This window comes from Melospiza georgiana, chromosome 1, assembly GCF_028018845.1.
Source record: "Melospiza georgiana isolate bMelGeo1 chromosome 1, bMelGeo1.pri, whole genome shotgun sequence".
NCBI lineage: Eukaryota > Metazoa > Chordata > Aves > Passeriformes > Passerellidae > Melospiza > Melospiza georgiana.
In genome coordinates, this window is record NC_080430.1 from 49,925,565 (window position 1) to 50,038,782 (window position 113,218).

General features: G+C 39.2%; 2 protein-coding genes across 6 annotated transcripts; one reads left to right on the forward strand and one right to left on the reverse strand.

Moving 5' to 3' along the window:
- Positions 1-339: 339 nt before the first annotated feature.
- UBP1 (upstream binding protein 1) lies at positions 340-35,203 on the forward strand. 4 transcript variants are annotated; one of them, XM_058019024.1, is made up of 16 exons: positions 340-511; positions 9,545-9,696; positions 14,830-14,906; positions 17,052-17,157; positions 17,757-17,863; positions 18,940-19,092; positions 19,250-19,360; positions 19,911-20,018; positions 26,468-26,571; positions 27,246-27,300; positions 27,475-27,568; positions 28,863-28,953; positions 29,999-30,093; positions 31,819-31,961; positions 32,521-32,572; positions 33,318-35,203. In XM_058019024.1, exons 1-16 carry the CDS (start codon positions 399-401, stop codon positions 33,353-33,355), a joined length of 1,599 nt encoding a protein of 532 aa, XP_057875007.1. In that variant the 5' UTR covers positions 340-398; the 3' UTR covers positions 33,356-35,203. The 4 variants fall into 4 exon arrangements, with proteins under 4 accessions (XP_057875007.1, XP_057874998.1, XP_057874990.1 ...); XM_058019015.1 differs by having other exon boundaries at positions 27,478-27,568; positions 29,999-30,105; XM_058019007.1 differs by having other exon boundaries at positions 341-511; positions 29,999-30,105.
- A 228-nt stretch (positions 35,204-35,431) lies between these two features.
- On the reverse strand, positions 35,432-86,756 carry FBXL2 (F-box and leucine rich repeat protein 2). Of its 2 annotated transcripts, XM_058019043.1 has the most exons (15): positions 86,660-86,756; positions 72,860-72,921; positions 59,011-59,065; positions 57,509-57,583; positions 54,487-54,581; positions 52,249-52,317; positions 52,067-52,162; positions 51,634-51,760; positions 51,365-51,439; positions 48,078-48,208; positions 44,077-44,137; positions 42,604-42,648; positions 42,256-42,312; positions 38,360-38,572; positions 35,432-37,396 (listed from the first exon to the last, which is right to left on the reverse strand). In XM_058019043.1, the coding sequence occupies exons 1-15, from the start codon at positions 86,660-86,662 to the stop codon at positions 37,289-37,291; spliced, it is 1,272 nt and encodes a 423-aa protein (XP_057875026.1). In that variant the 5' UTR covers positions 86,663-86,756; the 3' UTR covers positions 35,432-37,288. The 2 variants fall into 2 exon arrangements, with proteins under 2 accessions (XP_057875026.1, XP_057875036.1); XM_058019053.1 differs by lacking the exons at positions 57,509-57,583; positions 59,011-59,065; positions 72,860-72,921; positions 86,660-86,756 and having other exon boundaries at positions 52,067-52,181; positions 54,487-54,574.
- Positions 86,757-113,218: the final 26,462 nt, after the last annotated feature.

Below are 113,218 nucleotides of genomic sequence, written 5' to 3' on the forward strand. Positions count from 1 at the left end.
TGCCGCCGCAGCCTCCCCCCTGCGAATGATGCGGCGGGAGGCGCCGCTGGGCTGGGTCGGAGCTCGGGCGGCGGCAGAAGCGGCGGCGCTGGGCAGTGTCCGGTCGGAGGAGGAGGAGGCGGCGGCCGCCCGGTCCCCAGCGCCCCGCGGCGGCCGGGCGGGCGCAGGATGCTGAGAGCGACCCCGCGCCCTGGTCGCGCTGCGAGGAAAGGGCCCCCCCGGGGCTGAGCGCGGAGCCGCCCCCGTCCCCCCGCCCCGCACGTGCTTTTTCCCCGCTCTCCCCCCGTCTCCTCCAGCCCCCTCGCCCGCCCGGCACCGCCTCCCCGGCGGCCCCGGTGCGAGCGGCTCCGCCCCGTCCGGCTCCTCCCGCGGCGGGAGCGCGGCGGGGCCGGCGGAACATGGCGTGGGTGCTGAAGATGGATGAAGTGATCGAGTCCGGGCTGGTGCACGACTTCGACGCCAGCCTCTCGGGCATCGGGCAGGAGCTGGGAGCCGGTGCCTACAGCATGAGGTAACTCGGCCCGCAGCGCATCCCATCCCATCCCATCCCCGCCGCCGGGCGCCGCGTCCCCGCCGGCCTCCTCGGGCCGCGCTGCCCTGCCCGTGCCGTGGGCAGGCTGAGGCTGCGCGGGAAGGAGCCGGAGTTTCTCCTTTCCCCCCACCTTTTTTCTTTCTTTTTAATTTTTTTTTTACCTCCTTATGCTTTTCCCGAGGCGCGGGCCCGTGCCGGAGCGGCTCCCGCCCTGCCCTGCCGTACTGGCAGGTGGCCGCTCGGGAAGGGCGGGCAGCCGCCTGCGCCGGGGTGCTGCTGCCTTTATATGCCAGATCCTGCCCTAAAACTGATATTTCGCCGTCTCTTCGGTGTGTAACCGGACCCTGCCTTCCAAACTATGGTCGTCTTACACTCGGCAAATGTAGTTCTGTCGTGATAAACAATAGGTGTTTCCTGCCAGATTTAAAAATGTTATTTCTCGAGCAGGTAAACGTTGTCGTTAATAGAGTGGTTGTACTTTATTCAATACTTACTCTGTATTTCTGTGTAGTGATGGGGTTTTTTCTATGTAGTGTGTCTTTAATGATGGGGTTTTTTTCCTTGCCGTGTAGGTCTCTGTTCGTAGTCAACTCGGCGGTTTCCTTACCTTTTGATTGTTTTCCAGGTTTTACGGAGTTAGTGTTTAAGTAGCGTTTGGGTGTACCTTCTCGAAACTAAGTTAAAACTGTACTTGTTTGAGTAAATTTTAGCTTGCTCATGGGCAGAATGTGTAGATTCCTGAGTGACGACTTAGTGTGAAAAAGAGAAACTGTTTTGGAGGCAACGACAGACATTTTAAGTCCAAGGTTTTCGACAGGGTTTGTCGGTGTTAAAGGATTTTGTCTGGAGAAGTAAAACACTTGCATTTGATAGTTTTGATGGCCTAGCCTGTATAAAAGGCACGTTCTCTCTCAGGGGAAACTGGAGCTTGCAGGTGACCACAAGCTTCATCTATTATGTATGCTTTAAGGCACGACTTCCCAGGTAAAATGTTTGGAAGTGCAGTGTCTTTGCTGGAAGTTACAGAAAAGGGCTTCTGCTGGAGAGAAATGAGGACACTTTGATAGTGTTTGGTATTGTGAGTTCGGTGGATTTATGGTGGGACATGTATTTGATGGGGGTTTTGTTCTGTGTGGGGTTTGGATTGTGTGTTGGTTCGTTGGTTTGTTTTTTGTTGTTTTGTTTCGGGGTTTTTTTAAATTAAAAATAACGTTGAGAACTTGCCAGTTCAGAGAACGAAGTGATTCATTTCTCTTGATGAGAATATTCGTGATTTTATATTCAGCTTGTCTGGCTTTTATCCCACTTCTGTCCTGTTTCTGTCTTTGCCTTCAGTCATTCATCCCATGAAGTGGTGTGCCAGTTTTTTTGGGCAGCTGTGTGGTTGTTGCCTGGGTGGGTTCTAAGTGCAGACATGCATGGGAAATGAGTGTGCTCATGTTCAAGAGCTGCTCTTCTCTATCTTGATCCAGTTCTTTCTAGGATCTCTTATGATTAAAAGTTCTGCATTTTGACTGTTAGGAATACACAGGAAAATATAGAAAAACCTAACTTCATTTCTCATCCCAGTAATGCACCTACTTCAGTTTCTAGGAATTGTAAGAATTATCTTATTGTTGTGGGATAGATTTTTTTTTTCTGGTCATATCATCCTGTTATGGTGGCTGGCTTTTTGTTACATATACCTGCCTATTAGGACGTTTTGAGTTACCACAGAAAGAGTTGTAACCAGTAAAAACAGCACTTAAAAAGTAATATTTTATAAGCTAAGCTCTATATTAGTCTTGAATCTTGTACAGCACTTCCTCTGCAGAGTATTTTTGGAAAACATACAGAGTAGTAGTAGTGTTTGTAGCTACAGTCACAGACCCTGTAGTTCAAGAGGTCACCTAATTGCCATCAGTGTTTGTTGGATTCAGATTCTCAGCCCAATGTAAGTTATTCTATGTATTGGTTAGATTTCTACTTCAGAGAAATTATGGCCTGTCAAGTGATGTGAGAGGGGAAAACCAAAAGAAGTGGCAAAGCATGAACAGGAAGGACACTGCTCTGTCACTGTTCATTGTGCCACTGGAAGTTAATTACTTGTCACTTTCTAACAAAGCAGAAGAAGAAAATGAAATATTGCCTAGAGGAGAGTTCTCAGTGAACTCCCCAAGGTATATGCCCCCTTGATTTTCTTAGATCTGCATGTAATCTCTTTAACTGTTGGGGTTGTATATAAAGGAGTTGATACTTCCTGGAGTTGATGGTAAGTCAGAGCCCTTAGATAGAATTTATGGCATTACTCCTGTGTTTATTCTTCCTGGAAAAGTTGCATATGTTCATTGATCATCAGTCCATTATAGGACTTTTGTTAGAAGGCAGCTAAGTGCCTCCTGAATTTCCCTTCAGATTCACAGTTTTAGTTTTAGATACTTTCTGAAATTTCTTTATCAAGTCTCAATACCCGTTTTTTTTTTCTGGTAGCACCTTCTCATGCAAAAAGAAACTACCTATAATCACAAAATTAAATTAAATTTATTGTAACAGTTTGTCAGATGTGTCAACACCTGCACCAAAACCCATATAAAAACATTGTACCCTTCAGTGATACTGAGTTTTGAGTTAATTTAAGGAAGTTAATGTTTGTTTCTGTTGGTAATGGCACCTATCATGTTTTCTTTTGAATCCCTCATAATATCCATTGTAACACAGAAGCAGTTGTGTATGTTTGAGGATCACTCATGGTTGCTATGAACTATAAAAAAAATGGAGGCTGTTTAAAGTTAAGTTTCAAAGAACTGCATGTCATCTTCCTACCAGAATTCCATTTTTTATCAGTGAATTATTTGATTATTCAATCCCTATACATTGGGTTAATTGAGCATTAATAGACAGAAAAATACCTTAATGACTAAATTTTTATGTGTAATTTGAAAGCTTAGTATATGGATTTATTTAAATGATTGCAATTCCAATGGTGTTTGTAGTGGTACAATTCAACCCTCTCATGGGGAACTTGAAAATTATTTCAAGAGTAGCTGTTTTGGTAGAAAAGACTGTATGAAAATACATGCAGGCAATCCTCCATTTTTGGAGAATCAAGTCAGTTTGCCTGTGCTGCATCTCCCAAACACTTCATTGTCTTTGGAGAATGCAGCTGTGTGCTGCCTTGGTTGAGGAGAGGGAAAGCCTGATGCAGTGTTCACTCTTGTCTCCTCGCTGTGCTGTGGAGAGCCTTGGCTGGTGAGGGCACTTTGTGTACCAAGCTCTCCAGCACAGTTCAGGCTGAAGGAACTCTGAGATGGTCCGTCAGGAAATGCTGTCTGACAAATTGAAGCTCTCTTTTCAGGAGGAGAAAGGGAAGGTGTTCTCTTCTAACAGCTTTTGGGTCCCTGGCAGCCTTTTTGGCTTCTGATAAACATGATTGGGTTGTGACAGTTACTGCCTTAACTAAATAATTGCTGGGCAAAACCAAAAAAGAGTTCTTATTCAGGCCCTGGTTTTGGCTGCTGTTACATTATGACAGGCAAATTGCTGTTTATGTTTCCCCTAATGTCTCCCACTCTTTTGAGACTCTACTGCTGCTTATATTGGATTTTTGAAAGAGGAATCTTTGCTGATGCTGTCCTGATTTGTTTTTCTTTTCTACTTTTTTAGATGTACAAAGTATTTTCTGCAGAATACATTATAAAGCTTCTCTTTTAGTGGTCTGTTCTATTTTTTTATGCATTGCACTGTAGAAAAAAAAATTCACTCACATATAGACTCTAAAATAAAATGTCGGGTACTGATTGGAATTGGAGCTCAATTCTTTGTGCAAGCACACAAGTAAGTAAATACCTGTGAGGAAATAGGCATTTGAGGGAAAAGCGTGTCCGTAAATCTAAGCTTCCTTGTTCTGTTACCACAGATAAAACATGTTGAAAGATAAACCTCATGTTCTAGATCGTTGACATTGGCCTGGGTTTGAGTTTTTTTGTTGTTGTTTTCTTCCAAGTTGAGTGTGTGAATAGGTTACAAAAAGTCAGGGGGCAGTTTAATTTTTAAGGAAAAGACTTCAAAGTGCAGAACTGCCTTCTCTGTTCCTCTGTCACCTCTGCTGTTGGGTGTGCATAGCAGATTGAGAGCAGGGCAGCAGGTCTGCCTTCGTGTGCTCTTCTCCATGTAGGAGCCATCTGTACTGGAGCCTGCTGCAAGTGAGAGCAGCTGCCTGACCTCCCTGTGTTGGAGGAGTGGATTTGTCATGGTGAACATTCTTACTTCTTTTCCTTGGTAGGAAGGACAAGTGATGTTGTTGGCATTTTCTTCTTTCTTTGATTGGTGGTTTCTTGCATTTTGTGCCAGACTGCCCTTAAATTGAAGCCTTTCTCCATCTGAGTTTCTGTGGGATGGTCTGTGGGATTCCCAGGAACAGCGTGACATTTGCACCTGTTTCTCCTGTGTAGGATTTCTCGGACAGCTGTTGCAGAGAAGGTTTTTTCCCAGAAATTAATTCCAGGGGTCCTTCCCCCCATCAAACTTGCTTTTTAGGAAGTACCAGGTCTCCCACTGCCTTACATTTTCCTATGACTTGCTCATACCTCTGAACAGTTCAGAGCTTGGCCTTGAGATCGTAACTCTTAATTCAAAGACTGCTTGAGAAAAATTTTTCCTAAAGGTATTTGTCCTCGTAAAAAACATGCTTTAAAGTTTCAAAAGACCTGTTCAAAAGGCCTTGGGATGCTTTAGTACTCACACCCAAAAGTATACATACAACCCAGAAGATAGATAAGGCAGATGATTGATGGAACATCAGTTTGAATTTTGTTGACAGAGTAGTTCCTGTTCTTGTAAGGACAGGAAGTTCTTCATTTATTTTTGACCCTATTATTATTATTAGGGAGGGGCTTTTTGGATGTGTGTGTTAGGCTTTTTTTAAAATGCTTTGGACAATGTGTGGAAAGAAGGTTTTAAATTTTTAAGGAAGGTGATTTTGAAGGCTTACAAACACATTTCACAAGCATGGGGGGGATAAATTACATTTTTCTTGGTTTTTGTAATATGTTTATCTAGGGTACATGACTTAGGACAGCTTCTCACATGTGCTGGATCCCACTGGATGCTTTAGTTCAAGTGGTAACATTCACCTTACTTCCTCTTCTAAGCCTTCCTGCTTTTGTATGATGATGTTTCATGTATGCACCTCTGTAGCATAAGTAGTGTTGAGCATAACTTGTGTTGGAGGGTAGGTTTGCTGCCTGCATTTGGGATGTAATGAAGACTTTCTGTTGGGTTGTTCTCTGGGTAAATTTTCCTCCTCCCTATAGGTGCCTTTCATTTGAATGCTTTAGATAACACATGCTGAGGAACTGAGATAAGACTTTTCTTACTAGAGCTAATAGTTTCAAAAACTTGGTCTTGGAGTTCCTTCCATCAGGAGAGTAAATCCTGCTAAATGGACTTTTCTCAAATGATATTAGAAAATATAACAAAAGATGCTACTTGTCCTTCCAAAGGTTACTACTCACCCATACATCAGCTTCCTTGTAGCTCTAGAGTTCACTTAAATGAGACTAGTGAAGTAAATGAATCTTTACTTTACAAGATCAAAAGTTAATAATGGCAAAAAAAGAACAGAATTAGTGTCTTCAAGCTCTCTGTTCTCCTGTAGTCTGAAATAATTTCAGCAGTAGCTATTTTGGAACACTTGGCTTTTCCTCCATGTAGGCTGCTCTGCCAGTGGGCACTTCAATTTAGGTAAGAACTTCAAGTTTAGGTTCTTTGCTGTGTGAAATATCTTAAGCAAAGCTGGCACTACAAGTCCCTGTCTCTCATCTCTACTGGCCTAACAAAACCAAGATTTCACCAGGTGAGTAAGAAAATGACTGAAGGATGCTTACATATGTGTATGTAGGCATGGAGGCTGCCAGGGCTTGACTGTGGGCAGATGATTTGTTCTGCTGGGACATTGGCTCATTATAAATGCAGAAATTGTAGTGGGGGTCTGAGAGGAGAAAGGCTGGAGCTGACAAGGTTGATCTGTTCTCTGTATTGTGTTTGTTTGTGGGATTTCTTTATGGGTTTGGTTTTTGTCATTGTTGGGTGTTAAAATAGAATCAGTCTAAGATTAGAGGTGGTAAAAAGACTGATTTAGCATCTCCATAGTTTCTGGTAATGTGATTGATGCAGTAGCATGTATTATATGCAGTTTTTCATCTTTAGCTTTTAATATTAAAAATACTAAGTTTCTGTTTCCTGTTCTGTTTCCCATTGTAAGCAGTCTTTGCCCCTTTTTTTCACCTGTGCTGCAATGAATTTTTATTTGTAGAAAATGTTTGTTGCTGTGAAATTTAGCTAGTCCCTGATCCTTAAACTGATCCTTCAGGTCTTATTTTGAAATACCTTATTGACTGTTTTAATTGCAGCTTTAGTCTGTTTTTAGATGGGGAAAGAGTGTATGTTGAAATGCAAAAAACACCAATATTTCATTGTTTGCAAGTGAATGAATCAAAATATTTTTTAAATGGTATTTATTTAAAGATGGTCTAGGAAGAAGTTTACATTGCATTGCCTTGTGTTTTCCTTTGGAATGTATTAGTACTCAGAAGAGTTTTACAGGAAAAAATTGTCTTGTGCTGTCTTATGGAGTATTTTTTAGAATAGTGGCGTTTAAGAATGAACAGTGTGCTCTCTTTACAGCTAAATTGTAGGCTTGTAGAGCTGGATGTCTTTATTTTTCCTTCTTCTTCTGCAGTGGCAGTTAGTCATTATGCTTTGGAAGTATTAGCAAAAGCTGGTTTAAAGCTGCCTAAATTGGTGTATTTGTAGGCTTCCAATGCAAAGTCTCTTAGCTAATTCATCAACCCCACATCACACTTTCTTAAGCCAGACCAGCTACATTATAAACTTCAAATTGTGAGTGGAAAATGAAGACTTTAAAGATATTTTTCACAAATACACAAAAGATTTCTCTTTAATCATGTGTGTTATGTGAAGGCAAGTGCTGCAGAACTTACTCAAGAATTACAAGTAATTTATTTGATGAGATACTTCTCACGCCCTGGTTGTTGCACTTTGACTGGTGTGTGTATTTTAAACATTGCCCTTGTTTCCATGTTGTTGCCATTTTAAAGTTCCTCCTCATAATGGCACTTGTGTTTTGGGTGCTGAAGTGTGTGGTGAGCGTGGGTTCCTGGTGCAGCAGTCCTGTCCTGAGAGCACACTTGCTTCCCTCTGCTTGTCACTGTCGCAGCACTCCCTCTTGTGTTGGGCTGCTCCTGCTGCCCTCCTGATGACTTCGGGGCTTGAAGCAGCTCCTTCCTTCAGTTTCTTCTGAGTCATCCTCAAGGAGCACTCACCCATCTGTGGATTTTGCTGCCTTACTCAGGGATTCTTGTCTCTGTATGAGAAAACTCTTTGAAGGGTGTCCACTCTCTGAAGTGGTTATTTCACATCTTCATTTGTAGCTTAATTCTTCTCTGGGCTACAGATTGAGGAGGTGGCATCAGAAGTAGCTAGGACATGGTTCAGTTTTTTGGGCAGTGTACTGCCTTGTTCTGCTCTCATCAGTCTTTGTAGCATCTCCTGTGGTTTCTTCCTAGTGAAAGGGAATCTATATGGGTGTCTTTTTTTGGTCTCTTTTTTGAGGATTCACAGTACAGTCTCTTCAAGGCATAGACAAATTTCTTAGACTTTGTCACCCTTCATAAATATTTTCTTGTCAATATAACGTTTTCCAAGTAGCACAGGGAGTAACAACCCTAGTGGAATGTGGCACTTGCCCTGAAAAAAAGTTGGGGTGCCCCTGCACTCTGCATATCTAAGACTTAAGCAGACCAAGTCTTACATTCTAAGCCTATGCAACATAAAAATATTGGCTGTCATTTCATTTTTTGAATTTATGATGATATGCTTTCTTGATTCTTCAGATATGAGCTGGAATTCATTAGCAATTAATAGACTTTTCTTTAAATAAAGCAGACTCTTGCAGAAATGAACAGTTAAAAAAACAGTTTTACTTCAAAAATTTTAGTGTACAACTAACAAATAGTTGTGCAATACAGGCATTCATAACTGTTTTACAAAATATATCAAATCCATCTTTGAGATCAATGCAAGAGATAGAAACAAGATACATGTTGGTTAAAAACTAAATTAACAGGTGAGGTGGTGTGAGATCTTAATTCACATTTGAAACCTTTTTAAGGAAAGTTGCATGGATATGCAGATGATGTCATCATGAACAAAAATTCAGTACAAGAAAAGCTCCTAAAAATCTAATTTATGCAGGATTTTTGAATACAAGCAAGATTATTACTAATACAGATTATTAATTTCTGTAGAAAGCAGAAGATGTGTTTGCTGGTTGTGGTGAAGCTGTCTCTCTTACCACAGCTTGTGGACAACATGGATTGCTCTTTATTCTCTAGAAACGTGGCATTTCCAAAGATTTTCTGGTGCTTATGCATCATAGATAAGTGAAGCGAATCCTGGCATAAACTTTTCATAGCTTATGTTTTGTGAGTCTGCTGCTTAATCATTTTTGAGCTAATCAGGGTGCCAAAGCCTAAGTAAAGCTTGAGAATGCCAACAGAATTAATAGCTTAGACATAATGGTACTAAATGAGGAGAGAGATACTTTGACAGTGTAGGTAACTCACTTTGGGAAATACATTATTCCAAACAGAAAATTAAAACCTTGCTTTCATTTGCATGTTTATTAGGCAAGCTTGGCTGTGTTGACAGGTGAAAAGTTGAAGAAAGAACAGAATTTTTTAAGTGGAGACAGGAAGCAAAGATTAGGTTTTCAAAGGATCAACACAACTGTTTGTCTTCTTAAGTCCCATGGTATTGTTTATGTATCCTAGCCTAAAGTTCTGGTGGAAAATCTTTTTGATCCTGCTCATATAGATTTTACTAATAAAATGACTAACAAAATTCTATATGTATTTCACTGTGGAGTTTTTTAAGTCACAAATAACTTTTTTTCTTTAACTTCAATCAAAACAGGGCCAACAGTCTCAAAGTTGTCTGTTTTTTTCTTTTCAGTGATGTTTTGGCGCTGCCTATTTTCAAACAGGAAGATTCCAGCCTTCCACAAGAAAATGAGACCAAGCATCCACCTTTCCAGTATGTTATGTGTGCTGCAACATCTCCAGCAGTCAAATTATATGATGAAACTCTCACATATTTGAACCAAGGTTGGTATATGTGTGTGAATGCAGCTTATGGTGCAAGCCTGATACTGGAGTGGTATTTCATGTTTTGATATGTGTGTGTCTATATCCAGAATAAATGCATGTCAGAAATGAGGTTGTAGACATTGAGGTTGTAAAGATGCCTTGCTAGTTAGTCTTGTTTTGTCCAATTTGTAGGCTCACAGCTATAGTATGGTGTTACTTTCCCTTTGGATTCTGGTAGGAGTGGGCTCTTTCTTCCTTTGTTGGTTTGGGTTTTTTTTTTCCTGTTGTGTGTTGCCCCTCTTCATCCCCCAATAAAATCAAGCCAACAGACCTTTTAGGAGACAAATTTCAGGCAGTAATAGCTGAAAATTTGTGACTAATTTGGCATTTCTGTTTAAATTTGATTGATAAGAACAAGTTAATTGGATATATGCATGAGATACAGACAAACAGCCCTCAAAAATCATAATAAATGTTAAAATGTCAGTCCCTGAGGTGGTGTATAGAAGGAACCACTGTAATTGCTCTCAAATTAGCTAGACATGTCTGTTCAGAGCTGTATTATGTTTAAACACGATCACAAGTGCAGTTACCTTTGGAGTTTGTATACATTTACCAGAAATTAACTAGATAAATACTTTATGTGAATCAGGATGGTTTTTTTTTTCCTTTTTCTCTGGGTTTTAATTTGCATGAAAATTGATTTTTTTTTTTTTTTTTTTTTTGTTTTTCTTAGAGAGACCACTGACTGCTGGGTAGAATAATCTGAATGTAGTCATTGCCTTATGATAAAACCTTCCTCTGAGAAGATTTCCACTGAGAATTACATTGGTGTCCTAAGTTTAGCCAGCTAGTATTCTGAACTTAAAATCATTTATCATTTGTTTTGGATCATATCAATGGCTGCATACATCATATCAATGGCTGCAGCTCTTCTTCCCCCTCCTCTGGCTCTAAAGCCCTAGAATCTCCCATCCTTTATCTAGTTCAGCTTTCTTTGTCTTGTGGATTTTGACTCTAAATCTCAATAGACTGTGATGGTATATTTAACATGATTAGATGTTCAGCTGTAGCTGACTGAAAGTTCAGATCTTGGAATGATGATGGTTGGTTGTTCAGGGGTTTGCAGAGTTCTTACTGTGAAATCTGTTAAATGGGTCCACTGGAAGCATATTGGAGTTGTGGGACCCATTTAACAGATTTCACAGTAAGAACTCTGTTGTGGAGTTGTGGAGTTTGGGTTGGCTGCTGTTCAGCTAGATGTATATGGAACAGCAGAAGTGGTATGAAAGAGAATTGCTTTTAAAAGGGAAGCATTCTTTGGGTTGGTTTACACAGTGCAGCAAAGCTTGGAGTTCTGTGAATGCAAAGAACTGCTTGGGAGAGATGGGATCCAGCTTGGAAAGGGCAGTGGAGGTATCTTAGCCAGCTTGTGGCTGAGCTGGTAGAGAGGGCTTTGAAATGGGAACAGTGAGGGAGGGAGTGACTGACAGCAGCCCTGTGAGGGAGTGATGGCCGTGGCTGATAAGCACAGAGCATGAAAGGGAACACAGCATCAACAAAAGGAGGCTTAGACAGGGTCATCTCCAGCATTTGGATATGAGCGAGTGAGTGCCTGTAGAGCATGATTCCAAGTCAGCATAGTGAGGTGCCTCTGAAGTGCACACACAGCAGTTGTGCAAGTAGCATGGGAAGTAAGCACGAGGATTTAAGGCATCTGTGTGATTTGGGATCACTGTGACACGGTGGGATGGCTTGCAAAGTGCCATGTTACAGTCTGGGGAGATTAGCTCTTAAGGAAAGGCAGAGCAAGAGGAAAAGGGAGGGGAGGTTAAGCATTATGTGAGAGAACAGCTGGAATGTTTGGGGTTCTGCCTAGGGATAGGTGATCATCCAATTGAGAGTTTATGGGTAAGGATTATAGATGGATATTATGGATTATGTCATATGGATGACATTATAGTGGGTGTCTGCTGTAGGCCACCTGACCAGGATGAACAAGTAGATGAGATGTTTTTTGAAGAGCTGGAAATAGCCTCACATTCACAGGCCATGGTCCTTGTAGGAGAACCTCAAGGAATGTGGTGTCTCCTGCAGGGACAGCACAGCAGGGTATGACTGGAAAGTGCTGATTGACAGCTTCCTGATCCAAGTGGTAGAGGATGGCTCTGCTATACCTCGTGAAACAGGGAAAGGCTCATTGGGGTTGTGAGTATCAAGGTCAGTCAGGCTTGTTTGCCAAGATGGTGGACTTTATGATCCTGAGAGGAAGAAGCAAGGCAGAAGACCAAGATCACATCTTTGAGCTTCAGGAGAATAGAGTTCCATGAGATAAAGCTCCAGAGGGAAGAGGGGCCCAAGATAGCTGGTTAACATTCAAGGATTAGCTCCTTCTAACTCAAGTGCAGCAAATCCCAGTGAACAGTAAGTCAGGCAAAAGTGGCAGGAGGCTTGCATGGGTAAGCAAGGGAACTCAAATACAAAAGATAGGCATACAGAACATGGAAGCAGGGACTGGTAACCTGAGAGGAGTACAGAGATGCTGTCCATGCCTGCAGGGATGCAATCAGAAAAGCCAAAGCCCAGCTGGAACTGAATCTGGTGAGGAATGTCAAAGCAAGGTGGTCTTGTGTAAGTACATAAATAGCAAGAGGAAGACAATTGAAGGGGGCCCCCTGGTGAACAGGACATTGGCCATGGTGACATGGGCCACTGAAAAGGCTGAAGTACTGAATGCCTTCTTGGGCTCAGTCTTTTCTGCTATCACTGGTCTTTAGGAATCCCAGGCCTTAGAGATGAGGGGAAAGTCTGAAGCAAGGAATATGTACCCTTGGTGAAAGAAGAACATCAGGAAATACTTAAGCAAACTGAACAGACATAAATCCACCAGTCCTGATGGGAAGCACCCACAAGTGCTGAGGGCAGTGGCCTGTGTCACTGAGGCCACCATTAATAGTCTTTGAATGATCTTGGTGACTAGGGGAGGTGCTAGAGACTACATCAAAGCTAATGTTGCTCTGATCTTCAGAAAGGAGACCCAGTGAACTACAGGCTTCCTGGGAAGGTGATGGAGCAGTGTTTCCTGGTAACCATTTCCTGGTACATAAAGTTCAAGATCATCAGGAGTAGTCAGCACAGATTTCCCAAGGGGGTATCATGCTTGACCAGCTTGATAAACATCTGAGATGAACTGGGTGACTTGGTAGACAAGGAGAGGGTAGTAGATATTGTTTACAAGTGATTTCCTTCATTAAGGCTTTTGCTGGTTTCTCCCATCAGAGCTATACCAAGAAGCTTACGAGGTATGGTCTCAATGAGCAACTTTGAGACACTCAGAACCAGCCAGGCTTAGTGCTGGGCACTTGGCTGTAGGTGGCCTTGCCTTGAGCAGGGGAATTGCCAAAGATGACCTCCAGAAGTCCCTTCCAAAATTGAACAATTCATTCATGAAACAAATTGAACAATTCATTCACAAAAATCCAAATTTTGGGATTCAATTCAATTGAATTGAATCCCAAAATTGGAATTTTTGTGAATGAAGCTGCCACAGGTTCAGTGTGAATTTAGTTCACGCTGGATTCACTTACTGTCCATAGGTGTGTCACCTTGCTCCTCTGGCTGTTCTCCAGGAAAGAACAGAGAAATTAAGTGTATGTAGGTCTTATGTAGGGATGACAAAGGTGAGTGCTGTGGTGCTTTAATGCTTTTAGAGCAGCTACATGTCCAAAACTGAATGTATCTATTCCCCTGTCTTGAAAATTTCCAGAGCTGTTTTTACATTTTCAAGTCTCTTATTCTTTGATTTTTACCTTTATCAAATCTACTGTCTCTTTTGTACCTATGAAATGCTAGCCATACTTATTGAAGAAATAATCAGAATTTTTTTCTTCACCCACTTCCCTACCCCTCCAAAAATGTTGAGTGAGGACAGAGAAATATTTGAGAAAGTTTATTAATATTGCCAGGTCCAAGAAATGCTGACTTTAAATATAGTTGAACTTACATGTGATAGCTGTGTGAGTAGAAGAACACTGGTAATTGAACAAATCACACTAACAGGAAAAGTTTCCTCCTGTTGAGTACAGGAGGAGGAATTATATATTATTTTCTCAGCTGTACCAGGTGAACATCTGTTTCATATGAATTTATGTCATCAATGACTGTATCAATGTTCACATTCTGCTTGGGTAAGGAAAGCCTGTACATGTGGAGAGTATATACATAAATATGCTTATTGGGTTTGAGCAAAAAAAAAAACCTTGAAATGCTTCATAGTTGGAAGTAACATCAGTCTTTGAAAGGTGAAAGGAGATGAAGTTATTTGCTCATTCACAGGGTTATTGCCTTGTAGGTAGGGCATGTCAGAATATCTTAAATGTGTTATACATTGGGCCATAAAGTTAGTTTGAAGGACAGTGTAGGTGATGATTTTCCTTCATTTCATCTTAGTGAAGATGTTGAAATTTATTTGGTCCCATGTTTTAGTTAGGGAAACATGATTTTGCAAATGAATATGTGCTGCTTACTCTGGAAAGAAAAAAAAATCCTTGTAGTTAAATAAATTGCTAGAAGCTTTGCTTTTGAAGCACAACAGTTTATCATATTCACTGGAAAGATAGGTTTGCTTATACTGTTGATATAAATGATAACTGTCTCTTTTAAAGGTCTATTTCTGAAATCATACAGAGCATAAAATCATACAAAGGCAACAGGTATATGGACAAAATTAAACATGGGAGAATAGTACCTGTGTTTTGGAGAAAGTATGAAAACTCTGCAATAGTTTGTTTTGGAAGACCGGTTAACGGTTCTTAGTATGTTGCCATTTGGCATTTTTAAAAAAGAAGGAATTCAGCCTTGAAATGTTTTGTTTTCAGAAAAAAAAATAGAGAAGCAAGTAGTTACACTTGATACAAAATTAAATAATTAAACTTTGAAAATATCTGTGGTTTTAAGGGGACCAAAAAGTGTCACTTTGTTTTGTTAATTTGCATGGTGTGAAGTGCATGTTGCTATCTGGATCTCTCAAACTCAAGTTTCAGGTAGTGGTATCCTCGTGTACTGTGAAGCAAAAGCTAATCTAAATGCATTAAACACAAAATAACCTTGTGCTCTTGCTCTTTTACCCATGCAATTTTTTTCTCTTTAAAGGTCAGTCCTACGAGATCCGGATGCTAGATAATCGGAAAGCTGGAGACATACCAGAGATCAATGGAAAACTGGTGAAGGTGAATTTAAGTTCACTAGATAGTGTTACTAACAAACCAAAGACTGTATATTCTATGGAATTATTTTTTCCTGCTGTCACTAGGTATTGGTCAGAATATGTGACCAGTGATGTTTAAAATAAAAACATGGATTGTGTGCGCTGCAGACCTAAGTATTTATGCAAAGCTTAAGATAGTTGTCTGTAGATTTTGTATCCAGTGTCTGTAGATTTTGTATCCAGTGGCTTCTGAGCCATCACATTGTCCACTTCAAGTGATCAGGGGAGGTGAGAGGAAGGTAGAGGATCATTTAGATAAAAGTGGAGGTATTGTGATCGTGTTTCTTAAGTGTTACAGAAAGCACATGGAGCCAGCCTGTGGGTTTTGCAGGAGTGGGCTACTGGAGATACATCCCTAGGTGAATGCATCTCTAATTTTGCTGCTTGTTGAGCCGTTTGTTCCACAGCTGAGCCCCTCTCCTCAGTTCCAGGTTTGTCTCCTTGTGCTTCAATGTTAGTAGAAGGTACTGTTGATTTGAGGTATTTTATGAAATATGAAAATGAGGCAAACTGAAAAATTAACCTGTTTGGAGCACAGATAATTAAAAGAGCTGATGGAGGGGTTTGGATTTTTCTTCTAAGCACCTGACGATTATTGATTTTATTGAATTCTCAAAAAAAATCTTATTTGGGTATTAGGAAAGAAGGGAAAAATTTCAATTAAAGTCACTTGGAAAGTGGTGCTGCTAAATGCACCAGAACAGTGTGCCTGTGGGAGGCTAAATCTTTACCTGCCAGCTTTGGGCTGTGTAATTTGTCAACTTTGGCTTGCTAGTCCTAGGCCTTGTACAGTCCTAGGCCTTATTCTTATTGTCTGTGGCATGCTTGTAAGCACAAGCATAAAAGCAGGATTTGAGAGTTCTGTGATAAAACTTTTTACATCCTGGCATGGTGACTTGCTGTAATAAGAACTGTTTTGCCTCCTTAGCTGCTATTTCCTTGTAGCCTTGGGTGTCTCTCTTCTGTGATTTTCTAGCTTTGTGTGTGGGTGATGAGTCATTTGGTTGGTACAATAGGGCAAAGCAGTGTAAAAGTTTAGAAAAGTCAGTTTTACCATAGCAAGGTATTGTAATGCTGCATCAATGAATTTTCCATTTTGGACAATTAAATATTGGAATCTTAGTAGTTTACCAAAGAAATAATTTCATGGAGGTGAAGGTGGCTACAGAGATTTCCAAGTTCCAAATGTGCTGGTTTGCAGTGCAGAAGGAATGGTTCCTTTGTGTATGTGTGCGCATGCACACACATTTGCTTCCCATTATTTTTGAAATAAGCCCAAGGAAGTGCAATTCATCTTGAAGAGGTGCTCCACTTAAAAGTTCTTGGGTTTTGTGGACACTTTAAGCTGCTGTTAATACAAGGAAGACTGTAGAATAATGGAAAAAAATATGCAAATCTGTCTACATTCTGTTTGTTGGGTAACAGTCAATGTATACAGTATTTTTCCAGCCTCTTTGTAACAAATTGCTTTATCTGTGCATTCATTTAGCAGTACCAAAACTGCCCACAAAAACAGGTATTGTTAGAGAATTGCTTCTAGCTGAATAAAATTAATCATGTTGTAGTTGTTTTGGATGAATATTTCATCTAGAGTAGTTGAGAAAGTTTGGAACTTTTTAATTCTATCAAGTAAAATCATAGATTTTTTGTAAATATCTTACAAGTGCTAGTAAGGGAATTTTCCATTTGATTTCTTAAAATGTCCTGTACAAGTTCAGAGAATTCTTAGTGAAAGAATGATCGAGTAATATTCACCACTTTTCTTAATAAGTGAAATATTTGGTGTTTGCTTTCTAAAATAATTTGATGTTGCCTACAGTGATGATGCTGTGCTGCCAGTGTTGTGCAGTTCACTGTGTGTGACTCATAGTGACCTTTTGAGTATCCAATCAGATGTAATTCTCCCTTTCAGTTTTACCACATCTTCAAGTATCTCCTGCTGCTCAGTTCTATTTCTGTGTTTTGGAATATTTTGGGATACTGATGCTTGCCAAATTTTTGCTGTAAATAATGTATTTATTAGCACTGTGGCTATTTTGGGATGGTTTAGTACTTCTATCTGTAGTGACTGTGTGGCTCATCACAGGCTTGTTTTCTTCTTTGTTAGAGCATTATAAGAGTTGTGTTCCATGACAGAAGGTTGCAGTACACAGAGCACCAGCAGCTAGAGGGTTGGAAGTGGAACCGCCCTGGGGACAGACTGCTCGACTTAGGTATAATTGTTTCTGTTTGTTGCCACTGTATGGAATTCTGTTTCCAAATTTAAATTGGTCACGTTCACATTTATGCTGAGGCTGATGGAAAAGGACAGACCAGATTTCTGGATGCTGCTTTGTCATAGTGTGTGTTTTGAATATAAAGGTTCTTGCCTCTTCTACGTTCTTTTCAAATTTTAGGTGCTATAAAAGTAAGAGAGCAATTCTGCAGCCATATACATTTAATATTCTTTCTGATTTTGATTGCTGAGTGTTGCAATGATTAGGAAAACACAGACAAAAGTAACTTTCTCTGTTAGATTGTGAAAACAATGCCAACATGGTTTCTGTACTTTGCATGACTTGATCATTTTTGATGCATAACCTCAGGGGTGGCAGCCGGGGAGGAGAATGAAAAAGCACCCAAAACCTTGAGCACTTTGTATGTTAAATCTACTAAGATTCTTTGTATTAGTCCTAAGAAACTGTTCAAGCCACCAAAGCCCACATTTTTCCATCCTACCTTGTGTATGGTGATGGTAACCTTATATTACAGTTTATTTATAGTGTTCACTTGCTGTTTGCTTTTCTGAAATACATGCTACTTATTTTAATAGATATTCCAATGTCTGTTGGAGTCATTGATATCAAGACAAATCCAAGCCAGCTCAACGCAGTTGAATTTTTATGGGATCCAACAAAATGTACATCTGCTTTTATTCAGGTTTGAAACTTTATTTGACTGGATGTCTGTGTGTGGTGCCTTTCAGGTCACAAACAGCAGTGTACTTGAACTACAAAATTTCTTGATTTATTATTTGTGGGATGGCCATTAAATACCAAAAAATATGTGTTCATAGGCTTATTGGAGTCCCTAGTTACATTCCTCTCAGTAACTTACTACTACTTTCAGCAGAAGCTTGGCATAAGGATTCAAAATTTAAAAGTATTGTCCTACAAGAAAAGGGTTTTAAATCAGGCACTCAAAAGATGTTTCTTACTATGTCAGTAGGCTTCCTTGTAGGAATTCTGTTATTTGTGTATTTGATATTCAGGGCAACTGGGCATGCTTTCTTTGGAAATTATTTAGATTAAATGTTCATATTCATATTGTTTATTTTTAGCTCGGATCTGACTTCATTGTAAAAAAGTATGGCTGTGAAGTTTCAGGTAGCAACTTTTCTTACTCTGGTTGTCAAAATAGGTTAAATTCCATATTGTCAGTAAATTAACTTTGAACTAGATAAAGATACTTTTTTTAGTAAGAGTTACATAATTGCTAAAATGTAGTTGCTTTGAAGGACTGTGAGATAAATTAGGGACTAGTTTTGTTTATACGTTTCCTTAGAAGAAATGATACCAGACTGAAAGTGGAACTGATATTATGCCACTATAGTTGGGTTGTTCTACTGGCTCACTTAAAATTCCATAAGGAAGCAGAATAAATTGGGAGTGTTGTCCAGTGAGGTTAGTCATAATTCCTTCTATTGCACTGATTTTCTCCCTAGATACCCTTAAGGGGTCTTTATAGCTTTTAAACACAGTGTTCATTCTGATGTAGCAGCTGAAGCCATTACACACTGATTAAAAGGTCTCTGGACTTTTAAAGGAGTTGGGCATATTTGAAAATATTCTGAGATGAGGATGCCTGAGGTTAAAATCTCTTCTAGTCAGTGGCCTTTTATAGCTTTGCTATGTTTTTTTACAAGAAACTGTTCATGTGATGTAGCTAACAATAATAAAGTTCATGCCTGAAATGCTTCTGAAGGTCCTTTTGGTTTGATCATTGTTTCTTTTCAGGTACATTGTATCAGCACTGAATTTACACCTCGTAAACACGGAGGGGAGAAAGGAGTTCCTTTTAGGATTCAGGTTGACACCTTTAAACAGACTGAGAATGGAGAATATACAGATCATCTGCATTCAGCCAGTTGTCAAATCAAAGTTTTTAAGGTAACATGAAAAAACAGATCCTTAAGTCTCTTAAGTTTTCATAAAGATATGGGAAACCATTATATTACTGCTTGTAATGGTTCGTGTCTGAGATCAGATTTCAGTTATAAAACCATTTCCCACTTGTGTTCATGTTCACATAACTGTTCATTTTTAGCCCAAAGGAGCAGACAGAAAACAGAAAACTGACAGAGAAAAGATGGAAAAGCGGACTGCACATGAAAAAGAGAAGTATCAGCCTTCATATGACACCACAGTTCTCACAGAGGTAACAAAATAAAATTGCATTTGTTGACTGAGGAGAATATGCATAGATACAGCACATTACTTAGCTGCAGTCTTGGAAGGGTTGGGGAAGAATTATTTCTGCATAGAAATAAAGTTTTTATTTGCCAAACTTGTCTAGCAAGCAGCAGCATTCAATTTTAAATTTTGTATAGTAAACTTGGATTTAGATACTCAATAGATGCTGTATTAAAACACACTTTAGATTGAACACTGTTTGACTGACTGTACTGAATCCTTGAGCCAGACTTTTGATACAGATTTTAAAATCTTGCAGCTGAAAAGCAAAAAAAAAAAAAAAACCAGAAAAAAAAGAGGGGGGACTCTTAAAATTTATTTACCAAATTTGAGCTTCCAAAGTCTGTTTTTCAGAGATTTTTTAATTTAAGGCCAGAGCCTCATTAGGTTTTTTATTTAAACATCAGTGAGTTCTATGCAGTTTTCTAAATATTTCAGAAGTTTTTAAAGGCTTTTAGATCTTTCCTCACTGTATAATGAAAAGAAATTGATCCACATCTTTGGTGTTTGTCCAGATGAGGCTTGAGCCTATAATTGAAGATGCAGTTGAACATGAGCAGAAAAAGTCCAGCAAGCGGACTTTGCCAGCAGACTACGGTGATTCTCTGGCAAAGCGAGGCAGTGTAAGGGACTTCTGCTTACCTTTTGATTATGCAAGATACCTTGTGCAGTGTTAGATATAGGAGAAACTTCCATTGTGTAAAGTAAAAATACTGTGATTGCTGTCTCCTATTTTATTCACTTCTTTGTATCTCAATTACTCCGTGTTTGTTTTCAGCAAAGGAATCCTTCCTAAATCTAACACTTAAACTGTTGCAGAGGGGCTGTGTAACTTGAGTCAAGAGCTTTCAGTTTTTATGACTCGAAATGAAATAGCATTTTGCTTTGCTATACATGTGTAATTAGTAGAAGTAAGAACAGTTAAATTTAGTGGTTTGTTCCTATTTGTGCTTATATTCAGTAGAAGTTTTTCATGTACATCAGTATTTTTCAAAAGCCATGTCATGTTGCAGATGATTGTCAGTGATTTTTCCTTTAGTCATCTACATACTGTGCTCCAAGCAGGTTTAATGCAGTTCAGAAGAGTCAGCTCATCTTCATGACCTGTGTTATGTTAACCCCATCTGTGCACCTCAGAGGCAATCTAACATATCCTGTGTCCTCCCTGACATATGTCCTGTGTGGTTGTCCTGCCAAGGATTAGCATTTTAGATTTCTTAAATATTGTGCCTTAAGGAGGAACAATTCCACATCTTTCATTGGCAGGTTTAAATGTCAATCAATAACATGGCTGTGGAGGGCCATTATTTGGCTGTGCTTAAGCATGATTTGGTTCATATTTATGATCTGTGAAAGTGATGTGTGAAGTTTTATATTCAGGTTATAAAATGCTGCAGTGTATGCTTCTTGTTGTTTATAACCCATGTAACTGGGTGGGAAAGAGCAAGCAATATTAGTCAGATGAGTTCTTTGGAGGATATTTGGATTTTTTGTTTTGTGCACCCAGAACTCTTGTATGCACTGAGCTGTCTGAATTTACCTTCTACTGTTCTTGGCTGCTGGGTTTTTTGGTTTTTGTTCTTTTTTTTTTTAAGTGCACGTTTATGATTCTTTGGCAGTGCATTCTTTTGCTTGTTCCAGCTGGCCCTGGGGGAGAGGCAGGAGAAAACAGACTTTTATCACTTTTGCTTATAAAGCATTTTCTAAAACTTGTCCTTGGAGGGATTTCTCTGTTTTTCTCCTGCTGTTAGAACTATTTCATTGAATGATTGTTGCTTATAGGAAGAATAACAGAGAAGGATATTGTTAAACAGATAAGACAAATCCATTGTCCAGAGTAGGACAAAATGTAGCTAAATCATAACTTTCCTTAACAATCTCTTGGAATACTAAGCTTCTATGAATTACCCTAATTCTACACTACCTTAACTGTAGTGAAGAGCTTAGATAGGACATTATTGGACTTCTGATGTCTTTCCCAAAGCACACAAAGGATAATGACCCACAGGCTATTTTGAATAGGAGCTATGTACAGCTTTCCAGTTCTCTTAATTGTGCAGCTCACTATTCCTGTTTCTTAATTGCCTGTAATGAAATGCTGTCTTGAGATAATTTGGTCAGTTTGTTGAGACCATTTTGAATTTCGTCCACACTGGATTAAATCTTTTCAGCATTGCTAACTTGATATTGTTTGCAGATTTCAACACATGCTATTTCTATCATTACAATGTTTTTTATCATTAGCAAAATTACTAGAAATCACCTAGCCCATAAAAAATACCAAGAAACACCTTTTCTTCTGTATTCATAGTGAAGCCTTGGATATTTCTATGCACTCAGTACTGGTTTTAGCTATAGGAGGTGAATGTAAAACTTGCTTGCTTGGTGTAGAAAAGGAGTATCTGATGTACATCTTGAAGGCCAATTCATTCACCTTTTTCTTTGGTCACCAGACATTCTTATTTTTGTGGGCCCTGTAAATATGGACAGGGATGATAAATGTTTCTACTTAAAGCAGTTTTGTCCTTGCAAATCTGTCTTCCTGAACATGGCCATCAGAAGCTTTGGCTGTTTCCAGATTTCCTCAGACATGCAGATCAAGTGTTCCATATTGAGCAGTACTGTTGTTGCAGAGGTGCTGAGACACAAAAAGTGAAGACCTGTTTCCCTGTGTTTAAGTATGAGATGGACACTGTTTCACATGTTATGTGTTTCTATATGATAGATCTTTTTCTTCATGGTCTTGTAGGAACTGTAGCTGTATAACAGGAAAAAACCAAACTAGAATTATTTGGAATGTATTTTTACTAGATGCAGTCAAGACTGCTGACTTAGTCAGTGCTGCTTACTAGTTGCCCAGAAATAGTGCTCTGTTACTTTTTTTGAATGTTGAAATCCATGTTGATCCTGACTATAATTCTCTTTGATTTTAAAGGTGTGAATTCTTATCTTCCTGCTACACCTAACCTAACCTTTCATTACTTGCTGTTTGCATCTCATTTTGTATGTTAGCTTTTTATTTTAGCCCTCCAAGATTCTACTGTTCTATTTGTTAGATATTACAATTTTTTTGCTTCTTTTCTTTATCTCCTATGTGATTATTTCCAGCTCAGTCACAATTGGATTTGGACAGATTTGTTTCTTACTATGCTTTCTTTCAGAAAACATTGAATCTAATATGTTTTCTTTCCAATTTAATTCTTATGGCTTTCTAACATAATGTAAGGAATTTGGTGAGGCTTCCTTTCTGAGTGGTTGTTCTGCTCGTCTATCCTTTCAAAGAACCAGAGGGGTTTTTTTTCTAACTACCATCACTCAGCCTTCCCTTATCACTTACTTTCATAAGAATGCCATCTAGATAAGCTTTTCATTACTTCTCTGAATTCACTGGATGTATCAAAATTCAGTGCTTTCACTGCACTTCTGCAGTGTTTATCTCAGTGTTGTCCAAACAGACAGAACACAGTTAAACTGCTCATTAAACTTTTCACACTATGGAGCTTTTACCTTAAGTTTCTCTGTAGATATAAAAGGCTACAAATTTAACCTTGCCTTCTGGACCTCAGAGTAGATGTTTACATACATGTGACCTTCATTCAGGGGCCACTTTATGAAGGAGGCACTTTGTTTTCCTCTCTCTTTGTACATGAAAACTAGTTCTTATCTAATGAAAAAGGGGAAAAAACCACTGTTTTCTTTCTCCTGCTTTGAATTTGTAAAAGTGGGAAAATTTGTGTTGCAGGAGTTGGGCCTTTGCACTTTCTTCTGTCTGCAGTATTTTGGTTGATTTTTATAGTACCGTGTTTTATATGTCACAAGCTTGAATATATAAACTACAAACTGATTAAACTTGGTCAAATGGTCAGTTTTTGCAGATAGAGTTGATTATAGAGAACATGGAAGTTAAAAGACTTCCAGGTATGGACCTTGAAATAAATTGGAATCTTAAATTGTAGACATGAAAGGTTGCTCCATACCATGTATAAGAAAATTGATGCTTTATTCTCTAAGGGGTGCTGTGTGTCCAAGTATAAATCTAAATTGGGGAACAAATTATACTTACTGTATTTTGGTTTTGTATTATGTTTTTATGTTTATTTGGTCTTTGAATATAGTATAGAGTTCTTTGTCAAGGTTCAGCTTTACTCTCTTGTAAGGCATCAATTTGGGCAGATTCCAGTATATTGGAGGTAGGACGGGATATGACATTAAACCATGGCTTAGAATCACTTGAGATTTTGCAATTCCTCTTAGGAATGTTCTGAGTTTAAACCTTAAATCTGATAAGTCATACTTAAAAAGATCTCTTACATTTCTTTTTAACTCAGTAAATCTTCATTCATGGCATTTTACAGAAGGCTATTAAGCATCTGAAACCAAAATAGTTTTCTCCTGAATTAATCTCCATTTGGAAATAAGACATAGTTTCTGGAGTATAGTAGTATCAGTGTGCTAGTAATGGAGGGCATTTAGGCTTGAGACCTCAAAAACATGAGCTTGGTAAATTCATCAGTATATATTAATTGCTTATTACAGGTAAAGACAATGCCAATCTTCTTTCTGTTCTGTGGTGGCACTTTACAGAGCTGAATGCTTCCATGTGACACGGTGACATTTTCTCCTAGGTTTGTGTCTACTCCTCAGGGACTTCTGTATTAGTATCATTAACTTCCTGAATGTCCTTTGGTTAACTCAGTTTTGGCTTAGGAATGTAAGAAATCTGATGGGTCAGTCCACAAGGGTGAAGTCATGTTCTGTCCCTGACAGTGACAAAGGCAGGTGCTTTTTCAGGGAAGCAGTGCTGCTTTTTGTGATCCATTCCCCTTGTAGCCCTCACCCCCCTCAATCCAGAATCATCATGCTGGATGTTAGAAAAGAAAACACATCTTTGTTTAGTCTTTGTAGTGTTAATGGATTTGGTGTGCCAGGCATTTGCTTATCCAGTTTGTGAAGTGCAGGACATTGGGGCATGAGAGTGATTCCAAAAGCATCATCAGCTCGGGTTGATTACTGGAAAACTTTCTTGTTCCTTGAACCTTTCAGAATTTAGTATCTCAGTGCTCAAATGCTCATTTTTCCCTTCCCAGCCTGTAAGACTGAAACAGGGAGAACAGAGGCAAGAGATGTGTTGCAGAAGTATTACACTTACTATTTATTTTTTCTTTTTAACCAGCCTATTGAGACTCAGTGGATACTTAGTGGTGTTTTTCCTGGAATAGGAGACAAGGCAGGAAAGCATGTTTATGGGAGAAGAAAGGCTACTTGCTTTGGATTGGGATTTTTTTTTCTGAATACTTCAAATGTGCTTCTTCCTGGATTTAAACCCAGAGCTTCGTTGTGAAGAACTTCAGCTGGGTTTGAAGGACAGAAGCACCAGCTGCAGCACCTACCTTGGGAGTGGTTCAAAAGGTGTTCTCTGGCACCAGTGCATTCTTCTCTGCCCCTGAATTTAAATACATGGTGGCTAGAATCTTGTGTGGGAATGGTTGCCAAGGATGTGGAACTTGCATCTGTGTGTCCACATAAACATCTTGGATTAAAATTTAGGAGGAGAATGTCACAAAATTAAAGAATTTTAATTGCACTTTCAAAATATTTCAGAAGAACAAAGTTAATGTTACTATATTGAGCTTTTAGTTTAAAATTACAGTTTTGGATCACATATTTAGGGAATGAACTTACACTACTTATAACTACCTGATGTAACATCTTTGAGGTTAATATTAAATCAGCTTGAGAAGAGAGACAGCAGGTGGGAATATACAGATTTGGAGGAGAGTGTGTCACCATACCAGGTTATAGAGGAGCATGCTCTGTGTGGGGGCACTGTTTGCAGCCCAAAGGGTGGCTTTGACCATGTAATCAGACTGTGGACTCTGTGGCAAACACAAATGCTAAATCTCAGACAGATAAAGCAAGTTCTTCATTTTTAAGCTATTTGCATGCAAGACAAATTTATTTTAATTCCATGTGCCATCCTGGGGAACTTGCCATCTTATGCTGACAAGTGAAGACTGGGGTCCAGCACAGAAATGTTGCTAACTCTCTTACAGAAGGTGGCAGCTGGTGTTGCCCTTATTTACTGTTTCCCCCAGACAAAGGAAGGATTTTTCAACACAAAATTGTTGAAACAAGTTGCTTTTGATATTAAGTCATAGTTGTTCCCCTCCACCCTGTTCTACAAGGCTGTGATATAAATCTGGAAATTTCTTACAAGGTGTTTAGCTGGTACATGATAAGTATATCAGAAATCTTTGTTGTCTTAAGAGGCATGGTCTTAGCTTACCTGATCTTGGGCTGCTTGCTTGTTTTAATCATGTCTTTGAACATATCAGAACTTGTTTGGTTTTTGTTTTTCTTTAAAAAATTGCAATTTTAGTACTGTTGGAAGCACTAAAAGGCAGCCTTATTTCAAAAAGCTTTATCACAATGATTTTAAAAAATACCCAAAAAAACACTGATAAAATTGGACAACTGGCTTATCATATACTTTTGATGACTTAAGCTTGTTCAAAAAATTCTAGTTTACCAAGCAGTTCAGAAAAATCAGTCCATGTAAGTAAGCACAATTTTAGTTCTGCAGTAAATTATTAAAAATTTTGAATTCACAAAATTTCCACTGAAAATTCTGTTTGTATTTGATTGTTCTCAGGGCAGAGACTTTAAATTTATCCACAAGGTGCAATCTAGCTTCATAGCTTTACTTAATATTACTGAACACTTTTTGGCGTGGGGCAGTTTAAACAGCCCTTTCATCCTCTTCAGGATAAAAGACTTTTTCCAGCATGTGGCTGTGGGAGTTGGTTTGTTTTGGTTTAAACTGAATAATCTGTACGTTTTTTTAAAGAGAAGACAGTAAAAATAGAAGTCTTCATAAAAGAACAAGAGAAAACAGAGCTGATTTTTACCTAGAATATCTGCATGTAATGTGTGGGATAGAGGGAGTCTTTATTTGGAAGTGCAAATCAGAATAGTCTGTGGATAAACCCCTGGCTTTAAATGAGAGGAGTGTACATCAGAGTAAAAAAAGGTTTTGTCAAGAGAAACTTAAGTTTTAATTCTTTATCTTCAGTGCTCACCATGGCCGGATACTCCTACAACATTTGTGAACAACAGTCCGACTCCTGCTCCGACTTTCACCTCTGCTCAGCACAACACCTACAGTGTCCCAGACAGGTAGGTTTCTCTTCTGTGTCCCCATTAAAGGCAGCATTGTAATCAGGCTTATTCAGAACATTTTCTGGCTAAATTCAACTGTGTTCTGTTTCCACTGGGGAATGGGGAGATTGTTTTGACCTATATATTCATTTTAGAGTATGACATCTGTATCACATGGTTCAGTTATAAGGTAATTACTGCTGCCTCACCATCTTTCTTTCTTACTATACATTTTGTAAAACAATTTCTTGTCCTTTGTCACATAGCAAATACTTTACCTGTTCACTATTGTGATTTAGTCCTTGTCTATGGAAACGATTTTTAGCTTTTTTCAGTAAGAAGAGTCTTCATTTCCATCATACACAGTTAGTATAAGTTGCAAGAAAAAGACCCAACAAATATCTTCAAAAACTTTTAAACAAAAAAGGCATTGGTGAAAGCATTTTGTTTTGAAATGTTAATTAAACTATTGTAACCAAACCTGCAGTTCATCCAAAAATTATTGGCAGTGGTGTGGTCTGATCCATATACTGTGGAATGGTCTTTCTCTTAAGTTTAACAAGTTGCAGTCTTTTAATTCTTTCAATTGTGATATTTATTGTTTTGGAAATTTCAAGTTAATTTTCAACAATGGTTAAATATTTTGGTTTATAGAATTCTAGTAATACTTGGTTTTATTTTTTAATCTGCAGCAATTCTTCCTCCCCAAATCATCAAGGAGATGGAACCTCTCAAGGGTCAGGAGATGTGAGTGTTTGCTTTCTGGTATTGTTCATATATTTGTATAGCTGTGTCAGAATATTTGATTTGCACTTGATGTTATAAGAAAGTGTTGAACTGAGGGAGATCTTTTTTAATTGCTTGGGTTTTGTTTGGGATTTTTAGTATCCAAATTATTGTATCCAATCTTGTTTCTTACAGCAGCTTCATCCTTCAGCCACAATCCAGGAAACTCAGCAATGGTTGCTCAAGAATAGGTTCTCTGCCTATACAAGGCTTTTTTCAAATTTCTCAGGTATCTATAGTTTACTTTTTTCCTTTCATTGTGTTACTGAGCAGGTTCTGTGTGGGAAAAGTGTTCTCTAAGAACATTATAGTATCCATATTTATGCATCTTTATTTACTAATTTGCTGGTTAAAGAGCAGTGCAGTTCCCACTGTATGTCTGAACACAAGACATGGCACTAGATGGACTGTGTGGGGCTGTTTGCTTTTTTAGTATTCCTTGGAATTGTGCAAAGGGTGGTATGACACGCTACTCACCATAAGTAAATTCCTTTTTCTTTGGTGACACTTGATGGGGACACTGTTGTGAATGATGCCAGCTCTCTGCCTCTTGCCTTAGCTCATGCTTCTGTCAGAATTCCTTTCTACCAGGCTTTTTCTCTGGGTAGGTTTATTCTGCTGCTGCTGGTTACTTTTTGATCTGTGCATCTTGTATGAGTATTGCTGAGCTTTCTCCATAAACTGTAGTACCAAATTTCTGACAAAGACTCTTGGAAAATTTTTCTTCTTTTTCATTATTATCTTTATAAAAGTCAAGTACTAGCTAGCTGGCTTTTTTTTTCTTTTTTTTTTTTTTTAAGCAAGAGGTGTAGTATATATGAATTTTATTATGCTACCTCAGATCTGGGTTATTTTTAACTATAGTATTTAAGGGCTTTGATCAGTTATTTTTGCTGGCTTTTATTTGTGCATTCCTGGATAGTCTGTGGAGTATTTTCATACATAAAGACTATTTTTTTCCTGTTTTCCCACTCATCTGTTACAGTGACTGATATTTCAGTGTTGTTTTCTTCTCTGACACTCATGCTGCTTCTCAAATAATCTGTCCTCCTGTTTTTGCTTCAGCAGCTCCTTCTGTACTCGAGTGCATTGTTGTAATTTAAGTGCACAGAGGCAGTGATGGATGGGTAGTTGAATGTCTGGGACAATTCACTGCGTGACAAACCATGGAATATTTTTACTCTATGTTTTGAATCTGTTCAAAATACACTACCTGGGGTGCCAGTAAAAATCATTGTTTCTCTAGAACAGTCATCTCTCTCCACAGAAACTATGTGCCTTGCAGACTCATGCTGTTCTAAAGCTGTAAACAGCATAAACTGTAACTCACCACCTTTGGAAAACAGGTTGATTTATTTGGCACTCCCTACAGCCTGGTCTAAAGTTAACTTATTCCTGTGTCCCAAATTCTAGTTTTGTCATGGTGAAGTTTGCTAGTCTTGGTTTAAATGAACATACCATTTATTTTAGAAACAATTTATGTGCTACAGTAATCTTCATTAAATCCTCATGTGTTTGTCCAGGTGCTGATTTATTAAAGCTGACAAGAGAAGATCTGGTACAAATCTGTGGTCCAGCCGATGGAATTCGGCTGTATAATGCACTGAAATCCAGGTGATGTGCTCACTGAGGCTGAGTGGCTTTAGATGGGGGATTCTAGAACTGGGAGATTTGGGAAGTTAGTGTCAGGATGGGCTTGGTGCCTGTGTGATCTGCCTCAGGAGCTAGCAGCAGTGTTTAAAACTCTCCTCCTGTGCACCCCTCCAGGGCACGCCCAGGTGAGGTGCAGGTGGGCTGTAAGGCTGCACCAGTGCAGCTGGGCCCTGACAGTTTTTTGGACATGGATGAATTTATTGCCAAGGCTCAAAACTGGTCATTTGGGGAGCTAAGAACAACCCCTGAGGCCTTTTGAGGTTCCAGGTATTGAGTGCTAACACAGGCAGCATCCCAGGGGATGTCTGATTCTGTCTGAAATGGGTGTTTGGTACTCCTGGCCCTCCTGGAAGAACTGCAGTTGTTACTTGTGATGGTGTTCACAGGGGCCTTAGGAAGAGGGAACAGACGAGAATGTTGACTCCATGTTTCAGAAGGTTTGATTTATTATTTTATGATATATATTATATTAAAAGTATACTAAAAGAATGGAAGAAAGGATTTCATCAGAAGGCTAGCTAAGAAAAGGAATGATAAGAAAGGCTTGTGACTGACCAGAGAGTCTGAGACAGCTGGACTGGGATTGGCCATTAATTAGAAACAACCACATGAGACCAGTCACAGATCCACCTGTTGTGCTCCACAGCAGCAGATAACCATTGCTTACATTTTGTTCCTGCGGCCTCTCAGCTTCTCAGGAGAAAAAATCCTAAGGAAAGGATTTTTCAGAAAATACCATAAGCTACAGTCACTCAGTAGTCCTGTTACAGGAGTCCAACAAGCAGCATCCATAGGATGCTGAATCTGAATGGATTGAAGTTTTGTTTAAATTCAGCAGCATCTGAGACCACTTACTTAAATAAAGATTAATTTTTTGGGGCTCAGTGCCGAAAGCCATATCAAGTGTACTGTTACCATGACAAACCTACAGTTGTGGCATATCAGCCCCTGTATTTGCAGGGCACATGCCTTTAGTGTGACACCTTGTGATTTCCTTGGCCTGCAGGTCCGTGAGGCCCCGTTTAACAATCTACGTGTGCCAGGAGCCCCTCCGGAGCATCCAGCTGGAGCGGCAGGACGCGGGCAGCACGGACAGCAACGGTGCAATATACGGTACCATGTACAGCTCAGGGAGCACGGCTGGGCTCGGGCAGGACAGCTGCAGGGCTGGGGAAGGGGCTCGGCTGCTGCTCCTGGTGTACAAAGCAACCGTGGGAAGCTGTATCACAGCACAATTGCTGCTTTAACAGCACAGAGCAAAAAGAACCTGAAGTCTCTCAAGGTTAAACCATTGAGCGTATTCAGTCTGTTGATAAAACTGTAGTTACGTCGGTGGTGGTGTTTGCAGGGGTCCCAGGACAAAGGAAGAGATGAGAATCTTGACTCCATGTTTCAGAAGGCTGGTTTATTATTTTATGATATATATATATTATATTAAAACTATACTAAAAGAATAGAAGAAATAATTTCTTCAGAAGGCTATCAAGCAATAGAAAGGAATGATAATAAAATATTGTGACTGACCAGAGAGTCTTGAGACAGCTAGACTGTGACTGGCCATTAAATAAAAACAACCACAAGACCAATCACAGATCCACCTGTTGCATTCCACAGCAGCAGATAATTATTGGTTACATTTTGTTTCCAAGGCCTCTCGGCTTCTCAGCAGAAAAGATCCTAACAAAAGGATTTTTCTTAAAATGTGTCCGTGACATACATGGTCATGAATGGAGGAGTTCTGGAATCAGCTGTGCTTGTTGTTACAGACAAGGCATCAGCCATATCAATGTAGGTGCATGTAAAAGCTTCATGCAAATAAAACAATTCTTTCCCATTTTCTGTAAGATTTTGCTGTCACTTTCTGTGCAACTGAACTGAAACTGTAGAGCCTGGAAGAGGAAAAACAGCCAAGTAGTAAATGCGCTCCTGCTTTTAGTATTATTTCCCTGACAACTGTTGATTCAACACAGATGGAAATGTAACTGTTTATTCGTAAATCCATGTCACTCTTACAATTAATAGAATGAAGCCATTTAAAATTATTCTTTACTTGCTCTTGGCTTTGAGAGACCTCTCTTTCCAGCTAAAATCTGCACAGGCTACTTCAATAGTGCTTGTGAATTTTCCATGCAAGAATTGAGGTGGAGGAGGGTTTGTAAATAAAATACTGCTGCTTGTCAAATACATGTTTTCTCTCAGGATATCTTCAGCCAGAAGAATGTGCAGACTTGGAGCTGCCAAGGGTTTGTTGCACTGTTAAATAAAGATACCGAACTGTAAATACAGCTTCAAATTAAGCAGCTGCTTTGTCTTACTGTTCTCTTTACTGTGTTCCATTCAGCTCTGAGATCATCTGTAGAAAGTTCATTCAGACAGTTGCAAAAGGCTTTATTTACCAAAACCACAAAATCTACATCTGTATTCAAAGCAGGAGCATAGGCACATAAGTGGGATGTAGGTATTACCTGATTCTTTAGAGACTACCCAAAATTGCTTTCAAAACCATCTTTAGGTGACTCTCTAAAGATCCATTTTTAAATCTGTTTGACATGATTGTACCTTTTTGTGCAGGATACAGGAAAAAATGTGGAAGTTGCCTTCAGTCTTGGAGCAAATAGAAGCCTCCCCCATTAGAGTTGTGTTTATGACTTTTCCCTTGAAAGAAAAGTTAGGGAAGTTCATGCTCTTAATGAGAACAGGGAGAGAGTAATCTTAAAGTTTTAGGTTTTAAAATTTTTGAAAGTATAAAGTAAATAAATAAACAAATTCAGGTATTTTCATATAGCCATTAGTAACATGCTTATGTAAACAATGTTCTTCTTGCAGTTTATCATGCAATCTACTTAGAGGAGATGGCAGCCTCAGAAGTCACACGCAAGCTTGCTTTGGCATTTAATATTCCTTTGCATCAGATCAACCAGGTTTACAGACAGGGTCCCACAGGCATCCACATTCTTGTTAGTGATCAGGTAATTGAGATTTTATTTTTTTGGCATTTTATTTATGACTGGGAGTGGTGGGTTTTCTTATGCTTGCTCATTTTTTACTGGTTTTTCTGTTCAATAATGCAACCCTAGTGTTTGCTGACATTTAGAGTATTTTTTTCCTTTACAGGAACAGACAGATTCTTTAAATGTGACTTTTCCTCTGCCTGACTAAACTGAAACTATAAGAAGACAGAGGCAGCTGGTTTATATAGTTCTGAGAAGCTGCAGCAATTATTTAGTACATATTTATTTTGAGCACACCCAAAGGCAGAGAGCATTTGAACGCTGTTGAACTCTGCCTGTTCAAGTGTCTGCTCCACAGAGTTCCAAAAACACAGCCAGCAGTAATAGGCTCCCAGCTGGTTGTCACAAGAGTAAAAAGCAGTATTTTAATTTGGTGTATGCCTGTCACTTGCTGAAGAAAACCAAAAATACATGATTGCTCACAAAAGGCTGTGTTTAATATCATGGTTGTTGAGGGTTGTTTTTGTTTTTGTTTTGGTCATACTCAGAAGGTTTTGAAATTTTTTTTTTCTTTTAGATGGTTCAAAACTTTCAAGATGAGAGTTGTTTCTTATTCACCACAATAAAAGGTATGTTGTCTTTTCTGACAGTCTAAAACTTAATCATTTATTCCAGCCACGAGCATTCTTTAAAAATTACAGAAGTTTTGCATACACAGTAACAGAAGATATTCAGAGTTCTTCCTCTCCTAACCAGATTTCAGCCTCTGTGTAGCATCTCAGGCTCTTCTCTGAGCTTTCAGTTCAGAACCAGTGCAGGATTTGGTAACAAACCTTATGTAAAATTCAGTCAGCCTTCACTGGACAGGGATGCTGCTAATAATTGCTGAGAATGGTGAAGGTTCAAAATAGGTTTAAAAAAATATCAAAAATCCTGGCAGTAGTACCTCTGAAGTTCAGAAACTGAATGTTAACTGAGTCCTGAGAGTCAGCAGAACTGAGCATAACATTCTGTTGTTTCTCTGCTAGTCAATAGTCAGCGTCATTCAATAGGCTGCTCTTGAATCCCACCCTTCCACAGAACTCCATTTTATTTCTGGTACAGGGTGCCAGCAAATGGCTGTAATCAGTGGACAAGTTGGACTCTGTGCAGAAACTGCACCTACCTACAGAAACTGTCCCTCTTTGAAGACCCAGTCACAAATTATTAATCATAACACTTTTGTTTAGCACAAGTAGGAAACCTTTAAGTTTTTGTTGTAGCTGAGTTTATTTTCAAAACCAAGTCCATACTAGGGTGTTTTGGTGTATTTGCTTGTATGTCCGTGATTCTATTCAGGAAGGACAAACAGACAATTCCTTTGTTTTTTTTCAGCTGAAAATGGAGAAGGCTTCCATATAATTCTGAAGTGACACCACACACTTGCTAGACTGAAACTCCAACGCAGAATGAAGTCCTGCCTAAAGACTATGAAGATCATCCAAAACCTTAGGATCTAACTTCACTGTATAAGATGTTTCATATTGAAAACACAAAATGACCTTTCTAATGAGCTGTTTGATAGGTGAACTTTCTTATCACTGCCATAGCTAAGTGTCCTCATGAGAGGTATAATGCCATGACAGCTTCTGTACAGGCATGGAAGACAATGTAAGCAAAGGTGCTTGCCCTTCACTGAAATAAGGCAAACTATGGCCAGTAGATACAGTTTATAGAAGCGAAGCAGTGCTGCTTTTCTACTACCTGTATCCAGTTGGAGATGAATGTAAACTTATTTTGGGGCATTTACCTTTCTGTGCCAGTTTGTCTGTTACGTGCTTGTACCTTAGGCTGGTTTTATTTTTTGATGTTAGCAGAGCACATGCTAATCTGTGTGGAGATGAGTAGTTAAGGTGATAGTGATCAGGTTGTCAGGTCTTTGAGAGTCAAGCTGTCAAAACAGCTTCCCGTGTAAATTGTGTATAAGAGTGTATGTAAGAAGTGTAAATGCCAGAACAGGGCTTTTAAGAAGCCCTAGACAGATGCAATATATGCATGCAGCAAACTGCATTATCAATAGTACCTTATTGGAGGGATTAATATAAATCCTATGGGGTACCAAGTAATTGTGTTTTGCTTTAATGAATTTAATGGAAAAGAATTGCCTATGCATCCTTTATGTTTAGTTTCCTAGGTTCTCTGCAGAGCACTGCTGCAGTTTAACTCTTTGCTTGTAAAATTGTGGGTTTAAAAATACTGGCAGTGAGAAGTGGGGTTTTCAGTGGAATTATGCAGATGAGGGAAGATGACCCACTGGCACCACAGGGCTGTCATAGCTTTCAGCAGCATCAAATAAATTGCTTGAGAAACACTAAATACACACCCTGTAAGTTCCTTCCCAGCAGGTGACTGCCCTGCTGGAGCTCCTATTCTGGACAAATCTCTTCTTACCTTTTCAGTTGACCTCCCTGCACCCTCCATCCATCCATCCATACTGTACACGTGTTACAGTGCCTCTTCCATATGACCAAATACTTATTTTCTCTGAAACAGGCAATGTGCTTTCTTGGTATTTGGATGTGTCTTGTAAAGTCATGGCACAGCATTTCCTAGGCTAACATTAAGTTTCAATTGGTCAGGTACTTAGAGGGGAGTATTTCCAGAGGTATTAAGCGACAGTTTCAGAGCTGTTATTCTGTGCCTTTGGAAAGTTCCAACTTGGATCTCTGGCTTAGAGGCTTGGGAATAGTTTGCTTTTTATGCTGCGGTGTTCCGTGTAAACCAATACTACAGCATGTAAAAAAGCAACTTGACTTTTTCATTTCCCCTTCCATAACTGGCTCAAGTGCTTAGCAGAAAAGCTTCTGAAAGCTGTAGCATTTTGAAAATTTAAATTCATCAAACCTAGAGTTTTTTTCCTATTTTTGGTTGGGTTTTTTTTTTTTCTGCACTGAAAGTAAAATTTTATGTACTTAAACATTTCTGCCTATAAGTTGTTCATCTTTGGGTATTGTTTGGTCCTAGTATTTTCCTGAACTGACACTTGTGTCTTTTTAGCTCACACCATATTCAAATCCAAATGTTTTATAAAAGTGGAAAAATCCTTGATTGGAAAGTATCCAAATATCTAATTTTAAAGAATATTGAAAGTTGTACAGTAGTTTGTCCAGCTCACTTGAAATTGGAATTAAATTATGGCACCAGCAAATGGCTTTTGTTTTTTAATAAGATGTACACATTTCAATTTAAGTATAATAAATGTTTTTCAATAATTTTGTAAATGTGCTTTTCTTTTTGTTTACTTCTTTTTTTCCCACACCCACATTAGAGACAGTCCATTGCTGAGATTTAGATTAATTACAAGACCTGCCCTAGCAAGAATAGTTGGTCAAGGTAAGGAAGGGAAATAAACCAGCCCTGCAGAATGTCCTGCACACCATGCATTCACATGGATCTTCTCCTTCTAGTAGAAATCTTCTTAGATGTGAAATAATTCCAACAAATTCAAGTTTGACATCAGCTGATTGTTTATTTAAGTGTCCTATATCAGAGTAGATTCCATTTGTTTTTGTACATCTTCAATGCAATAGACTTACAAGGTTCATTATGGTCTTAGAAAAAAAATGAGCCAACAAAAGGCAACACATATTGACATATTGGTACCGATGACTGCCCTGGTACAGTTGAGAATAAAATCTAGTTAAAACTCTCATGAGACCAGCAGTGACTGAATGGAACTCTTCAGTATGATTGTAACAGCACTCCACTACTGTGCAAAGGAAGCCCAGATTGGCTTTCTTTGTACTGGTAAAGAAATTCATGTACTGTAGTCTTAAGGTGTAATTTAGCCCCAAAGCTGAGCTCTTTAATTTACTGTCCCCCTCGTCTGTGAGTCCACACAACCCAGCCACTGCTGGCCACAGAAGTTCATGTTCACGCTCACTCCTTCTTAGAAGTCGTTTAAAATTTGCAGGGGGACAATGGCAGTACTGTCCAGTAGTAGCTTTTCCAACTGCTTTTTAATTTTCAGTAAACACAGGCCCTGAACTCTTAAAACACACACACAGTCAAACTTACACAAAAAAAGCTTTCTGAATTGTCAAGTAGTTTCTCTCAGTTAATTTAATTGCTTAATATAAAAAGTTTATCTAATTGTCTAGCACTGAAAAACTAAGGATGAAAGCATGGCCTTAAGAGTTAATACACAGATTTTTATCATCATTATTATCATTCAGAAGCTGACAGCTTCTTAACCAAATGTGAAGAGTTTGGCTTTCTACATTTGAAAACCACAGGTTTGGTATGGTTCAACTCCTGCCTACAGCTAAGCCCATATGCTTGTCCCTGAAGCAGGTGGGCCAAACTGCATTCCTTGCTCCATCCTGCCTTCTGTAGCTGAACCTGTTTTCCATTCATCTGTAGAAAAGCATGTGTGCTACCCCTCTCCTCCTGGAAGCGCTGCATCCCTTCCTTCCAGCCCGCGGGGATGGCGTCGGCACAAGCTCCATGGCTGGCTGTGGCTGCACCAGGGCTGGCTGTGGCAGCTCCATGGCTGGCTGTGGCTGCACCAGGGCTGGCTGTGGCAGCTCCATGGCTGGCTGTGGCAGCAGGCACAGCAGAGTGCACAGGCTCCACCACAGTGCATTTCTTACCCCGTTCAAGGCCGATGGCATCGGGCACAACCTGTGTCGGTGACCGCCAAGCTTTGTACCAGCAGAGTTCAACTGAACCAAGTCCAAAAACTTGGGAAGTACTTCTAGTTCTATGGTATCTGGAGGTACTACCTTACCTTTGACATTACCTATTATGTCCTGTTACATAATTAAATATGAAGCTGAATCATGAAAAAGAACAAGCTGCTGTTTTACTGTAGGAGCTTATGATTACTTTGCATTTTTTGGTCAGCATCTGCTAAAGCTGATTTGTCTTTAAAACCTGATACTTGATCTGTGGTGTATATTACAGAACAGCAGGCTCAGTTCCTTGGCGTGGCAGCTCAAGCCCCACGTGACAGCAGCACTTCACACCGAGTAGCGCTGACAAATGCAAATGAACTTCCAAGTTTTGTGAACTTCCACCAAGTAGCTGCTCCACTGCAATGCCCACACGTTTGACACGGTACCACAGTTCTCATGCCAACAGAAGGAAGGAGTTACTAATACAAACCAAAGCATCACCAACTTAATCCACAGCTGCACATTACGTTAAGATTTTTACCTGGGAAAAAAAAAAGCTTTTCTTGTCACAAAACTGGATGACCAAACACCCAAACACCACCATTAGGACTTGTCAGGAAACCGACTCCTTCTGCTGACTTGCCGTCCCATTCTTCAACAACAACATTTCCTGTGTGGCTGCACTGGCTGTCAGAGGATGATGCAGCATCTGCAGAGGCGCTGCCCGCTCCCTCCCACCGACGGAGGGGGAGTCACTGGAGCAAAGTAAGCATGAACTTTCACGTGAGGTAGATGAGCCTGTGGGTGAAAAGGCTGCATTATAATGGCAGAGAAAGAACAGAACTGAAAAGAGAAGCAGCACACCTCACCTGTTGTGCCAGCAAGTGCTAGCTCATTAAGGTTATTAGCTGTGAAGGAAGCCTCTATACAGTGGATACCAGCCAACCTGTCTTCTCCTCACATGTCATTCCTCATGACCCATCCAGTAAGGCATACCAGTGTCTGGGCACCTAACCTGCATAGGGCTCCCTCTGGTTCCCCAACAAAGCACTGATGAGCCCAGACAGTGCAGCAGCAGGAGAGGCACAGGTTTTGCTATAGGGGCAAGAGGGATGGACCCTGGCTACTAAGGGACAACTTCTCTGAACCTTATCTCCCATATTTCTGCTGCTGTTCTCATCCTGGAAAGCAGCATGAAATAAAATTGTGCTTCTGCCTTCAATTTGAGTCACTATCAGGGATGATCTTTCCAGTTGCAAAAGTGTTTGGATGCAAATTTGGGATACGAAGCCACAGACAAGTTTAACTTCAAGGCTAAAACGCTGCCTCCACAATGCAGGTGGTCTCTGACCTAATGGGTGAGATACTCAGGGGAAAGGGTTGGGGCTGGGTTCCAGGGCCTGAGGCCCCACAGCCCATCAACTGAAATATCCATGCAGATGTTTTACTGTTGGCTCTGTGTATTAACATATATTTAGGATTTAGCATGCCACTACACCATCCTAAAAACAGAGGACTCTACTTGAAAAAAATACAGAAGGCAGAAGATAAGAGCTCATCATTCCAAAGCAGAATGTCACAAGTTAGAACTGACAACTACTGCTGTTCATAGAGGGAAGTTACACACTTGGGGACCTAACAGAAGGACAGTCAGATGGTTTATCCAGCCTTCCATGCCTGGGACACCTGTAGGACTCCTACAACCTCAAGCAGCACCAAGAGCTCTGGCATTTGCACAGGAACAAGGCAGGAAACACCTACTCTGATCCGTTTGATGCCAGCTCGTGTGACCTGCTGGCAGTCGTACAGCTCGATTCTCTCCAGGTTGTGGCAGTTCTCCAGGTGCTCCAGAGTCACGTCCGTGATGAGGAGACAGTTATCGAGCTCCAGCACCTGCAGCCGCTCGTGCCCACACGTGCTGTTGCTCAGATGAAGAATCCCATCATCAGTGATCAGTTCACAGTGAGATAAGCTCTGAAACAGAAAGACAAACAATTAACAACATCCCTCAGTCCTCAGTTACTTGAGCCACTGGACAGCAAGAGTCTGGAGAGTCCTCTTCGACCTCCTTCACTCCAGTGGTTAAACAGCTACAAATAATACACAGCTGAAACCCATAAGAGTAAAAAAAGAAACTGCTTTACTTAACAACAATTTTAACTTTGCTTCAAAACAAGCTGAGTCCCAAAACACATCACTGGCAGAGCTCCTCAGCCCCTTTGCTCTTTATGAATGTGGGAATTCTTTTCCAATTGTCCCACACAGTGCAAACAGCTCTGTGCCAGGAACAACTTTAAAGGATGATTGAGAACTTGGGGGAATAGATGAGTATCTGCTCAGGGGTTGCTGTTTCACAGCTGCCATGGTCTCATATATACACCAAGCCCGTGCAAGTCCACACAGATGGAGAACAATCACAATAGACTGATTTGCCAAATAATGATTTCAAAGAAAAACAAGCCATGAACATTTGGCACCTCAGGCTGTACAGACAAGGAGCAATAAACATCTTGTACAGCTGCAGGAGCAGTCTTTTCTGCAACAGTCAGCATAATAAACCAAAAAAATCTGCTCCTCTTCAGCACATTTTTTTACTCCCTTGAATTTGAAGAACATGGAAAATGATGTTGCATCTCGGGCAGTGGCACCACATAAAGCACTCTCCTCATTTCTTCAGGGAATTCATGACTTTTGGAGAAGCACGGATGATGACAACAACAGGAAACAGACATTCCTCAGAGGCAGCTGAAAAAACCCCTTTGTCACCACTGAAATGAATGCTCTCAAGTCTTCCCCAGTGAAATCTGCAGGATCTGTGAACTCCTCTCCTCTTGCCCTGGGCTCTGAGCTGGTGCCTTGCTTTATGCTCAGCCCTGTGTTGTGCCTGTACTTGTACCTAAGCCTAACAGTGCCGGGTAATGAAGTAGCATTTCCTTGCCCCAAGTAGTTTTTTTCAGACAGTAATTGATGAAGAAACACTTGCAGCAGCCCAAAAGCACTTTTTAACTCAGAGCAAGCAAACAGCAGTGCTCAAAAGGACCTCCTGCCAAACCCCCAACTCTAACATGCAACATTTCCCCTCTCTGGGTACAACACATCTTTTCATTCCAGCCTGAAAAGGCAACCTGGGGACTTCCAACCTTACTTCACCTCAGCTACAGTCAGAGCATTTCCTTCCTGCTACCAGACACATGAGGTCTGTCCTGCTCTTTGAAATAATTTGGCCTCAACTTTTTTTACCTTTGCTCTACAGAATGAGCAGGGAACCCAGGAAAGGCTGGGAGACAGGTCTGCATCTCCCTGGAGTCTGACAGGAGCCACCTTCAGATCCAGCTGGTCCAATTTTACACACCAAGTGTGAGCACCCAGCAGGGACTCCAAGCAGCACCACGAGGGCAAACTGTCTCCAAAAGACAGCAGAAATGAAGTGCTTGCCCCTACCAACAGTGTTTTAACTCCTGACACCCATTCAGGCAGTCTCTCAAGTCTTCAAACACATCAGCTCTCTCCTGTATCTCCTTTCTCTGTGCACTTGGTTTGGCTCAGAGCCTGGGGACAGTCAGCAGCTGCAGGGTTAACCAACATTCACAGCAGAGCTGCTGTTCCAAGGAAGGACAGGAGGCTGTGAGAAGCTGTTGGCTAATTAGGAGTGTTCCATCCCAGGAAGTAAGCAGCTTATAAAATCAGCTTTCCTGGGACATGGTGTTGGTACTGCAAGGACAATACAGGATGTACAGCTGAGTTCGTAGAACTTTGTAGAAAAAATACACCAAATTATACACCCTTCATAGTAAACCACAGGATTTTTCTGACTTTCCAAGCCTACTAAAAAGCATTAATAATGTGGAATTTTACAAATACAATTGCTTGAAATCTTAAGAGCAAAGAGATGGTCAAATTCTTTTGTTGTTGTTGTTAATACATACTAAAAGCTGTGCATAAATCAAGTATGGCATGACATACCATGACAATTTCACATGCTGTGAAAAATTCAATTGTCTTCTCATCTTCAGGACTATTATGAGTATTTCACAGTTTCTCTACTAATTTAAATGTACAATTAAATACATTAACCAGAAATTACTTCTTAAGTGCATTAGGCAATATAACACTCCAATACTGATGAAGATTTGCCCATTTCCACCATCTACTGAGTCTCCAAACAAGACAAAAGCAAATCCAGAGTCAATCTCTGCAACTCCAAAATGTTTGTTCTAACTGCAAATACCCTAAAGCACAGCTGCAAAGGAGTTTACAGGACACTGGGAGCACCAAGATTAGCTCATGCACTGTATTTGGCACCTGCCTGCCTTGTCCTGTCTTTTCCTGCAATTCTCAGTCACTGCTGTTCACACACAATCTCTGAGTATGTATCCTTCCTATCCACAGTTTATATATAAAGATCTATATACACCAAAGAAATCAAGGTTTCTGGTTCCCTTAGGAAAGCTGTGATGTCTTGCCAATGCCACATTTCCCTGTCTTTAGGCAAACACACAAAGGCCAGCAAAGAGAAGCAGGCTCAGAAAAAAATGCTTGGGATTTATGAGGTTTTATGGTATCTCTGTTGAAGCACTGACAGAACTGATACAAAAGATCTCTTTGTACCAGTTGAGCAAGAACTGGCTGCAACTGGGATTACAATATAAAAATGTGTCCCATATAAATGGCTCCACAGCTCCTGACAACTCATTTGGTTTTCCATCAAGAATGATGGTTCAGAAATGAAACAGGACTGTTGATAAGAAAAAATTAAAAAACCAACAACATTAAATAGTGAACAAGCTCCTTTTAAAAGCCATCTCTCCTCGTGCTGCTACCTTAGTAACACTAATCATAACACAATTTAATTAAGGAAGCAGAACACCTTCCTTTAATCCCATCTAAGAACAGATTATAAAGATACTTGTTCTCTCACGTAGATCTAAGTAGTTATAACAAATCTACACTAAAAGCACAACTGGCCTGAAATACAGGAGCTCCTACTGTAAGAACAATCCAGCAATTTTCAAGTGCCTTTATTGAAGAACAAACAAATTTATATTACCTCAAACTGGGTTTGATGGTCTGAAAGATCTAAGCTACCACTCCCTAGAAAACAGTTCTTTGAAATCCAGTAAGCAGAGTACCTCACTCTCAGTCCTCTCCAATTATGTTCAAAAGTCAAGTCCAAGGAAACCTTCCATAATTTATTATGCAAATGTAAAAAAGTGCTTGGAAAAAAGTGCTTGCATGCAAAACTGCTTACAGAGTGATTCCATTTATCTTCTCTGGGTGGTTTTGTTTATTCAATATTTGATGTGAAGTGTCATACTCCCTAAGAAAACCATTACTGAACACTTGAGAATATCCATAAAGAATCTAAGTGCTTTAACTTAAATCAAATATGAAGGATGTTAACCATAAAATAAAAGCTTTCTGGTTTTTACTCACTAATTTGGTAACATTTTTTTAATCACACACAATGCATATAAATATTTTAGGAGTGCTGCTTTTAGAATACTTAGGAAACTTGCACATATTTTGCACAGTGTCACTCTACATCAGGAATTATTTCTAGACACAGAGGGAACAGCCTGGGCTTGTACTGCAGGAGTTGTCCCTGTGTGTCCTTCCAGGGGGAGCACCACAGGCCACAGACCAGGAGTTACACTTACCAATGCTTGAAGCTTGGGACAGTGTATGGAAAGTTGTATCAATGTGCTGTCAGTTATCTGGGAATAAAAGAAACCAAACATCAGCCATCAGCAACACACAGGAGGAGAGGCAACCCTCCAACGAGGCATCTCTTTCTGTACCAGATGAGGGTTCTGTTATTTGTGGAAAACAACTCCTCACCTGTTACTCTCCAAGTACTTCCCTGTATAGATTTCCCAGTAATTATTTTTATTTCCTACCATAAACACAACACTATTTATAAAAACCAAAGAACATCTAGACAAAGTTGTTAATGTACTGCATTCTTACACTGGACATTCAATATTGCTTTTCATATTAAATCTCACCAAAACACACTCTTCCAAGTCCATCTTCTCCAGCTCATGGCAATTCTACAATAAACAAAAAATGAACAGATAAACAAAAAAATAAAATAAAACAACATGTTGACATAAAATTATGCTTATAATATGGGGCAGCACAGCTTGCAAGAGGAAACTGTGATCTAAATCTCTTCAAATATTCGATCACCATCAAATGACAAAAAAAAAAAAAAAATAAATAAACAGATGAATTAACAAGCAATACCCCACCTCCCTCTGAAACATCTACATTTCAGCCTTTCTCCTATGAAGGGAAATATCTCCTCCTAGTCCTGTCAGGTTTGAACAGGACACAGCAGTGCTCAGCAGCCCTGCTTCCCTTCCCCCCTCTCTCCAAACCCATGGTATTTACAGCCCATGCACTAAAGCCAGCTCCTCTGCACACACAAGAACCCAACTTCTGCCTTTATCAGCTGCCCCTGGCTCACCTGGAATACACTAAAGCCATGGCACATTTCTCTTTGTTGTCATACACTAGAAAGAAGCCTTAAACCCAAACTGCTTTGGCAATAAATGCTGAAAATACGAAAATGGGGTCTACTTTAAGGGCAGAAGGAAGCTGCGTGTCACACCTACCAATTTTCTCAGAGCAACATTCTGAGAGACCCCCAGCAAGCTTTCAGAAGTGCTGTCAATATCTGATCATGACTCATTTCAAGAAAAGATGTAACCTTGTGACCTTGCAGCAGACCACACAGTGCCAAAGCTCGGCTCAATTCCCAATCTGGTTTTTCCAGGAACAAGGCAAAAAGGGTTTAAGAGCAGGCTTGAGGTGACCACCAAGAGCCTGAGGATGCAGTGCTGAACAATCAGAAAACCACTCTGTTTAACCACTGTGGCTACCACAAAAATCACCCCTTTTCATTCACATTAAATGTCAGCAGCATAAATCCCATCTACAGAGTATAATCTGAGTTCAGATTTCCTAACCAGCAAACACCCAAGTCTAACATGAAGCATTTGACACCACCAATACGCTTTCTGTATGGATTTACAGCATGAACCAGGGCACAAGTGCTTAAATTTTATAACAGATAATGTAAGTGATCTGTAATTTAAAGTTATCTTCAGAACAATCAATTATATGCTGATTTTTTATGTAAATACCACAAGGGCGTATGCCATCAATATAAGGGAAATTTGGCTAGAATACATAACATGACTCTAGAATTATGTTAAGTGTAATAAACACAATTGAAACAAATGAAAAAAGAGAGGGAAAAAGTGAAAAATGCAATGATAGATGGCAAATTAGATCAAGTTGCAGATCTAAGTATAATCCAGAAATGAAATAGCTTTTTAGTCCCCTCCTCCACTGGCTTCTTTCTACTTTCATTTTCCTTTTCTCATGTTGCTTCCCAGCAGGACTACACCAATGCACAGCTGCTCAGCAGCAATGAACCAGGGTGAGCTGTGACCTCCTGAAATGACCCTTACCCGTGCCAGAAGGGTAAACCCAGCATCTGTGAGATGTGAACATCTTGCAGCTTCCAGAATCCTGGAAAAGGTTTAAATGTTAAAGAAAACATTAACATAGAGAAAAGCAAATGCATTTGAGATACAAATCTGTCTTCTGCAACTTAAAAGTTCTCAATAGTAAAAGTATGTGTATATATACAGAAACACACACTTACACACATCCTCCCCCTATTTTTCACCATGACTTGAAATGAAAAAGCAGACTTAATTCAGTTTATCAGAAGATTCTGACAGTCAGAGAACATTTAGTGGAAAAAATTATACACAATGAGGGTCATTTTAACCTCTTGTTTCACTAAAAGCATAGTAACCAAGTTTTCTCATGTGTTATCTGAGGAAAGCTTTGGGAAAATAAACCCTGAGTTAAGGAAAATGCAGATGAAGCATACATCTGTTATCTAAGCATAGGCTGCTGGGAAATGACAAAACTGAGAAAGTGCTCACTAGAAATCCCCTCAGAGCCTCTGCATGAAGCACAGTGAAGCAAGTTACCAGAAAGCATGGAGCCAAAAACCTCCAAGCTGCAGTAAGAACAACAAACTATATCAACACAACCTTAAAGAAAACAACAGTGTTTTGGAAAGATAATCCTAACACTCTTCCAACAGGCACTGGGAAGTAGTACCAAGAAAAAAAAAATCCCAGAAGGTCAACTGCCCCAAACAGCACACCTAGTATGCACAACAGGCCTCCATCCCATTTGTTGTCTTTCTTTTCTTTGTCCTCTTTTAAGGAACACCTTCCTTTGCAGGTGGAGTGAGTGTCAAGATGAGTAAGGGTAAATAAACCACAGTGCCATGGGCTGGGCAGTGCAAACTAAGTGCAACTTACCACAGCAACCACTGCTGGGGCTGGCGGGGAGGAGGCAGGGAAAAGGGGCAAAAGAACTTTTTGTGGCAATGCTGAGAAGCCTCCAGATCCTTCCACTGGTTTGGGAGGCCATTAGAACACTCTAGAGAAAGTGCAAAGGGAAAAGCCACACTGGGTATATATGAACAAATTCCAACCCCATCGAAGGGGGGAATGTGGGGCTCTGACTATGACTTTGCTGGATCAGCCTCTTCCAAGGCAAAAGCAAGAGGGCAGCAAATTTAGAGCTGAGCAGCCCCACAGGCTTGAAAAGCCACTTTCAGAGTTCCAGTCTTCCAACAAGGTTCAGAAGTATGAGGGAAATTCAAGCTAAGTACAAGACAGGCATCTCTTCCCAAACTGATGGCTTTAATACCTCTGGGACTTACTTTACAAACTGAGATTCAGGAATTCTGTGCCCTTCCATCACAGGCAGTTAGCAGCCCATCATAAAATAGGCTCAGCTCTAAACTCTCAGCTACTCTGAAAGTTGCCTGTGATACCAAATAGGAAGGAAAAAAACAACACCACTACAGAAAAACTCCCACAGTTCAGTCACCCTTCTAACTCCTTTCATCAATTACTTGCTACAAACCCCATATCATTACATGGCTAACTTTAAAGGGCGTGGCTAGGCAATGACATCTGCAATGATACCCAAAATAGTGAGGATACTACTTCCTGCACACCCAGTTGAAAAGACAACTATAGAAACAGAGGAATAAGAAAACCAGAAGATAAGCAGCTCTAGCTGTACTGAAATTGGGTGTGTAGATAGGGCAGGAGAATGAGGAGTGAGCTGTAATCACACATGCTGCATTAATCAGGCCCCAGAATGAAAAAAACAGGTGGGACAGCATTGGGTAGCATGGAAATAATGACCAAAGTTCTAATTTTTGCTTTTGTTTTAGTGATTGTGCTTAAATACAGAGGGTTCTTCTTTTTTCCTGTTAACAGTTGACATGAATTTCCCACCCAGTGACTTGTGAAAAAGTATCTAACATAGGAGTTGATGAGACAAAATGATATTCAAAGGGATTCTCTACTCTTATAAAGAAATGTTCTCTGAGTCAGACTGAGTTGCATTCATTGCCTACAGCTGCTTTTGGGCACACCTGGAATGTCTCTGCACTCAGCACCTCCCTACTCCTGTGGAATCAGCAGCTGGTGGGGCTGAAAGGAATATGATCCTGACTTTCACAGTCCCACCCAGACAAAGGCATTCATGGTTCACAGGTGCTTTTCTTGACAAGCCTTGCCAAAATACCTACAAGTATTTTGTATTAAAAAGTGTTAATAGTATTAGCATTAAAAGTGCTAATAAAGAAAAAAAAAAAAAAAAAAAAAGAGATGGTACCAAGGCACCAAGCACCTGAAAGAGCAAATGTAAAGAGGGATGACAAGATATCTGTATGTAGATGTGAGATAAGAAATACAGCTGAAAGGTCTGCTCAAAGCTTGACCTAAGTTTCTGTCCAAGGAGATACTTGTGACTGGTCACAACTGAATCAGGGAAATGCAGCAGTATCATGGAAAGCAGCATAGTAGGATACTCAAGATCCTGAACTGAAGTGAGAGTAGTACAGCACAGAAAACACTCAAAATTTTCCTGACAGGGTCAGCAAGTCCAACAGAGGCAGCAGAGTTTTCTTTCAAACTTAACACTGAAATATTCAGAAGGTACAGAACAAGTGTGGAATTACATTTCCCTTTGATTTCCAATATAATTTTTATCAAGTACTTTCCATCCATGGTCCCAAAAGTCTAGCTGTAACCAGCTGCATCCTCTGTCCTCCCAACATGCAGTAATCCTCAGCAGCAATCACTGCAGAGTCATTTTCTCTCCCTGTGCTGCTCCTCGTTACAGGAGCAGAGCAGCCAACGCCTTCCCCCTCGTGGCTGACAGTTTTCCTACCAAAGCTGAAACAATTCCTGCTGCACTTGTACTGCCCTTGGAAAGAACTGCACAACTAGCAGCAGTTTAGCCCTCCTTTTATTTCCCATCTGAGATGCTAATTGAGAAAATGAGAGAAATGGTGGAAAAAGGCCAGCAGTAACAGCACAGCTTTCTAGGGAACTCCAGTCACTTTGCCAAAAGGCTCCTAAGCTCCTAATAAGTATGAAAGGGACACAAAGGGGACTGTCAGCCTGGAATTGTCTTAAGGACAGGTCTTCTACAGTAACAAAAGCTCTTTTTCACCCATTCAGCTAAAGGAACACTGTGTGTCAGCATATGGTACACTGGAATTTGAGAGCAGCATCCCATAATTTTTACAGACTACTCATTCCTCCACTGTCTGTGATTTAACTATAACAACTCTGACTCCTGCATGTTCCTTTTATAAATGGCCATTTGTCATTCAAAAATCTTTTTATTTAATCTACATTAAAATTAGAAGTATTATCTGTCCCTACAATATGTCTCCATAACCAGGGAGCTGCTGCATAACTGAGCTATGGTTTTAAAGCCCACCATAACATATATGTTTGCACAAATTACACCAATGGGGAAGCTTATATTATTTTTAACTGATAAGCCCCTATTGTTCAAAACATCTCTCATAAATATCAGTCCAAGCTTGCCAAAACATGAGCACACTTTATTTCAGAGTTTGAGTATGACAGGCTGCACTGCAGAGCATATTAAAAGGACTTTTATAATAAAATCTTTAAATATAATAATCAGATAAAATATAATAAATCAGATAAATAGAATAATCATATATAATTTAGCTATTTTTCAAGACAAATGACTACATAAAACCACATCACAGTACAAACATCAAAAGAAACAACACAACCACAGATCTTCTTAACTTTTAAAAAAGTAATGGGCTTAATATCTTTTTTTTCTCGCTTGTAGTTAGTATCTGAAATATTTAGCTAGAAGCACAGAACTGAACTGCTGGGTCCAGCACATCTTATAGGCTATATATTAACTCTTGCTTTTCTGATATGCAGTGAACTCCATTAATACGAAGCTACAGAGGACCAGCCCTCAAGTTTATGTACCTAATGTTCTGGTTGTAAATGCAGCTCATCCTCAGAAGTGAATTTCTTAGATCAGGCCAGTAAGAACATGACATACAACACAGTCATGACATACTCACTTCAGCCTTGGACAGTTCAGACCAAGAGCTGTGAGAGAAGCATCTGTCAGGTTGCTACAGCCTGAAACACAGAGTGACTGCAGCCTGTGGCATCCTCTACAGATTTTCACAATGCCTTCATCTGAAATTTGCTGCAACACAGAAGAAGGTTGAAGTTACTTCCTTATCAAGTAATCAGCCAAGAACAAAACTCAAGACATTGCCACTGAACTGCTACTGTCACACTGTATATAACGAAGGCAACCCGGATTTTCAACAAAAAACAGAGTCAGGAAACCACGTACAAAGATAACACTGAAGATAATCAACATTTACATTTCCTACTTAACTAGGTATTTTTCCACAGACTTTAAGTTCTACTATAAGGCACTCTGAATCACAAAGTGAGAGTTGTTTGCTGTTGTCTTCCACTTTGCTTTTCGTTTTGTAATTTTTCACTTTTTTTTAAAATTGTGCTCACTTCTTATATATCAGTGGGCTCCAGGTCTTCTGTTCCAGTGAGTGTGTAAGTTTGGGCACAGTGCAAAAGAGATTTCAAAGCCTCACAGCAGGAGAACTAACTACCTGATTTTCCCTGGAGCATTAGAACCCAAGGGCAAAACCCTTCACCTTCTGATAATTCTTGAAGCAAGAGTTAGGGAAACAATTACATATAATCCATTTTTTACAGAAGGTAAGCGTAAAAGCCAGATCTGCCCTACCCTATACATACCCCTTTAGATGAAAGATTTAACTCAAAAGAAAACTTCCAATTTCTCAAAAACATTTTGTAATAGATTTTCTGTAAGGAGTAACTCCAAATTTAGAATATGATTAGGTTTTTTCTCTGAAACAGGAACTATAAGAAATATCCCCATTGCAGCTGCACACAAAATAGCAACAGGAGCTGGATTACTGTGTGTGTGCAAATAAGATTTGGTTTACAAGTCTTCTATTCTGAAAAAAGCCCTCGGTCCTCCTCCTAACACCATGAATTTAATTTTTCTGCTGTGTGGAACAGATTGTTTTATTTCCTGGCTTAATAATACTCTTGCAAAAATAGCAAAGACCTTCCAGTATTTTTAATAGAAAGCCTTGTGTAAGCCCCTCATTTTAGTATGCTCCTACAACTGTAGTATATTTCTGATGCTATTACCACAAAAATAACCATTCCTGGATGAAAACAGGATGAAAAATCGCAGTAGCTCAGCACAAAGGGAGATTACCTTATGCTTCCCCCTCCCCAGACCAGCACTTTTTAATATCAGAAGTTTAGATTTTGCAACTAATTCAGTCAAATTATTATCAGCAGAAAATTAAAAGTCTCTTTTTCTTTTTGGGGATCCAGAAGGATTTGTATAATCTACAGGTAAGAAGACACAATTTGGAGTTCTGTCCAAATCAGGTACCTCTGGATTTGACTCTCCAAAACCATGTTATTTTCTGGAACTGTTCTGTTTGCTTTGAGAAATACACATGATGCTGTTCCTGGAAAAAGGGATGGTTTTGAAGGCAAGGCCTATGCAAATTTTATGCTGCTGTAATAAGCCCTCAAGTCATTTATGAAAATTTTCCACTCTGAAATTGCTTGTGATTTCAATGCCCATATCACTGTCAGGAAATAAAAGTGTTCAAAAAATGCCTGCATGTCCCTGCAAGTTTCTAAAATCTTTCTCTAAAGATGGTACCTTTCAGATGTGCAGTTTCCAAAGCTAATACAAGTTCACTCCACAGCTGCTGGAGCTGGCCTGGCATTTTACAGGGCCCATAAAACAGAGTCACTAGAATTACAGTGGGGATCATACAAAGCACAAGGACACCTGCTGTGTAAAAATCCCTTTGATCATATGGAGCCTGGATGCTTCTGGAAGCAAGCTCCCAAGCCATAGCAAGCAAGACACACCTCCAGTGAAATCCAGCTTTAAAGCACATGTCATTAGGTAGGACACACAGACTAGCAACTCAGAGAACTGAAAGGAAAAACTACTTTCCCTCGGGAGGATTTTTTGTTTGTACTAAATAACAACAGACATCCTGACCAAAGGAAAGCTCTGGTGCACTTCTGTGCCAATGCCACTGTGAAGTGGGAAAGGTAAGAACTGGTTATCCGCTTGAGATCCTTCCATAAAGACAGTCAGAAAAGGTTGGCCTTGATATATCTCATTAGTCTTGGGCAAAACACAACAGAAAAAGAACTTGTGAGAAGGGCAGCAAAAGGAAGTGTAAAAGGGGAGGAAATTACATACTGACTTTATTTAAGTGTGGTTCTGACCAAAAGAAGGAACTTCACTGCCATTCTCTTTCAGTGCCCAGCTTCAGTGAGCACCTACATTCACACTGAAAAATTCTCTTTCACTAAACATCTGTATCATGGAAGCTCAAGCTTTGTATTCTTATTGTTCTTATTTTCTGCAACTTTAAAGTAACTTCAAATAATCCCTAACACTCAAAAATATTCAACACTTTACAGAAATCTATTAGGTTCAATCTTAAAAAATGTTCCCATGCCACATTCATTCTAGAACAATCTGTAAAACAGATTTGAAAGGTTTGCAGGTTTTTATGATACCGTCTAGCAATAAAACTAGAAAACTTTTCAAAAACAAACAAAAACATAATTTCATTATTCAACTCTGCATAACTGAAACACTGAAATTCTAATTGATTTCAATATCTTTTTTTAGGCTTACTTGCAGGGAAAGAATGACTTAGATATATTTAAAATATAAAAGAAGGCCTTTCCCATTCCTGAAAAGTCACATCAGAAACAATGAAAAGCCAATATAAACCAGAGCAAAGAAAATTTGTGTTCTTTAAGTAGAATTAAAAGTACATGAATGATTCCCAGTCATTTCATGACTAATGAATGTGTTCTCCATTAATATTGGAAAGGCATGCCCTTCTGCCACTTAGATGACTCTGAATCATCTTCAGTTATGATGCCATTACTTTTTACTCTCTATTATGTAGCCCAGAACATGACTTCTGCTCAATCAGAAACCTTAGAATTATGAATAGACCAAAATGCTACACAGTTCATGAAAATTGAATTAATGCAGTTAATTCTTACTCCAGAGCTTACCACACTTAGAAGATGCAATGAAGGGGAAAAAAATAACCCAACACTTCAAGTCCAAACTCAGCTGTAGAAACAGCCAGCTCATTTAAAGATATTATTTCACACAAAATCCTGTAAACTCCAGAAAATAACTATCTTACTTAAGTGTATAGCAGCAGATCAATTGATTAGCATTCAAAATTATTTCTGATTTCTAGAGAATGTACCTTTGGAAGCTTCAAATACTTACTGTACACGATTGCAAATTCAGGATTACAAGCTCATGACAGTGATTTTGAATGTGTTTCAATGCTTCATCTTCTAACTGTATTTAGTAATTAAATTTGACATAGGAAAAGAAACAAGAAATTAAAAGCACAGCAAAGCAGCCCAAAAAGTGTACACATCTTGCAATATTGAACAAAATACTATAACAAAAATGACATTTTTAATTCATGGAGATTTCAAAAACCCAAAATAAAATTTTATTCCTAAAGGATCACCCAAGCAATTATGTACCTGTGTGCAACCTCTAAGAAATAGAGCTTTTAGTCCACTACACCCTTTCACCAGTGCTTCAATACCATCCTTCGTAATCTGATCACACCAGGAAAGATTCAAATGTTCCAGATTTCTGCAACCCTCACTGGGAGAATTAAAAAAATACATAAAGTTAAATCCAGCCTTCAAATAGTCATAACAGTGGGAAACCCAAATTAAACACACTGTTAGAAATTAATGATAGCCAGTGGACTGTGCCAGGCCTCCACAAAAGAGTTATGAGAAAAGACCACACACAAGCACCACAGTCTACACCCCAGAAGCCTTAGATATAGAATACAGCCCGTGCTGATTCACAGTATAAAGGTTCAGCACCAATTTTTTAACGTCATTAAATGCTGAACAGCTCTTTAAACACTTTTCTTTAACACAGAACACTGAATCTTCTTACCTTAAGCCTTTTAAAGAGCTGTTTGTGATGGCTACGCAGGATGTCAGATCCAGATGTTTCAGCTTGGAACAGAATCTGCTAAGACTGTAACACGTGCTGCAAAACAGCAGACACACTAAAAATACCTTCAGCTACTTCTTTTTCCAAATTTTCCCATCAATCAAAAAACCTCTTTGACTTACCTGTCAGTGATTTTGGTGCACCCATTCAGATTTAAGTGTTCGATGTTCCTGCAGTTCTGTGCAAAGGTCCTAAGACACAACAGAGAGCTGAATCAATAATGTCACTAGAGCGCGCTCTGTCCCACCTGCACCTCCTCCCACCGTGGCCAAAAAGCCTGATCTTCAAGGCACAGAGTAACTGCAAAGCGAGCTTCAAACACATTTATCTCACTGCTTGCTTCTTCCTTTTCCTACTGCAAGTTCCTGGCCTTAGGAAAGTGCCATTTCTCCCACTTGGGCAAGGTGCTTATTTCTGTCATGTATCAGCCAGAACGTGCTGCAAATACCGTAACAAAAACTCAAAGGGCACAAACAGAAAGCTTCAAGTGTTACATCAGTTAAACATTAGGCTTCCGGGAAGAGTTTTTGCACATCTCATTACTGAAGCCTTTGCAAGTCTTAATAAGGAGCTTGCTCCCACAGCAAATGGAAAGGGACACACCTGGTACAATAGCAAGGGTGACCTAAGTCTATTGAACTACCAGTGGAATGCCCTGTAGGCTGCAAATTGCTTCTTTATTATTTTAAAAATTAAAAAGCATCAGTGTGCAATACTGGGTATGAACTTTAAGGATGACTGGAGCTATTATACTGCTAGTATGTATCATTATACTAATTAGTCTGAAGAAATACATACATTTTCTTTTCATCTGTGAAAAGTAATATTTACAGCTACACTGCATTTCAGAACACTGTTTTTATGCCCATGTTTCCTTCAGCTGCATGGATTTTATTGGCGGGAGGGAACGAAACACACAAAAACAGTTTTGTCTGGAGGCTTGCCCTGGTTAACAGATCTGACTACACAGTCAGCTGGTAACAACTTCTGGCTCTACAGCATGGGTTGCAAACAATGGAAAAAAACCCCAGCAAGCAGTTATACTGGTGAGAGTTTCCACTTGAATACTCAAAACAGTTATTCCAAAATTCATATACTGTAGGGAGATTTACAATCAAGACACTCTTCAAATCGCTTGGAAAGATGTTACACTTTGGAGGAACAGCAAACTGCCTCTGAGATTCAAGCATGGGGCATGTCCTGACAGACCTGCCACAAGCATTCAGTGCTTACATGGCCAATACCTACATCAGTAATTGGCTATTTTACTCAAAAGTTGATATAGAAGAAAGATAAATAGAGAAATTAGTATTGCCCACAAAACGAACAGATTTGGAAACAACTCAATGCAAAAAGCTTACAGGAAAAATCACTTTCAGAACAAGTATCTGAAAATTAATGCTGCATGAATTTCCTCTAGAGGCAAAAGTTAAAGAATTGACTTATAAATTTTAGAAATAGCTAAAGGTCACAGGACAGTAGCTTAATGTCCACTGATAATAAAATCTTTGTGCTTATATTTTCCACCTGAGAATGGCCACAGTACTTGAGACTGAACACCATCCAGCCCAGGCTCGAGGGAGAGAGGAGGAAAGCATAACTGCAAAAAGCCAGACCCCAAGACTTCCTCAGAATGTTATTTGAGCCCTAAAGTGCTTGTGGCACTCCACCTTCAGCTGGAGGTAGGATCTTAGGGTTTAAATACTCACAGAAATATCCACAGGAACCTGGCTAAACAGTTTGCATTGGAAAAAGCTCATATGGATTCAAACATTCTTCTGGGAACAAACTGCACAGTTCAGTTCATACCCTGTGTGAAAGAAGGGTCATTGTCCTCTCTAGAGCCTCCCACGATGTTCTTGTCACCTGCCTGTTCTTATTTTGACCCAGAAAAGAATTCCAGATCTTTCCTGATTTTGAAGGCACTCAATGTAGGTACCAGTTTTTATCCTTCCTCCTATTTCTAGGGTCACCTCTTGTCCAGACTAGATGATAAACAATAAAATGAGCACTAATCTTGATACTCTGACTATTGAAGGAAGCCAGAGTACAGTCTGAAAACATTTTAACCACTTGGAAATGGAGCAATATCAACATAATCCTCATGAAAGAAAAAGCCACGCTTCCGAAAAGCACAAGATTTCATTTCTTAGTTCATTACTAGAAAATAACAGAAGCTATATTTTGATCTCAAACTGATGTCTCATTTAGTCAATACTAAGGTATTTAGCACTTACCTAAGTATCCCACTTTGCTCATCAGTCAGGACTCAGAAATACAAACAGACATAACAGTAATCCAATTGCAGTTGGTGCACACATTAGGAAACAACTGATGTCTCCATCAAGGATTTTACTTACTTTAAAGAGGAGTCTCCAACACCAAGACATCCTCTCAGACTAAGCTGTCTCAGGAACCCACCACACCTTTTTGATATATTTTCCACAACACGACCCTTAAACCAAATAAAAGGAAGATTTAGCTGAGTTTTATTCTGACACAATATTTCTAACCAAGTTAAAAATCCCAGGAGTTAAGACCTAGACCAGCTACACCCCACTATACTGTAACTATACTATACTATTACTATAACTGTAACTCTTTGAATTTCTTTTTCTGTTTTAAGAAAGGACAGTACCTGTTGGGAATCTCCACTCACACTCAGGTACTATTCAATTCAATCTTTAATTTTTCTTCCTTTTTTTCATTTGATCATACACAGCTCAACTTTTTGTCACAGCACACCCTACCCATTAAGACTACTAAAATGATCTTCAAGTTTTGTCAGATGGGTAGGGAACTGCCCAGAGGTGGAATGGGAGGCTTGGCCACTCCTCAAGTGCCCCAGCCACTCTTACAGCACCTAAACTGAAGCTGCCCACAGAGATCTTGCTTAGGCCAGTACATCACAACAGCCTCCAGCAAGTCCCTGTTTTACAGCTCCTGCCTAGGGATGCTTGCAACTGAAAGGTGCCAAACACCTTGGTGGGAGCAGCAACAACAGGACTAATACCTAACAGCACTGTGCACTTTTTTCCTCTCCCTTTATTTTTTGAAAGAAGAAATATGTGTAGAATTACAGGCCAGTGGATTTTTTTTGTTGTCATGTTGTTACATTTTATTGCCCTTCTCTAATACTAACGTCCTGGCCATCACTATGGGAAAATATTTTCTCATCAGAGTTTGTTTCTTGGTCCATAACAACATTGCTTATCTTATCACTCCAAAGAATTTACACCAAAACAAAGAAACTGAAAATCTGGTTTAATTTTTTTAAGCTTTTCAATTAATCAGTATGATTTCTCAGCAAAGGCCAAATACCTTTACTGTAAGAATAAATTCTTCAATTAATAATATGTGATGCAAGTTCAATTTACATTGCAGAAAAAAGCCAAATCCTAAAGAATTATTCAAAGAAAGTTTTCCCAAGTTTTCCCAAACTCATTTATTTCTTTAATCATGTAAAACCTCCCAAAATCCAGCATGCTAAAGAGGACAACTTTTGTGCATTCAAATGCATTTAGCTGTTTGAATAATTTGTCACTCAAAAAAACTAGTTTTTCAACATACCCCAGCTTATAATTAGTTCCACATACCAAGAAATCATAAGGTATATTTAAATTCAAGATCACACATTTTTGATATAAAACAAACACCGTTTCATAGGGTCCCCCCCTACTTTATTCTCTACCATGTGAAGTCTTAAATAAAGAAAAGTTTCACAAAACCTAATTTTTCATAATTTGATATTCTCAGATCAAGTACTGACTAAAAAATCACCAATCAGTACAACGTCCAACTGAGCACAAAGTTGCCAATTATAGTTGGGAGCTTTTACCTGTCCTAAATTCACAGACAAAAAAATATGATACTAAAACAGCTAAAAAGAGTTCTTAGACACCAAATGTGAAACTCTTTTGTTGAACAACTGATTTGTGAAATAATTTCTTGCTGAACACACTTTTATGAGTAAATTTAAGAGTTATGTATTACAAATGTACCTAATTACAATATACTGAAGTGACTGAATTGCTCCAAACCACAACAGCATTTTATAGCAATAAGACATCATAACTTAGTTTCATTCCTTCTCCTGAATCCCATGTTACAAATATCTCAGCATCTCAGAGGGCAACACCACTAGGCAAAATATAGGACAAAAATATTGAAAACTTGAAAATACAATTCTGTGTTTCTAAATGCCAAAATGACTGCAGACATAGAAAAGGTCTATCAACAGGAAGGACTGCAGACCTGTGGGGTTTTACTTTACTTCTTAGCAAATGAGGAACACAAGATTAAGGGCAACTGAAAACATGGCATTAAAGCTCCAAGTCTTCTTTGACACATTTAGATTAAGGCAGATGCCAAAAATCTTTCTCCTACCTCTGCAAGATCCTCTTGTTTAAGGTAAGTAGAGCACAGGAGTTGGCAATAAAGTTTTAGAAGAGTGGTGAAAAAAATTTATTTTCTATGTTACTGTAAAACTTCAGGAACAGTTTGTACCATGGTTAGCAAAATACAGCAAATGAAACACATCTGGATTTTATTCATGCAACTAAGAAGTTAAAACATAAAATACAGAAGCAAATCTATTATTGTAGTCTACATTTAATTTGTATCAACAAATAATAAAGCAGTTCAGACTGAATCAAGGAATTTTTGTTCCCCACTAATTTTTTTCTTCATTTTCAGATGTCATAATTTATTTTGTTATGCACATCTGTGATAGCATTAATGCAGACATGTTTTTCTTACAGAAGACAAGCCTGCCCTTAAACCTTTCATTACACACTGGAAAGAACTTTACTTCACATGTTCCTGCATTCACACAAGGTTTAAACCTTATGAAACAAATGGTCATAAAATGGTCATCAGATAGACACAAATCAAATCTAGGCAAGCCTGCAGTAAGAAAAGTTGTCCAGCATTTTAATGCTTCAATCTCCAAATGCTGTAGCCAAGTGCCCAGTGAGCTTCCAGCACTAGATGGCCCCCTCATAGAAGGATTTAGGACTAGCAGAACTATCCTCTAGATTGTAAAAGCAATTCCAAGAATCTCACTCCATCCAGAGGCACCGTTTACACCTTTCCTTTCTGGAAATGAGCAGGCTTGAATTTCTAGAGCCTTATATGTATATGATATATGAAAAATCATCTGATACACAGCTGGCAACCAAAATTGAAACACACATCCAGGGAAAAAAAAAAAGGCAAATACAGAGTTCTTTTCCATTTGCTCCTTCACAGTGTTATTTTCGTGATCTTAGTCTTTAAAATGTGTGAAAACAAGCACAGTATGCAGGGCACTCAAAATGGGCTATGCTCTTCAACATCTCAATAGGAATAAAAAATACCCTAAAAATGAAAAAAGACACTAACCTCTATATCCGTTTGGAAGTTAAAGAGGTCTATTCTTTGCCAATTGCTTCCATCCAGAGCTAAAACATTCCATGCCTACAGAAAACAAATATAGTTTATTTATTACTGCCACATGCCTGCTCCCTTCATTTTCCTCTCAATAATGCAATTACAAACTTGACAATTTCAGGTAGCATTTTAAAAAAATTGTAGATATTAGTACTCATACATAGTTAAAAACATAGAATTTGAAGAAATTAATCTCAAATCTCCTAAATGGATTATACTTCAAAGGTTAACTTGTGGCTACAAAACATATGGCAAAGCAAGATATTAAATGCAAAGCACATACACAGAAAGATTTAACCCTCCACTCTTAAAATCTTTTGTAAAGTTTTCTAATTAGTTACTTTTGCTACATCTAAATGGAAAAAAAGTAGCTGCAGATGAGATGCCTTTCAATAAAACCACAGTTCCTCAACCTCACTAGTTACTATTCTGAGAAAACAGAAACCTTTCAGAAAACTGCTGACTTTCCACTATTAGGACCAGGCCTTTCTTTCCATCTGCTAAGTTACATGTACATGTTTGAGAGCTTGTCCTTCACTGTCAAAGCAATAGTAGTTCAAAGTAAAGCAAAATTAAGAAGCCAGAGAAACACAGATATGTGCAGAAAATGAGAGAAAAAAGAATACCACATCCAACTGACAAGTTTTCAGAGAAAGATAGAATTTATTCAATCACTTTGCAGTTTTATAGGTTTTAGATGAAACCTGATGTTACCTGACTCACAAGACTTACTGAAGTTGCAGGACAGGGTGATATGGGTAAAGAATGAAACAATTACACAATTACACATTAAATCAACCAACCAATTAAATCCCAAACCAACTGTAAGAGGAGGAAGAAAAATATGAAATTAGGTTCATTTATGTTGTATAACAATATTGTTCATTGTATGCAGTTGATGTAGAAATGGAATAGTATTCATTTTATTTCAAGAAGAAAAAATGAAGACAAGCTAAACATAAAAACTTAGCATGCCTTCACTAATATCTTGCGTGCACCTTTTTTCCTCCACTAGTAGCCCATCTACTTAACATCCATCTACTTTTGTACTTGGCAAGAAAATGATGGATCTACTTCTTAGACACATGGTGCACATTAACCAAACTACATGGAATTTTAAGTAGCAATTACACCTGAAAAATAGTGTTATACAGCCACATGCTTTATAAAAAGCAAATGCCATTATGCCAAACGGGGCTTAATCCCTTCTCCAGATACAGAGCAAACAGGACTGGATATCTTTTCCACAGCCTTTAGTCAGAACTCCTGGACACAGCATTCAAGCCCACATCTACATACAAAACTGGGACTGCTGCTCATTTGCTTTAATAAGCTAAGAGACTGAGAATTTTTTTTTTTTTTAACAGGAAGCAGATTGCAATGAATCCCATCATTTGGATGTAATTAAGAGAATGGCATAGGGAACAACAAAAAAAACGAAGAGAAATACATACCTTGGAAACTTGTGCACAGCGACATAAAGTAACTATGTCCAAGAAAGAAAATATTCTAGAAAGAAAGGGAAACAACTACAATTAAAATGTTTAATTATAAATTCCAACTACTGTATGTATTCATGTTTCTTTGGTTCTATACCAGTTACACAAGAAACAGGTTAACTGCTATATGAGTGTTTTACCAAATTATTTTTGGTTATTGAGACTTACAGAATAATATCATAGCTATCATCTAAAGGCAGTCAACACCAACATATGAGAACCCAGCAGGTGCTGCTTCTGAAAATCTATTTTCTGTTCCTTCTCCCTACTATAACAGATAATTTTTTCTTCTTAATTCGAAGAAACTAGCTTATATTCCTTTAATTGTGTTACAATGAAAGAAATAACTTACACAAATACTGATGAAAATTTCAGAGGTTGGTGAAGAGCAAGAAACAGATAACACATTGATAAATCCAAGTTCAAGAATCTAAGTATTAATACAAGGGACAATGACCCAAATTTGTGAAAGGATTCACAGGGACTACCAAGTCTAACAGTATCTTTTTTTAAAAATTTACTCTACAAGAGACAACTACAGCGGAAAATTCAGATTTACTATTCTGATCATGGAACCAATTTCTCAGGTTTGTCAACTCTTAATGGTTTACAGAAAGAAATTTTTCTCTGTCAAAATGAATTTTGCTAATACCGTTTCCAAGCACCAACGAAATTGGTTCAGAGAATGTTCTCAGTGAAAAAGAAATAATTAGCTTAAGCATAAAATACAGATCCTATTAAAAATAATTTCCTATTACTGAGAATGAAAGCTATGAAATACATGAAAGATGTTCCTGTAATTCACTGATAAAATGCTACCTGATTGCCAAGGAACTTTTTCAGTGATCAAAATCATGAACACTAATAAGAACAATTTCATATTATAGTTAGATGTTAACATTGAGGAGCAAACAATTGGTAAGAGATGTGGAATTTAATTATGTAACATTCTGTTTAATGTTTTTCAAATGCAAATCTGAAGCTAGAGCTCAAAATGGATGCTTACACCTTAAGCACTGTTTTAGCTGCAGTAAGAGCAAAAAAATGTAATGAAAGTACTTGTTAAACATAACAACCTTCTGGACATTTATTATGATCACTTCAGATAGTAGTCTTCCAATATTTCATTCGACACCTGGAAAGTTTTTCTTCTCTTCTTTACATTAGAGCAATATACTTTCTCAAAAAAACTAACAGTCAAGCAAACAGAAGAAAAGTTGTTTTCAGAAGCCATGAAACAGTTTATAAAATCCTGTCAATAACATTTATTTTGATAGCATCTATTTTGACATTTGAACATCCTTTCTGAGGCCTGTCCACTTCAGGAAACTTAGCAGCATTGAATGCACACAGTACATAATGTGCTCAGAAAATTGCTGGACTGTTCAGGTAAACACTGAAAAGTGTTCTCTCTCTTTTAAGAGCAGCATAAATATCAGCACCCTACCAGGAATGCTCTTCTGACATCACCCTTCTCCCTACCATGAGGGAAATGTCAGCAGATGAGATTGTCAAGATTACACAAGAGAGAGCTGCAAAAGCTTCCTGGCTTGCAGAAGCTTCCTCACAGAACCACTGTGAGAGTGGGACCTGAGGGTTATCTCAGATTTACAGAAGCACAAAAGACAGATTTCCATGCTATTTGTAAAATGAAAGAACTTGTGACACAATGCTCTTGTTTAAATAAGAATGTGACATGCTTTAGAAGTGAGGCATCCAGTTCTACCAAAATAACAAACAACAGAGGAAACTGTAAAATGTTAAGGAAAGGGTTTTTTATATACCCCCTCCACTCTTGAGTTGTCTGGCAGTCTATCTTCACGTTTCATTGTTTATTGCTGTTAAGAGATTAACGCTGATGCAGGATTTTTGCTAAAAAAAAAGAAGTTAAACTAAAACCAAATGGAGAACAGATGTATTTATTTTTGCTTCATTCTGTATGAAGTGACTTTTCAAAAAGTTAAAAATTGGAAGTGGTTATCCTATATTAAGAGAAGAAATATTTTAGCAAGTGTAAATATTTGTGATGCTTTTAGGGTTTTTTTTGGTTTTGTTCTAGAGAAGAACCTTTCCTGCAAGGCAGCCCAAGCTGTCCCCATCAAAACAGGTAACAACATTAAGATGCATTACCAGCAATCTGAAGCACAATTATTACCCTTCACTTATACAGTACAATAGGCAAGAGATGCCAGTAAGTACCTTTATAATCCTAAAGAGGCATCTTGCACATGTGCTTGAAAACACTCTTTTCCATGCTTTTCTATTTATTTACCCTCTACAATACAGTCTTTCATGTGTACCACTAACACACACTCGCTTGTCTCCTTGCAACCCCACAGAATTACCAGCAAATCCTTGCCAGTCAGGAAAACTGGTCAAGAAGGCACAAGACTCTGAGGTCTAAAGTCATTTCAAGTCTTTAAAAGACTTCAGAGTCTTTAAAGACTTTAAATGCAACCAACAAAAAGAGATGGGAACAGACAGTGACATTGTCTGGAATTTGGGTGAAGGACCATCAGCAGACACTCGCAATTTTAAAAAGTGGAAAAAACTACCAAGCAGGGCAGCTGCTGGTTGTATAGCACTTCTGTCCTCTATGACCACAGCTACGTAGGTGGAAGCAGCCAGCAGCAGGATTCATTTCCACTTCAATCTTTGGCATGTATTAACACAAGGAAATGGAAATGAAGTTAATAAATTCACAGTAACTTTTAGGATCATGCGGTCTGAGCTCTAGTGACCCAGGCTATTCAGTTCTCCATAGTTCGCCTGTACTGAGCTCAAGGAGGAAAATACACTTACCAACACTTGGAGCCCTTCAAGCCTTTTCATCCCCAGGCACACACCACTCTGGACACGTGCCTCATGAGTTTGGCCTTGGAGACCTTTCAATGTTAACAGTCCCTGCAGCACACATCAGCTTCATGCCAAAGGCACAAAGAGTTGTACAAGCTCAGAGTCCCTCAACTCCCTCACGGCAAATGAGCATTTGGCTAAAGCCTAACTTAGAGAAAAGGATCTATTCTTTATTTGAAAGCCTTCAAGACACGGAAAATCATCACCTTCTCTGGTAGTTTGTTCCACTGGTTAATCACTCTGTCAAAATGTTTCCCTTATTTCCAAGGTGAATGTCTGACTTCCAGCTCTATGCTGTTTTCTACTTTTCTTCACTAAATTAAAGAGTGCTTTAGCAGTTCATACTTTATCCTCACCAAGTTTAAAAGCCACTTATCATGTCATCTTCAATTCCTATTTTAACAGTTGTTTTACTTCAGTTCTTTAAATCTCCTTTTCTCAGCCCATTACTTTTTCAGTATGTTTCTTCAAATGTAGACATCAGAAGCATGTGCAGCATTAATTAGTATCAACAAGGCTGTACACAGACATGAAGTATGATTTCATTACCCCCATTTTCAAAGCCATTTCAGGCCACTGTAACAGCCTTTTTGACACAGCATCAGACAAGAATCATACAGAATCTCACCCATTTCTTGCCTGCTTAAAAGTGCTGCAGTTAGGATTCAAATGATTCTACTCTGGATTTTGCTTGATAATCAAGACTCACCAAAACTCAGCATAAGAGGGCCACAGATCTTTTTGGGCCACTTTCACTTCAATTTATATGGTTCTGCTGACAGGAAGTGGTTATCTACAGTCTCCAGCATCTTCCCATGTATTTCCACATGTGCTTTTTTATTCTCTTGTGCTATAAATAGGCTGCCCACCATCTTTCCAAACACAGAGACAGCTGACTCCTAACATTGTTTCCTTCCCTAAGGGGCAACAGAAAGAAACAAGCTATTTGTCAAAACCCCAACACTGTACAGTCTACCTCCTACAGAGGAAGTAATCAATTTGTGCAAGAGTCAAACTGCTTCTGTCTTGTTTTTGTAAGGCCCTTCCACATTTGATCACATGAAGAATAAGCTTTTGAAGTAATACCCCAGCAATTACTCATTGTAGATATTTTGATACAATGCTATAAGGATTGATAAAAAATGGATAATGAAATGCATGCAGTGAGTATCACACATAGACACTTTACTTCCTAGAAATTCTGGCCTTAGACCCAGAATTTGGTATGACAGAAACACCAGGTAATTTCTAAAAAGTTTCACTAAAAACCTAAGATATGGGTTTGTTTACAACTGACTTGTGAATGGAATTCCACAACCAGAACTTTTGATTTTCATACTGTTTAAATTTATACTGGCTTTGCACACAAGGACAATTACAAACTTTATCAAAATGAAAACCAAAGTAATAAGCATGAGAAATGTCTCACTTAAGACAGCACATCAAGTAGATAACTTGCTTAGAAGATCCTTTCAACTTTGCCATACTGTCCAGTCATTACAAAACATGCAGACAACAAATCTGTTATGTCTTTCCCACTTTAGACTATGGATTTCCTACTGACTTGTACAATTCCTTGCATAGCAAATCTGTTCACACTAAAGTCCTTCACATGCAATACAGAAGAGTAAAACCTATGTGCATGGAAAAAGTATCAGGGAGACAAAGTACAGCTTCCACAGCTTTGATTTTCTTTTTTTAGTAGTTTTTCTCAGCATTTTCTCCATGCATGCCCAAGCAACAGTGGAAATGGGCATCAGACACTCTTAGTTCACTATTTGTGAACATTAATTGAGTCTGAACACACATAGTGGCAAAGTCTGATAACCATCACAGAAACTGTCTTTTATTTCTTCCAAAATGTCATACTTAGCAGATAGAAACCATATTTACAAGTCTTTATACATGGAAGGTTTCTCTTTGCCTTCTGTCCTCCATTTTTCTAAACATCCTACTGAGGTATGAGGCATCTCATGGTTAAGTGTAGTCCAACAGTGTGTACAAACACTAGAATAAAAATAAGCTAGAAAACATACAGGTAAGAGAAATAACTCACAGTCTTAATTCAGAAAAGCAGAATCTTTAATGAATATTAAGTTCAACAAATAAACTTCTATTTATATGATTAAATTAGCAAAGTTAATGCTAGTGTACTTCTGAACTTCACCAACTTTGCAGCTAAATCCTGTAATACCTCATTCAATAAAACTATGAAATAATGCTTGTCCTGGAAAGATAAACAGTGAGGCACATTTAGATCTTAAGAAATTTGACTATTCTCTATAAAAAAACAAGTATCTTATCTGCCAGGACTGTTTCAATAGCAAAAGGCTGAGGAACACCAATTGCTACACAAAGCTCACATGCATTGACTCATCTAACGCAGGTCAATTATTAAAACAAACCCATTTTCACTGTGGATGAGCTATTTTGTAAAGTAAAGCACTTCAACTAAGAACTCTGTTACATGCTCCAAAACTCTCCAGTAATTTAACTCTGCTGCTTCCACTTGTAAACAACTCAGATCTTCCTCAGATGATCTCCATAGAAAGTCTTTCAGTAAAAATGGAAAAACCACTTCTTTACAAGCCAAACCTCCTTTTCTTTCACCAAAGTACTTATTACTACAGAACATTGACATAAGTATTGGCAATTGCAAAATACTAGGCTAACTAAAGGATGTCTGACATCTATTTTCCATTGCAACAGAAATCAGCTTTGCTGGATTCATTTTAGAAAGGACAGCATCTAACCTTTTATGGTCTACATGTTACTTGCAAGACAAGTGGATCCTATTATTCATTCTTTGAAAATGAGTTTCATTTATTTGTAAAGTATGATCAAATATAACAACATAACAGCAACCTTTTCAGATACACTCAGTATCTGAAACAAAATGCCCAATGATAAATTCAAAAAGGGCCAGTTCTGTTTAATTTTCCAGCCTCCGCTAGTCTATAATTTTTTAATATATATTTTATTTTTATGAAGTGATTTTATGAAGTACAAATTTGGCAACTAGAACACATCTTACTAAATAAAAGCAGTCAGCCTAATGATTAGTTCATAGTGGTTTAAATTGCAGCCCACAGTCCTAATACAACCCACTGGCCATTCCAACTATCCTACAGTCTCTTTTTTCTCAGGAGTGAAGGGATTATAGTCTGGGCACCAAACAGCCAAAAATCCACCATACCCACCCTGCACATTAGTGCCAAGCTAGAGAAGTGGATAACTAACATGATGCACTGGCAACATGCAGCTTAGGGACACTCCATAAACCACAGGTGTTATGTGCTTTGGTTAGTTGCTGGAGTAGGATTCAGTAGATCTGATCCAAACTGTAGCTCTGATACTGGCCTGGAGGATGACCTTTAACAAAAGACATCTCTTCCTGATGTCTGTGTTTGCATCATGAAAACACAGATAATAATGTTCACCTCTTCCGTAAGTACTTCATGAATTACAGACAAAAAAGTCTCAGGTATTTTTATGTATGGTTTTCTATTTAAACTGTCTCTTATCAATATCTAAGAATACTTTTTTTTCTTTTTAGAAAGCAAGAGTATCTTTTGACTGCCTGTTTGTTCTTTGATGGCACTTTTCACATGGAAATGAGGAAGAACATTTCCCCCTCTGCCCCATCTAAAAAGCAGACTTCATTATATCACTAATACCTCTGAACATTTACTTCTGATAATGAACAAATTAGGAGACTGAGTTTAAATAAACTCCAGTTTCAAGTTAAATAAAGCCCTACACTGAATTAAGTCACCACTAAATATGAGATTCCAAAGAGAGGTTTAGTAGCAAATAAAAGAAAAAATGAAACAAAATAAATGGTAAAGTACAATTCCAAAGGTTGTTAAAATTATTGCTATATTCCTTTCAGCTGTTACTCCTCCTTCAAATACTTATTTACTTTTGTTTTGTTTGTTCCAGTGTGACTAATCCTTTATCACAAGCATGTTCTTACTGAGAGATAATACTTGTAACTTGAACCAAGTAAAGCTAAAGCACTCCATTTATAAGGAAGCCTCAAGCAGAAACATTAAAGAAAATATTTGCTTTTCAAAATTCACAAATTTTACTTAGCACCATGACACAATAAAAGCCCACTTCCCTTTCCATACCTCCTCTTCCTCATTAACACAATATACAAGAGGACTAGTGTGAAATTTTCTGCATCTGTTCTTCAAGCCTCTCACTCACATTTTTAAAGGAATTCCATCTGAAATATTGCTGTCCAAAACATTCCTTTTTGAGCTTACACTGGCATTTGTTTGTGAACAAAACCAAATCACTTAAAAATACTAAATAGAGGATGGCAGCTACCTACTCCAATTTCAAACTGAATTGTTCATATAATCATTTGCAAATGTTTAGCATCTCACACAAAGAAGGCAGAAAATGCATACAAAGTGCCGACTGGTGAGGCAAAGAATTGGAAAATATAAACTTGCATCTGGAAGTGATCTTGGTAAGAATTTCATAAGCAGACAAACAATGCATGCAGCAATGCAAAAAAAAGGTCAACATGAGACCTCCTCCACATTCTGAAGGGGTATACTGACCACCAAGCATTGATTCAGCCTTCAGTTTCTTCAGGCAGAGCCCAAATTCTGTCCTGAACATGAGATAAGTTACTGGGAAGTTTTATAACACTATCCCTCTTCAGAATAAAAGGAAATTTTTCTTTAAAAGCTGATTAATGAGAAAATTGCAACTTACTGCATTGTCTGTGTGTATTTGAAATTACATACACTACCTTGAAGTCTGAAGAAACAGAGAAACTAAATGACTATACATTGTAACATTACATAAATCATGTTATAACAAAAATAGCATTTATAATGTGATATTATTTTTTAAATTGCTGCCAAAGCACATAAGGATTCTGAAAGAACCATGTATATCTTATATAGTCCTAAAATAATTATAATTCTGTTGTTTTTCTAGCTAAAGATCAAAATATTTAACTAATTTCCAAAGGCCTTGCCCATGACCTGTGTCTGTAGCTCATTCAGACCATTTACTCATTTTAACTTCTGATCACTTTTTGGGAGGCAAGGACCACTGGAAATGAATATATGACTCCACAGAAGTGAGTCAGGATTTGCTATTATGCTGTCATCTGTTGCATTGTTCCTGCTTGCTTCTTGTCAGTGTTAGTCTCCACATTTGTAGTTAGCAAATATTTAAAGGATACTCACACCATATTGAGTAGTGTGAATTAGTGCTGCTCTGCACTAATTCTTTGGACAGATGTACTTCAGGCATGTTAAATTAAAAGACTTAATGAAAATTACTTGTTATGAGGCAATATTAGGATTTGCTTTACAAAAACCATAGGTTTGTGAAATATACAGAAAAGAAGTCTTACTTCTTTTCTGTATATTTCTATACTTCTATATATAAGAAACATAATCCCTTCAGTTTATAACCTGTAAATAGTTTACATACTTGTATCAATTTGGCTCTTTCTAATTCTAAACAGTTTAATTTAATTGTTTGGCAGACTATTATAGAGGACTTTGAAGACTTGCAAAACACTCTAAAATCAAAATAGAAGATTGCATGTGCATTATAAAACTGGACTGTTTCCTGAGACTGTCAAACACTAAGCAACAATCTCAGCTATTCAGGGTGAAATATTTCCCTATTTAATTAAAATACAGATACTTGTGGAGGGGAAAATGAATCATGTCTGAGATGACAGATTGTTTTTTCCTTTCCCCTTCAAAACACATATATTGCTTTTCTGCTTACAAAATTCTTACCAACCAAGAACTGCTCCAGACAAAAGGCTTATATTTTTCAGGTCTCTGACTCACTAGTCAGTACTCTGTATACTAAGATACAGCAGCCAAACTTTACAGCAATTGTGGGCCATCCAAGTACCTCCAGGTCCTAGCTAAGAAATACCCATGGCATTATGACAATTTCTTATTGTAGCCTTTGCTGTATTTCTTTTCTATTTCCCTCACAGTTAAGCACACAGATGGTAAAGCATCACTTCAAATCTATCAAATACTATGTTTGACTTCACCAGTTTTAAGCTTACAGTAACTTTTTCTCTACAGCAATGAACACACTAAAAGCTCAGCAAAAAGCAGCATGCAGCAATAAAAACAAAAAATAGAAACATGAAAACTTTATTATAATGAAAAACTTCATTTATCACAAAAGTTTATCACATGAAAACTTCAACTCTCAAGCTGCATATTATTGCCTACAAGAAGTGCTGCTGCTGGAATGCCACTCCTGGGTTCCTCTCCTAATTTCAGTCCCAAAACTTTACTTTTCCTCTTCTAAATCTGATTGACCACTCATATTTTGAGACTAATAGCAAAGACCTATTTTTAAGTACATGCACTCAAAAAGTATGGTTTACAACAGAACTCACAATAGTTTCTATATTTGAGGTATAATTTATGAAATTGGTACTTTGTAGGCAGAAAGGAACTGAAAATGGTTTAAGCAGCTGAAAGGGACAAACATCTCTGCTCCTTAAGCTTACTACTTTTGTAAAAAAACTTACAGTTTTCACAGAGCATTAGTAGGTAAAATACAAATTAACAAATGTTTCTCATCTTTCTACATGCCAAAAGAACTGGCTGTATCGGCCTTTTCAAAAGTGCTTGGTTACTTTTTATCAAGCCAAAAAAAAAGTCAGGACATTCTAACATTAATTACATAGACTTCATTTTTTTGGTCTCAATTTATTTTCAAATGCACACTGTAACTGTAATAATCCATTGTTTTAGGGTTTTTCCCCAGCAATTAAAAAAAAACCAAAACAATCAGGAGGTGATTTAAGGCAGTGAGATCTTACTAGGAAAGTTACCACTAAAAGTATTAGCCTGACTTGATTTCTCATTGTTCTGATGACAGGTAAGCGTTTATGAATTTCAGACACCAATTCAATTCTACAATGAATGTCCTGTATATTCAATTGATGCTTTCTCATAAACATATAGGTTAACAACAACACAAAAAAAAGCTACAATCATCCAAAACCTATTTCAATTGCACAATTTATAATACCACCACACAATTCTTAAACATCATACAAATGTGCATTTATTCAGCCTTTTACTCTTGCAATATGTAACAGTAGAGGGGAACGAGCATTCCTTGCCAACTGGCAAACTAATAGCCTTCAACAGCTAACAGGGGTGATAATTTTTCCTTTAGCCTGAATACTCCAAAAAAGTTTTTTTAGAAGCAGACTATTTCTTTCACAGGTAAAAATATACTCCAATATTACAAATAAAAATGAATGTCCATAAACCAGAAAAAGTTACACATTAAATACCTCCCTTTCTCCACTCCAGCTATACCACCAACCTCAAAATATAACTGGCCCCTCCAAACAAGGGTCTTCTTTAAAAGCACCACTGTCCATATTAATCAGATATCCTCTTCCTCCTCTGCCCAGTTATCTGAGTCTGCTTGAGAAAGAACAAATAATCTCTCATTTCTTATCCTTCCAAACAAGTATTGTGCTTGGGAAGTTCAGGGTCTCAACTATTTACTTAGAAGCATACTAGATACTCCACAGAAAATGTGCAACAGACATGACACTGGCTTGAAAACCTTCCAATATAACTCTGGTTGTTACATTAGTAATTGCAATCATAATATTAAAAGTGGTGATGATGATGATGATGATGAACTGCAGTAAAAGACCAAGGGATAACTTTGTTCAACTTTAGAGTATGCAAGTATAGCAACACTATTCTATGAATAAATTTCAAAGTGGTTTTATTTTTTAAGTCTACCATCAGGAAAAAGTTTTTCAATTTTAGAGGAAAAAATTGGACTGACTGCTTGTTATAGTCAGATTACATAAATTTAAATACTTCATGCAAATGAGAACAAGATCAACTCTGGAAATAGAAGAAATTGTGTTTACATTTAATTTCCAGGTATTTGTAACAAGATATTAATCACATTTTTTCCACAAGTCCAATGGGGTTTTTTTAAAAGTGGGCTGTAATGCTAACAAGCTTTCATACATATCTGATAAAAGCAAGAAGCAAACTAAGTACATTTGATAACACTTTCAGTGGTATTTACTGTTCAGTTCCAGCTCTCTGAGCAAAATGTTTCCACTGCAACTGGTTTACTCTCCTTTTAATTAAAAGGTAGACTGCAGAGCTAATAAAGGAAAAACAATTAGAATATTAATTACACCCAGTGCAGCAATATTTAAGCTCTCTTTTCATTGTCTTGCCATAGGGTAAGGCAATTTTAAAGCATGTTGCAGCATGAACAGATAGTGTTTCAGGAGTCCAAAGGCATTCAGACTCAGGCTTACAACAGCCTTTAGGTGAAGGCTCATAAAACAAATTCCCCACTGATAAAGCTTTAGACAGGCAAGTCTGTGCCCTGAAACTTCCTTAGATATCCACATCCTGCAGGGATGAGAACCCAGATGCATAGATGCATGTCCCTCTCTCTGACATGCTCTGCCTTTGGCCTTGTGAGTTTGTCCCCGCAGCAGTACAATTTCAAAAGGAGATTTACAGAGCACCTCTCTCACACTTCTCCTTCCATTCCATTTCAAAACTCTGGTGATCAGCACAGTCTTGTGGGTATAATGAAACATGCACTTTATTTCTCTCTGGCAGAGCAGACCCATGAGATCATCATGTTCTTTATGGAGAAAGCTGAGAGTCCCAGTTCAGTTTCTCAGATCATCAACTCTTCCAGCTACATCTGCAACACCACTTTAGTAAATCACCATGCAATTGCAAAAAGGACGTTCGTGCAGAGAAAATAGATGGTTGGCTGAATCAGTTCCGTGTATGCTTGGCCTGGGATATTTTATGTTCTTGTTCCAGCCCCACAAAGCCTTTCAACCATGCAAAAGGCTTCTTTAGACACTGCTGTAACAGTGTACTGGCAGGGATTAGCTGCACCACTTCCTCAAATCCAAGATAAGCCTCAAGTTGCTTTGTACAAAGCTAACTTGAATATAAGAACAAACAGCTAAGCCACTGGTAGAATCTAATTACTTGGACTTGTTTGTTTGGATTTTATTCCTGCTGAATTCTTTAAAATCAGAGAATCACAGAATGGGTCAGGTTAAAAAGGAACACAGAGGGTCATGCAGTTCAACCTCCCTGTTCAAGCAGGGTCATCCTGGAGCACATGGTACAGGATTGCATTCAGATGGTTCTTGAATATCCCCCTTGAGGAGACTCCACCACCACTCTGGGCAATCTGTTCCAGTGCACGGCCACCCACACAGTAAAGAAGTTCTTCCTCACATTCAAGTGGAACTTCCTGTGTCCCAGTTTATACCTGTTGCCTCTTGTTCTATTGCTAGGCACCACTGAGAAGCACCTGGCTCCATCCTCTTGGCATCCTCCTTTCAGGTACAGATAAACATTGATGAGGGCTCCTTTCAGTCATCTCTTCTTGATGCTGAACAGGCCCAACTCCCTCAGCCTCTCTCTTAGGAAAGATGCTCCAAAAGAGATCTTCACTATCTCAGTGCATGATACTTTTCAGTACTTAAACCATATAAACAAATTATAGTCAATTACATAAATGACATACTTAGCATCCATAACAGTGAAAAGGACAGTAATTTCCATAAATATTGGGGAGTCCTAATACTTGAAAAGAAGGGCTTGCAGATCATGATTTTTAGCTAAGGAGGCAGCATCCTACACTGACTTTTATCTTGTGGCTCATGTGTGACATTGAGTTCAACAAAACAAGAGGTATGAGAATTCCTGTTCAGGGCATCCTTAAGTGACCGTCTCTTTTAATCACATTTTCTAAACAGTTCCAAGAGTCTACAGTCTGCCACCACATGGAATATATCTCAACAAAAACGAAAAGCCTTTTAAAATTCAATTCCTTTAACAACAGTCTGCTTTTTAAATATCATTGCGAGAGCACTGTGATAGTCACAATGATTTTAGGAGCATTTTCTTTGAGTGCAAGATGCAAAATACCATTGAGACATTTTTCCACTTCAAATCAGACTAAAGCAGCGACATACACACAAGCTGACCCAAACATCTCTTCAGTATATTAAGAAAAACATCATCAGCTCAATTTTAATAACACCACTACTAAAAACTGTAAACTATCCTAACCAAATATTTTTTCTTTTTTTTTTCTTTCACCTTAAGGATTAGCCTGTAACAAATCCTCTCTGTAGGTACAGAAGACATTGCTGACCTGGTTCAGTTCCAGCTCTGCAGTGGCCACATCCAACCAAGCAATAGCTCCACATTTGGCAGTTGGTTTATTCTATGCATGAAATCAACTTTCAACCATATGAGAGCATGAAGACATCCACCAGTAGTAATGGGCTGAACTTACTGATCTTGGTCTTCTAGGCAACTTTTGCAAAGATGATCTACTCACACACCAGCAAGCTGATAAAATTTATGAGTAACCCAAGGACTACAGTAAGAAAAATCTCTGTGTTGGTTCTACCTTATATAACACAGACTGGCAGTAATGGTAATAGAGCTTTTCACTTTATTATTTAGATAGAGCAGTGACTTTTTTGGAAGCTCTGACATTGAATTTTTATTTTATTTTATTATTATAAAGTTCATGGCACAAAGAGTGTGAGCTACGCTAGAGAATTAGGCTCTTCAGACAGATACAAAACACTGAGAGTGTGGAACAGCTGACTACTTGGTACACCAAAGTTTTATGGACATTTTATTTCACTTCTGCTTCTGACATGCAAGTCAAAAATCACAACTAAATTATATCTTCCATGGTACAGTATAACTTGAACACATTAAAACAAATCAAGGCAACAAGGTCAAGAATTCCAAGAACTAAATCAGGTGTGTTATTTATTTCAAGAGGATTTAAGAAAGAATGAACAGCACTTGATAGCCTGTAAAACCCATAAGCAACATACAATCCTCAGGTTTTTACTCCTTACAATGTTATGTACAATTACCTTAACAGAAGTTCTTTGGGTAGTTTTTTGTTAATAAGGGCTTCATCATTATTTGAGAAAACCTAGAAACAGAAAGAAAAAACCACTATTTTAAAAACCAACAAGGAAAACATCTTTTGAAGAGCCTATTCACCTTCTACTTAGGTGCTTAATTCTCTTCAATTACTGTTAATATAAAGTTTTCAACATTTTAGTTGTCAATACTATAAAATTATTTCAATGTACAGAACAAAGCCACACCCCCATATACACCTGCTCTTCCCTAGTGCTAATTTAACCACACAGAAATTGTGGAGCAACCTAATAATTATGAAGCCAACACACTTACACTGCACAAAGAAGTATTTCAAACAGTAGAGAAACTTCAAGCAAGACATGTACAAACACACAGTGGCTGCACAGTCCTAAAACTGTCCCATTACAAAAAAAAACCCTGGACACTTCCCAGTTATTCAGGTCCCTCCTTTCACCTTCTACAGTGTAAATACTTTGGCCCAGGCATGTGAATATGGATAAAATATAACTATCTGTATATTTAAAGAATTTAGTGCCACAGATAGGACAGCAACTGCTATGTAAGCAAAGTAAGCAGATCAAAAAATGCTACAAGAAAAATTGAAAATACCTCTCACCCAAACTTTATATAATTAATACTTATCCTAAGAGGGGAAAAAAAGACTAAAAGAAAACATCCAAGGAAAAAAGCAGGCAATACTAAAGTTATATAGTCAACAGCTAAATAGAAAGACTAAAACAAATATGTTGACCAGATATACAACTTGGTCTAAATCTTTAAGTTTGAGAAATTTTACCACAGGAACACAAGCACTACACAAAACAGAAGGTGAAATGGAATTTAAGGAACCATAGCAAAGACTGGAAGATGGCAAAATCACAAGCAATCATTTCCTGTGTAAAGAGAAGAGCTTTAGGGAGTTCATTTGCTGTCCATAATACCAAAAACAAGATCTAGGAAGAAGGATCCAAACCAGATGAGTTTTCTGAACACTAAAAGGTAAACATGAAAATCACACAAAACATTAAAACAACTGGAGGAAATCTTCTCCCTTTATTAAGCATATGCTGTTCTTGACATCAGGATATTGTTGTTCATCCTACTATCCACACACATTCAATACTTGGAAACTATTTGCTTTGCTTCTTGTTTAAAAAAATGAAAATGAAAAAAGGTCCATAAAAGCAAAGAAAGAAAAAAAATGCTGAATATAAGCTTAGTTCTGTCTTCATAAAGGAAGGGAGACAGCAAAACTTACACACCTGGGAATTTTGAAAATATCTCCCAAAAAAATATTGTAAGATTTGAAAACTTGAACCTTCTTCTGGCTGCTGCCAAGAACCTTTTTACTCTTCCAGTACATCCTAGACTGATTCTAAGTTTAACTGCATACTACTGTTTCAATTTTGACACAGATTTCTTCACCCACTACCTCTGTGCATGGCTATCCACAGCTCTAAAGACAATAAAGCTGTCAACTTTCAGTAGGACTGACAAGTTGAATCAAGCTTCCTTTTCCAGCAACTGGAGCAGCACTTTTATTCAGACTGGGTACTGCAGATATTCAAAGCATAAAACCACCATGAACACATATTTCAATAGGACAATTCCAGCTCCTTCAGAGGAGAGGCATTGGCTTTAAGCAGTTCCACATGGCTGACCACAGGCTCAGCTTTGCTCTGGCTGTTTTATATCCAATACCCATTGCTGCTGATACTTTCAGCCTTTAGGCTGAAATATACCATGTACATCAATGACATTTTTAGAACTGGTTGAATGCTTCTGACTTTGACAACTCATAGGTTTATGAATTATTCACATGTGTGCCATTTTTACATTATACACTACTCAAAATTTGCAGTTTGGGGCCTGAAAACAATAGAATATATTGGGATTTTTGTTTTAAAGAAGAGACTGTATGCCTAATTGTGTTTACAGCAGAACTCATCCAGGAAAAAGGGGCATATATGCCATCCTCATAGAAGTTAGGATCACTAAACAGTCAAGTAAGGAAATATTCCTGTGCATTGTAGGTTAGGAACATAAATCACAGAAAAAGGATGTCACCTCCATGAGAGCATGCAAAGTCTGTGACAAAACAGACAAGTTAACTTACATCTCATTAATCTTGGTTGAGAATCTGAACACTCAGTATTACAAACCTAAAAATTCTCTTTTAACTTAAATTATTCCATAGCTGCAGACAATGCCTCAAAAGTTATATCATCTAGCAGATATATATATGAATAAGCATATATTTTTAAATAAAGCTACTTTGCAGAGTGCTACTAGTTTACATGTGTGCTGTCACTTTGCCTGTATAAAAAAATCTAACTACCCTTTTTTTTGCACCACAGATTCTCAAGTACACAGTAACATGTAGATATATATATAAAGAGATATATATATATACTTACATATATATATATGCTCATTGTGTGAGGATAGCACAGAATTTGAGTTAGTAAGGTATGAGGCAAGTTGCTCTAAAGACCTGAGCATGCATTATAGCTCTCTGTGTTAAATAGTATTTTCAACTACTCCTCAACAGAAGTGAATTGGCTACAAATCACAGCACAGTAGTAAGTACTGTCCCTCCAAGGCCAAGCTGAAAGGCTAAACCTACAACCAAACCAGCAACTATCAGGAAAAAAGCTTATCATTTTTATGTTTATGTAAGAATTTTCTAAAGTTAAAGTTGGATGGACAAACTATTTTGAATACATGACAGCTTATCTGATCAATATGGTTCATTTAGGAATCCCAGCTAAAACTGGAAAAAGCATAGCTTTTACTACATAGTACAAGATGTGTGTGACCTGCCCAGCCACACAAAGTACCACACCTGCTACACCAGCCACAGATGAGGCCACAAACACATTCAAAGGTGTTTTCCCTCAAACAGCAACTTTTGTGTGTTCTTCTATGTATTAGCAGCAGTTCTCATATAATAATGTATTATTATTATTATGGAATAAGCACATCTAGAAAAATGGAAGTGTCTCTTTAAAGTACTCTGTTACTCTGTGAAAGTTTATCAGCCTCCAGAGCCATATTGCGTTTGCATCTCAGAAAAAGAGAGAGGCTGCTTTAAAGGCCCCTCAATAAGTTTTCCCCTAGCAGAGAACAGACACAGGACAAATGGAGGAGTCATTTTCTAGATAAATATTTGTAACATGGTTTCAAATACATGCAAGCAAAGAAAGAAGACAGAAGGTGCAAATAGCAATAAATTCATTGTTTGAATAGTTTTTGATGATTTAAAACTTCCATCACTGAAGCAAGAACCCTAGTACATTCATGTATTGTTATTTTTATTTTTTTACTTATTTTTTATTACATAACCTCTAGTTTTCTGTTTTTATTTATAAAAAAAAAACCTCACCAAAAGCATTCTGTTAAGGAAATGTCTGATCACTGTAACAATATTATAGTATTCTTGCCAAATATCCTTTTTTTTCTTTACTTACAGATCATGCTGACAATGACATGCCCTCAGAATACCTGTACGCAGTAATCCAAAATAACAATTAAGAATACCCTGAATGTAAAAAGCATATTTCTCCTCTCGTTGCTTTAGTATTTGGTAGCAAGTTTGACTGTGTTAAAGATAGGGTATCTCAAACTCTACAAAAGTATGGTTTTGACTGTATAAAATCCCCAAATACACACAAATCTGTGCACAAGGAAAAAGGACGTGATTGAACATGTGTAATAAATGTTACTCCAAAATCAGTTTCAAATTTCCTGTAAACACAAGAAGAGTTACAGAAGATCTCTACATACTAAAAGAATTGCAAGAACAAATAACACAAAACAAAATCCACAAGAGAAAACTGTAATTCCTTATTACTTGGCTCTTGAGCCATTTCTTACATTCCTTAACTGATCTCTCTTGGTAATATCTTCATTGTACTTTTGGAAGATTGGTTATGAGCTAAAAAGGGAATATTTTCTTTAAAAATTACCTGAGAGCTTCTCACATTTAATTTCTTTAGCAACCACATTTTTAAAATTTCTTTATAACATAAACAAAACACCGGTTGTGTAAATCTGTGAAACCCAGAAAGGATAATTTCTCCATTTGAATTCCCTTTCCATATTATTAAACATATTAATTGCCACTAGTCCTAGAACATTACTTCTTAGCACACCATACTTAGCATGCCACCACTGAAAGCACCACATTAATCTCTTCTCGTCTAGCAGCTAGTGATAAGGGTCTCCTGTTTTCATCAGAATTAATGGGATGAAGAAATCTTTTCTGATAGAGTTATTTCAAGATCAAAATAAGGTTATACTACTAATTTTGGTGACAGTCCTTATATATATATATTTTTAAGCATGCAATTTCAGTTGTCATTCAGTCTTCTATTGAAGAGGACTATTTTCTTAACAGATGAAACAGTTTTGGTAGCAGCTCATCCATTATGGCTCAGTTCCACTGAGATATTTATGTATCTAATTTCCACTGAAATCAGAGTAGATAAGGACTTTCAACCTGTCAACTTCTCAAATCAAAAGTTATTAAAAACCAGACTCTCAAAAATAGCCTTGCTTAGTAGCATGCTAAAGGAATTATGGGCAAAAGTAGGTTTGGAGAAGATGAAGTGTGAAAGACTCTAAAGAGCATCAGCAAAATGCATATATACTGAAAACAAGGCTGAAGTATTTATCAATTCAGGAATAAAACCAACATTGGGTCATTTTCACCAAAGGGGAAAATAGGCTGGAATTAAATCCATATATTCCCGTCCCTTCTATGGTTGACAGAGCACACATGCTATTTAAATTGTAAATACAGCCATACGTATAAAGTATCAAGTCTTTCAGGTTTTCACAGGCAAGAACAATTTTTATTAAGTATTATCCATGCAGTAATAGGCATGGTAAAACCAAATTTTAAAGGAAAATCCTGAGAAAATAAAATTCAGGTTTTATTCAGTACCTTGATACGCAGATTTTTGTTGCCAAACAAAACCCAGCAGCTTGCTGCACACCCCTCCTCCTCTACTAAGACACCTAATTGTTGCCTGTGCAATTTTGTTTTGCTGTGGTGTTGAAAGCACCTGGTGCTATAGTGGTAGGAAAGCCACCAAATCGGCTTTGCTGCCCAGAGCAGCTCACAAGCAAACTAAAGTAATGAATGGCACCCTAAAAAGCTCTCTATTTAAATACACTACAAAAATGGAGGAGGAGGAAGAGGCAAAATAACCTTCCTTTACCATAAATTTCAGATTATCCCATGTTACACTCCAGCATAAGTGTATAAAATTCTCTAATGCTCAGGGAATTGCTGCTAGCTAGGGCTTCCTCCAGAAATGTACAATCAATGCATCAGACAGGCACAACCATTTAACACCATGCAAGTGGCAAAACGTCTCCAGGCAACAAAAGGAGCGTTAGACAGGATATACATTGCCAACAGAACTGAAGAAAGTGATATTGAAGACACAACAGCTGATGACACAGGACTGCTGCTAAACTAGAACCTGTGGTAAAGCTTTCTGGATAATCAATAAAAATTATAAGACACCAAAATGAACCTTTAAATACAATCCCATCTTGAACCAAGCTTGTCTACAGCACAGACAGACTGGCAAAATCTTTTATTTCAACAAACAGATACTGTTTGCCCTCCAGGCTCTTGTTCCTATGCTCCAGCTGTTCACCCTGCTCTGGCTCAGGCTATGCTTTGTGCATGTTAAAATTCAGCCTTCCTGGCCTGCTGTGGTTGCTGACATTGTCTTCTCTTTGGACACACACTGCTAGAGCCTAGGGCATGGTCTTCAGTAGCCTTACAGCTTCCTCCTGGCTGCCAGATACCCTCTGGATCTTTTCTACTGGTCTTTCCTTGGGGTATTTTCTCTTCTAATGTTGTGATGACAAACTGACTGAACAAAAGCAACACCCCACATCAGATACTTCTGTTCTTATTATGCTGGTCATCTTAAAGAGTTAAGGCTGGCATTCAGAGAAGATCAAATGCACCTGAGCATCTCTCTCTGTTTTTCCTTAATGTTTCCCAATGACCTAAGGCTGCTTATAAGCACCATAATGCTTTTAAAATTTCCCCAGAATAAGTGCTGTTTAACATAATAAAACCTTCCAGGCAGAAGCAGCTGGCCACACTGCCCACTTTGCTGCTTGATCCTCTTCCAGAAAAGCCATCTTTCCTGTTTTGCCAGCACTGGTATTCATACCACATGGTTCACGTTTTACTGGAGGGCATCAGCCTGGCTCCCAAGGCCCTGTTCTTACTGGGTGACAGAACAAGGTCACTTGTGAACCTCAGAGCTGAAGTCCACAGCTGCACAACTCTACCTCGAGGCTTCTGGTTGCTCCAACTGGAGTGCCTCTCAGTGCAGAGCAGGAGGTGCTTGGAGCTTGCCTTTCCTGCTGCCTCCAGCACACCAGCCCATTGTTTGTTGCTCAAACAGCTCTCAACACCCTTTCCTGTGTGTTTCCCTCAAGGGCAGTCACCTATTGCCAGCAACATCTTTGGAAATCACTGCTCAAGCCTTTTAGAGAGTACAGCTTCATTCCTGCAAGCAGCCAGGGTATTAAGGTCTAACAGGTTAACCTGACCTGCTGAGATGCCCATACCCTAATGCAAGACTCACCCTCTCCTACTAAGTCACCCAGGAGCCAGCAATCCTCTGACTCCAGTGGGACAGCTCCTATTTTTGCTGGTTAGAAATGGGAAATCCAATGGTTTGCAGATTAGTGATTGACCTAATTACTTGTAGGCCTAAAATTCAGTTGAAAGATAACATTTTATCAATACTTGCTATCATGTAGCTGGTGTTTGGTAGCCAGCATGGCAGAAAACATTATGCTCAATCCAATACCTCACTAAAAGAAAGAGGCATTACACTTTATTGGCAAAAAAGGTTTGCAAGCTCTGCTTTCCCTAAGCTACTCTGAGATAGGAGCTACATGGAAGACCTAATCCTTCATTCAGATGCACCCAGCTCATATTTGCCTTTCAAGGCACTTAGTTCTAACCATTACCAGAGATGGCAGAACAAACCCAAACCACATAGAAAAATAAACTACTCCTTACCTAATCTTCCATGACTAGAGACTAGTTCAGATCAGGAAAGAAAAATAAATTAAAAAAAAAAATCCAACAACCACCACATAAACACTAAGAAATCTGGAAAAGCTGTTTATTGTATCCCTGTATATTCTTTAAACATATGCAGAGAGACAGCTGAAAAAACAGGTTTGACGAAGTTTTATCTTCATCATCTGTTAGTCATATACTAATTGGCAAATCTTTCTTTCAATTGGCTTTCTCTTAAAAAAAAAATAATGACTGAACATTTCCTTTTTCAGGTAATTATCCATTACTTGTCTTTTAAGATTATATCCTTCCAAACAGTACATGATGATGCATTTAGACATCATTCCTAAAAAAACTAAATTAAAATAAAGCATTTAATTAGCAGTCCAATGTATAAAGTACTTTGAAGTGGAATATGGGGAAACCCATATCATCATCTTTATGGGCTTGGAAAGCAATAGACCCATTAATTAATGGGATAATGGCAGAAAATTAAAATCAGATGGACGAAGCAGTTGCTGCCTGTAACGCATCACAAGGGTACAAAGTAGCCTCTCACAATGTTCATTACATATGATACAGATTCTCTATTTCTTGACCAGGTAAATGACAAATCCCTCTTTAAGCATCAAGCAGTCTCTCAAATGGAATTTGCAAAAGCCTAAGTTTGAAACACATGAGAAAGATTCTTTTCTTTGACCACTCAAGTAACTTTGAGACTCTAAGCAAAAATACTGGAGAAGATTCTAAGGTAGTTTCCATCACAACATCTACAAGGACTGTGTGCTCAAATGAATAATTGTGTAATCACAAAAATAATCCGGCTGGTGTCATGCCATTTTGTAGAATCATGCTATAAATACACGTTCTCAAAGGCATTCAGAACATGATATGTTCCTGAACAAAATCACTCCAAGAGAAAAGTGTCCATTCATTTCAATGTAGCAACATTTGCCTAGGGACAGCCATGTCGTTTCAGCCATCCAAATTTAATCCACATCACAGATTCAGAGCCCTTAGGAGAATACCTATCAAAACTTCTCTGAATCCCCATTTCTACACATAGCTGTTTTTATTGACATACATATGGCTAAGTTTTATTCCCAGCCTTCAATATCAGCACACAAGCTAACAGGCTGATGGCATGACAACAGAGACCTGAAATCCTCCTGGAGTGTTCACACGGAGGTTCTTCTGCAAGTCCATTTCCCCAGGAGTTTGCACCATTCTAATCTGAACTGACAGAGTCCTCCCTGCAGTCACGCAATCCCATATCCAGAAAGGCAATTCTCCTTATTGCACTCAGCTCCAACTGTAAATGAAATCACAGCTTAAGTACTGACTGCACGGCTGAAGCCGTGAAGCCCTTGTTCTAAGCACCTGTGGAACAGAAATTTTGAGTACGAATCCTCCCCCTCCAAACTGCTCTTCAAAAACACATTTGAGACATAAAAGGTATGGCTTATTACAGAAATGGCTCTACAGTTTCCACAAAGCCATTTCAAAGCTCTGCCTGATCTGCCTCATAAACACTATAAGAACTGAGGTTCTTCCTAGTACTGAGCATGAAATCTTTACTATGAAGGGCAAATCTTCTCTGCAAGGCAAATCTCCCTAGAAAATGAACAAGAAAGAAACAAGAAAAAAATCTGCTTTGTGGCTACATATATATGCCATATATGTATAATTAATAAAAGCTACCATACATTAAATGCATTATTAATAATAGTTTTCAATTATAAAAGACAAATCTAGGTACCTCTTCATGGTTACAAGCAGTACTTACACTTGACTTCAAAGGAAATAGCATCATAGTAGCATTTCCAAAACACCTTTTTCAAACTGTTTCAAGAAAGGTAACAGGTTGAGATTTAGAAGAGAAACTGGAGATTCAGTATTTGCCAAAATGTAAGTTTCTGCAGAAATAAAATTATCTTGATACTTTTGTTTCAGAAATAGTTCTGAAAATAGCCTATAATCTGCAAGCACACTTAGACATTTGCCCCTTAATATTTATATAACTACCATGTAACATCAAGCTATGATATGGAAATGCCTTTTCTCTGTGAAGCTCTGACCTCAATTTCAACCTCTGAAGACTGACAAACTTGACATACTGGTAGAGTTTCACATTTATGCAGATTTGATTATGTCCTTGTCTCCTTGATTTAAATTTACAGAACATACTGGGTAACCAGCTGAACAGCAATCAAATCCAATGAAAACCAAATTTACTGTTTCCTTCTGCCTACCAAGGAGAACACAGGAAAACAATGGAATAGAAAGAGAAGAGTGTAACAAGAATTAAGGTAAATATTTTGAGTGCTGCAGCTCAATATCAAATATTGAGTACTTTCTTGTGGGCTACACAGCAGGAGTTCATAGCTCCAAACAGTCAAAAATAAGCAAGTCCAGAAAAGGGCAAATTTCCAGTACTCCTCTAGCAGTGGTTCCTCCAATGCAAAGATAAAAAGCCAGGGGGTATCCCTCAAGAAATTGACTGTAGTTGATTTTGTCAGCTGAGGTGCCCTTGTGTCAACTATTGCATTTCCATTACCTCCCAGTACCAAACAGAAATTATTCTACTCCATTCAAACATTTAAATTCATGCTGTAGTTTTGTTTGGGATGGGTTTTGTTCTGTTTGGTTCAGGTGGATGGGGGCAGATGCATAAGAGGGAGGTCATTTGAGACAGCAAAAATTAAGCATTTACAGATGCTGTGCTTACTTTTCCTGGACCAGGTACATAAAAAATCCCTCCTTAAGTATCAAACACTCAAAGATAAGTTGCAAAAGCCCAAGTTCAAAACACCTGAGAAAGATACTTTCTATTGACCTGTAAGGAAACTTTGAGACTCTACAGAGACATACTGAAATAGAATCTAATGCAGCTTCCACCCCAAAATGATTCACAGGGACTACAGTTGCATTAGAATTAATTTTGTCACAAAAATAATCCATTTGGTTTCACACAGTGCTGTAGAATCGCACTATATATACAGATTTTCAGACATTCAGAGTGCAGCACATTCTTTTGAAAAATTAGGCTGAGAAAAATGCTTCATCTTTACAAACCATTCAGTCTCAAGAACAATTAGTTTAAGCTTTGAGATATATGCAAGTCATTTATTGATCCTGAAAAAAATGGAATTGACAGAGATACCAGTATATAGCGAATTTTAAGTTCATCATTATATACTTTTAATGCCTCATGTATAAGTTTTTCTGCATTTCTAAGAATGCAAACCTGCTTATCACCATATAGAATTTACTCTGTGTTTACAACCTTCATTCTCAGAAGCTTTACAAAGAATGAGAATGCCCCACTCTGCATTAAAAGTTCAAGTGGGAAAGTTGTTTTGTAGAAGCTCAGGGGAACAGCTGGACTCAAGCTCCATCACATTCACATCAAGTATGATGAAAAATTTTAACAGTTCTTGCATTGTCTTAAAACACATGGAGGGGTTAAAACAAACCAAACTAATCCAAACAAACCCAAACCCACAAACAAACAAACAGAAAAAAGGAAAAGCAGAACTCTATGAAGAATATGGATCACCTTCCTAAAAAGATTATTAGAAAGAATGAAAGTGGATGTTGTGGTTATTGTCTAAACTAGCTTGAGGGAGAACTCCTTGGTGTCACAATTACATCTGGTTTTGTCCTACTTAGCATATCCCACTTATGTGCATTTCTAATTCAGTAGAAAGACTACCAGAATTGCCAGTTGATAACAATTTACATTAAATTAATGCAGTTATTCTGACTTCTAAATGATGAAACAGCTGAAGTACTGTCAATGTGTAGCCTTCTGCTGGGATTCAGATCAATATTGTCCCAGTGCCAAGACTAGTACTACTTTTCTACACCTACCTAAAAATAGTTGCCATGCTTCACAGCAAACCTGACTTTTATTAGCAATTTTGCACATCTGCTAGCCCCATGTTATCCCTCATTTTAACTAGGATGACCAAATATTCCAGTCTGTTGTAAAATAAGCAAGCAGTAAGCTAATAATCCTTCTGATTTTTAGGAACATTGATATTCCCTGTACTAAAAGGTCTGGTGTTAATTGCTCAAAATTAATTCTATGAAGCTACAAAGAATTAAGAAGGAAAGAACGATTTGAATAGGACTAACCCTGTAAGACAGGAAAATTCAAATTACAAGCATGCATTGAATAAAATACTTGAAAAATTATTAAAATAATATCAAAAATGGTGGTTACCAGCTTAACAGCTGTCAAGTGCAACTAAGAAGCTGCCCAATACAAGAATCTGAGAGCAGATGGTATAATTTCTGAGATCTCCCCTGTGCAATTACAGCACCAATGCTGCTTTGCAGTATGTCTGATGAGTTTAGACTGCTAAAGGTATCTCATTGGGAATGTCAAAATGGACCACAAAGAAAATCTCCATGCCTGGAATTTGGTGAATGGAAAATATTTATTTATAGAACAATAGAATCATTAAGAATGAAAAATATCTCCAAGATTGAGTCCAGCCTCTGTCCGAATACCTCCACATGGTGAATGAAACCATAGCTCTAAGTGCCACAGTAGTTTCCTCAACACCTCCATGGATGTTAAGCATTCCAATGCTTAACAACTCTTCCAGCGAAGAAATTTTACCGTATGTCCAACCTGAGCCTCCCCTGGTTCAGTTTACAAATATTTGATAAGTTGTTTTTCAGTCTGTAATCGATCTTAAATTTAGAAGATGAGAGAAATCCATTTTCTTGAACTGACTTAAGATACTACATCTTCTCTGATGGAATATTAATATGAAGAACATGTCACTGAGTCACATCACAATCACTCCACCATGCCACGCCATCCACAGCCTCATTCATGGAGGTTTACTCCTCCTTGTAGCAACAGATACATCCTAAGGCCTTTGCAAAGCAAATCCAAACTGATTCCACACAGAAGAATACTGCAATCACGCACAGTCCATCCATATTTTTATTCCACCTCACATTTTAGTTTTCAAGGTTGCCTTGTTTGGGTTCAGAACATGCAGGCTAAAATTGGGAAGGAGCAGAAGGCAATGTGCAGGGGAAGAAAGAGAGTGCATGAACAAGCCTTCATGTAAAGGACAAAAAGTTGCAACACCACGGGAATGCAGTTCTTCCCTTTGTGAGGCTGAGCACTGCCTCTGCCTCCCCAGAACCTGATCCAGAAAACCTACTAGCACTACACACACGGAAATATAGACATGAAGTGACTGCCTTAAAACACTGTGTACTTCCTTGTGTGGGAAAGGCCAGCAACTGTGCCTTCCTGCTGCATCTATTGTTGTAACTATCACTGTGAAGCACTAAGGCATCAGACAATTAAGTTGTAATTGAAAACAGGGCTCAAACCAATCATCTTCCCAAACATGCTGTGCCTGTCCCTACACACTCCCCCTTACGTGCCTTGTCATCTTCCTTTCACAAACATCTGATGCATCTGTGCCCTGCCACTCGCGGCACACACGAACTGTGTCACATCCCCACAGAGCAACCACAGCCGCTCTTCCTCCCCACTGCAACCCTCCTCACACCTGTGCTCCGTGTCGTGCCATCCTCACATACAGGTGAAACCAACCTTGTGCCCGCCACACTCACCCCATGAATCTATTACAAATGCAATAAATGCACCCGTGCACACACATCACAACATCACAGCCACGCACGCTCACACACCCAAGCCACTGCTGCTCTGTACACACAAATACCATACCCTGTATCGGCTACGTATGCCCAGGACTACGGATAATCCTTGCCCCACCCATAGCATACGTGCCTTTAAAAATATCCACAGATTATGCCACACCCAATATTCACTATATATCCACACAGGAACAAGCCCGTACCAGACAGCAGCGGGCAGACACGGCTACAAACATACGGTGCCATGTCATGGCCCTGCACACAATGCCACATCTCTGCTACAACACAAACACACCATACCCGGAGCCCAAATCACAGCAGATACACACAGAGGCACAGCATTACGCTCATTGTGTATCTGCTATGTGCACACATCCCAGGCCACACCCTGACTCACGGCACATGCATACGGATACAGCACAGCGCCCAAACCCAGCATCCCGCGCATCCCCACGGTGACACCCCATCCCTGCCCTGCGCACCGACACACGCCCTGGCTTTTCCTCTCGACTTTATAAGGGGCACGACACACCTTCATCATTGCCCGGCCGCCCTACACACCCATATAAACACACCATGTAAACACACCATCCCTCCTGTGTTATCCAGGCGGACAACACACCTGACTCGCGTCACACGCCAGGCAGAGCCCTGCCATGGCTGCTCCGGCGCTACACGGGAGGAGGAGGAGGCGGCAAGGCGCCCGTCACACCTCGCCCCAGACACGCAGGCATGTGCCACAGCGAGGGGCAGCGCGGCCCCACCTGCTCTGGGCAGGCACGCAGACAGAGGGGCAGACAGACAGAGGGACAGACAGAGGGACAGACAGACACTCTCCTTTCTCTTCGTCTACAGCGCGGGTAGGCGCGGCCCCGCGCCGGGCCGCACGCCCAGCCCCGCATCCGCACCCCTCGCTCGCCCGCCCGCCACCCTCGCCTCGGGCTGAGCCGCCCGGCCCCGGGGCCGCTCCGCACGGCCCGGCCGGCACTCGCTGCCCGCCCCGGGCGGCCGGGCCAGCCCGCTGCGGCGGCGCGGCGGGACCGTGCCGCGGGCTCCTCACCATGGCAGAGGCGCGGCGGCGGCGATCCCGGTTGTCCCGGCGACGAGGAGCCCCGAGGAGGGCGCCAGGTGCCCCCGCCGCCGCCGCTGCCGCCGGAGCCGGGGCGGGGCCGCCGCGCGCCCGCGTGACCGGCACCGCCCCTGCGCCGTGGGGCCGGCCCGCCCCGCGCCGCCTCCCGGGGGAAGGCGCTGGCGGCCCCGAGGGAGCGGCCCTGAGGGCGGCGGAGGGGCCGGGGCGCTGCCCGCCCTCCCTCTCGGGGCTCTGCGGGGCGCTGCCGGTGCTGCCAGGTGTGGCTGCGCCCTCCGCCGCCCGTCTGCAGCCTGGATTTGTATTGGGCAGTGTGATCTCCTGGAGACACCGAATCGTGGAATCGTCAAGGCTGGAGGGATCTTAAAGATCATCAGGTCCAACCATCAACCCAGCGCCACGACTGGAACCTCTAAACCGCTAAACCACATCACCCAGATCCAGACACCTCTTAGACACCTCCAGGGATGGGGACTCCAGCACCTCCCTGTGCAGCCTATTCCAATGCCTGACCACACTAAGAGTGAATTTTTTTATTTTCTAATGTCTAGTCTGAATCTCCCTGGTCTCAGCTTCAGGCCGTGACACCTGGTTGTCTCACTGCAAGGAGGTAGAAGAGGCCAGCTCCCACCTGGGTACGACCTCCCCTCAGGTAGTCATGGAGAGTGATGACAAGTTCAGCCTGAGATGCCACCGTGGCGGCTGCAACTTACAACCACGGCTGTAGATTACCGGGGGACGATAACATCCTAAATCGCTACGGAAAAATCCACAAAAGCCGGCCTGTCAGCCAGCCAAGAGTTTTCAGGCAATGCATGCTGTCAGTAAGAGCACGGCTTGCTTCTGCAAACACTCTCTGCGTAAAACCTCTGTCAAAGCCAAACACAACATTGTTAGTAGCGTGCTTATGGGTCGCATCTGTTCAGCAGTCACAATACCCCATGCAAAAGTGAGGAGATGGGAAAAATCATGAGGAAAAAATTGCCCCAGCAGGTATTGGTATTGTTTTCTGTTGATTCAGTCCTTCAGGTTTCTAAGAATCATAAGTAGTTGTTGCAGAGGAACAAGAGTTTGCTCTTTGGAACGAGCTGCCTTCATTCCTTTAAGGAATGAAACATTCTGGTTTGATTAACAGTAAAAAATAGTTTCTTATGAAAGTGTCCTTTCTCAGAACCCGCACGGAAATAGTTGGTACATGCACAGATCATTTGTTGGCACATCTTTGAATCTGCTTTCTTCTACTCTCCAGATTTTGGCGAATGACCTGGTTGGTACAGCTGATCTGGTTTGTATAGTAGGGAAGAAAGCCTCAGAAATGTGAAATATGTATAAACAATTTAGACATGTTCAGCTGAATTGCAGAAGGCCCAGACTAGCAGTTTCTAAATTCTATTCATTCACATTTAGAAAAAGGAAAAGATACATGATACATTTTTTTTTTTAATTATTTCATATGGCAATTATCTGGACTGTATTGTAAGGATAGTGACAAATTTCCCTATCACAACAGTAAAAATAAAGAAATCTAGGGAATTAGAATCAATTATAGTTGCAGCAACCTGAAGGAAAAACATTTTCTTATTTTGCAAGAAGAAGGGGCATTACAAAATATCCACCATCTTTGATGATGAGGAATCCAGTATAATTAGCTAAATTTGGATGTGTTTTTGCAAGAGATGCAAGACAGGAGGCAAATGTGTGAGCAGACTCTCCATTGCCTCAATCAGTTCTCATTTGATTGAAAACTGTCAGAAGGAGCGAATTGTTGCAAAATAGATTTGAATCAACATTTTATGTATTAAAAAAGACTATATGAAAAAAGATGTCTTGTTTCATCCCACAAGAAGGAGAAGACAGCCATACATTTGCCACCTATGGATATATTTAGGATGTGAGAGACAGAAATCCAGCCTTTTGGGTCTGGACCAACTAGTGGTGTTATAGCACCACACTACTATATTTTGGACTCCTTTTGTCCATATTGTGGTATCACCTGAAAATTCAAAAAAATTTTAATCAAAAAACCCCCTGCTAGCTGAAAAAGTCCATCCGCTGGGACAACCACAATCTCATAGCTAGAAAGGAGTTTATATAAGAGTTTTGAATTTCAGAGTAAATTTCTTTCTCATTATCTAGGAGATCCCCAATGCAGCAGCTGGGCAGAGGTACCCAAGCAGAGACACTGACACCATTAAACTCGATCCATGCTAGAGGATCACTTGGCTGCTGTTCACTCAGGCTCATCAAGAGTTATTCCCAGCTGCAACATCAATTTACAGTCCTCCTTGCCAGTTTTCTGCATTTAAGCCATTCCTTCCAGCTCTGACAAAGTGGCACGGTGCATCCTCAGCCACCTCAGCCCTGGATCATGAGAAGTCTGTCATTGCTGCCAGGCAGGGCAACCATTCAGAGGGGCCTTTGCAAGCTGCAAAAATGGTAACCTCAAATGCTGATGGGAATCTCAGGACACTGAGCAAAGGCAAATGCCAAATCCTGCATCTGTGATGAGGCATCCCTCTGCAAGTGCACAGGCTGGGGCAGCTCTGTCCATCTCTGGTGGACAGTGAGCAGAACATGAATCAGAAGCGAGCTCTGCATTAAAAAACTGCATTAGGAAGGAAGTAGCTTGGAGGCTGAGAGAAGTGATTGCATCCATCTATTCAACACCCGTGAGGCTGCATCTGAAGTGCTGTCAGCACCTCTGGATCCTCACCATCAGAGAGGTGTTGACAAAATGGGCAGAATCATGTGTAAGAACACTACAAGTTTTGGGGGCTGCAGACTGTGCCAAGCAAGAGGAGATCTGGTGTTCATTTAATCTAGACAAGAATCCATGAGGGATCTAATTGCAAGCTTCCACTACCTAAAATGGGGGTTATAAAGAAGATGAAGCCAGACTGTCCTGTGAAAGACTGAGATAATGGTCACATGTTGCAGAAGGGGAAATTCCAACTGGATATAAGAGGGTTTGTGGCAGTAAAACTGGCTGTGCTTTAAACCAGGGATCACACAGACACAGGTGTCAGATGTTGGAGATTTTCAGCCCGTGGCTGGACAAGGTCATGAGTAACCTGCACTTACTTACAGGACTTATAGGAAGCCTTCTGAATGTCAGCCAGGCAGTATTTTCAGGCACAGACAGATGATGTAGGAAAGCTTTGTGTTTGAGACATTCCCATAACAGCCATTTTTCCGAGATTTGATAGGTCAAGGTTGGTCCTTCTTGTGTGTTCTCATTGTTCTAGAAAAATTCAAAGTGGTGTTTTTAGACTCAGTTTTGTGTTAGTGAATCTCTGCAGCAGAAAATTACTTTATGCAAAAAAAGAACAAAAATTCAGCCAGACAAAGTCTTTGAACTTTGCCACAGTCGCTCAAATAATAATAATGAGCTGGCAAAGTTTGACAATTATCATCTGTGTGAGAGACTTTGATAAGCCATGGCATCAGTCCTGTAAGTGTCTGTGTGATTGGTTACCCTCACCTACTGATATAATTCAGTAAGCACAAAACCAGAGGGTTCCCCCATATCCAGCTCCAGACTTTTCTCACTATGTACTTCTTCTAATATGGTATATTTAAATTGCATTTCAGAGCACACTTTCATTTGCCATGCAGAAGGATCTCTGCTTGGATGTTTTAAATTTAATTTCCAGTTTAAGTAAGAGGTGTTGAAATTTCTATCACATTTGCCTTTAGAAAATATTTGTTTGGGAGAACTAGTCTGATAAAAGTTTGGAAAGGTAACTTGGGTTCCAGAGAAGGACACAGTACATATGTTTAGCTGCTGTTGCATATGTCTGTCAACAGCACAGAGGGTACAGACATTTGGTAGCACTTTGACCATGTATGGTTTCCCCAGTAGCCTAGCATAGTTGGCTTGGAGCTATGTTTAAAAAAATGAAGCAAAATTAGAGGTATAAAAAGTCACTGTTGTAAGATTTGTGTGGTTGCAAATAAAAATAAAGCTTAGGTTCACAAGCAGAGTGGTATTTTATTGCATGTCCTAATGTTTTGTCTGTGTCATAATAAATGCCAATAAAACTTACTGTTTAATACTCCTTTGAATCAGTTCCCATTTGTTGCAGTCATGTGAATATATTGGGGTGGCAGAAGCAGTGATGGAATAGGATACCCTTTGCAAAGTACAATAAAACCCTTTGTTTACACACTGTACTGCAGTGCTTTTTGGTTTTTTAAATCTTTTTAATTTAAAGACATTTATAAGCCACTCACTAAAGAATACAAATGTGAATTCTTAAAGATGCTTTACAAAGCCTTTCTTTCTCAAGCTTTGCATTTTGGGGTAATGTATGTATATTTATTTGCATAAAAGTACCAGAAAAAAATTCTCAGCTTGTTACACTCAAATTATTCATAACATTTAGCAGACCTAACATTTGAATTTAGATTATGTGTGTCATAGCTTCCAACAATTCAGCTGTTTGAAAATTATGTTTGATAAACCCATTCTATGCTGTAAATCATATCTTGTAATTTTCCAATAATGTTAGTTTGCAACTGTGAAATAAAAGCCTTTTAACGTAGTTAGGTGTTGGTCACCTAAACTAAAAATCCTTGCATCTGTTTTGTCTTGGGAGGTAGAAACCTGAATGGAGTTTTATTGAATAAAAGCAAAGGAGGAGAAAAATCCTAAAATTTTAAATGAAGAATGAAAATTATTGTGGTCAAATGTCTATGCAGAGTATCTATTTTCTCTAAACTTTGAAAACATTCTGTTGCTTTAACAGAAGAGATATTTTATGCTTCTGGCATTTCCAGTATTGTATAGTTCTTATTTGAGATTCCTTAAATTTTAAGAATGTGCTTGGTTCTTTGAAAAGCAAACATTGTGAAACCCTAGACTTGTTGAATTGAACTTAAATGCAGAGAGGACCTTCTCATCTGGCTCACCAGCAAAAGGCTGGAGCACAGTAAGGAACACAGATGAAGAGATAGCAAAGATACCTAACTTATATAGTTATTGCTCCTTTTGGTAATTATGCTTTCCCAAATTGCCAGTTTGAACTTCATGCCTGAGGTTTTTCTTTTGTTGGCATTCAGTTGCTTCAATGCACAGTTTTGGACACAGCTGAGTTTTAAGCATCAAAATTAGCTGCTGAGGCTAGAAGAACATGTTGTCTTTATAATGACCTGTGAGAAGTAAAGAATCCATGTGCTCCCTGTTGACTGTATAGGGAGCCTGGAATTACATACCTCAAGATGCAAACACAAATATATGTACAAAGTGAAGCATAAATATTAATGCTGTCAGGATGTTTAGTGTTTAGGGTTATGGGCCCCTGGGTGGGACCTCTGTATACAGAAACAGTGGGAGTCACAAATGGCATGCCCATTTAGATGTCTGTATAGAAACGATAGATAGGGTAAGATTTTTAAATTTTTTTTTCTCTTAATGGATTTTCAGAAGGGTACATTTCCACTGAAAATTTCAGTGTACTTCTGTCATTGGCACTGTTAGTTCTCAAATTATCCGATGGAGCATTTTGTTCCCAAATGCCCAGGAATAGTTTTTGTTTCTGTTCTAAATCAAGATAAACTGCAGCGTGGCCTGGTATGACCCCTGTTCAATGTCACACAGCTGGGCAGAGGCAGAGTTAGAACTAGAAGGAAGGCATTACTGAACATGATGTGTACACTTCTAGCGTGAAACATGGCCTGCCTGAATGTCTTCCCAAAATTAAATGAACATTTGCAACCTCATCTTCAGTCCTCCAGACTCCCATTACTAGGTAAATTACTTGTACTTTGATTTCTCAGGGACTATCAATGGCAGCAAGCACTGCTTTGGATAGCAAGTGTTTGCAGATGGATCCCCAAATTGCCTTCTGTGGGATAAAAATGAGAACGAGGGTTTTGAGGGAGGTTGAAACAACTGCTAAACCTATTACTAATGGTTGATTGGAAATTTTGTAACATATCCAAAAAAGCATGCAATAATACCAAAGAACATGCAAAATATAGGCCAAGACCATATTTCTAAAGAATTTCCATAATTTCTACATTTTTATGTAGATATCTCTTAAATATTGGATACATAAGAGATAAAAATAGCTTTCAGTTTGATTTGCATGAAATGGTGACAAAATCCTAATAGCAACGCTGCAACTGTCTGTTGTAATAAGCACATTCATGAAGAGAATAATAAATTATGAAGGATGAATCACACTTACTTCATATTGAATATGTTATTTAGAAAATTTAGGGATCTATACACAGAATATATTTTTGTGTCCCTTCACTGCCAGAAAACTAAAGGCACACCAGAAAAATACAAAATGTAGCTGTTTCTTTCCTCAACAGTCACAGAATTAAATTAATCTGCATTCTAATTCTACTGGCATTCATGAAGATAGTTCAGGAATTCATACTCTGAATTTCCCTTTTATTTTCTTTTGATTGTACTTTATTTGGAAAACAAAAATTTATGATGCTGTTTTAGTTTTCTGGAGGACAAGAGCTTTGCAGGAATAGAGATTTTCCAGAATTACATCAAATAACAGCCACAGTGTACCTCATATAGAGAAAACATTTCAGACATACAGAATGGAACAAATAATCACTCTGGGGGAAAGATCCCAATTTCAGGAAGTCCATTGGAGAAATGACAGACATCGGTAGGTCAAGGTTTGGCATTGTTTAGGGTTTCCTTGGAAGTCCATGAACATTTTATGTCGAGTGCTAAGTGGTAGAAAAGCATTTACTTCGTGTGTGGAGGGACCCTGATCCCTTCAATAATCACTGTTGGTCACATCTGACATAGGTGTGATGTCCCATGGCTCCATGGGAGGAAGCCAACAGATTTCCCTGAGTTGTTCCTTGTAGAGCCTGAACATCACCTGCCTCTGTGGAAATGTAAGTGACATCTGCAGACAACACAGAAGTTGGGTGCCGGGTCTCACATCCCACTGCAATGTCTCTTTTCTTATGCCAATTAATGTGTAATTTAAGGTCACTTGCTGGAACGTGCCTTACCTTCTGTGTTGTTCATCTATAGGATTATTACAAAGCCTGTGCATTTTGTTGCATCTGTTGCCTGTGTTTTCTGCAGCAGACTGATTGACCTTACATGCTTCCCCTTCCTGCCAGTCACACTCTGGCTAACAAGGAAGGCAGGAAGCAGACAGAAAATGAGCAGGCTTGGGATCTCTGAAACTGTGGGGAGAAGAGTCAGAATTTGGAGGAGAGTGAGGATGGATGAAAACCAGATGTTTTGCAGAGGAGTGGTGGCAGCAGGGTGAAGCAATAGCAGATTTCAGGCAGAAAGAGTTATCATTGTTAAAAGTGTGAGTTTGATGCTAAGCTATTAATACCAATAATGTATAGTGTGACTTTTTGTAGTGCAATCTTCTGTTCTGAGAAAAAGTATCAATCCTAAAGTGGCAGCGAACAAGGTCATCTTATGCAAGGAAGGTAGAAAAAAAGATTTTTACATACCAATTAAATGACTTGGCTTGGAAATACTTATTTTATAACATTCTGCAGCGTTATTATTTCTTCCTGATGTTTTCCCTCTGATTTTATGTGGTTGCACTGGAATTATCCGTGGTCATCCTTCTGCTGTATTCCTGGCATTTGCAGACTACAGCAGCAGAACAGGGCTGAGGTGGGGATTTGGGAGATAGGGTGTTGGAAGAAAAAAAGTCAAATGGAAACACCAGAAATCTCTACATTTCCCAAGAGTCAGCTCTATAGAGGTTATTAATCAGGAAGAAAGGCATGGTTTTGGACTATCCTGAAAATTCTTCAGAGTGCAACCCAGCATTCTTCTGAGTGCAGAATGTCAGACAGGGTAAAATCAACACATAGGAGGTAACTAAAGTGCCCTTTTCCAGCAGCTGTTTTTCTGAACAGCACACATAATGATTTAGTATTACAGAATCACAGAGTAATTCAGCTTGGAGGGGATCTCAGGCAGTCATCCTGTCTGACTTGCTGCTCAGAGTAGGATTGGCTCTAAGATCAGAGCAGGTGGCTTGGGACTAGCCAGTTTGGTCTTTAAAACCTCCAATGAGGGAGATGGCACAGTCCTTCTAGGTAACATGATCCACTCCCTGATTATCCTAAGAGAGAAAAAGGACTTGCTAATATTACCTAAAAGCAGGTAAAAGCCCGCTTTTTATCTTGTAATTCTTGTCTCTTGTGCTTCCATCCTGTACCACTGTGTGAAGAGCCTGTGTCTATCTTCTCAACAGCCTCCCCGAGAGATATTTGCAGTCTTCTATTAGGTCCAAATTCTTCCATCCTCTAGACTTAACAAGCTGTGGTCCTTTGGCCTTTTCTCACAGGACAAACACTCCAACTCTCTCTAACCATTTTGGTGGCTTTTCGCTGAGCTCACTCCAATTTATCTTGTACTGGGAATTGAAAACTTTATGCAGTACTCCAGATCTGGTCTAATAAGTGCTGAGCAGAGGGAGATAATAACTTCTCTGAAGCTACTGAATGTGTTCCTGTTAACAAAGCCCATGATGCTGTTGGCTTTTGTTGCTGGCTGATGCTTTGCCTTGCTGCCTCCCAGGAAAAGAGACCTGTGACCAGAGGAGGGGATGCTACTTTGTTTTGGCTCTACCTCTTCCACCTACCTCTTTTGTTTTGTTGGCACGGTCCTGGAGCCTGAAGGTTCCAGCTGTCCTGCAGATGGATGAATCAAAAGGTGCTTCTTCTCAGAAAAGGTAAGGATGGTCTAGGGCTGCAGATACTGCCAGATGCGCTTCAGCCTTTGTGTAATGGACATCATAGAAGTACATGACTTGCATGTGCTGGCTCTACAAACACGTTGTCTGTGTTCCCTTTGTAATGAATGGAGACAGACAGGTTCCTTGTTCAGTGAGGCAGGAGTGAGGCACTGACTCTCTTAATTTTTCTTAGCAAAAGAAAAATTTGCTCCTATTATTTGCTCTTATTTTTTTATTTTCCTTTGCTCCTATTATTTGATTTTCCTCAGCTGATCAGAAGCCTGAGAATCTTAATTTCATTCCCTTGTTGCAAATCTGAGATCACTAACAAAAAAACACCAGTTCCACTTGCCTTATCAATTTTTTAATTTTGCAGACATATTTGTTTGTCTTCACTTGTCCTTTTACCCTTTCCAGATGAAAATAACACTTGGCAGCAAGAATGGCCAAGCTGCAGAAATGAACTAGGAATTGATACTGAGAGGTAAGGCATTTGTATAAGCATATTTGTAGAGAACTAGGCTTTGGGTGGGTGGAATGTGCCTATTGGAAAGGTTCTGTGGTAAAATTTACTGGAGCATTGCACAGAGGATCTGAAAGACACGGATAAGCCAAACCAACGTATGTGTTTGTGTTTGCACTGTTTAGAGTGACATTTACAACACAGGGGGGTAAACCAACCTCACTGCAAAAGGAACCAATTCTCCAGGCACCATGTGGATCAGCAGGAAGTGAAGCCTGTGCTCAGAAAAAGGCCAGAAGAGAAACTAGTACATTTTGATGGACTACCCAGCACTGCGCTGGGGTCATGACAAGAGTGAACAATGAAGGAAAAGCTGGAAGTCAATGTACTTAAATATCAGAGAAAGAGGAGCAGTCCAATTGCCTTTAGATCCCATGATAAAATTTTTCACCTACCAAAAATGTATTTCTCAGTAATATTTAATTGAAAACAGTGAAGTATTGTGGTGACAATATCCTTTAATAAAGTTATTTCCTGCCAAAAACAAGGTGTTTTCTGACAATTTTATAGTAACCAAAGAATAAGTCAGCTCTTATGTAGCACTTAGCCTAGTCAGATACCAGAACATACCATACTTCAGCTCACACAAGGTGTGGTCACAGGTAGATGTAGCTGTAATATGATTTCCTTGAATTTCACCAATTTAAGAGCACATGATTTGGCATTCACAGTAGCTGTTTAATTAAAATGTTACTAAAACTACTCTCATTCGCTATGCCCCAACTTCACACCATGCATTCATATTCTGAGATGCTATTAAATTTATCTGCTATTATTTTCCCTGTAGTTAGAAGTAATACAGACAGTCCAAACATCTGCTACAAATTATACATCAAATTACCTAAACCTGTCATTCAAATAACTCTTTCAACTTTTTCAAACCAAACAGTTGTATCTGATCTGTGTCCAGTCTGGGGACAGCTGTACTTGCCCATAAGATTGCATGTGCAGCAGCTGTGTGTGGACATTTAGGCTGAAAGTTTTAAAACAGGAAAAATTACAAAAGATATTGAGACCTCTGAAATTTGGAAATCAGTAGTAGGTAACTGAGTAGGTGCTGACTTATGAGCCAATCTTCTGACTCCTCCTGCTCATTGTTAGAAAATGGTTTGTTGCTGGTGTTTCCATAGCCAAGATTTGTAGTCAGTTCCAAAGTGCAGAACCCACATGCATACAAAGAGAGTTTATTTTACAATGATAAACAAAGTGAACAGCTACTTCAGAGCGGTGATTATATTGCGCTGCAAGTCTAGGAAGATAAAAAGTTGACTTCCTAACCCCTCTATTTTCTCTCAGAACCACCAATTTCTTTCTCCCTTTTACACTTTCTAATCTCCAAATTGTTTTTTTAAATGGCACAGCTTATATGCATGTAATGCTTTTCATCCAGAATAATGCCAAAGTGCCATACAGACCCAGCATTGTATTAGGAAAAACTTCACAACAAATGCATGTTTCTGTATTGGCACTCTCTAGAAAAAGGACCCTGTGTACATGACAGAAAGTATGTCAAGAAGAGGAGATTGTGTATATTCATGTATGATATAAATTGTTATATAAAGAGTGAAGATTAATGTACAACCTTCAATGCTGTCTGTATTTACTCTCCTTCTAATAGTTCAAGCATGTTAAAGACACAGTTAGTTAAGGTTTCATGATTTGTAGGATAATCAGTAGATATTCCTAGCTTCTATAAGTTAAGGGAGAAAATGAAGTACAAGCCATAAAATGTACTATTAAAAAAAAAAGAGAAAATTGTCATTCTGAATTTAATCTCACTATATAAATCGAGTTTTCATTTGCCTTTCACTTCTTCTGGTTTTTTGACAATAGATGTCTACAACTCTTCTTTTTCTGTAAAGGGCAAAAAAGCACAGATTTTATGATGATTGTTTTATAAGCGAAATTAGAATTGAATACTTTTTGTTTTACTTTTAGTGTCCAAAACATTGTCATAAGGTGTACAGCAGTTTTGAAAGTGTATGATATTACAAGCCATATATCATATATAGCTAAGGCTTGCATTTTTGGAGTGTTACCTATATTTCCCCATAATGAGTTATAAACCTTGCCCTTGGTAAGTCCTCTGGGATATAAACAAGCTGAACTTTGCAGCTATTTATTGTCTCTACAGGAGATTTAATAAAAATCTTGCATAAAAGCCTCTTAATTTCAGGGAATTTCAGTTCTAACTTTGACCCTAGTGTTTCAGCAAGGTCTAAACCAGGCTGAATATCTCTCTCCATAATTACAGTACTACAAAGGCAGCTCTATGCCCTTGTAACGACGTGAGACTCTTTCTCCTTTGCTTGTATCTCAGATCACCAAACTTTTCATAGAAAATCTACTTTGGAAGGAACCACTGAACAGACCAACCTTGCCAAAACTGTGGGGACCAAAACATGTAGCACCTCTGCAACTTCCATTTCACCACACAACAAGAAATGGCACACACTGTATCTTGGTATACTCTCTGAAAGTATTTCTGAGTCCTGGGTCTGTTTGTACATCCCATCTAATTGTTCTTGCACACCTCTTGTGTCTCCCCTGTGCCACTGTGTGCCCATGAGAACTGGCCATGAATAACACTCACTCCCTTACTGAGACACATCAAAAATTTAAATAGGATCTCAACAACAGGCCTATCATACTGGAATGAATTTTCCCAGCAATGCCAATTGCCAGGCAAAACTCTGAACTCCTTATCCATAGCGATAGCCCTGTTGACACAAGTACAAGGCCAGGCATTCAGCATTGTTTCCTCATCCTCATAAGCAGAAATGCTCAGTGGTGTAAAATTAAATTCCCTGTCACAAGTGTAACAAAACTGGAGCTACTCTACCATTCTCTGCCTTGTGGTTTTGATTATTTGCTCAAAACTCTGGTGACCTTTGCAAGGGTAGGAAGTTGCTGTGCCATGACACAAAAGCAGCAATCACCACCAGCCTGCTTAGTGGTGCCCCTGGAAATTGCTTGCAGGTTAGGAAAGCTTTCCTTTTAATTTTCTGCATATGTGAAACAAATTATACTATGGAATGGTGCTGTCAAATATTTATTTAGTATCTCAGTACCTTAACTCACTTGCCAATCAGATAAAATTAGTTTTGAATTCTTTTGTACTGACATCATTTTCCTAACTTACAAATTCCCTCTCAGACAGAGAAGTAACAAATGTTTGCATTGGCCTGTTGTGAATAGGAGCAATATTTAGGAATTTTAATGTACAGTTCAGTGTTTTCATAATGTCACTGTGAATCAGTGCTTAATTTTAGCTGGAGACAACTTTGTCCTTAAACAACTTTCTTCGTGTATTTTTCTATTTTCTAATTCAGCCTGAGTGTTAATGTTGGCTCCTTTTAGATGATTTGCATGGAGTTTCAAAGGCATAGGATTTCCCAAGACATTACTAAGCAGCAACAGTGGCTGCAAAGCCAAGTGTGTATTGCTGGATCAACAAGATTGGCTTCTAACAATCAAATAAAAAACATAATTGAAAATAATGACTAGTATTTTGAGAATTATTTTACACTGTGTGTTACAGTGCCAGCATCTTTCCATGTAATCCTGCTGATTATCTCTCATATAAATAGCATATTAACTTGTGGAGTTCATGAAAATAAGGTCTGATCCAGAATGCGTTGAAGTCCCTGCAACCAGTTTAGTTTATCTTCTCTGATATTTTCTTCATACAGGATGATAAATTGTTGTCTTATACTTTAAGCCTTTAAAGTATAAGACAACAATTATACTTTGTTGTCTTATACTTTAAAGTACTATACAGTACTTTAAAGTACTGTATAGTACGACGTACTATACAGAAGTTGAATCTTATTTGGATTCACTTTGTATTGCTAAAGGTTGTTCAAAATCCAAAAACTAAACACAGACAAAAATTAATCCACATTGTTTTGCTGAATTTGCTTGCTAAAATGTAGAAAATCTTGAATACATAAGTGCTCTAATAACACTGCATTCCTACTGCGTATTTACCTTTTTTCTTTATGCTTTGCATGACTGAGAATTTTGTTGCTGTCAACCTTCAGTCAGAGAATAGGACCTATTTGAATAAGTTTTGCATGGCCTACATTAAAAAAAAAAAAAGGAAACTGTGCATGATATGATGGGAAACAATTCATTATGAAACTCCAGGTTTTTGGATTTCTAGTTGGATTTTGTACCCTAAAGTTTTGTGTCTGTGGCTGCCTTACTTATGCCTACATCACTAGTGAGAGATCACCAGAGCAGATGAGTTCTTGGGACTGCTGGTGGGAAGGTTCCCGAAATCATCAGTGGTGAACAGTAGAAACACAGGAAGGTAAAAGCATCTCTTCCCCTTGTCTGCCTGGAGAGAAAGTGAATCTCTCAGTATATATGCTGACTGACAAAGGTAAAACTTGAAAGATTAGGTTAATTGCGTGGCTAGTAAAAAAAGTTACTTTCTTAAGTGTGTCATTTTTTAGAAAGAGGCATCACATCAAGTCTGTAATTCTAGTAGTTATTTTACTCTTCATTGATCAAAAGTCCTAGCTGTACTTTTATAAGGACTGCTTCTGTTTAACTGAGCCATATCAGCTGTGTACTAGAAGTTGTAATGGAAACAGAAATTAGATATAACTTGGCTATATGGCCTAACCTGGTGATAGAGCCCAGCTTTTGTGGGACTATTTACATCTGCGGTTGTATGGAACAGTCTGTTACAGGATTATCCAAGAACAGAGTGAGCTCAGGCTGAAGAAAGCCCAAATAGTACTTTTGTACTCAGAATTTCTCAGTCATAACCAAGCATGTAGCTTTTTATTTTTTTCACAATATGTTCTGCACAACCAGACCATAGAAAATATTTCTTCTACCATTTACAGTGAAGTAGGCCAAGAAAAAAAGGGGCTGAGGAACTGAGGAGCTGAAATTGTGGTGTATGGATGGACTGCTGAGCTTTTTTTTTGTGTGTGGTTCATTGAAAAAAACCTTTAAGAACTTTAACATTGTAGGTTGAGCTACCAGCACTGGAAGGGAACTGGGTCTGCAAGTAGATATATTTCCTTACAAAGTGGTCTGCTGACTGAAAATCTGGAGCACCATCAGAGTTCACCTAATTGAGCCAGACAGCTTGTTAGACTGTCTTATAAAAGCTGGATGTCTGGCTAGATAACTTTTGGCACTTTGAAGAATAGGGAGGCAGATTTATGAACTGGACAAATGAGTGTTACAGTCAGGAATTTTTCTAACAGCTTGGCTCTATCTCTGAGACCCTTTGACTCTCAAAAACGTGCTGCTTCAAAGGCCACTTTCTGCCAGCTTTTAAATGCACCATTCAGCCTTAGATATTTCTGCAGATTTTAAGCACCTTATCTTCCTGTGCAGCTCAGGAAAGGAACAGGGTAAGTTTAGAGCCAGTTTTATTCCCATTCACTCAGTAACATGGAAATACAGAAATGGCAAGAATGTTTAGGAAGGAGACAGGTGTGCCTGCACACAGAAGAGGAACAGGGTGACATTAACATGCAGAAACAGCTTGGTGCACTTCAGGAAAGGTGAACCTGAACCTGTGATAGCATTGCTATTACTAGCATTGCTTGGAGACATCTGCCTTCCTCACACCATGTACGCAGTCATGGCAGGCACACAGCCCTGCAGTGCACCCACAAACCCCCCCTGCTCGCCCCTGCTTGGACAGGAATTGCTGATTCCCTTCCATGGCTCGCTCTCAGCAGTGAGCCCTAGCTCGCCCATTAGCCTCCATATGCTCGACCCCAGCAGGCAGCCAGCCCAGCACTGCCAAGATTTCTGCATTTGCTTCTGCCCTGATGGTGCTGCACGTCATTCCAACCCAGATCCATCAAACTGGCCACCGCAGAAACCGAAACACTGTGGGCAGAGGAATACACAAAACAAGAATTTCTTGGAAAAACCCCAGTTGCTATCATTTGTAAATAGCTGTTTTTCTTCTTTGCGTGCTCTTTCCTTTATGGATTCCACAGTTTCTGATTTCTGAGCTTTAGATCAGCTCAGAGTGGAAGAGATAAATTCATGCCTAGAAGGGACTGAAAAATAAGATAGCAGCTGCACAGAGAGGCACATGTCATGGGGTATTTTCAGTATGACCAGGGTGCCAGACACCTTGTCTACACAAACAGAAGGAAAACGACTGAGAACTGGGAACATCATCACAGGCTTGTAATTTTTCTGCTCCCTCTCATAATAAAACAAAATAAAAAATGCAAAGGTTGATGAGAGTTAAACACCCATCACAAAGATCTTGTCAAGTTTGGAGAAGATTTTTACGTAAGCTAAGCTCTTACTGAGACATCTTTGAGGCTGTTAAAAACAAAGCTAAGCAATACCCCTCACACCCAAAGTGAAGATAGATGATGCTGTGGCTTAGCATGTTCCCTTTTTGATCTAGAGCACAAATCATGCTCACCACTTGCCAATGTTGTCACACTGCCTTTCTTTTTTGTCATTATTTGGTCTTTGTGATCACAAGATGACAGGTGGCCTGGGGAACCAGTCACAGAAATGAGGCAGAGGAGTATTTTGTTTTCAGAGCCAGACTCAGAGCCCATCCACACTTGGGAATTGAGAAAGGAGAAAGCACGACAGTCACAAAATTCCTCTATTCCTTTTTTCAGTCACCACTTCTTGTTTTCACAGATTCTCAGGGTACATGCTGCTGATTTGAAAACAACAGATTTTAACAGTCAGTCCTAAAAAATCCTGCACTAAGATTTAAGGTAAGAATAGAAGAGGAAGCAAACGTATGGAGAAAGCTCAGACCAATTTTTGGCAAATCCTCTGCTTGATCTGTGCTGCACTCTTGCCAGCTCTAAGTGTTCCAAAATCATACGTGATGAGGGTGGCTTAAAAATAATCAATTTGGAGTTACTTTTTATTTGCCTTCTGGCTTAAAAATAATCATTTTGGGGTTCCTTTTATTTGCCTTTGGTTTCTTAGCCTTCAGGGTACGCTCAGATAATGTTTTCTCAGAAACCATGTGTGCTAGAAAGCTGCTTTCTCTTTTCCAAATAAAAATTACTATTTGTCAAGTCCAGCCCTTGCCCTATGCTAAGGTTTCATGTACCAAATAGCATAAGATGTGCAATAAACTAACTGCAGGCAAAACCATTCATCTTGTTCACCTCATGTTTTTCTTTGCTTGCTGTAGTCTAGGGTAGGACAGAAGAAGAAGAAAGCAGACAAGTTAGTATGAATAAAAACATGAGAACAGAGAGCTAGGAAAGGAGAGGCAGCAACTTAAGGAAACAAAAAAGAGAAAGCAGGGCAAGGGTGGAAACCAAGCTGAAGCAGGAAGATGGAAATATTCACCATGGGAAAGATTTAGCAGGAGAAAGCAGAGCCGACAAAGAGCAAAGATAATTCTGCCTATACCTGTCCTTTAGTATAACAGCAGCTTTGGAGCTCTGGAATCTATTAGGGCTATAAATAGCTATATATCTGTAATTAATTCTTTCAAGTTGTGCCAATATTTAACTAGGAATTAGTGCTGCCAAAGCAAAAGGGCAGCAGCAGGTGGACCTTTGGAGACCAGGTATTTTCAAACTTCTAAATGCTGCACGCTTGTGTAGGTCTGCATTTATGTGTCTTCTACAGGGCCAAGTTAACGTGAAATTCAGAGATCTTTAGACAGTTGGGTTGGAGGGACAGTCTTAGAATTCTTAGGTCTGAAATTGAATCTGCAAAATTTGCTTTCTTTAGCAGGCAACTCTGGTGAGGGCTATCACAGTCTGATTTTTGATAGCGTGAGTATATGTGATACATGACTTGCAGAAGATTTGAAGGAACAATTCAGCAAAACACAGAAGTCTGGATATTTCTTTAGATGAAAAGCTTTTTCTCTATTTTAGAATAAGCTCCCCCTTTTACTTTTCTGTATGTTTTTGCTACTGTGTCTCCTGTAGCATTCTTACCCCTTGCATGCGATGTTGAATTGTCTTACCGTTGCTCTAACACTTTTATGTTTCTCTCTCTGGCCCAAAAATTGGAGATGTCCTACTTAATGTCCATTGAACTGCCTCCCATCTTCTTTTAAATATGTCAGTGAGCTTGCAAGATTTCTGTAACGTGAGCCATAACATGTTCTCTTTGCAACCATCTACTCTTAGAGCTTGTGAAATAGGTGTGTCACGTTCAGTACCTGCTTAGCCACTCCATGTGTCCTGTATCCTTATGGAATGAAGAGTAATTAACATGGTATCTAGTTAGGGAGGTTGGATTTAGCTTTGTTGTAGTTGGTGAGCCATATTTAATCTTGGTAAATGTCAGAACTTTCCCCCCCTCCCAGATTTCAAATGCAAAGGCAAAATTAGAATAAGGTTCCTTGTATACAATCTACCTGGAAGGAGGAGTTCTCGCTGAGTGATGAATACATAACCAGAGAAGCACTGATTCTGTGACTTAGATGAGAAGCTAAGATGGCTATTGTGATACAACTCTGACCAGTAAAAGGTTGAAACAAAGAAAAAACTTGAGTTTTCATTAACTTCCCTCTATTCCACCCAAAAGCACGGAATATTTGCACTTGGCATTCACATGCAAAGCTCTCTCTCAAGTCTCCTCCCTTAAGACTGCTTGGCTTAGTACTAAGTACTGGTTGTGCTCTGCAAAGGCAACAATTAGACTGAAAGAGACTAAAAAAGGTGAGGCAAATAAAAAGAAAAGATGGGTTGATAAATATGCTCTGACTAAAGACCAAACAACATCGACACAGGACTTATTTCAGGCATTATGTGTTGGTCAATAATTTATTGCTGATTTAAAATTGACATTTAGTAAAGTAACTTGGTCAGCAATACCTCAGCTACTGAAATTAGATCCTATTTATTGTATACTTAAATACTGGTTTGTTTATCAAAATGAAGTTTGTTTAAAAATTTATTTATTAATTAGCTTGCTATTTAACCTTCTTATTCCATAGACATTTTTTCTTTTGCAAATATTGAACTTTAAATCTAACTTAATTTGATCCTTTAGAGCATCTTTTTCATACATTTAACAAAACATATCACATGCTCATGAGGCAGACAGGAAAAATAGAAAAGTTCTCCAAGTGAGAAGCCTTAGCCACATATGTAATTTAGGCATTATCAGCATTTGATGAAGTCTGCACCATTAGATCCATGCCTGGAAGTCACCTATTGCCAGGTGCTGAGCTGCACAAATAAAGAACCAAGGAAAATATTTCTCATATTTCTCCTTTTTTCTCTCTCTCCCTCCCTCCCTCCTTCTCCTACACCCACAGGAGCACACCCACCCGCACGTGTGGGTGTGCGTGCATGCATGCACGTACACACAAAAAGCTTCTGTTTTGGTTCCCTTCTCCCAGCTTCTTTGTACAATTACAAACTGCAGATGTTCCAAACTTCAGGGCAGAGCTCAGTTTTGTTTGCCAATGAAATATATGATTAATATGTTAAAAAAAATTGCTCATCTTCTCAAAAGGAATATTCAACCCTTGAACTGGCCTAGGAATACAGAGTTATTTCGAATTTCCTTCTACTTATGGAGTTTAAATGATCAATTTTTTGAGGACACACAGTGTTGTTTTTTATTCCTTTTTTTTAACCAAATGAGGGATAATAGGTCTTTCTTTTTTCTCTAAATAAATATTTTAACATCAAAAATATCCTGGCTACTTCCACTGCTAAAAGAGCATGTTTTGATGTCCATTTAAATTTAATGTAACAACATATTTATATTTTCATGGGTTTTTTTAGCTGATAATAATCCACTACTATTTTTGTAGTGGGTAATAAAAATCAATGGTTGCAATGTTAGTAGCCAGGCATTTGTGGGCACACCAATTACAGTTCCTTACATTATTCAACTAAAACCCATTTGCAAGAGCTGACTACTTCCAGGGGCTGACAGTAACTCATAGACTTTTAGGACCATATTTTGGTACACAAATTATGGTATTGCCCAAACCCACTACCATTAGGGGGTTGTGGGGTTTGCCTTAACAGTTGTTCAATTGTTAGTCAGCTCCTGATGACTGGACTTAGTGCAAGGATGGAAGAGTAGTGAACTTCAGGTGTTTTGGATGGTATTTGGCAGGTAGTGTGAATGTGGTTTGAATGTTGTGTATCCATTTTCCTGACACAAACTGAAGGGTGCTTTGAAAGGGAGGAGATGCAAGGTGATGCCCCCAAAGTGAACCCTAACTATTGTAAAGCTGATGGCAGATAGATCTGCTGATATAAGTTGCTTGGGTATTTGACATACCCCCATGCCTGCACATCACACCAGAAGAGCTGAGTGTCACCATGAGACTCAGAAGCTGAAATGTTGGAGGAAAGATGCAAAAAAGATGCAGGAGAAGAGATTGAGAGGAACCTGATAAACAAATGTTCTGAAAAGATGGAGTTGGGGGAATTGAGAAAACAGAAATTAGGCTTCCCTAGCCTACAAGCAAAAGAGCTCGATAATTTGCCTTCTATGCTCTTCTCCATGCTTCAATTCTCCAAACTCCCACAGTGGCATGGAAACCTCTGCTTCTACATGAGCTTTTCTAATCTACTCTCTGTTATACTACTTCTTCCAATGATCTTTACATACCACTCAGAAGCCTTATGCTCCCAAATGCTCAGTTCTATATTTCTCAAGTACCTGCACATTTTGGAAAGATCATAGAGAGGTGTGAAACAAGTCTGACCTGAAAGCATGCTGTGTGGAAAAGGGAAGATGGGGACTGTGGAAGGTTATTTTCTTCCCAAGTACAAATGAGCAGCTATGACAAGAAAGACTCAAAGGTTCTTCAGCATTTCCCATTTTCCCATTCTTTATTGTCTTACCAAAAATTATAGTGACCTTAGTAACGACATGCGTGGCTTGTGCAAGGAGGGAAGGCATTTCAAATATTGATATCAACAGCCTTGCTTTCAACTCGCTGTTCTCAGTTCTGCAGAGTTAGGAAACATGACAGCTTTATCCTAACTGCTACGGCACATTTCAGCAATGTCATTTTCCCCAAGTGGAATTAGGAAAACACAGCACTTTGGAGTCTGCATAAAACTCTGCTTAAAAATACTACTGGCTTAGTGCAAAGCACTGTCACAAGTTCTTGCATAAGGTTTGCAAACTGCAAAGCATCCAGGCCAAAACTCACTTATATTTCCTGACTGTACCATGGCTGGTGGCTGTGACGGTCTGCCATAAAAACCTTCTGCTTCAGCAGAGCCCTGTAGTCCCTTTGGCTCAGCTGTTCCTTTCACTGGGACCTTTAATTCCAGGCACTGAGGTGAAGAACTTTCTCAGTTGCCTTTGCTCAACAGAGCACTTGGTCACACCCCCAGCAGCCAAGAACCTGTGGGGTGGATCAGAGCCACAGGTTGGGCCACTTAAACGTGCAATAAATAGATTTTAGTTGAACCGGTCGGTGCTGTAAAATGCTGGGCTTTAGGCAGGCTGTGTTTAAGAGGTTTGCTGTTTAAATGATTAGAAATGGACTGGTGACCCACTCCCAGGAGGCACAAAAAATGTCAAGTCAATTTAGTCAGCTTGTAAGTTTTTGCTGGTTTAGTGTTTGACCAGTCAGCTTTGAACACCAGCCATGGCTCTGTGACGCACCACCCTGCGGCAGGCACAGCACTAGAGGGCAGAGCTAACACCTGACGAGAGACTAGGGTGCCTTAAGGTCCAGGGAACATTCCTTAGACTGCAGATAAATGAACTCCTAGGAAATAGCTGGAGAAAGAAGCTGAGACACAAAAGTTGAAATATGAGGTGAGTGGTAAAATAAATGACAAATTAATTGCTATGCTGGAAGCATGACAAAGGCTATAACCATGGCCTTGTGTATTCCCTGCAGCTGGTTGGGAGCATTTTCAGCTCTGAGGGACTCCTCCTTCTTCCATATTTGCAGCGATCTGTTTGCAAATGGAAGGACTGGACGTGTCTCTTTGAAAACCAAAGCAGAGGTGCTGGAGCACAGTTCTGCAAGGGGAAGGAAACTCCATGCTATGAGCTGTGTGCCAGGGAGGTGGCAGCTTTGCTGGGACCAAAGTCCTCCTGCCACTGGCTCTGAAGTATTCCTGGGTCTCCATGCAATGCTCACAGGTAGTTGGAGGCAGTTAAAGTGGGAGTGGATGGAGACAGTGTGAGGTTTTGTGATAAATACTGAAGGTCAGCTCTCATGTGTTGGTCTCTGCTGGCCCTGTGTGTGCAGGGGATGCAGCACAGCATCTGCTGAGGCAGGTACTGGGGCTGGTGAGGGCAGCCTGCTCTGGAAGAGACTCACAGCATCAGTGAGAGCTCAGGAAGGGACTGTCTCTTATCTGGTTGCTGCCCTGGGACTGTGAGAAGATGAGCCACATTCCATCTTTGCTCATGCCATGCCATGCCATATATCCACAGTGTGGGGCATTCGTCAGCTATAGACTGGGTAGATGGAGGCAGCCTTGAATTTAATTGCTCTCTCTCATCTAACTGCAGGTCATGGCTGGTGAAGTTTGGAGAGTGTGAGAAACTGGATGAAATAGTGAAATGGGAGTGTTTTCTCTGCAGGCTCAACATAGAAATCTAGGCAAGGTGATAGATTGTTATCCACCTAGACTTTTACTTATCCACCTAGATGTCCACAGAGAACAAAGATAAACCATTTGGGTAAAACTACATCATTTTCTACACTGCTACATAACTTCCATCCTTTAAACTGATGCAAGGCCTCAAAAAAAGAAGAAAGTAAAAGTTACCACATTCCCCCAGCCAAATAACACCAACCAAGAGCAGCCAAAACTTTGGTTTACCTCTGTTTGTCAGAAAAAAGAATTGAATTAATTTTGTATATCACTAATATTGCAGCTGCTATTTTATGACCAGATATCTTCATTCTTTTATTGAGACTGCTCAGTCTTCAAGAAACAAAGTGTGATTTTTACAGTTTACATGGCAATGATTTATATGAGGGTCATGGCCTGTCACATGATAAGACCTGACCCCACACAGCATGATGTAAGTGTAAGAATCACACTCTTTCTTAGGGTCAGCAGCTCCATGACAGAGATCCCTGTGTTCAACCCACCACCCACAAAGTGAGGGAAATATGTCTTTTCCTTTTTTAAAAAATTTTCTCCTTTTTTGTCAGCTCCCTGAATTACTTTCAGGTAGTTCTGCACATTTCTACTTTTTCATTTAATTAGGTGCAAACACTCTGTATAAACAAAATAAAAAGTTCTTTGCAGCTAGTAGACTGTTGCAGACTGCCAGACACCGAAAAATGTTTGTCTGTGTTGCCATTGCCTAATAATTCACATTTTATAAACAAAGAAATCTTTCTCTCCCACTTTTTTCTCTCACATTTCCAGTTAGCTTTTGGGGGTTAGAAGCTTGGATCCAGCTGCAGAATAAGAAGTTTGGATCCCAGTATACAGTAGGTGTACTATCCATGGAAACAATAGGTGTATACAGTACTACCAAGGCTCCCTGCCTGCCTTTCAGTCACACAGACTCCATATCCTTTAGGAGATGTCATTGCAGTGCTTGTATGTAAATGCTACATAATCTGTTAGGTATTTCAGATCCCTTTACGTGGTCCTTGGGAAGACAAGTCATGATTCTTTATGTCCTTTTTCTAGCAGAAGGCACAAGACATAGACTTCCCCCATTACAATGATGTGATACTATGGAAGTATCTATAAAGAACTTATGTTGATTCACTATAAGCATATCAGAATGGTGTGTAAAGTTGGTTATCTCTGTTTATATGTGAAGAGAGAGAGTCTGGAGAGGCTGTGCAGGCTTATGAGTTGATGTGCTACTAAACTGCAGAGCCCAAATCCTCTTGGTTTCCACAGTCCCCCAATATCTACAGAGAACCATTGTCAACATGTCTGGCCCATAGGAATAGGAAACCAGTTATTTGGTTGCATTTATACATGGATCAACTGGTATCAGAAAGCTGGGAAATGGGAACTCATACCTGGGCATGGTATCACTGCAAATAGTTATAGAGTTATCCTCTAGTGCTATAATTCTGTGTAGATGCTGCAGCTGAGTGTAGGGCACTGAGAAAATTGTATGCCTCAGTCATTGGTGCATTTAGCTCCTCTCAACTTCAGCTCAAGACAGGACTTCAGAACTTCCAGAATGTATCATAAATTCTAGTAATCATGCTGGTTAGAGTAATTTAGTCACCACCTTGCTGTCTTTCTGGATCTCTTTCTTAAAAAGAAAGCAGTGAAAATTTAGGATGCTTGGTACATCTGAAGCCTATATCCCATTTAAATTCAGTTCTTCAAGCTAAATTGTGCAGACTGTCAACATCTATTGAAGCTATTGCATTATGCAGAGAATCAAGTTAAACAGAATGTCATACTTTAGTGATGGAAAAGAGAGGTATCTTTTTCTGAACAAAAACTTTATTTCTATTGTGCTTTATTCTGATATGAAAAGTGATCATTCCTATGACTTTCCAGCATTCTTTCTTCAAAGACCAGTTTCTTGGCCAGCTGCAGCACTTCAACAAATCTCCCAGCATCTACCCAATTTGGCTTGAGATAGCAATTGTTTTGGAGTGTCTACTTGCTCAAGACTTTAGGACCCTAGTTCTTATCTTGAAGAGTCTCAAGATCATGTGTTAGAATCTGCAGAATTGGAGCAATGTTTACAGTGTATAAATTTTCACTGTCAGAAAGTAAATATTCCTAATAGTAGATATGAAGAGACCAAATACAATAATATGTAAGGTAAATAAAATTGTGTTGCTGTTTGCAAATGTGTCTTTATTAACTTTCATTTATTTTAGGTGCTTTATTTAGCCTTAACAATCCGCTCTAACTTGAATGACATATTCCAGATGTAAATGTGCATGGATGCTGTTCAGGCTGTAGATGTCCAAACCTTTATTGTGTGCTTCACAGCACACAAGTGTCTTGTGTGTGTGCATTCATACATGCATGTACATGCTTTATAACCCAGTGCCTTCCTGTGTCTTACTGCATAAAAGTTTGCACACAATGAAACTCTGTTTTATAAAATATCCCCTTTGGCACCTTCACTGCTCCCAAGGCAGGCATGATGTATCAGTGGTGTAAAGCTGCAAGCTCAATTAGTCTTTTGTGATCTCTCATAATACATTGTATTTCATACACTGAATAGTCTGACTGATGTGTTGCTACAGTGCCATGAATGCCAGAGGTTCTGAGCAAAAAGTTATATCTGTTTCTAAGCATCTTAACTTCCAGATCTCATTTTGAGATTTTGGTTCCAAGAAGGATTTGCTTCTAACAGCAGAATTTTTTTTCCTCTATTAATGTTGATTTCAATGCAAAACCATGCATATCTTCTAAGTATAAAACCTACTCTGCTGAGCTCTATAAAAATCTTCCAAAATATACTAAGACCAGGAATTTTTTCTGGAATCTAAGACTGGAAGGACAACTCTTTGGCAGTGAAATACTTACCTTCCAGGAATTCATAACTGGTAAATATCCTTACCTTTCCACACTTACAGACTGCCTTTACAATTGAGATGGGAAGGCAGGAAGAAGCCAGGTCATTCTACAAGCTGTTCATGCCTTCAAAAAGGAACAGATCTTGTGGTCTTGTGGTAATTCTTTAAAATCAATAAGATGTTCTACTCAAGAATACAAGCTGAGATTTTCCAAGACAGAAGCCAGAGTGGCAACATGCCTTTGCTTATATCAACACAGGAAATGAGCCAATTATAGCAAAACTAACCCAACAGACCTTAGGAATTTTAGATGGAAATCCAGAAGATACTGCCCTTTCCTCCACCTGCTTTGGCCAAACTCATGAGGACAACAAAGGCCAACAAAGTCATCATCTCTCTGACAAGTGTCAGGGAAACCTGGAGCTATTGCTGTGGTCATGGTAGGTCTCTGTTAATGTCTGTGAGTCTTGCTGTAATTACTTACTCAGTTCCATGGAATCTCTTTGCTGTCTCAGTGAAAGTGTCCACCACTTTTTAAAATAGGGACAGAACAATTGGTGCATCAGAGGGTTAAAACTGCATTTTATGCCATTAGCTATGTTGCTAGTAAAAGAAACATAAATTCAATGCATGTTACAATTTTCTGTTTCCTTTTCTGTTATGTTGTATGTTCACTCCTGTTACACAGAACATGGAGTTTCTGTTGACATAAAATGCACTTTTGTAGTTGTGTTATGCCAACCATCCTAGGTTAAGGTTGAAGTAAGAAAGAAACTTCCTATCCTTCTAAATTTGGGGGCAATCCTTACGAGTTAGGCTGGCAAGGCAACGCAAAACAACCAACCCTGCTGCCCTTCCTATTCTCTGGCTAAACAGAAAATTCAAAGCTACCTAAAACCTATCTGCAAGTTTTCAGCCTGTAGATTCATATTCCAGTTATGGGTATACAAGAGAGGAAGAAGGCTACAATTCTTTTGAAGTCAACAGGATCAGAGCATCATCTTCCCAAATTCATCAAATGAAGTTGTTTTAAATACTTCTACTGCTATGGTGTTACTTACTTCCTTGAATTACTTATACAGGAGTTCCTGAGCTTGAGTCATTTTTGTGAGACCGAAACCAACACTGCACAAGTTCATCATTCTCAGACCATGGCTGTAGCTGACTACACCTTGCCTTGGAGGACACCAGGACTTCTGGCAGTGAGAAGGGTCAGCTCCTTATTTCTGCTTCTGGTAGCTCATAGTTTCTTGCCAGACTGAACATTTCTGCCCAGCTTCAAATTTCTAAGGGAAAAAATTTTAAGAAGCTGAAATAAAAGCAAAATGGGATGGGAATATGAAAACAACATTTCTGAGCCCTGCTGAGTTCCAACAGCAACACAAAACTATTCCGTTTATATATTTAGCTAAATAAATCCTGGCATCACCGCTAGTATGTTTCCTCTCATTGTGGGGGTTTCTTTTGACTTGTGTTGGGACAAATATAAGACGAATGAGAATGAGGGACAGATGTCAGTTCTGTAAGTGCTAGTGGGAACTGGAAACTCCCTTCAACAGCTGCTTTCAGAGTGTTCAAACCTGACCAAGCCCATTTATCTGGAGCAGGAGTGCTGACAGAGACCAGCTGATGGACCCCAGCTTCAACCTGCAGTTCCTCATGGCCGCCCCAAAGCTGGAATCTGGAACAGCAGGATTAATCCATCCCAGTGCTGCTCTTCAGGGAGGCTTGGTCACCAGGGTCCTGTGCCTTTGTCACTTGTCCTCAGCCCTCACCTGAGCACCATCACTCTCGCTGCAGCAGCCCCTGACCTCAGCAAGGCACTGCCGGCTGATTTTGTGTTGAGGAGACGAAAATCCTCCCCTCGCCTGCACCCATCCCTGAGCCACAACCTCACGGGGAACCAG

What these genes read in the sequence shown, in the direction of transcription:
- FBXL2 (XM_058019043.1), bottom strand. An exon ending in ACTTCCAAACGGATATAGAG is followed by an intron (nt 54,582 to 57,508) that starts GTTAGTGTCTTT and finishes ATTTGGTTTAAG; the next exon opens with GGTCGTGTTGTGGAAAATAT. An exon ending in CTGGCATCAAACGGATCAGA is followed by an intron (nt 37,397 to 38,359) that starts GTAGGTGTTTCC and finishes TTTCACCCACAG; the next exon opens with GCTCATCTACCTCACGTGAA.
- UBP1 (XM_058019007.1), top strand. Translation starts at nt 399, where the DNA reads ATGGCGTGGGTGCTGAAGATGGATGAAGTGATCGAGTCCGGGCTGGTG. An exon ending in CCTCTCAAGGGTCAGGAGAT is followed by an intron (nt 27,301 to 27,474) that starts GTGAGTGTTTGC and finishes TGTTTCTTACAG; the next exon opens with CAGCTTCATCCTTCAGCCAC. An exon ending in CTTATTCACCACAATAAAAG is followed by an intron (nt 32,573 to 33,317) that starts GTATGTTGTCTT and finishes GTTTTTTTTCAG; the next exon opens with CTGAAAATGGAGAAGGCTTC.